General features: G+C 44.4%; 1 protein-coding gene across 2 annotated transcripts; it reads left to right on the top strand.

Annotated features, from left to right (window-relative positions):
* Window positions 1-20,109: 20,109 nt before the first annotated feature.
* On the top strand, window positions 20,110-92,148 carry kif17 (kinesin family member 17). Of its 2 annotated transcripts, XM_068017529.1 has the most exons (14): window positions 20,110-20,461; window positions 23,103-23,249; window positions 23,977-24,078; window positions 37,174-37,363; window positions 49,632-50,084; window positions 51,528-51,634; window positions 52,525-52,669; window positions 57,414-57,520; window positions 59,390-59,568; window positions 60,586-60,814; window positions 67,445-67,703; window positions 75,889-75,959; window positions 81,051-81,168; window positions 89,062-92,148. In XM_068017529.1, exons 1-14 carry the CDS (start codon window positions 20,231-20,233, stop codon window positions 89,268-89,270), a joined length of 2,547 nt encoding a protein of 848 aa, XP_067873630.1. In that variant the 5' UTR covers window positions 20,110-20,230; the 3' UTR covers window positions 89,271-92,148. The 2 variants fall into 2 exon arrangements, with proteins under 2 accessions (XP_067873630.1, XP_067873631.1); XM_068017530.1 differs by lacking the exon at window positions 49,632-50,084.
* Window positions 92,149-102,643: the final 10,495 nt, after the last annotated feature.

Genomic DNA, 102,643 nt, shown 5'->3' with positions numbered 1-102,643 from the left:
AGTCAGCTTCGAACCATTGAACCATCCAAAGAGACTTCAAATTTATTACAGGTGACTAGCTTTAATGAACCCAGGTACATACACCAAGAAACACAACTGTCCTTAACAAAGAGTGCATACATGAGTGCAATCTGAAAACCTATTGATCTAAATCTTGGCAATAGAGGTACCCTTCTGCAGATTATGGCACCAACCATGAGCTCTTCTGCTTCTATCTGAGAAACAAGTTCCATTTACTTGCTGTATTATAAATGTCCTTGTTTGAATATGATTGTATTGAAATCATATAGCAATGCAGTGCAAATCTCATATGGGGTGAAACTGGGACAAGGCAATAAGTAATCTCAGTAAGTTTGCCTTTTGTTTAATTGAAATTATGATGGTAATGTAAGTTTTTTTAGAAAGTGATGCTAAGCAATTTGTTTACATTCTGTACATTTGTATTATATATAATTCCTAATCTGAATATAATGTTGAATATAAAATAAGTATAAAATCATCCTGGTTATGCATTTTTTAACATGTCTTAAAGATTGAGAGTCTCATAGATTAATTGATTCTCACTAGTTAGGGCTGTCCTCATGGTCTCACAGCGAACACATCTGACTAGTATATCTAAATCCCTCGATTGTGCTTTTTGACTTTGAATGTACAGTCTTGTGTTATAACTATGTATTTTCTATTTTTTTAAGTTGCTGATTTTTTTTAACATCATTCATTGCAGAAATTCCATAATAAAGTGCATGTGAACAGTGACTTTTCACACCTAATTTTTTTAAATGAAAGTGAGTGAAGAGAGTATTGAGATTTAGTGCACCTTACCCAGTCGAATCCACTTTGGTCTTGCTTGGCCAAGTAAACCTGCAGTTGAGACAATAGGACTAGGACCAGCTCCCAGGTCTTTCCAGTGAACCTGGTGCGAGGGTCGAGGCTCAATTGGCACTGATTTCCTTTATTCACACCTTCTGACCCACCCCTAGCCCTACCAAGGGGAATTGCCTGGCCTATGCTCAGGACCTCTCACAATTGTGCAGCACAGATTGTGAACTCAAAGTGAAGAGCCAAACATCTATTTCTCCACTTTGTGGTGCTGCATAGATGTCAGCGTTCCATTCTAGGCCTATCATAGGATATTGAGTAGCATTTTAGTTTGGGGCAACGGAAATCAGGGCAGACCTGGGAGGAATCGGGACTGGAGTGGAGCTGTTTAAATAAAGAGTGTGGTTCGAGGCCCTTTACTTACCTGAAGTCTGGGGCAGCGGCAGTCAGCAGCGGACCTGGAAGGAACTGGCACTGGAGCGGAACTGTTTAAATTAAGAGCGAGGTTTGAGGTCCTTTACCTACCTGAAGTCCGGGGCAGCGGCAGTCAGCAGCGGACCTGGAAGGAACCGGCCCTGGAGCAGAGCTAAGAGTGGGGTTCGAGACCCTTTATGTACTTGAAGTCCGGGGCAGCAGCAATAAACGGCAGGCTCTCTGGCTGTGTTGGCCCGTGCTGGTTTTGAAGGGTGGAAAGGGAGACTGCCAGTGACATCACAGGAAATCTGTGGGCTGATTGGTTGGTGGGTGTCAGCTATTGCATATGGAGAGCTTAGAAAGATCAGAGAAAAAGTTTTTTTTTAAACCCTCGGCTAGCTACCTTGTGATTGAGGAGGTTAGTACTTGTCATGCAGACCCCCACCTGCCAAGAATGATGCATATTAATTTTGTCATATGAACATTGATTTTAAAGTGTTGCTAGAGTGAAGAAATTACTTGTTTGAAGATCACCAGACACTGGGCTGGAAGGACATTTGCATACTAAGAGACATTCTTGTGGAGATAAAGGACTATTCCCTGCTCCAATTAACCCAAATGGATTTTGATCACCAGACATTGAAGATGTAAGGAAGCGCATTCCAGAGACTGCTAAGGTAATACAATCCACAAACCTCGCAGGAGAGACTGTTGCAAATAAGGAGCTAGTCACATGACTAATCTGCTGGGCAACCTGGGCCTTTTCGAATTGTGCCACACGGAAAGGAACAGAAGGCAGTTTGAACTGGAACCTGGAACAAGAAAGCCTCTCTGTCCTGGCTGGCTCTCTCTCTCTTTCTCCCAAGCCTCTGGCCCCAAGGAAGACATGCAAACCTCAAGAGAGAAAGGACGCCTAAATCATAACAAGTTGAAGTGTGAACTAGGCCCAAAGAATTGCAAGACTTAACGGCAACCAAAGACTCCACATTGAACTTAAAGGACTGTAACTACCAGATATTGCCTCAAACCTTTCCCTTTTATTCCTTCTACTTTTTCTGTCTCTACCTGCGTGTGTTTATTGCATATGCATGCTAGTGTGGTCACATCGCATAACCGTTAACCAGATTAGAGTTTAAGATTAATAAACTTCCACCTTTCTTGTTTAAATCTAAGGAAATCATAGAGTATAAAAATTGGCAAGTCATGCTGCAGCTGTACAAAACTTTAGTTAGGCCACACTTAGAATATTGCGTGCAATTCTGGTCACCACACTACCAGAAGGACATGGAGAGGGTACAGAAGAGGTTTACCAGGATGTTGCCTGGTCTGGAGGATATTAGCTATGAGGAGAGGTTGGATAAACTCGGATTGTTTTCACTGAAACGACGGAGGTGGAGGGGCAACATGATAGAGGTTTACAAAGTTATGAACGGCATGGACAGAGTAGATAGTCAGAAGCTTTTTCCCAGGATGGAAGAGTCAGTTACTAGGGGACATAGGTTTAAGGTGTGAGGGGCAAAGTTTAGAGGGGATGTGCGAGGCAAGTTCTTTACACAGAGAGTGGTGAGTGCCTGGAACTTGCTGCCGGGGGAGGTGGTGGAAGCAGGTACGATAGCGACGTTTAAGAGGCATCTTGACAAATACATGAATAGGAAGGGAATAGAGGGATATGGGCCCCGGAAGTGCAGAAGGTGTTAGTTTAGGCAGGCATCAAGATCGGCACAGGCTTGGAGGGCCGAATGGCCTGTTCCTGTGCTGTACTGTTCTTTGTTCTTTTGAAACCTGTCTGATTTCTTTGCCTTACAATTGGAGCAGTGAACAAGGATTCACTGAGGGGGAGCTAAAAACATGGTGTTTTAAAATTAAACCCTGTTATGGTTAAACCACGAAAAGACTGAGAGGGAACGCCTAGACCCCTTTCTCACCTGGTAGTAACAGTACTACTAAGTCTTTTTTTTAATTAGTGTAATTTATTAGTGATTACTAGTTGGAATAGTGCTGTTTAGTCAGAGTGAGGCTATGAGTTGTGTGTGGGGGGGTGGATTTCACTGGCTGGGGAGGGAGGTGCTCTTTGGTCTCTTTCTTTTCTGCCTTTTCAGCCTCTGTGGTACAGGGGAAAAAGCTGATTGGCAAATAACTGGTATGTTATTCCACTTATTACACTAGCAATAATTAGATTGTAAAGCTAAGTAATGGCAGGACAGCTTGGCCAAGCGGAATGTGCCTCCTGTGGTATGTGGGAAGTTGTGGACACACCATGTGTCCTTGACAAACACATCTGCAGGAAGTGTCACCAGCTGCAGAAGCTCGAGCTCCGGGTTTCGGAATTCGAGTGGCGACTGGAGTCACTGTTGTGCATCTGTGAGGCAGAGGATTACATGGATAGCACATTTCAGGAGGTAGTCACCCCAGAACTTAAGAGAGCACAGGCAGAGAGGGACTGGGTGGCTGCCAGACAGACAAGAAGGCAAGGCAGGTAGTGCAGGAGACCTGGAGGAGTACTGATGGGAAGGAGGGTTCCTCTGGAGAGTGCAGCGAGAGTCATGACCAGAGCACCATGGGTGGCTCAGCTGTGCAGGGAGGGAGGAGAAAGGACAAGAGAGCAATGGTGGTAGGGGATTCTATAATTAGAGGAACAGATAGGTGTTTCGCAGACATGGTTCCAGGATGGTATGTTGCCTCCCTGGTGCAAGGGTCATGGATATCACCGAGCAGATACAGAGCATTCTAGAGGGCGAGGGTGAACAGCCGGAGGTCGTGGTCCACATTGGTACCACCAATATAGAAAGAAAGAGGGATGAGGTCTTGCAAGCTGAGTTTAGGGAGTTAGGAATGAGATTAGCAAGTAGGACCTCAAAGGTAGTAATCTCTGGATTACTCGCAAGACCACGTGCTAGTGAGAATAGAAATAGGAAAATACACCAGATGAATGCATGGCTGGAGAGATGGCGCAGGAGGGAGGGCTTCAGATTTCTGGGGCATTGGGACCAGTTCTGGGGAAGGAGGGACCTGTACAAGCTGGACGGTCTGCACCTGAACAGGACTGGCACAAATATTGTTACAACCAGGTGAGAAGGATCTAGAGGTTCCCTCTCAGTCTTTGCCTGGTTTAAACGTAATAGGGTTTAATTTTAAGGAAACTGCGTTTTAGTTCCCCCCTCAGTGAATCCTTGTTCACCGATTTCCAATTGTTCGGCACAGAAATCAGTTAGACAGGTTTTCTTAGATTTAAACAAGAAAGGTGGGAGTTTATTTATAATTTACAATTTATATTTCATAATGCTCCGCAAAAATTTATCCCGGTCAAAAAGAAGGACTCGATGAGAAGAATGAACCACCCGCGGTTAACAAAGGCAGTCAAGGAGAGTATCCAATCAAAAACTAAGGCATACAAAGCAGCGAAAACTAATGGTAGGCCAGAGGATTGGGAATTTTTTAGGAACCAGCAGCGGATGACTAAAAGGCTAATAAAGAGGGAGAAAATTGATAATAAAAGTAAATGATCAAGAAATATAAAAACAAACAGCAAGAACCTTTACGGGTATATAAAAAGAGAGTAGCTAAAGTGAGTGTGGGACCCTTGGAGAATGCGACTGGAGAATTAATAATGGGGAACAGGGAAATGGCAGATAATTTAAACCAATATTTTGCATTGGTCTTCACGGTGGAGGACACTTTCAATATCCCACAGATATCAGATAAGCAAGGAGCTAATGGGAGGAAAGATCTTGGAACAGTCACTATCATGAGGGACAAAGTGACAAACTATGAAGGCAGACAAGTTGCCAGAAGCTGATGGCCTACATCCAAGGGTTTTAAAGGAAGTGGCTGCAGAGATAGTGGAGGCATTGGTCGAAATATTCCAGAACTCACTGGATTGCGGGAGGGTCCCAGTGGATTGGAAAACCACTAATGTGACACCCCTGTTCAAGAAGGGAGGGAGACAAAAAGCAGGAAACTATAGGCCAGTCAGCCTAACATCGGTCATTGGGAAAATGCTAGAGTCCATTATTAAGGAAGAAATAGCAGGACATTTAGAAAAGCTTAACACAATCAAACAGAGTCAACATGGTTTTGTGAAAGGGAAATCATGTTTGACAAATTTGCTAGAATTCTTTGAGGATATAACAAGCAGAGTTGATAAAGGGGAACTGGTAGACGATTTCCAGAAGGTGTTCAATAAGGTGCCACATAAAAGATTATTGCACAAGATAGGAGCTCACGGTATTGTGGGTAATGTATTAGCATGGATTGAGGATTGGTTAACTCACAGAAGACAGAGAGTCGGGATTAATGGGTCTTTTTCAGGTTGGAAAGACGTAATTAGTGGAGTGCCACAAGGATCAGTCCTGGGGCCTTAATTATTTACTATCTATATTAATGATTTGGAGGAGGCGGCAGAGTGTAATGTATCCAAATTTGCTGACGATACAAAAATAGGTGGGAGGGCATGTTGTGATGAGGACATAAGAAATCTGCAAGGGGATATAGATAGGTTGAGTGAGTGGGCAAAAACTTGGCAGATGGAGTTTAATGTAGGAAAGTGTGAGGTCATGCACTTTGGTAAGAAGAATCAAGTCGGACTATTATTTAAATGGAGAGAGACTCCAAAAAAGTACAGCACAGAGGGATCTGAGAATTCTTGTGCATGAAACACATAAAGTTAGCATGCAGGTGCAGCAAGTAATTAAGGAGGCAAATGGAATTTTGGCCTTTATTGCTAGGGGGTTGGAGTTTAAAAATAGGAAAGTCTTGTTACAACTGTACAGGGTGTTGGTGAGGCCGCACCTGGAGTACTGTGTACAGTTTTGGTCCCCGTATTTAAGAAAGAATATACTGGCATTGGAGGCAATTCAAAAGAGATTCACTAGGCTGATTCCTGGGATGAAGGGGTTGACTTATCAAGAACGGCATTGGAGTTTAGAAGAATGAGGGGTGATCTTATCGAAACGTACAAAATTCTGAGGGAGCTTGACAGGGTAGATGTTGAGAAGATGTTTCCACTAGTGGGGGAATCTCGAACTAGGGGACATAGTTACAGAATAAGGGGACACTCATTTAAAACTGAGATGCGAAGGAATTTCTTCTCTCAGAGGGTAGTGAATGTCTGGAATTCTCTACCCCAGAGAGTTGTGGAGGCTAGATCACTGAAAGTATTTAAAGAGGAGGTAGATAGATTTTTGAAATATCGGGGAGTTGAGGGCTATGAGGAGCTGGCATGAAAGAGGAGTTGAGATCTGGGGCAGATCAGCCATAGTCTTATTGACTGGTGGGGCAGGCTAGAGGGGCCAAATAGCCTACTCCTGCTCCTATTTCTTATGTTCTTATTATGTTCTTATTAATCTTAAACTCTAGTCCAGTTAACGACTGCGAATACGCGACGCAACCACGCTAGCATGCGTATGCGATAAGCACCCACGCAGATAGAGACAGAAAAAGTAGAAAGAATAAAGGAGAAAAGTTTGAGGCAATAGATGGATTGTAGATGTTAGTGGAGGCTTTGGAGAGGGTACAGAGGAGGTTTACCAGGATGTTGCTTGGTCTGGAGGGCATTAGCTATGAGGAGAGGTTGGAAAAACTCAGATTGTTTTCACTGGAACGACAGAGGTGGAGGGGCGACATGATAGAGGTTTACAAAGTTATGAGTGGCATGGACAGAGTAGATAGTCAGAAGCTTTTTCCCAGGGTGGAAGAGTCTGTTACTAGCGGACATAGGTTTAAGGTGCGAGGGGAAAAGTTTAGAGGGGATGTGCGAGGCAAGGTTTTTACACAGAGGGAGGTGAGTGCCTGGAACTTGCTGCCAGGGGAGGTGGTGGAAGCAGATACGATAGCGACGTTTAAGAGACATCTTGACAAATACATGAATAGGAAGGGAATAGAGGGATATGGGCCCTGGAAGTGCAGAAGGTGTTAGTTTAGGCAGGCATCAAGATCGGCGCAGGCTTGGAGGGCCAAATGGCCTGTTCCTGTGCTGTACTGTTCTTTGTTCTTTAGTTACAGTCCCTTGAGTCTGATGTTGAGTCTTTGGTTGCCGGTAAGTCTTGCTGTTCGTTGGGGTCCAGTGCATGCTTTCACTTGTTTCAATGTAGGAGTCTTTTCTCTCATGAGCTTTATGTGTCTTCAGTGGGTCCGGAGGCTTGTGAGGAAGTGAGAGAGAGAGTCAGCCAGGAGAGAGGCTGTCTTATTCAAGGTTCAGATATACTTGGCAGTCTGTCTTCAAAACTGTCCTGTGAGCACAATTCAAATCTCCAAGTTGGCCAGCAGGTTAGTCATGTGACTAAGTTTTCTCAACAAACTCTCCTGCATCTTTTGTGGATTCCACAGCTCTCGGTGGGAGGGGGGTGGTGGTGGGTGGGTGATGTAGTGCTGTCTCCCACCACGGCAAGATGTGATCACCATTGCCCAGCCCAATCTCTGTAATTTTTAAAAATTCATTCATGGGATGTGGGAGTTGCTGGACAGGCCAGCATTTATTTGAGCATTTATTTATTGAATCAGTAAGCAATTCTTTTGTCTCTCCAAGCACTGTCTTTTAGTATGCAAATGTCCTCCAGACAAATGTCTGGTGATCTCTTGTAAAACAAGTCATTTCTTCACTCCAGTAACAGTTTAAAAATTAATGTTCCTATGACGAAATTAATATGCCTCACTCTTGGCAGGTGGGAGTCTTCCTGACACCTCCACATCCAGCGGAATGAAATGCGATTTTTTTTTAAAAGAGCGTTTCATTAAAAGGGGCTAGATAGAAGATAAGTACAGGAAAACACATATGCATCTCTCATTCATTCAGAAATCCTAACAATTGTTACAGCCTATCTTTCTTTGGCAGCAGTGCGGCTTTAAACTGCCCCTTTTGGCATCCTAATAAACATGTGGATTTTGGGGAAGTTTTTTTCAGTTTGTTATTTCCATGACTGCCTAGGGTGTATTTGTTCCTGTTCAGATCTAGTTGGAGGGTTAGATTTAATTAGCCCTAGGTTGGAGTTCTGCTCATGGGCAGCGGCAGTAGGCGGTCTCACTCTGAACCCACTTTCAGTACTCTGATGAGTCATGCAAGGCTTTTCACCCTAGGAGTTCCGAAGAAGGGTCACTGACCCGAAACGTTAACTCTGCTTCTCTTTCCACAGATGCTGCCAGACCTGCTGAGTGAATCCAGCATTTCTTGTTTTTGTTTCAGATTTCCAGCATCCGCAGTATTTTGCTTTTATTTTCACCCTAGGGGATGGCTGGTTCCCTTTTCTCCTGACTGTGGGGGTGGATTCCTTGCTAATCTTCCCTTTGTCCTCTGGGACACTCCTGCTTGCAGGTATTTGTCCAGATTCTGCTGCACTCCCCTGAGGCACTTTGACTAGGTGAGGCATCACCCTCATGGTTTGTCTACCCTCTTAAGGACTTTCTTTGTCTCTGCAGGTTCCTGTAAATGCTGTTAGCAATTCTGGTGGGTTGCTTCTAGTGACTGCACTTACAAAGGAGAATGTGGGGTCTAACTTCTCAAATATTTTGGGGTTGGCTGACCCGACAGTAGGGGTTTCATTTGGGATTTCTCCCAGACTTCCTTTAACCTTCCCTCTTGGTCCCTTTATCCCCTTTCTTTTCTGACATTTTGCCAGCCTTGTGGCTGCCTGTGCCCTTTTGTTCTTGGCAGGGATCCTTTACAGTTCATCAGCCCTCTGCTGGAGGGTCCTCCAAACACCGGTACAGGACTTAGGGGGGCAGTTTTCACTGTATATTGGGGTTTCCCCTCAACCTGGCACCTGTGGCAACTCCTACAGTACTTCACCACATCTTTGTGGAGTTTTGGCCAGTCAAACCACTGTCTTATGTGGGCTTTGGTTATTCGTATACCGACATGTACAACCACTGTAATCTCATGGGCCATTCTTAATATTTCTCTCCGGTCCCTCTATGGCACCATTAACTGGTGAACCACTGTCCACTCCTTGCTCTCAGGTCTGTGAGGAGAACTCCATTTCCTCATTAGCACCTCATTCTTTAAACAGTAACAGGCAGGGCACCCTCAGCTTCAATTTTAGACTGGGTAGCCTGTGCTAACTCTCTCAATACTGGGTCAGCTCACTGAGGCTCAGCGAGGGAAGATCCATTTAATTCATTCCCTGGGTCTTCTAACTTTCCAAAGAGAGTCTCAGACAGACAGACCTCATGGTCATCTGCCTGCAATGCCAATTCAGTCTCCTCTAAAGGAGTTGGTTTGATCATGGCTTGATTCACTGCACATTCAGGGAAACTTCAGGGGACCATCTCCTGCCACTGCCCTGTCTCTTTGACCTCCTGCGGTCTCTCTTTCACTACTGGGGAAGCTACCACCTTCGTCCCCCCAGATCATTACCTAGGAGCAGGTCAACCTCATCCACAGGCAAACTAAGGACAATCCCTCCAGTCACCGGTCCCCAAACTAGGTCGCACTCCAAATGAACTCCAAAGCTACAGGCATACGCTGCCCTCCAATACCATTCACCACCGTTCTGGTGTTTGCTGCACTCTCTGGGGGAAAGATCAGGCCTTTTTCAAGTAAAACGGATCTAGTGACCCCTGTGTCCCTGAGAATTACTATGGGCTTGCTTGCCCCATTCGGGGGATATGGGGTTACTTTCCCAATTGACACAAAACCCTGATAACCTTCAGGAATCCGATTCAATTTTCCTGTACTTGCAGACTTAAGCTTCCTGGGTCTCACTCTTACTGCAGTTAAAGCCACAGCTTGTTCTGCTGTGCTTTCCATCAGGGTCCTGTCTTCACTGAGGGGGTGTGCCCTGATTAACCCTACAGATTTTCCCTTTATTTTCCAGCAGTCAGCTCTTAAATGCCCTGCTTTATTACAATGGAAGTACACAGGTCTCCGGGTCTCACTCCTACTTACAGCACCTTCCTATTTGGCTGGAAGAGGGCCCCCTGTGTCTCCTGCTTTTCTTTCCTTCCCAGGACTGCTTGGGCTTCTATCACCTTCCCACCCTTTGTCCTTTTTGGATCTGTGGGAGTGATTAGGAAAGGTTTTCCCTGGGAAACCGACTTATAAATGACAGCAAACTCATCAGCCAGCACTGCGATTTGCTGGGCTCTATGAACCTTCTGTTCCTCGACATGTGTCTTTATAGAGAGTGGGAGAGAGTTTTTACATTCTTCTAGCAAAATGACTTCTCTGAGATTTTCATATCTGAGCTGCACTCTAAGAGCCACTGGTCAAAAGCCAGCTGCTTATTTCCCTCAAACTCCAGGTAAGTTTGATCAGCTTGCTTCTTGAAGGTTCTAAACGTTTGGCGATAGACCTCCGGTACTAACTCCTATGCCCCGTGGATAATATTTTTTGTCAGTTCATAATTGGATGAACTCTCATCTGACAACATTGAATAAACCTCATGGGCTTTTCCGGTTAGCTTACTTTGTAGCAGGAGAGTCCAAGCCTCAGCAGGCCACTAACTGCCTTACCAGTTTTTCAAAAGACACAATAAACACTTCCACGTCTCTCTCATTGAATTTTGAGATCAGTTGGGAAAGTTTTAACAATTCTGTACCCAGCCCTGAATTACGCTCCTCCATATTGGCCATGCTTTCACTGGGGTTACTCTGTCGCCCTCTAGTTAACTCAAGTCGCCTTAGCTGTCTCTCTCTTCGCATTCCTTCTGGAAGGCTCTTTCTTTCTCTCTCTCCTTTCTCTTTTTCTTCACATTCCTTCTGGAAGGCTCTCTATTTCTCTTGTCCCTCTCTTTCTTTCTCCTGTCTCTCTCTTTCTGTTTCCCTGTCTTCTAAATCAAGTTTCCTCTGTTCCAATTTGTGGTATATATTAATGATTTGGACATAAATGTGGGAGGCATCATTGGGAAATTTGCTGATGACACAAAAATTGGCTGTGTAGTTAACTGTAAAGAGGATAGCCGTAGACTCCAGAATGATATCAATGGTTTGGTTGAGTGGGTGGGAAAGTGGCAAATGGAATTCAATCCAGAAAAGTGTGAGGTAATGCATTTGGGGAGGGCAAATAAAGGGAGGGAATACACAATAAACGGGAGGATATTGAGAGGGGTAGAAGAATTGAGAGACCTTGGAGTGCATGTCCGCAAGTCCCTGAAGGTGGCAGGACAGGTAGATAGAGTGGTGCAGAAGGCATAAGATGGCTTTGCTTTATTGGCCGAGGAATAGAATACAGAAGCAGGGACGTGATGCTGGAACTGTATAAAACCCTGGTTAGGCCACATCTGGAGTATTGCATGCAGTTCTGGTCACCACATTACAGAAAGGAGATAATTGTTTTGGAGAGAGTACAGAGAAGATTTACAAGAATGTTGCCAGGGCTTGAAAGTTGCAGCTATGAGGAGAGATTAAATAGGCTAGGGATGTTTTCCCTGGAACAGAGGAGGTTGAGGGGTGACTTAATTGAGGTGTACAAAATTATGAGGGGCCTAGATAGAGTAGACTGGAACGACCTGTTTCCCCTGGCAGGGGGAGGGGGGGGGGGCGGTGTCAATTACCAGGGGACACAGATTTAAGGTAAAAGGATTAGAGGGGACATGAGGAAAAACCTTTTCACCCAGAGGGTGGAGGGTGTCTGGAATTCACTGCCAGGAATGGTGGTGGAGGCAGAACCCCTCAATTCTTTTAAAATGTACCTGAAGTGCTGTAACCTGCAAGGCTATGGACCAGGTGCTGGAAGGTGGGATTAGATCGGACGGCTAGTTTTTTCAACCAGTGTGGACATGATGGGCTGAATGTCCTCCTTCTGTGCCGTAATTGTTCTATGGTTCTATTTGCTTTGGGAACACAACTTTTAACATTTGTGTAGATTCCAGCGTTATACCAAAAATAATAACAAGATACATTTGGCTTGAGTGGGATGTTGGCTTAAAATAGAACAACCCAGCCAACCTGTGAGGCATGGGAGATTCAAAGCTCATTGCAGATCTGAAGATCCTGTTTACACTTTACAAATTGTTGAAAGAATTTCATTTGAATTTATAGTTTTAAAACATGATAGAAAAATGCTCAAGTAAATTTAATAATTAAATCCCCAGAATCACACAGTAGGATACAGGTTAATTATTCTGCTAAAATGGCAGAGAGATGAAGCTCAAACACTATAGGTGGAATTTCATGCTCTCCCCCACGGCGGGTTTGGAGTGGGGGACAGCATAAAATTGGGTGGGATGCTGGCGGGTTGGGGGACACCCAGCCACCATTCCGCCTCCGCCGAAATTTAGTCCAGGGCAAGGCGGCCTATGAATGGCCTTCCCGCCTCACCGCCAATTAATGCCCTTAACTGGGTAATTAACCCTGAACTAAGGGCCTCTTCCCGCCGCAGCCACAATTACCTGTGTGGCGGGCGGCCCTGCTGCCACATGGGAAGCATGGCACGAAAAACCGTGCAGGCTGCTTCCTGGCTCTGGGGAAGGGGGTGAAGGGGCCCTCGTTCAAAGGTATAGTGCCTGAATGAGGGAACCAGCATCAGGAAGGGGGGGGCGCACTGAGGGCCACCCCCCGCCCTTGCTGTTGACACTTCTCCCCCCATCTCCTGCGACCTCCCACCCCACGAGACCCCTCCCATCCTAACCTACCATAAGCCTGGTTCCAGCGCCAATCCTCAGGGTCTGGACATTGCAGTTAGAGCAGCAGCCACCGCCTCTGCAGTGGTGCTGAAGCTGCCAGCCTCTAATTGGCTGGCAGCTCTGCAAGGACAGGACTTCCGACAATGGGGTCCAAAATCCTATGGAAGGCTTGCCGCTGTCTAGTTAAGTGCCTGATTGGCACTAAATATGGCGGACCTTCTGTAGAAGAGGGGGAGTGGGGATGTCGTCGTCGGTTTTCCCCTGACGTCGAGACCCCTATCGTGAGTATAAATTTCCCTCCCCATGGGCTAGATTTTGTGTCCCCGCTGAGGCTGGGAAGGAAGGCGGGTGGGCATTAAAAATAGCACAGCTGGCCTGTGTGCTGGTTCCCCGGCTCCATCCCACCCCCAGGCCTAAGGCAGGGGGTGGTGGCAGGGCTAACAGCCCGCACGTGGCAGGTAGCCGATTAAACTATTTTTTAAAACAATTTGTTTATGGGGATGTGGGCATTGCTGGCTAGGCCAGCATTTATTGCTCATCCCTAATTGCCCTTGAGAAGATGGTGGTGAGACGCCTTCTTGAACCGCTGCAGTCCATGTGAGGTAGGTACGCCAACAGTGCTGTTAGGAAGGGAGTTCCAGGATTTTGACCCAGTGACAGTGAAAGAATGGCAATATAGTTCCAAGTCAGATGGTGTGCAGCTTGGAGGGGAACTTGCAGGTGGTGGTGTTCCCATGCATCTGCTGTCCTTGTCCTTCTAGGTAGTAGAGGTCGCAGGTTTGGAAGGTGCTGTCTAAGGAGGCTTGTTGCGTTGCTGCAGTGCATCTTGTAGATGGTACACACTGCTGCCACTATGCATCGGTGGTGGAGGGAATGAAAGTTTATGGATGGGGTGCCAATCAAGTGGGGTGCTTTGTCCTGGATGGTGTCGAGCTTCTTGAGTGTTGTTGGAGCTGCACTCATCCAGGCAAGTGGAGAGTATTCCATCACATTCCTGCCTTGTAGATGGTGGACAGGCTTTGGAGAGTCAGGAGGTGAGTTACACGCCGCAGGATTCCTAGCCTCTGACCTGCTCTTGTAACCACGGTATTTATATAGCTACTCCAGTTCAGTTTCTGGTCAACAGTAGCCCCTAGGATGTTGATCGTGGGGGATTCAGCGATGGTAATACTATTAAATGTCAAGGGGAGATGGTTAGACTCTCTCTTGTGGGAGATGGTCATTGTCTAGCACTTGTGTGGCGCGAATGTTGCTTGCCACTCATCAGCCCAAGCCTGGATATTGTCCAGGTCTTGCTGCATTCCTACATGGACTGCTTCAGTATCTGAGGAGTCGCAAATGGTGCTGAACATTGTGCAATCATCTGTGAACATCCCAACTTCTGACCTTATGACTGAAGGAAGGTCATTGATGAAGCAGTTGAAGATGGTTGGGCCTAGGACACTACCCTGAGGAACTCCTGCATTGATATCCTGGAACTGAGATGATTCACCACCATCAACTACAGCCATCTTACTTTGTGCTAGGTACGACTCCAACCAGCGGAGAGTTTTCCTCCTGATTCCCATTGAGCTCAGTTTTGCTAGGGCTCCTTGATGCCATACTCGGTCAAATGCTGCCTTGATGTCAAGGGCAGTCACTCTCACCTCATCTCTAGAGTTCAGCTCTTCTTTCCAAGTTTGAACCAAAGCTGTAATGAGGTCAGGAGGTGAGTGGCCCTGGCGGAACCCAAACTGAACGTCAGTGAGCAGGTTATTACTAAGCAAGTGCCGCTTGATAGCACTGTTGATGATACCTTCCATCACTTTACTGATGATCGAGAGTAGGCTGATGGGGCTGTAACTGGCCGGTTGGATTTGTTCTGCTTTTTGTGTATAGGACATACCTGGGCAATTTTCCACATTAACGGGTAGACTCAAGTGTTGTAGCTGTACTGGAACAGCTTGGCTAGGGGCACGGCAAGTTCTGGAGCACAGGTCTTCAGTAATATTGCCGGAATGTTGCCAGGGCCCCCAGCCTTTGCAGTATCCAGTGCCTTCAGTCGTTTCTTGATATCACACAGAGTGAATCGAATTGGCTGAAGACAGGCATCTGTGATGCTGGGGACTTCAGGAGGAGGCCGAGATGGATCATCCACTCGGCACGTCTGGCTGAAGACTGTTGCAAATGTTTCAGCCTCATCTTTTGCACTGATGTGATGGGCTCCCCATCATTGAGAATGGGGATATTTGTGGAGCTACCTCCGCCAGTTAGTTGTTTAATTGTCCACCACCATTCACGACTGGAGAGCTTAGATCTGATCCATTGGTTGTGGGATCGCATAGCTCTGTCTATCGCGTGCTGCTTGCGCTGTTTGACACGCAAGTGGGCGGCACAGTGGCGCAGTGGTTAGCACTGCAGCCTCACAGCTCCAGGGACCCGGGTTCGATTCCGGGTGCTGCCTGTGTGGAGTTTGCAAGTTCTCCCTGTGTCTGCGTGGGTTTCCTCCGGGTGCTCCGGTTTCCTCCCACAAGCCAAAAGACTTGCAGGTTGATAGGTAAATTGGCCATTATAAATTGTCACTAGTATAGGTAGGTGGTAGGGAAATATAGGGACAGGTGGGGATGTTTGGTAGGAATATGGGATTAGTGTAGGATTAGTATAAATGGGTGGTTGATGTTCGGCACAGACTCGGTGGGCCGAAGGGCCTGTTTCAGTGCTGTATCTCTAATCTAATCTAGTCCTGTGTTGTAGCTTCACCAGGTTGACACCTCATTTTTAGGTATGCCTGGTGCTGCTCCTGGCATGCCCTCCTGCATTCTTCATTGAACCAGGGTTGATCCCCAGCTTGATGGTAATGGTAGCGTGGGGGATATGCCAGGCCATGAGGTTACAGATTGTGGTTGAGTACAATTCTGCTGCTGCTGATGGCCCAAAGTGCCTCATGATGCCCAGTTTTGCATTACTAGATCTGTTCAAAATCTCTCCCATTTAGCACGGCCATTTAAGACCAATTGAAGGAGCCAGCTGGGATTTTCCATCAGCCTTCAGATTCCCGGAGACGGCGGGGGAACAGTTTAGCTGTCTGGAGGTCGTCTCCTGGCAGTTGTTACGACCAGGTGAGAAAGGGGTCCAGGGTTTCCCTCTCAGCCTTTTCCTGGTTTAACTGTAACTGGATTTACTTTTAAAAACACCGTGTTTTTAGCTCCCCTTCAGTGAATCCTTGTTCACTGCTTTCCAATTGTAAGGCAAAGAAATCAATTGGACAGGTTTTCTTAGAGTTAAACAAGAAAGGTGAAAGTTTATTAACCTTAAACTCTCATCCGGTTAACGACTATGAACGTGTGATACGACCACGCTTGCATGCATACGTGATAAAAACACATGCAGACAGGGACAGAAAAAATAGAAAGAATAAAGGGAAAAGTTTGAGACATGAGCTCCTTTGAGTTCAATGTGGAGTCTTTGGTTGCTGGTAAGTCTTGTCATTCATTGGGGCCCACTGCACGCTTTAATTTGTTTTGATGTAGGAGTCTTTTCTCTCTTGAGGTTTAAGCGACTTCAGTGGGTCTGAAGGTTTGTGAGAAAGTGAGAGCAAGCCAGCTAGGAGAGAGGCTCTTTTGTTCCAGTTGCATTCTGCTGTCTGTTTTCAAACTGTCCTGTGAGCACAATTCAAAACTCCAAGTTGGTCATGTGACTAACCCCTTATTTGGGAACAACTGCTCCTGCGGTTTGTAGATTTCAAAGTTTTCGGTGGGAGGGCATAGTGCTGTCTCTTACACCGGCAAGATGTGGATCACCATTGCCCAGACCAATCTTGGTTAATTGAATCAGTGAGCATTCCCATTGTCTTTTCCTGTCTCTTAGTATGCAATGCTTTCCGGCTACTGCTGATTTTTTTAAACAAGTCATTTCTTCACTCCAGCAACAGTGTAAAATTAATGTTCATATGATGAAATTAATATGCCTCATTCTTGGCAGGTGGGGGTCTTCACACAGTAGACTGGTTGGGGAGGGGCCAGCACTCCAGGCAGGCTTAGAGACCCTCCCTGCCTGGATGCACAGCAGCCGCATTCCGCCCTGTAGCGGGAATCCCCAGCCACAGTGGTGGCCCAGCTGCAAAGGCCATTTTTTATTTCAAAGTTTGAAGTGCCCTCTCCCTCCCATACCTTGAATGGCATCCGACTGCTACTTTCAAGCTGGAAGGCCTCTGATTGGCTCTCCAGCTTTGGGAACCCACCTGCCGTCCTTAATTGGATGGCAAGTCCACCCTCCTGAGCTGGGACAACAGGTTTCGTGCTCCACAGAGCCACTGCCATGAGGCAGCACCTCAGAACTCCTAGTAATCTGTGAGAGAGATATTGGTGGATTGCCATGAGAGCCTGTATACATCTTTGAGCAATGGTATCCATAGTCATGTTGACAGCCATCTGAGCCTATGTGGCAGCAGGTATGGATCTCATGATCTCATCTGAATGTCCACTGCAGCACTGAGATATTGGATGTCTTCCAACTGTGCTGCAGTGGAAGCTGAGACAGCGCCCACCAGACGCTGCATCATGGCTGGCATGGAGTTGACCACCACTTCTACAGTGTAGAGGATGGGATCCAAGCTCTTTTCAATGCTCTGTGCCACATTTGAGCTTCTACATTCTATTGTGGACCACTTTGTCCGGCAAGAGAAGGAAGAATGTCAATAATTATGTTGCACTGTGTTTGGGTGATGTGCCTGTCATAGCTGAATAGCTGGAGGTATGTGAAGGCAGGCTGCAAGGCTGACAGCATTGGTATGTGGATAAAGGTGAGGTGGAGTATCTAAATGTTAGGCATGACTCCCGAGTGTTAGGAACTGCTGCTGCATAAGTGATGGGAGTGTGGTGCAGTGAGCAGTCTAAGGGGCTGGTGATGTGCTGGGTATAAGATGTCATCTGAAGATGCATTCACTGACCTTGACCACCCATGTGAAGTCATTTAACTCCTTGCAGTACTGTTGCTGGATCCTCAGGACCAGACTCCAGGAGTTGACCTGCATTGCCAATATCCCTGCTTCCTTTGGAAGGTTAGCCTTGAAGGCCTCCTGGCCCCCTGCGGAAACATGGCCATTCTCCTGCTATCCACCTCCATTACATCGGTGAACCGTGGAGCCCTCTCTCTGCCCTGGTGTTCCATTTCCCTTGTGTACAATTGCAGCACTATCAGTGTGCAGCAACCTCCTGCGTCAGTGCAGCTTCCCTTTAAGAGGGACAGTCTGCCATTAACAGCTGGAGGCTAGCTGCAACACATGCTAACCTTGCATGCTGTTAGGCCCCCTGTGTACATGCAGCCAGCCAGAAACGTGGGTTGCCTCAACAGGATCAGGCGAAGGCGGGTCACACCCAAAAACGGGTGCCGACCAATTTTTAGCTCTATTTTTCCAAGACATAATTTTGAGGGCTATGTATCTTGAATACATATACTTTACATGTGTGTAAAATGAATTTGCTGACTCATCTTTTCTGATGTTCCCGTCCTTTGTGGTTATTTGGATGACTTGTCTCTGAAGTGATAAAATAGAAAATGCTAGAATTGCACAGCAGGTGCGTCAGCATCTGAAAGAGAAAGATAGGTTAATGTTGACTTATCTTTTTCTGGATTTTCACATTTTATTAGAGTGCAAGTATACTTGTTACATATAGCACTGAGGTGTTTGAGAGTCTGCTGCATGGTTTAGAATTAATTGTTGGCATTAATTCCAAACTAAAACCGTACTTAGGATACAAATGTAGATTCAATAAAAATATGCTGAGCAGAAATTTGGCCCCTGGGCCTATGGATTGGAGAAGGAAATCTGTCAGTCAAGGCTTCTCTTCCTTATTGCTGTCTAATGACCACAGCTTGAAAATACTTACGTGTAGACAAGAATGTGCTCAGCTGCAATGCACTGTGCAGTCAAATAACCTACTTACACATAAGGAATGGCTACTTGGTTGAGGTACTAAAGGGCTGTTGGTACCAGTGGAGCTAGACCCCGGCAATAATCAATACCATTAGGTGTGGAAGAGAGAAAAACTGGATGCAGGGAAATTATATAACTGAGCAGCACCGGATCAGAAAGAGGTGGCATTTATTCCTCCCCTTTCCCAGAACTATTTGTGATGTTTGTCAACACTATAATCCTATCATTTAAGTACTGTAAACATTGAGGGTCAAGTATAAATTTGAGAAGGTATTAAACATAGATCAGCTTCACATTTCTAGATCTGTTTAGATTGTGAAGTTGTTACAACCATTGATACAACTGATGTATGACAACAACTCTGATCTATCCCTGGCTCATTAACGAACTATAATCCAGTTTGTATCCAGTGCTCCAAATCGGTTAATAGCTGAAGATAAATATCTTGACCCTTTACCAGAACAATACTATAAAGAACCTATAAACCATTTGTTATCTATAAAACAGTTAATTACTGAAGAAATTATCTCCAAAAGTACCTCTGAATTCTTGGTCTTACCATCTCTGCTGGGGTTCTACAATCGTCTGTTCATTATGTTAAATGATTTGTCAACCTGAGCAGTAATGGAAGATTGGAAGGTGCAAATTGGTTTGCAGCACTGGGGCAGCTTGCCGAGGCAGAATGGAGCAAGGCCATGGAGGAATATATAAAGCACAAGTACTTCAAAATAGGATTAACCATAGCTCAGTAGTAATGCTCCTGCCTCTGGGTCAGAAGCTTGAGGGCTCAATTCCTAATCTGAAGTGTACTTGAGGAGTGCTGCACTGTCAGAGGTGTCGTGTTTTGGGGTGAGATGTTTAAACTGTTATTTTGAGGAAGATTGGGGAAGTTCTTCCTAGTGCCCTGGCCAATATAAATCCCACAACCAACATTGTAAACAAATCTGGCCATTATCACATTGCTGTTTGTGCACCTTGCTGTGCACAAATTGGCTGCTGTATTTCCTATAACAACAGTGACTACAATTCAAAAGCACTTGACTGACTAAAACGAGCTTTAGGATGTCCTGAGGCTGTGCCAAATGCTATATAAATACGTCTTTCTTCAGTGACCAAAAATGCAGTCATACCCAGCATGACTGCCAACCAGTCTGGCTGAGGTCCTCGGCTGACCAGTTACTTACAGTCTCACAATGAGGATTTGCCTAGTGTTGTCATTTTATTGGGATCTGCAAATACAGATTTAAAGCTAAACTTTAGCATCTACGAAGAAAGAGCATCACCAGACTGATTGATGCACCTCCAGCTCCGTCTCTATGGCAACAATTGGCAAGCAGCGAAAACGGAAGTGACATACAGTCCAGCGGAAGCCGGTATCTTCAGGAGATCCGCCTGTTGCCGGGCAACCGGACGCTTGGCTGCAGGATCCCAGTCCCGGGAACAGTTGAGAATCGCCGGGATGGGGGCTCTGTAAGGGAGGGGGGGTTTAATAAATAAAGTAACACTGCATCGGGCGAGGAGCGGACGGATGGCTTTGGAGACGGTGAGAGTGGTGGTCCGCTGCAGACCCAGCAACAGCCGCGAAAAGGACCTGAACTGTAAGGTCGTGGTGTCCATGGACGCTGCCCGCGGCCAGTGCTTCATCCAGAAACCCGGGGTCCTCGGCGAACCGCCCAAACAATTCACCTTTGACGGTGTCTATTTCATAGAGAGCACCACGGAGCAGCTGTACAACGAAATCGCTTATCCGCTGGTGGAGGTAAAGCAGCAGTCAGGGTAACAGGACAGACAGGGGGCTGCATCGCAGAGCCATTGGGGGAGCAATTTACACCCAATAACATTTAGATTGATGAATCCTGTAGGATGCTTGGCACTAACAGTGACAACAGGCCAATGGCCCTCTATTAATGGACCAATAGGTATCCCCTGACACGAGTCAGTATCACAAGTGCCCCTTTCAGGGTACCACTAATTAAATAAACAAGTGGGCCGATTAATCTAATATCCTTGAAATAAAAGAACAAATCCGAAAAGTAACGCTACCGATTAAATTAGGATGTTATTCGTGGCTAAAATACACTGCACACCTGCAACCCACTAGGTCCAAAAAGCACAGACTACCTCCCCATCATGTTTCTCCTAGTTTGCCATGTGTATAGTTCCATGGGTGCTAGTTGCCATCCATTATTTGACTCAACACATCTTGACAGTGAATGCTGGCAGCCAATTTTGAACAGGCCTCAACATCCACGTGTGCTCACTTTCTGAAAGGGGTCACTAGTTTAGCGATCAATTGTGGGATCCTTGGATGATTTTTCCTCCCCAACATAGAACACAACCTCGACAACATGGCAATTTGTAAGTCTAGAGCCCATGGTGGGGTGGAGAAGCTCTGTTTGCTTGCATAGTTTTCTGTAAACAATGTCATATACTGCAAAGCACTCTATTAATATATAAACATTTTACTTTGGGAAGTCAACTAGCCTCCTTCTCTAAATGCAGTTGCATTTTTATCATTATTAACTATTTCCCTCCATATCATAATATTTATGATTCCCCATATTTGTACAGGTAGATATCAAACCACCCAACAGAGACCAACATATCCATATATGTCAGCTCAGTTGGCATTGAGCTTAAAATTTCAAAAAGCTAGTTGTGTTGTTCCAGCTGCACGTTCCACTTGGCATCATACAGACAGAATTTGGCAGCGAACCAAAGTTAGCATGGTGTTTGGGTGGTTATAATAATAATGAGTTTAGAGTCATTTATTGACTAGTGATTTTTTTTTTCCATTGCACTTTTATTTTTGGCTTCAATCAGAAGGTGAGCCACTTACCACAGAATACCCAGCTTCTGAGCTGCTCCAGTAGCAACAGCATTTATGTAGCTGGTCCATTTGAGTTTCTGGTCAATGACAACTGCCAGGGTGTTGATGGTGGTGGATTCCACAATGGGTAATGCCAAGGGAAAGAGGTTGGAATATTAATTTATTACTTCATGAGGTATGGGCATTACTGGCAAGATCAGCATTTATTGCCCATCCATAATTTCCTTTAAGAATGTAATGCTGAGCCACCCGTCTTGAACTGCAGCCATCTGTATAGTGAAAGTGCTTCCATAGTGCTGTTAGAAAGTTACAGGATTTTGACTTTGTGACGATGCAAAAATGTTGAAATATTTCCAAGTCAAGATGGTGGGGGGAATTTTATGCTCGCAGTGGGAGTCTCGAAGTCGGGGGAAACCGACGCCAAGATCCCCACGCCCCATCTTCTATGGAAGGCCCACGGAATTTAGTACCAATCAGGCAATTAGCTGGACAGTGGGGCACCTTCCATAGGATTTAGGACCCCGCCACCGGTAGTCCCGGTCTTGTAGAATTGCTGGCCGATCAGAGGCTGGGAGCTGCAGTGCCACCGCGGAGGCGTTAGCTATTACTGTAGCTGTAACGACCAGACACCAAGGAGCAGCGCTGGAACCAGGCTTAAGATAGGTTAGGGCGGAGGGGTCTCGTGGAGTGGGGGTCGGGGAGGAGGGGTTGGCAGCAAGGGCAGGGGTATGGCCCTCAACAGGCCCCTACTTCCCGATGCTGGGTCCCTCGTTCAGGCACTGTGCCTTTGAAAGAGGGACTCTACACATGCTCCACTCCCCCACCCACCCCGGAGCTGGGAAGCAGCCTGCACATTTTTTCGTTCCGTGCTTCCTGTGTGGCGGCAGGGCCACCCGCCACACATGTAACTGTGGTTGCGGCAGGAAGAGGACCTTAATTGGGGGTTAATTACCCAGTTAAGGGCCTCAGTTGGTGGCGAGTGTGAAAGGTTATAAATTAAATTTTTTTTTATTTTCTTGGCTAAACCTAACTTATGGAACATGTTCTCTGTCTCCTTGTGATCAGCAACATGAGAGATCCACTAGTTAATTATTAAATGTCGAAAAATAAATATTTGCATCTATTCATGTTGAACTCCTCCTTGTCTTCAACTTATCATTGGCAAGACTGAAGCCATCGTATTTGACTTCCAGCAGAAACTCTGTGCACTACTTTCCATTCAATCCCCTGCCTGCTCATTCAAAATTGAATTTATGTAACATGTTTAGCGTAGAAAAAGAAATTCCAAGATATTATAAAGTGGTTTGGGGAGAAACAGATTACCAGGGTTGAGAGAAATTAGGAGGAGAGCATAGGGATGGATTTTAAAAAAGGAGGAGAGGGAGGTGGAGAGGCAAACATTTTTAAATTAGAGTTTTAAAATAAATGTATTTTTGTATATATACTCTAAAAAGCATATGAATATCAAAATCTACTTTGTTTCCATTCCACACATGATAATTCTGATGAAGACACAGTTTTATGCCTTTATAATTATAAGTTCGTTATGAGTAATTCCATTCTTTTCCAGGGTGTCACTGAAGGCTACAATGGAACAATATTTGCCTATGGACAGACAGGAAGTGGGAAGTCATTCACCATGCAAGGAATTTCTCATCCAACATCACAACGAGGAGTTATTCCTCGGGCTTTTGAACATATATTTGAGAGTATCCAGGTAGTTAAGCTATAGCTCAAAGTTTATAAGATCTGGATTCCTATGGTTAACTATTGAATTGTTGTGGGGCTCAAAGCTGCAAAGGAGACTGTGATATAATGCAATTTTTATGCATACTTACCGACAGTCTCATTTTTCCAGTAACAGTCCTAGTTTTATAGAGTTTATCTCTTGTCCCAGTGTGTCAAAAGTGCAGAAAAATGGATTCCATCCTGCTTTAATATCAAAATATTTCGTGTGGTACATGTCCTCTTGAAGCATAAGTAATGATACAGTCAGATGTGCTTCAATGAGTCATGAATGAAGCAGAACACAGGTTTGCATTTGGGATTCTTCATGTGGTGAGTTACCAATCTCAGTTATCCTGTCAGCGATGCCAATCAGAGATGAAACAGCTCTCGACAGGGAAGGAAATAAGACTGGATGGTAAATTGCTTCCGCCCAGTCCTAGAGATTAGATTGAGGCAGGATTAGGAGCTAGTTGCTTGCTTGTGCTCTTGTAGGAGGAAATAAATAAAGAAATTAAAGTACATTTTATGTTGATATTTATAGTAGTTTTCTCCTCTCTTTGTTTTTATCTTCCTCCTTATCTATTCATATAATGAATTAATCAGCTATTATTCAATATCATTACATTTAGATTTGATATCATTCAGTACTTTGATTACTTTGCAGCAAAATGTAAGCAGTTTAAGAGGTTTCACTGCCACTGTGTGTTCACCCACAGTGTACAGAAAATACTAAGTTCCTGGTGAGGGCTTCATATTTGGAAATTTACAATGAAGAGATCCGAGACCTTCTGGGGAAAGACACCAAACAGAAGCTGGAGGTAAAGTGAAAATTTGTAAGAGCATTGTCTCAAGATAAGTTGTCTTATATTATTAAAAATATCTCATGTAATGAATTATATTAAATATAAAATTTTGCATTGTGATGTGGTTCCAGTACAAAAGGCTGCAATTTAACACTTGTTGGCTAACAGCTTTCAAATATTACCTGAAAAATGTAGCAGTAACCTTTGCAAACTCCAGTCCAAGCCAGCATCACGTTCTGGCTGGCCGTATCAGCTTGAAACAGGCAAATAAGGGATGGTAAACTGGGCAGGAACCCCATCCCCAGATCCCTACACAAATTGTATGCATCTCAAACCTTAACAGGCCTTTTAGGTTGACCCAATATGCTTTTGAAGGTTCTGTGTGAAAGCTTCATGTTAATACTGAAATGGATGGAAATTTAATTTGAATGAGAATGCATGCGATTCCCCAATTTCTTTCCCCAGGATTGTACTGTACGTTCATCTTGTCAGTATGAAATGGGCAGTGAAGATCAGCCATGTACTGGGCTTTGAGAAAGTTAAAGTTTAATCTGTAGGATTTCAGAAGCTGGGTGTTTCATAGTGATTGTACTGAATTTCAGATTGCTGGCTTTGTTTTTTGGTTGTATTTTTATTTGCGAGATTTTGATTGCTACAGTCAAACATCAGATTATATGGAAGGTCACAGACCTGAAATGTTAACTTTGTTTCTCTCTCCACAGATGCTGCCAGACCTGCTGAGTATTTCCAGCATCTTTTGTTTTGTATCAGATTATATGGATTCCTAATGGATATTTCCTAGTATTTATGTTTTCTGGAGGAGGAAGAAGATAGATGGAGGAATATGAGGTAGATTCACTTGTAGATTCACTTGCACCCATGTGTATAGACCCAGACATACCTACCTGGAAATGTCTGAGTTCTAGGTCATTAGAAAGGCAATGACAGAGATATGCCACCTGCTGGAATTTGACTGCAGGCATCCTCCATCATATGGACAGTACTTCCAGTGCCAGTGAAGACCACCACAGCCCTGAACCTTTATGCCTTGGACTCATTCCGAGTTACTTAAGGGGACATCTGCAACATCAATCAATCCACAATGCAGAAATGCATCAAACCGTTCACAGGTCTATTGCTGGTCACAAGACTCCTTTATCACTTCTCCCCTAGAAATATAGCAGCACTGAAAGTTTTCTACGGTATTTCCACAACATTAGTGACAGGTCCCTATATGCACAGTGCTATTGCCTTTGTGAGCTGCAAGGGGTTTCCACCTTATAACATGTATATGGCCAGTGGCCAGTAACGGCATCATGCAGGAAAATACCAGCTTCCCAGGCAGTGCACATAATTCTGTGCTGGAGCTATCTTAAGGAAAAGGCAGACTGCTACCTTAGAGACAAAGGCCATCTTTTGCAGCCCTGGCACATGACACTCTTGTAAAAGCCAGGAACACAGACAAATGTAGATACAACAAGACATATACAGTCGCCAGGATAATTATTGATCATATTATAGTTAACTTGACACAGAGCATCTGATACCTGTACAAACTAGGGGTACATGCTACAGTACAACCCCACCAATGTCTAGAATTATTGTTGTCTGCTGTAGGCTGTGCAACTTTGCTATCCAAGGATGGCACTATCTCTGAGCTTAGGAAAACCTCTGGCTTGAACCTTGCTCCATTACCCATGTGTTTGTTGTCTTTGCATTGTGAATTAAGTCTTATGGCATGGTCATACATACTGTGTTGTCTATTTTAAGGGCCATTATATTGCTGCTCAGAGAGGTTCATGGAAGAGTATTTGGTACCTTCCCACTTTATTTCAGGATGGTGTGGATTGAGATGCTTCACAGATGTGTTTTGAGCTTAGGCCATTTGTGATCAGTGTTCAGTACCATTCGCAACTCCTCATACTGAAGCAGTCTGTGCCCGCATGCAGCAAGACCTGGACAACAGTCAGGCTTGGGCTGATAAGTGGCAAGTAATATTTGCAGGGAATGACCATCTCCAATGAGAGTCTATCTACCTTTCCTTAAAATTTAACAGCATTACCACTGTCAGTCCCCCACCATCAACATCCTGGGATTCGCTATTGAGAAGCTCCACTGGAGGAGCCGCATAAATATTGTGTCAGATGCTGGTTATTCTGCAGCGAGTGGCTCATCTGACTCCCCAAAGAATTTCCACTATCAACAAGGCACAAATCATGAATATGATGGAATACTCTTAACTTGCCTGGATGAATGCAGCTCTAACAACATTCAAATAGCTCGATACCATCCAGGACAAAGCAACCTGCTCGATCTCCACTCCATCTACCACTTTAAATCTTCATTCCTTCCACCATCGGTGCACTATGACTGCAGTTTGTACCATCTACAAGATGCACTGCAGCAACTCACCAGGGCTTCTTCGACAGCTCTTCTGAAACCTGCAACCTCTACAAGAAGGAAAAGGGCAGCAGGCACATGGGAACCCACCACCTCCAAATTCCCCTCCAAGTCACACACCATCCTGACCTGGAAATATATTACAGTTCTTTCATTATTGCTGGGTCAAAATCCTGGAACTCCGTCCCTAAAAGCACTTTGGGAGTACCTACACCACACGAGCTGCAGTGATTTAAGATGGTGGCTCACCACCTTCTCAAGGTCAATTAGGGATGGGAAATAAATGCTGGCCTTGCCAGTGACATCCACATCCTGTGAATGAATAAAACAAAAACTTGCAAACTTTCCAATCAGCCCCTTGTCAGATACCTATTTGGGTAAATGACAGGATATGGGACCAAGCTGCTTGTGCACCTGCAGTGGTGGCACAGCCTGCTGAAGAATCCTCCTGTGACCTTGAAGGCTTGAAAAGACAGCCATTTTGGTCCAAAGAAACTTAGGATACCACATTACAGCCAAGTACCTGTGGCCCTCAGGTCACACCAGGACAGGCTTGAGAACAGCACAGAGAGGCACCCGGGAGAAACGCAATAATAGAAGGAAACATTTGTCGTAAATATTAATGTACACTTGTAAAGAGGAATTACTATAGATATTAATGTACATAGTATGAATGAAGTTCAGTGTTCTTTATTTGAATTTTATGCTTGCAGATTTGGTTGAAACAGGAGAGTTTCTGGATTGCTTCCTTGTTAAACTAGGGTACTTCCTACTGGCCTTCTCTTCCGGTATTATCTTATCCCATGTGCCTCTCTCATTTCTGCCTGATTCTTCTGTTCTGCTGGGGGCATGAAATTCAGGTATGTTGTGGCAGTGAAGGTAGGAATTTGGGGTGCCAGTCTGTTGGATCCCATTAGTTACACAAAGAGAGACGAACTCCGAACGTAGCTTTAAGAAACTTTATTGCAGTACTTCTTGGTTACATCATCAGCGAAGCAAACAACAACAACACCTGGGCTCTTCTCTCCTCTCCTTTCCTCTCCTGCCTGAGCAGGGAAATCAAGCCTTTTCTTATAGTTCTTCATACATATCAGTGACACCCCCTTTATGTTCCCAATTGGTTTACAAACTTTGCAGTTTCTTGGTGTCATGGCCTGATTGGGGTACTGCCTTGTCAACTTCCCCTCTAGCAGTTTCTCATCCCCCTATCTCCTTGGACCGTTAGGCTGATTGCTATACAATGGGCTACTATTATACAGCCTGCAGCTGTCCTGTTAGTTTTTGCTTGTTAGTCTACTTCTACTGATAAGCTGTCTGTGCAGCCCTGAAGCTATGAAGTCAATTCTGATAAGCTGTCTCTGCAGCTCCGAGGTTAGTTTGTTAGTCGTACATGACTGATTAATTATTTCACCTTAAATGTCCCCATATTATTCCGTTCTCGAAAATTCTGTTCCCACAGTCGCCCCCTTTGATTCTTCAAAACACTCTTAAGAATCATTCCCTTGATCCCACCTAGGTGCCCTTAATGGTCTCTACTTGTCTAGAAACAGCCTACAACACCCGGAGGGGTCACACTCAATACGTTGCCTGCTTGTGCCACAAGAGGGGCCCGCGGGAGCTCTGTAAAGCCATATGTTTTGCAGGGGCTTCAATTACTTGTTTACAACAACACTTACAAGTCAAAAGCGTCAAATACAGAATTACAATCATCACTAAAAAGAAGCAAATAATAATTAGCAGCAATTAATAATTCGGCGTTCTATCACAGGTCGCTCGTTTTACGTGAGAGGCGTGTATCCAGGCTTTCTTTCCTTCGACATTAACTGCTGACTGGGTGGTCAGTAGCACTTGGAAAGGTCCCTCCCACTTGGTGCCCAAAGGCTCTTTGTGTATTTTCTTCACGTAGACCCAGATTCCCGGGACGATGTCGTGCCCTCCTTCTGGTGGGTCACCCCAAGCTGCCGATACCTGTGATGCGACGGGTTTCTCGGTGTCCCTTTGTCTCCAGATGCCGTCGTCACATATCTTCATCCCTGCTTCTATCCAGGTCCATTTTTCCTCTTTGGAACATTCACTCTGCATCACTTGTAGGTCTTGTTTCAGATGGGACGCATTCAGTTTACATATTTGCGTCCGTGCATCCGGGGGATCACCCTGCGAGGCGGCTGCCTTGTCGGCTAGGGCATTCCCCTTTGCCTCTGTGGTGTTGTCTTTCGTATGGGCTTTACATTTCAAAATGGATACCTTTTGTGGCAATTGCATGGCCTCCAGTAAGTTTCGGACCTCTTGCCTATTTCAAATAGGTGTACCAGCAGCAGTGAGAAATCCTCTTTTGCGCCACAGCTGACCAAAGTCGTGAGCGACTCCAAAAGCATACCGTGAGTCTATGTAAATATTAGCTGTCTTCCCCTCTGCTATTCGACATGCTTCTGATAGGGCTCGCAGTTTGCCTTGTTCGGCCAAAACTGCCCATCCTGCTTTCCGTGTACCGTTGTCAACAAAGGATGAACCGTCTGTAAAAAGGATTAAATCTGGGTTGAGCGATGCTTCCTCTGCCGCGAGGGTTACCTCCTCTGTTTCTTCCATAATCTCCACACAATCATGTTTTTCTTCCTCCATCTCGTCAGGCCACGGGAGCATAGTCGCCGGATTTACCGGGCTGGCCCGGACAATGTGGAGATTGGGAGCCTCGAGGACTGTTGTCCATCAGGTCCATCTGGCTACTGTCACTTGGGATACTCTGTTCATAGATAGCAATGTGTGGACTGTGTGCGGACACAATGGTTAACTTTTGATCTAATACCAGACCTGCAGTAGCCATTACCGCTTGGCATGTAGCTTCCATAGCTCTTAAAGAACTATCCCATCCCAGGGCGACGGTGTCTAGTCTTTTCGAATAATATCCAATAGGTCTCTGTTTGTCCCCGTGCTCCTGCGTCAGTATGGCAGTCATATATCCCTCTTTTTCGTGTATGAACAGGGTAAACGATTTCCCGTTGTCAGGGATTCCCAGGGCTGGCGCTGAGCACAAAGCCCTCTTTAAGTTTTCGAAAGCTTCTTGTTGTTCTTTGGTTAGGGTAACTGATTCTTTAGAGGCCCGCTTTCCCTTCAAGAGATCAGTTAATGGTTGAGCCGGCTGTGTGTAGGAGTCAATCCAGTCTCTGTTGAAGTTACACAAACCCAAAAAGGACCTAAGCTCCTGGATAGTGGTGGGCAGTTTGGCAGCTCGAATGGCGTCGGTCCTGTCCTGGGTGAGTTCTCTCTTTCCTTTTGAAATCTTTTGTCCCAGGTACACGACCTCTCCTTCTGCTATCTGTGCTTTGTCGATGCTGGCTTTGTGTCCTCTCTGATGAAGGTGGTCCAGCAGCGTACGCAGATCTTGTTCGTGCTGTTCTTCTGTCTCAGAGGCTAACAGAATGTCGTCCACGTACCGGATGACCGTGGAGTACATGGAAGGTAACTCCCTCAAGTGGTTTTGTAGGGCCATATGAAATACCGTAGGGCTGTTGTGGAAACCCTGCGGCAGGCGAGTCCAGGTGTACTGTTGTTGTTGTACAGTAAAGGCGAACCACGGCTGAACTTCGGGTGCCAGTGGCACCGACCAAAATCCGTTGGCCATATCGATAACAGAGAACCGTTCGTGTTCCGGCTTCAGGGCATTAAATACCGTAGAGGGGTCAGCTACCAGAGGGGCCTTTTGATAAATACACTGGTTAGCCTTTCTATAGTTGACAGTAAGCCGCCAGGTCCCGTTTGGCTTCCGTACTGGCCACACAGGGCTGTTTGAGGTACTGTGTGTTTTAATCAGCACGCCTCGCTCCTCTAGCTGTCTAATCACGGGCAGGATTCCTGCAATAGATGTTTGACTGATGGGGTATTGCTTAGTACTGGGCGGAGCGGATCCCGTAAACGTTGCCGGTTCCATCTGAAGTAGCCCACAATCGTTCTTATCCTGGGCCCATATTGGGTGCTCCCTCAGCTGCTCTTTCTTCAAACTTCTGATAGACCAAGTTACCTGGCCGCCTTCGAAATGCAACGAGGAGCTCAGCTGAATGAGAACGTCCATACCGAGAAGTGCATGGTCCACCGGACCTACCCAGACCGGTGTTATCAATTCGTGCGGACCAAGACCGATGCATACGGGCTGGGTCCTCTTAATTACCAACCCATGGCCCCCAGCTGCGTGAGCTCTTTTAGTCTTACCATCCATCGGTAGGGAGTTTCTGTATTGTTGAGGTAGACACGTTAATTCGGCTCTGGTATCCAGTAAGAAGTCAATGTCTTGATCGCCCACTCTCGCAGTTACATACAATCCATCTTTTCTATTTTTTACTAGCGCTAGGAGAGGCGAGGGAGGGCTCCTCTAGTTTTTTTGTCGCATCGAGTAAGGAGGACATCTCCTTCTGTTGCTGGGGCGTCAACTGTTTGAACTTCTCAAAGAGGTCATTGGCATCAGAGGAGGGAGCTGGTTTGGGTGCCGGGTTGAGTCCTTGGCGTCCTCTGCCTCGTCCTCTCACTCTACACGCCTTAGCCCAATAGCCTTCCTTCCCGCAGTAATAACAGGGGCCGGGTCGCCTAACTTGCTCTTTGTCAGGCTCTTTCGGTACTGGATCCGTCTGCACGGCTCGAAGCTTGACTCCCATATCCCTGTCCAGCTGAGCGCATCTGTCAATTAACTCTGAATATTTCACTCTTACTGCGTCCCAATCCGGTAGGGTGGCCTTCAGTATTTTAGACAGTTCTGGCTTTAGTCCATCAACAAAAGCGGTTTTTAAGGGTCCAAAACTGGTGTCATCCAGCTCCTCTGGAGTAGGGTCTACTATCCCTGAGTATTCCACCCAGGTGGACCTGAACCTCTCATCGTACTCCCGCACTTACTCCAAGTTCTTCTGCTGACAGGCTGCAACTTTGCCCCAGTCTGTTTTTGCAGGACAAAACTCTCGCAACCACTTGTTAATCGCAGTCCATCCGGCGTCTAGTAGCTGACCATCTTCACCCAAAGCAATTTGGACCTCTCTCCTTAGCTTTCGGCTCGCTCGCCCGGGCACTATTACAGTCAGAATCTGTACCCCGTCCCATGGATGGAGATCGTAAATTCCCTTCAATCGTTCCAGCTGCTCCCACGTTTTCAGACCCCCTTTCTTCGGGTCGGGCAATCTTGTGGACCACTTGTTGATTTTCTCGGGAAGCTGGGACGTGTGTCCAGTACTTGTAGTGCTCGGCCGTGGTGACCTCGCTACCGTTCACAGTCTTCTTTTCCGTCGTGACCTTAACACGTTTCCGTTTAAGGGGAGCTAGTCGAGGAAACGGTATCCCGTTGTCACTTTCTTCACTGGAAGACTCGGCTAGACCTGCTTCACGCAGTTGCATCTTCCGTTGTTCCGTTTGTAATGACTTCAAACTCGGATACAAGTTAGTTGGTGGTGGTTGGCGGGGTTCGCAGAGCTGTCCCGATTCCTTCGGTTGGGTCGTCTGCTGGTCTTGTAGTTGTTTTTTAAGCTGTTTGATTTCAATCTGTAGCCTTTCCTTTTCAGATTGTTTTTCAATTTCTAACTGTTCCGATTTAAGCTTTTCCTTTTTCAGTTGTTCGCAGACCGCCTTCAGTTGATCCTTTGCACTCGTTAGGTCGCGATCACATTGGGCTTGTCGCATAATCTCATTGCACTGCCGAATCTGGCCCATTACGGCTAGGGACCATTGGGTCCGTTCTTTATCCTTTAAACGGGTTGTTTTTCCCCAGACTCTCTTTATATCTTCCAGGGACCACTGGAACCACGTGGAGGTGCCATATTTTTGCCCAATTTCGGTGTACGCTTTAGCCAGATTAAACTGTTGCTCTATATATTCTTTCAACTGCCGAAGTATTTCATCTTCGGGAACGTCAGGTGGGGCCTGTCCACCTTTGACGATAGTTGGTAATTGTCGGTTGCCTTCGTCTGTCATTTTATCCATTCAGGTAGGGAAGTAGGTCTCGAGCCGTCAGGCTTTTCGCCAAGTAGGTATTTCGTCAAATACCGCCAAGTTATACATCTAGAAAGGGGGTCTCGAGCCGCACAAGAAAGGGTATTTCCGTCAAATACCGCCAAGTTCGGGATCGCGTGGCAGGGGACTGAAATTTCGACAACGACCAAGGACTTTTAACACAAAGAGGAGTCCTTACCTCTGGGGGCGGCGATAAGTCCGATGTCTGTGGCTTCAGTCTTAATCCTCCAGCGATCCTGCCGACTATGCCAAGTTGTAGGATCCCATTAGTTACACAAAGAGAGACGAAGTCCGACTGTAGCTTTAAGAAACTTTATTGCAGTACTTCTTGGTTACATCATCAGCGAAGCAAACAACAACAACACCTGGGCTCTTCTCTCCTCTAGTTTTCTCTCCCTTGTCTCCTCCCCTCTCTCTTGTCTCCTGCTTGAGCAGGGAAATCAAGCCTTTTCTTATAGTTCTTCATCCACATCAGTGACACCTCCTTTATGTTCCCAATTGGTTTACAAACTTTGCAGTTTCTTGGTGTCATGGCCTGATTGGGGTACTGCCTTGTCACCTTCCCCTCTAGCAGTTTCTCATCCCCCTATCTCCTTGGACCGTTAGGCTGATTGCTATACAATGGGCTACTATTATACAGCCTGCAGCTGTCTTGCTAGTTTTTGCTTGTTAGTCTACTTCTACTGATAAGCTGTCTGTGCAGCCCTGAAGCTATGAAGTCATTTCTGATAAGCTGTCTCTGCAGCTCCGAGGTTAGTTTGTTAGTAGTACATGATTGATTAATTATTTCACCTTAAATGTCCCCATATTATTCCGTTCTCGAAAATTCTGTTCCCACACAGTCAGAGCCACTAATTTTTCACTCCATGAAATGTACCCTGTAAATACTGACAGGGTTGAGGCTTCTGCCCACCTACTTGTGTCCCAGCAGCATTTACAGGGCATTTCTGGGGATATTCTCAGTTTACCTGATGAGGCTTCTGTTGTGAACCTACACAAAGCTACAGGATATAAATATACTGTCCCAGTGGGGCCTAAGATTTTCTTTCTATCTCCCCTTCACCCTGCTGAGGGTCTAAGGATCCCCTTGCATAGCAGCTGGATACTACTGCAAGATTGTACCAGCAGTATGGGGCGGGCATCTTATTGCGTCTTTATCAGTGGGTCACCCACCCTGATTATTCATAGACCATGCAGTGATTTGGGCTATTCTGTAAGGATATATCCTATCATTTAATCACAGCATCAAATTGATATACATGAGACCCTTGATTAAACTCCTGTCATAGCAATTTGGTATCCTGTATAGTAAAAACCTTTTTAAAATGTCTTTGACATACAAGATGGAAAACATGTCCTTGTTCATCTTTGGTGTCTGTTCTAGAAGCCAAGAACTGTCAATCTGGAATATTAATGTAAAAGATACAACTAGAGAGCTTCAAGCTAATGCTTAGGTAGCAGAGAACAAAGCAGTAACATGAATTCAACTTCTTATTTATTAATGTATCGGATGACTGTATCAGTGCCGTTTCCTGCTCCCGCCCCGAACTGGAAAAGTTTATCAACATTGCTTCTAATTTCCACCCTTCTCTCACCGTTACATGGTCCATCTCCAACTCTTCCCTTCCCTTCCTCGACTTCTCTGTCTCCATCTCTGGGGATAGGCTGTCTACTAATATCCATTGTAAGCCCACCGACTCCCATAGCTACCTTGACTACACTTCTTCACACCCTGCCTCCTGTAAGGACTCCGTTCCATTCTCCCAGTTTCTCCGTCTCCGACGCATCTGCTCTGATGATGCTACCTTCCAGGACAGTGCTTCTGATATGTCTTCCTTTTTCCTCAACCGAGGATTCCCCCCCACAGTGGTTGACAGGGCCCTCAACCGTGTCCGGCCCATTTCCCGCACCTCTACCCTGACTCCTTCCCCTCCCTCCCAGTACTGCGACAGGGTTCCCCTTGTCCTCACTTTCCACCCCATCAGCCTCCATATCCAAAGGATCATCCTCCGCCATTTCTGCCACCTCCAGTGTGATGCATCTTACCCTCCCTTCCTCTGTCAGCATTCCAAAGGGATCGTTCCCTCCGCGACACCCTGGTCCACTCCTCCATTCCCCCCACTACCTCGTCCCCTTCCCATGGCACCTTCCCCTGCAATCGCAGGAGGTGTAATACCTGCCCATTTACCTCCTCTCTCCTCACTATCCCAGGCCCCAAACACTCCTTTCAGGTGAAGCAACGATTTCCTTGTACTTCTTTCAATGTAGTATACTGTATTGGCTGCTCACAATGTGGTCTCCTCTACATTGGGGAGACCAAATGCAGACTGGGTGACCGCTTTGCGGAACACCTCCGCTCAGTCCGCAAGCAGGACCCCGAGCTTCCGGTTGTTGGTCATTTCAACACTTCCCCCTGCTCTCATGCTCACATCTCTGTCCTGGGCTTGCTGCAGTGTTCCAGTGAACATCAACGCAAGCTCGAGGAACAGCAGCTCTGAATGAGTTCTGAAGAAGGGTCACTGAACTGAAACGTTAACTCTGCTTCTATCTCCACAGATGCTGCCAGACCTGCTGAGTATTTTATTTTATTTTTATTTAGAGATACAGCACTGAAACAGGCCATTTGGCCCACCGAGTCTGTGCCGACCAACAACCACCCATCTATACTAACCCTGCAGTAATCCCATATTCCCTACCACCTACCTACACTAGGGTCAATTTACAATGACCAATTTACCTATCACCTGCAGGTCTTTGGCTGTGGGAGGAAACCGGAGCACCCGGCAAAAACCCACGCGGTTACAGGGAGAACTTGCAAACTCCGCGCAGGCAGTACCCAGAATCGAACCCGGGTCCCTGGAGCTGTGAGGCTGCGGTGCTAACCACTGCACCACTGTGCCGCCCATTTCCAGCATTTCTTGTTTTTATTTCAGATTTCCAGCATCCGCAGTATTTTGCTTTTATATTTTTGAGCAGGCCATCCAGCTTCTAAAGCTGTGATTCCAGTGCCTGGACGGGTCGGGTGGCACCCTCCAATACCCTCCTGGTCTCTGTCATTGTGGTGGTCTGCTGCGCTCTCCACAACATGACCCTCCAGAGAGGTGTGGACTTTAAGGACAGTGAGGCCCTGGAAGGAGACAGCTTATTGGGGAAGGAGCAGGAGGTGAGAGAGTAGTAGGCAGTAGATACGGAGGCAGATCACGCTGAACAGAGAGGAGGCCGGGTAAAGTTCGGGGCGCAAAGGGCCCGTGAGGATGCCATGAATGTCAGAGATCTCCTGATTCAGGAACGCTAACACATACATGGACAATGCAGCTTGGAACATCTAATCACTTACTGCCAATGAAGGAAGCACATCTGCCCAGAGGCTTTGCCCTCACTGTGGGGAATCCAGTTATCTCTTTCACCGCCTCATATTACTTTTCCTGACTTGGCAGCAATAAGAGGAGTCCCAAATGTCTGACTTAAAGGAAAAACATTAGACGAAGACAGAAAGAAGATACCCCAGTGACCCACTTAGATGCTCCATGTGACACGGTGGCCTCCTTCTGCCACCATCCAGGAAGAGGACCTCCATCCTCTCCTTCATGCCTCCAACATTAGACCCAAGTCAGCATCGATGAAGTGATGGGCAGCCCTTCTCCGGGTGCCAGGCTTCTGGCTCTTCTGTAACATCTCATTTCCCCCTAGTGCTGTGGAAAGCTTTGGCACAATCAGCAGGTCTCTCCCTTAGGAGAACCAGCAGCCTCTATGATGGCTGCCTTGTGGAGTCTAAATCAGTCCCACACGTCATCTGAGCCACCTCCGTTCCTACCCCCATTGGCTCTAATTGGACAAGAAACCCGTCTCCATATCAATTAAGGGCTAACCCCCATGAAAATCTTAATTTTAATTAGTTTCCCGCTGGAGGTGGGTTTCTGGCCCGAAAACAGACCCAGCTGCTGTGTCCTGCCTCCGTGGTGAAAATTCAGCCCTTTATCTGTGCACATTTTAAATGAATCAGTCTGGGCTCACCACCCTTGGATTTAGGACGGAAAAATAAACCTGGGTTCCAATTGCTGAATCGTATCAATTGGCGCCTGCTGGAAAGTAAGTACATGTGCATTTCGGGTGAAGACAGGTTTGTATTCAATGGTGAAGGGGCCCCACAGCGGAATAGCCTGCCAACACTTGCTACCTAGTCTCACAGATAAAGAGCGATCAGTTAGCTGAGTGCTGGATGGATGTCTGCACCTATGGACCCTCCAGAGACTTGAGAGGAAGGGAGAAAATTGAAAGATAAAGATTAAGTTCTTAGCAGAGTTGTAGAAGAATCTTTAATCCTTATGACTCTAAACTGTTCCTGTTGGCAGAGGACACTGGTTTAAGGTGATTGGCAAAAAAAGCAATGGCAACATGAGGAAAAACATTTTTACGCAGCGAGTGGTTAGGATCTGGAATGCACTGCCTGAGAGTGTGGTGGAGGCAGATTCAATCGTGCTTTGAAAAGAGAATTGGACAATTATCTGAAGACAAAAAAATTGCAGGGCTACAGGGAAAAGGCTGAGGAGTGGGACTAGGTGAGTTGCTCTTGCAGAGGGCCAGCACATATACAATGGGCCAAATGGCCTCCTTCTGTGCTGTAACCATTCTATGATTCTATCTGTACGATGAAGGGGTTTTATAGCTGAGTCCAAGGCAGATCATTCCCAAGTTTCTAACTTGTTTGTCTCATGCCTCTGATTGTAGCTCAAGGAGCATCCAGAGAAGGGCATTTACGTGAAAGACCTCTCCATGCACACTGTGCACAGTGTCTCTGAGTGTGAGAAAATCATGGATATTGGCTGGGGCAATCGAGCTGTGGGATACACCCTGATGAACAAAGACTCATCACGTTCACATTCTATATTCACCATTCACTTGGAGATGTGCTCAATAGGTCAGTTATGCAAATACCACAGACAGACTGAATATTAATATTTGATTTGCAATGATTTATTTCTGAAATATAATTTTTGTAAGATTCATAAGTTACAATCTTCAGACTTTTGTCTCCCAAAATTAAATTAGATTATAACAAATTACATTTTCTCAGTTTCTTGTAAATTAAATCTTTTTCCTCTGTCCTTTTCTCTTTTTATTTTACAATTTACCTTTTGCATCCTTTCTCCTTCATATTTCTGATTTTTGTCTCTCACTTTCCCATCAATTGTCTTCCTTCTTTACAGCAATGCCTCTTGCTCTTCCTTCTGCTTTCATTCTTTCCACTGTCTCTGACTCCTTGATGAAGTAGAATTGAGAAATGTACAGCATCAAAATAAGCATTGACCTTCACAGTATCATGGGAATGAACTAAAATTATTTTAATCTCTTGCCCATTGTTGCATTTGGTGCTGAAATGCAGTTCTCAAGGGGTTAAAGGAAGTGAATGTGAACATGGGAACAGGAGGAGGTCAATTGGCCCCTCAAGCCCGTTCCACTATTCAGTGAGATTATGGCTGATCTGAGACCTGAACTCTATATATCCACCTTTGCCTCATATCCTCCAATACCCCTGAATAACAAAAATCTTATCAACCACAGATTTAAAATTAACAATTGATCTAGCATCAATTGCCATTTACAGAAGAGAATTCCAAACTTTTAACGCAGGGTTGTCCAACATACAGCCCGCAGACCAGGATCAGGCCCGCCAAAGGTTTCCATCCAGCCTGTGGATGTATTTGAGAGATGAGAAATTTCCCATTCGCTTCTTTTTCTGTGGCTTACGACTTTATTTTAAAATCCTGCCGGAAAACCCCACATCTGTCCAAAGTTCAGACACTGCTGTTCCCGCACCTTTCAGCTGTGAAACTGACAACACAATTTTTTTAAAAAACTGATCAACCACAAAGCTGCTGTGCTTGAGCATTCCTGCTCCCTGCAAATGTCTGAGAGAGCTGAGAGAGAGGGGGGACAGAGAGAGGCTTGGGTGGGGGAAGAAGGGGTGTTGGGGGGGGTGCGAGAAAGAGGGTAGGGGAGAGAGAGAGAAAGGGGGAGTTGGGGGAGAGAGAGGGAGGGGGTGGGGAAGAGGGGGAGTTGGGGGAGAGAGAGGGAGGGGGTGGGGAAGAGGGGGTGGTGGGGGAGAGAGAGGGAGGGCGTGGTGCGGAAGAGGGCGTGGTGGGGGAGAGAGAGAGGGGGGTGGTGGGGGAGAGGGGGTGGTGGGGGAGAGGGGGTGGTGGGGGAGAGGGGGTGGTGGGGGTGGGGGAGAGAGGGAGGGGTGCGGGGAGTGAGAGAGGGCGTGGTGAAGAGAGAGGGGGGGCTGGGCGGAGAGAGAGAGAGGGGGGGCTGGGGGGGAGAGAGAGAGAGGGGATGCCGGGGGGAGAAAGAAAGGGGGTGGAAGGGAGAGAGATGGTGGGTGAAGAGAGGGGGAGAGAGAGGGGTGGGGGGAGAGAGAGCGGGGGTGTTGGAGAGGGAAGTGGGGGAGAGAGAAGGGGGGCAGGGGGCAGGGGGGAAAGGGGGCTGGGGGAGAGAGAGAGCGGGAAGAGAGAAAGGGGCAGGGGGGAAAAGGGGGCTGGGGGAGAGAGAGAGCGGGAAGAGAGAGGAGGGGGGGCACAGAGAGCGAGGACGACACAGAGATGGGGGTGCTCAGGGAGAGAGAGTGATCAAGATCACTCCTGACAGATGGACAGCTATCCAGAATACTCCACATCGCTACAAGTGTGTAGGCAAACATTGACTACTTGTACAAGTATGAAAATGCCAGGTATCTTGCTAAGTCAGTGTCCAACATAGTGACGAGAAAGTAAATCAAATTGATTTTCACATTTAAAGCTTCTTCACAAAACTGCACATTTGTTGTTTTGATTAATAGTAAGAGAAATATTTAATACCTTTGTCTTTCTGAAATTGTCTCACTAGCCCCCTATGTAAGACAAAAATTGTAACATGGCCCCCCATGCATAAAGTTGGGATAACCCTGTTCTACCACATACTGCGTGTAAAAGTGTTTCCTAATTTAGTCCTGAAAGGGTTGGCTCTAATCTTCAGACTATGCTGCCTATCTGTCCAAGCAGCGGAAATAGTTACTCCCTATCACCCCTTAATATTCTGAAAACTTCGATCAAATCATCCCTTAACCTTTTAAATTCCAGGGAATACAACCCTAGTTTGTGTAATCTTTCCTTGTAATTTAATCCTTGGAGTCCAGGTATTATTTTGATAAATCTACACAGCACTCCCTCTAAGGTGTGCTCCCGAGAATTGCTTAGAGTACTCTAGGTGTGTTCTAATTGGGGCTTTGTATAGCTGTAGCATTACTTCCATCCCCTTGTAATCTATCTAGATATGAAGGACAGCATTTCATTAACCTTTTTAAATACTTTCTGTACCTTTTCATGACATTTTAATGATCCATGTTCATGGACCCCCCAAGTTTCTATGGACCTCCACTGTTTGCTTTTCACCTTTTTAAAATCCTTTTTAGGTCCAAAGTAGATGACCTCACATTTGTCTACATTGAAATCCATTTGCCACAGTTTTGCCCATTCACATAATCTATTAATATCTTTTTGTAATTTTACACTTCCAACCACACTGCTTAAAATACCACTTATCTTTGTATCATTGGCATTGGATATGTGGCTTTCTATCTCATCATCTGTGTCATTAATAAATATAGTGAATTGTTGAAGTCCCAACACAGATCCTTGCGGGATATCACTAGCCACATTCCTACCGATTATCTCCACTCTCTGTCTCCTGCCACTTGGCCAATTTCCTAACCAGGTCAATAATTTGCCTTCAATTTCATGAGCTTCAACTTTTTAGAACAGTCTCTTATGCAGGGCTTTATTAAATGCCTTCTGGAAGTCCATATAAATAACATCCATAGACATTTCCCTATCCACTACTTTAGTCACCTCTTCAAAAAAATTCGATCAGTTTCGCTGGGGTATGACCTACCCAGTTTAAATCCACTCTGTCTCTCTCTGATCAGTTGAAAATTTTCAAGGTGCAATCACTCTATCCTTAAATCTAGACTCCAGTAATTTCCCAACAACAGATGGTAGACTAACTGGTCAATAATTGCCTGGTTTCCCCCTCTCAACTTTTTAAAATCGTGACGTGCTTAATTTTCCAATCTATAGGAACAGTTCCTGAATCAAGAGAACTTTGGAAGATTATGGTTAGGGCACTTGTAATGTTCTCACCTACTTCCTTTAAAACCCTGGGATGGAAAACATCTGGTCCTGGGGACCAGTACTCGTTAGTACTGTTATTTTGCTTATTCTAATTATGTTGAGCCCCTGTTCCTGATTCAGTACTAGCTGTCTGGCATTTTATCCTCTTCTGCTACTGTAAATACTAACACAAAGTAATTATTCAATATGTCTGCCATTTCCTTATTTTCATTGGCAATATTACCATTATCAGTTTTCAAGGGGCCCACATTGCTCCTGATCACCCTCTTTTTCCAAATATGATTGTAAAAAAAATTGTGTTGATTTTGATATCCCTTGCAAGCTTCTTTACATACCCCCTTTTCGTAGCTTACTATCTGTTTTGTCACCATTTGTATCTCCCCCATTCACCAGGATCTGTGCTATTTTTTGCATTATAGTATAATTTTTTTAGTTCTATATTGTCTCTTACCTCTTTAATCACCCATTACTTTTTTTTGGCAAGAAGAGCTCTTGGCCCTTCGGGGTATAAACTGTTTTGTCACATTAAATTGTTTTTTGAATACCTCCCACTGATCCGTCATTTCACTCATTAACAGATTTGCCTAGTTTACTGTGGACAGTCTCTATCTCGTCACATTGAAGTCAGCCTTACCTAAATTTAGAATCTTAGTAAATGTTTTGTGTTTCTCCTTTTCAAACACTACATTGAACTCGATCATATTATAGGAACATAGGAAGATAGGAACAGGAGGAGACCATTCAGCCCCTCGAGCCTGTCCCGCCATTCAATGAGATCATGGCTGATCCGCGGCCTAATTCCATATACCTGCCTTTGGCCCATATCCCTTAATATCTTTGCATAACAAAAATCTATCTCAGAGTTAAAATTAACAACTGTTCTAGCTTCAACTGCTGTTTGTGGGAGAGAGTTCCAAACCTCTACCACCCTTTGCGTGAAGAGGTGCTTCCTAACATCACTCCTGAATGGTCTGGTCCTAATTTTTAGACTATGCCCCCTAGTTTTAGAATCTCCAACCAGTGGAAATAGTTTATCTTTATCTAGCCTGTCTTTTCCTGTTAATATCTTGAAGACTTCGATCAGATCACCCCTTAACCTTCTAAATTCTAGCAAAAACAGGCCTAATTTGTAACTTAACCCCTGTAGTCCAGGTATCATTCTTGTAAACCTACATTGCACTCCCTCCAAGGCCAATATATCCTTCCTAAGGTGTGGTGCCCAGAACTGCTCACAGTACTCCAAGTGGGGTCTAGCCAGGGTTTTGTACAGCTGCAGCATAACCTCTGTGTCTTTATGCTCCAGTCCTCTAGATATAAAGGCTAGCATTCCATTAGCCTTTTTGATTATTTTCTGCACTTGCTCGTGGCATTTTAAAGATCTATGCACCTGAACCCCCAAGTCTCTTTGGACATCCACTGTACTTCACCTCTTCCCATTTAGAAAGTACCTTGCTCTATCCTTTTTTGGTCCAAAATGGATAACCTCACACGTGCCCGCATTGAAATCCATCTGCCACAGTTTTGCCCACTCACCTAGTCTGTCAATATCTCTTTGCAATTTTATGCTATCATCTAGACTGTCTACAATGCTGCCTAACTTTGTATCATCAGCAAATTTGGATATATGACTTACTATGCCATCATCCAAGTCGTTAATTAATAATGTGAGTAATTGAGGCTCCAACACCTGCGGGACACCACTAGTCACATCCTGCCAATCGGAGTACTTATCCATTATCCCCACTCTCTGTCGCCTACCACTCAACCAACTTCCTAACCAAGTCAGTAATTTGCCCTCAACTCCATGGGCTTCTACCTTAGTTAACAGTCTCTTATGTGGGACTTTATCAAATGCCTTCTGGAAGTCCATATAAATAACATCCATTGACACTACCTTAGTCACCTCTTCAAAAACTCAATGAGATTTGTCAGGCATGACCTCTCCGTCATGAATCCATGCTGGCTGTCCCTGATTAACTGAAATTTTTCTAGGTGTTCAGTCACCCTATCCCTGAGTACAGACTCCAGCAACTTGCCCACCACAGATGTCAGGCCAACTGGTCTGTAACTTCCTTGGTTCCCCTTTTCACCCTTCTTAAAAAGTGGAATGACATGTGCAACTTTCCAATCCAGAGGGACCACTCCTGAATCTAGGGAACTCTGAAAGACTATAGTTAGGGCATCTACAATGTGCTCCCCTACTTCCTTTAACAGCCTCGGATGGAAACCGTCAGGTCCTGGGGATTTCTCACTCTTTAGTTCCATTAATGTCCTTGTTACTGATGTTTTACTTACGTTAATTGTATTAAGACCCTGTCCCCTATCGGCTATTAATTTTTTTGGGACTTCCGGCTAGTTATCCTCCTTTTCAACTGTAAATACTGAGGCAGAGTAATTGTTCAACATGTCTGCCATTTCCCCATTATCAATGACAATATCTCCATTTTCAGCTTTTAGTGGGCCTACAAAGATCTTGACCACCCCTTTTCACTTTATGTAACTATAACATTTCTTCTTATTGATTTTGATGTCCCTTGCAAGTTTCTTTTCATAATCTCTTTTAGTAGCTCTTACAAGCTGCTTTGTGACCCTTTGCTGGTCTTTGTATCGATCCCATTCGGCCGGATCTGTGCTGCGTTTTGCATTTTTGTAAGCCCTTTTTGTTTTATGCTATCCCTAATCTCTTTAGTTGTCCATGGCTGTTTTTTCTGTGAAGTGGAGCTTTTTCCTCTCGGGTATATACTCACTCTGTATTTTATTAAATGTTTTTTAAAATATTCTCCACTGTTCTTCAGTCGTTTGACCCATTAACAGATCTACCCAGTTTACCGTGGACAGATTATGTTTTCTATCAGATAAATGTTCACACACAGTTATGTTGTTAACTAAATCTGGCTTATTACTCATTACTAAATCTAATATGGCCTGTCCCCTTGTTGGTTCTAGGATATATAGGGGGCAATTTTATGCTATATCCCCCCAGAACCCCGTAGGGTTTGGAGGCGGGGAGAGCATATCATCGGGCAGGATGGTGGCGGGGGTCCCACCTCCACCCAAATTAAGTTCAGGGCAGGAAGGCCTTCCTACCCCACCACCAGTTGAGGCCCTTAAGTAGGCAATTAATGCCAAATTAAGAGCCTCCCTGCCACTGGCGGAATTTGCCCAGCAGCGGGTAGGCCTTTCACCGCATACCAAGCAAACCCGTGTGGGTTGCTGACCCACCCCCTGCCCTTGCTGCTGACCCCCTACACCCAGGAAACCCCTCCCGCTGAGACTTGCCTATTGCCTGGTTCCAGGGCCTCGGGTGAGTACTGTACTGGCATCAGCCACCACCTCCTCGGTGGTGCTGCTCAGTTAAAGAGCTGCTGGCCTCTGATTGGCTGACAGCTGTCAGCAGGCGGGACTTCTGTCACTGGGTTCCTTGATCCCGGGGAAGGCCTGCCGCTGTCCACTTTAAGTGCCTGATTGGCACTTGATCCGGCAGGCCTTCCCCAGAGGAGGCGATGCAGGGCTCTCACTGGTGCTTTTGCCGATGGTTGAGACCCCTGTCACCTGGATTAAATCCAGGCCATTGTTACAGAAAACTATTCTGAACACACTCATGAAATTCACTACCTCTCTGACATGAGCTTGTCTGCTTATCCCAATCTATATGAAAGTTAAAATCCCTAATTAAAATGATTCTGCTTTTGTTACATGCTTGTCTAATCTCTGCATTTATACAGTTTACCATTTCACAACTTTAAATAAAAAAAATTTTCATAGGATGTGGGCGTTGCTGGCAAAGCCAGCATTTGTTGCACATCACTAGTTGCCCTTAACTACTGAGTGACTTACTAGGCCACTTCAGAGGGAAGTTAAGAGTCAACCACATTGTTGTGGGTCTGGAGTCACATGTAGGCCAGACCAGCTAAGGACGGCAAATTTCATTTCCTAAAGGACGTTAGTGAACCAAATGGGTTTTTACGACAATCGATGATAGTTTCATGGCACCATTACTGAGACTAGCTTACAATTCCAGATTTTTAAAAATTAATTAATTGAACCTATGTCCCCCAGGATATTAGCCCAGGCCTCTGGATTACTAGCTCAGTGACATTACCACTACGCCACCGTCTCCCTGCTGCTGCCATGGGGCGTATACACCACGCCCACTACAATCTTAAATGCTTTTCTATTTCTTAATTCTATCTATGAAGTCCTCACTGCTTACCTCCAGTTATATCCTCTCTTATCATTGATGTCATCACTAAGGCTACTTCTTCCCCGCTACCATCTTCCTTATCTTACATGTAGACCTCATAACCTGGTTTATTTAGTTCCCAGTTGTGACCGTCTTGCAACCATGTCTCAGTAATGCTTACCATGTCATATCCTCTAAGTTGAATTTGTGCCTGCAATTTATTCAATTTGTTCCTTAAATTCCACACATTTGTATAAAGAACGCTTATTTGGGCCATACACCCTAACCTGTCCTTCTATTCTAATGTTTTACTTGCATGTTTCTTAATTCTTTCTCTTCTGGTTTAATTACTGTACATCTTTTCATTTTCCCCTTACCTGTAGTGTCTAAAGCACAATTTCTGACTTACTCTATGGTCACCATAGAATGGTTCCAGGGATGAGGAATTTTAGCTACAAGATTAGGTTGTAGAAACTGGTGTTATTCTCCTTGGAACAAAGGAGATTGAGGGGAGATCTGATAGAGGTGTACAAGATTATGACAACTTTAGATAAAGTAGACAAAGAAAAGCTGGTCCCATTAACATATGTTACATGGACTAGGGGACATAGATTTAAGGTTTTGGGCAAGAGATGCAGGGGGGATGTGAGGAAGAACTTTGTTACGCAGTGAATGGTAATGATCTGGAACCTGCTGCCTATGATGGCGGAAGGGAGACAATTAATGATTTTGAAAGGAAATGGCATGGGCATTTGTGGGAAATAAATTTGCAGGGCTAAGTGGGTAGAGTGGGGGAATGGGACTGACTGGATTGCTGTGCAGAGAGCTGGCATGGACTCGATGAGCCGAATGGCCTCCTGCTGTGCCATAATGACTCTATGACTCTACTCTCTCCCCTTTTGTTTGTTCTGAACTATTATTTATACTATCTTTACCACGATGACCCACCCTCCTGCATTTATTAGTTTAAGACCTTGTGACAGCCCTATTTATCCTCTCTGCTAGGACCCTGGTTCCAGCTTGGTGCAGGTGGAACCCATCCCAGTGGTACAGTTCCTTCCTGTCCCAGTACTGATGTCAGTGTCCATGAAATGGCACCTCTCTTTCCCACACCACTCCTTCAGCCATGTGTTCATTTCCCTAATCTTCTTACTGTCTAAACCAATTTGGACTTGGCTCTAGTAATAATCCAGAGATTATAAACCTTAGGGCAGAATTTTCCCAGCTGCATGGTGGCGGGCTTGGTGCTAGGGCAGCAGGAAAGTAGAGGGGAGTCATGTCGGGACAGCTCCCTGACATATTCCCACCACCAGAGAATTTTCCTGGGTGGGGTGGGAAAATTCCAGTAGCCCAGTCCATGGCGACGGGCAGCCAATTAAGATAGTTAAGGCCACAATTGGGAGCGATTTTCCAGCCTCTCTGGCATTTTGCTGCTGGCACTGTGATCCCCCACCACGTGCGAAGGCCATCAGCTCAATGGAGGCGGCCTCCCTGCAGCAGGCCGAGGGGGCCATTGGAATCGGAGGCTGCATGCCCCAATAAGGGGGCTGTAGGCAGGAAAGGCAGCACTTGCGGCTCAAATGATTCCTCCAAAGGGGTTTCCCCTCCACATCGAGGGGCCTTCAGGGGTCGGCCCTCATAATTTTTGATTTGGATCCATGCCTTCGATGGCGCCTCCATGTTGCGCTGCCCTCGCAGTCCCTGACCTGCCTCAGCAGCGCCCATAACTTTCCCTGGGTCTGCCGAGGTTCTAGAGCTGCTGGCCCTCTGATTGGGCCAACAGCATCTGGAACTCGCCCATTGTCCTTGATAGAATACTGAGCACGGAGCCAGCCAATTAGGAGGCTGCCTCTGGGAAGAGGATGTCGTCGGTCTCGCTGCTGGCAAGTGCGGGTTTGGGACCCCCATTTCATCCTGATGTTGGGTCCCAAAGCCTGGGGGAAAATCCAGCCCTTGATATCCTGTTCTTTAATTTAGCTCCTAGTTCCTGAAACTCTCCAAACAGGATCTCTTTCCTATGTTGTTGGATCATAATGACTGGATCCTCACCCTCCCTCTCCAACATCCTTTCAAACTGGTTCAAAATGTCCCTCACCCTGGCATCAGGTAGACAACATACCATGTGGTACTCTTGATCCTGCTCACAAAGGATGCTATCTGTCCCCCTGATTATTGAATCCCCTGCAACTACCAGATTACACTTCTCCTCCTCCTACTCCACCGCCCCCCTCCCTGCCCCACTATGAGTAGCCCCCTACATCAAGGTGTCATGGTCCACATTCTGGTTGTCCTTCCAACAGTCTTTATCTTTATCCTCACAGGTTGTAAGTACCTGTTGAATAGGGTCAGTTTCTGCGGATCCTCGTTCTCCAAGTCACCTGGACTCCTGTTACTCTATGCACTATCGATCACGTTAATCCTGTTCTGGTCCTGCACCTCTCAACAAGGTGTGAATGAGATCTGGAGAAAATTGTCCCAATACCTCTCCCCCTCCCTTATGTCTCAGAGTGAAGGACAAACTATTTGAAGATTTTCCAGGGCAGCTTAGCGCTACAGATGCTGGAAATCTGAAATAAAAACAATAAATGCTGGAAATACTCAGCAGGTCTGGCAGCATCTGTGGAGAGAGAAGCAGAGTTAACGTTTCAGGTCGGTGACCCTTCATCAGATCAGTTCTGATGAAGGGTCACTGACCTGAAACGTTAACTCTGCTTCTCTCTCCACAGATGCTGCCAGACCTGCTGAGTATTTCCAGCATTTATTGTTTTTATTTCAGATTTCCAGCATCTGCAGTATTTTGCTTTTATCCAATAAAATGAACCTGATTACTTAAGACTTGTATGAACATCGATTAATTAAAAACCTTTAAATAAAATTACTTCTGTTTTTTATGTAACAGTATGCTATCTGTGTTTGTGATCAATTTAGTAAATATATTGTGTTGACATTTGGGCAGAGATAGTTACTGGTAGAATGTTAATTCTTTTCTCTTTATGTTTCTTGTGCTGTAACACCAAATATTGTCACTTGATCGCAGTCTGCCCTTCCTTTGGTTTCAATTGGCTGTATTACTCATTGTAACCTGCAACACTTTATGTGATGACTCCAAAACATATAAATTGGCTTAAAAATTGATTCTTTTCTCATACCCAGTTTAAACATTGATTATAAATATAAGAACGTAAGAAATAGGAGCAGGAGTCGGCTATACGACCCCTTGAGCCTCTTCCACCATTTAATAAGATCATGGCTGATGTTCTACATCAACTCCACTTTCCTGCCCTAACCCCATATCCCTCGACTCCCTTAGTGGTCAAAAATCTATTGATCTCAGTCTTAATGTACTCAATGACTGTGCATCTACGCTCTTTGGGGTAGTGAATTCCAAAGATTCACAACCCTCTGAAAGAAGAATATTCTCCTCATCTCAGTCCTAAGTGGCCGATCCCTTATCCTGAGACTGTAACCCCCTAGTTCTAGACTCTTCAGTCAGGGGAGACAACTTTTCAGCATCCACCCCGAAGAATTTTATACGATTCAATGAAATCATCTCTCATTCTTCTAAATTCCAGAGAATGTAGGTCCATTCTTCTCTATTTCTCTGCAAAGGACAGCCCCCTCATCCCAGAACTACTGTTGAAGTAACATTCTTTGCTAGTGCGTGGTAACGTTATGATGCCAGTTGAGCCATTTAGTGAAGCGGGCAAGATGCTTCTCACATACAGGACAAATTGGAGGCTGAGTGTTGCACAATCCCTGATGGCTGATTCAAAACCAGCATTGGAAGGGAGTGGGTAATGTGGTGAGTTAGACACTTACTAGCCTTTCATGTCTGGGACTTGGGTTTGAATCCAACCAAAACGGACTGGATGAAAGTCTCCTATGTCTGCTGATTGTAATGGTCCTGTGTAAATTGTGTTTGGACAGTCTCAATCCAGTTTCTAGTGGACATGGAGCCTAACTGGCACTAAAATAGCAATATTATTGAGAAGCCATAGGATGACTGGTTTGACAAATGGGAAAATATCATATAGTTGAACTATGGAGTTCTCTTTGGAGTTTGGGGAAGAGGAGAGGGAATCTTATTTGCTGTATAATCAGGCTATACCTGTCCTGCAAGTGTTTGATACTGATTGTGTACCTGAAATGGAAAGTATTACAAGTTTTAGAACATTGAAATTCAGAGAGCCTGAGCTCAAATTCCACTATTGCATAAGGTTGCTAAATCTGAATGGACATATTCATGGCAGTTTCATCACAAGACCGACCACCCCAACCAGTTGGACTGCCATTTTTTTTCCATTTTCAATATTTCTATAACTAATTAATGACAAAACAGTTTTTTAATGTCCCTATGTTTTTTCTCCTGGGTTGCTTGCAGCAGTGTCCAGGGTGTTAATCTTCAATTCCTGGAGACATCAGGGCAGTCCTGGAGGGCTAGCAACCGTACCATGGCAGTTTGAGAATTTGAATTCAGTTTAAATAACATGTCTGGAAAGAAATGCTGGTATCAGAACATGATCATGAAGGTTTTCGATTTAGTAAAAACCCAACTGGTTCACTATGTCCTTTAGGGAAGGAAACCTGTGGTCCTTACCCAGGTCTGGCCTATAACGTGATGCCAGTGACCAATATGGTTGACTAAGCCCTCTGAAGACCAACTAGGATGGACAATTAATTCCAGCCTTGTCAGTGATAACCATGTCATTAATAGAATTTGGCAGAGACTAAGACACAGGCTACCTGCCTTCCTTCTCAGTTAGGGAATGACTGAAGGCAAGTGGGCATCTTGATGAAAGAGAATAATTGGGGGAAGATAAATGTCTGTACCTGTCTTGCAGATGATAATGGGAAAGACCACATCCGTGTAGGAAAGTTAAACCTGGTGGATTTGGCAGGTAGTGAGAGACAGGCAAAAACTGGAGCAACTGGAGATCGACTAAAAGAGGCCACTAAAATCAACCTGTCACTATCAGCACTTGGGAATGTAATTTCTGCGCTCGTGGATGGAAGATCAAAGCACATTCCATACCGTGACTCCAAACTGACACGAATGTTACAGGATTCCCTTGGAGGCAATACCAAAACTCTGATGGTGGCATGTCTATCTCCTGCGGATAATAACTATGATGAAAGTCTCAGCACTTTACGGTATGCCAACAGGGCAAAGAACATCAAAAACAAGCCGAGAATTAATGAAGATCCAAAGGATGCTTTACTCCGAGAATATCAGGAGGAGATTAAACAGCTCAAGGCGCTTCTAGCCGGACAGCTTGGGAATGATAGTTTATCTAGTAAGTACTTTCTCCTCCCTTGTTCATTGAAAAGTCCTTATTTAATAGTGATATGAACTGATGGAATCCAAAATCCTGTTAATCAGGCAGCAGAAAGCTCTTCCATTGAGTATAGAATGTGTGCCTCTTTCACTAATAGGTTGCCCCAGCAGGAAGCTCATATCTATCACCAAAGTTTGCTAATCCTTCCAAGTACTTGTGTAACCAGCTAAGTAATCCAACATTATCATGTTTTTCAGATGAAGTAACATTTTTAAGTCGGATCAGTTTGTGTGATCACGGCATAACTGCTTCAGAAATCAAGTCTGTCACTATGTCAACATATAGTCATCTATTACTTGAAAGAACCCTATTGCATATCCATTGCATAAGTAAGCAAGAAGTAGTGTCCCGAATTGTTTCCAATATTAATAGAGTGTTAATTACAGCTACAATCTGAAATTTTTACCAATTCATATTATGTGTTCCACCAGCACCATGAACAGGACTTGTATTAATACTAACTGACTTTTCAGTCAATTTTGCAGTTTTGTCTTGGTTTCAGATAAATCTGTTAAGACAATCTTCCTTATCTCCACATTTTATTAATGTTACTATGATCACTGCTTCCATGAACATTCCTCTGTCTCTTGTTCCTTCTAAGACACAAATATATTGTCCGATACACTCCTACTCCTACTTCTGCTTCCTTGATGTTTTCAAATCAATTCATCACACTGTCCCCCACTCCAACTTGTGCTTCTCAGGGCCTCAAAACTTTATGGTAAGCCTGATCTTTCTTCTACTACAACCCACAAACTTTCAAAATCCAATCATGATTTTTAATTCACTATTAATCCTAGTCACCTCATCCAATTGGTTATATCCTAATCATTTTTGATTTTGTTAATTCTAGATAGATCACTTATTTGAACAGACACCAATATTATTGGATAAAATTTTCCCTGATTATGGTCAAGCTCCAGAATGGAATACTTTGAGAATCATACTATCATAGGTAACGGAAAGGAAAAGAAAGGAAGAGAGGAGGGAAGTAAAAATAGAAGTGAAACTCATGGATCAACTCCCCATCACAGTTGAATAGGTAAATGAGCACCTCCAGGAAGGTCCCAGGTTTAATGTTTGCTAAGTTAACTGATCTCAGCTGGAATAGCAGTGGAGTATTCTAGTGCCACAGAATTAAGGAAGGCAAAATTGGGCAGCGTTCCTACTGCTGATCACTGTCAACAATCCCTGCTAGAAAGTGCACATATATTAACATTGGGTGAGCAGAAGGTGACACTCAACTGTGATACCCCATTGACCAAATTGCTTGCCAAGATCCAAGGCAGGGATAAATGATCACGGCAAGACAACTGTGACTGTCTTTCTATACGTCCATTATTTTACAATGTGAAGTACTACAGCTTATCAGTTAAACTAACCTTGCTTTGTATTTTGCAGGTTTTCTAAATAAAGTGCAAATGGGTAGTAGACAAGCAACCATTCAATCCCCTCAGAATACCAATGTTCATGCTGAGATAGAAATTGAAAAAGAAAATATGAGGCAGGTTTGTATGCACCACAGCAAAAGCTAAAATACATTCTCAATCTTTACATGCTCTGTATAGAGATATGGGCTGAGTGGTACTGCTGGCTGTGATACTACAGCTTGTTAATGAATTGTCTCCAGACACAAAGGATATTTGTATTCATCCCAGGGAAATAACAACGTCCTAAACTGACTGCGTTACAGGACTGACACAGTGGTTGTGATGGGAGCAACTTGAAGTGATAAAATATCACACAAGATACATTTTGGAACAACATTAGAGGGTACCAAAGGTGCAGTTTTTTTCCACACAGAATATAATATATGGATGTACTAAAGCATAATGATGTTGGAGTATCAGTCTCAGTTACAGAGAGGGTTGAAATTTGCTACATTTAAGTTTGTGTCTAATTCCTCTGCACTACTGTGATGGGCATTAACTGAAAAACATTAATCAGTGTAATAAAAATACTGCACAGAAAAATTTTAATCCTGGCTAACTGGAGACCTCTTCCCTTCTGTTGCACCCAGGTTTCTTTTTACTTTGCTAATAACATTCCCACATCTTTGCAGTTGGAAGAGCAGGGAGATTCCAAATGGTGATTTATTTGCAACTGTCGTGAGTAATAACAGTGATTGCCTGACAGGCGACAAGCTACCAGTGAGTGCAAGATGAACAGAGTCAGGCATCCCCTTCACTAACAGGGGGTGGAACAAAAGGAACAGTTATGCTTCCCCTAGCTGACAGGCATTTTGTGTAGAATGGAAGCCAGATAGAGAGACTTGTGCCTCCCAGAGGCTTTACCAGAGGCTAACCAATTGTTATTTAAGTATTTCAATTTTAACTGCTTATGTTGGTGTTAAATTAGTACAATGAGATTCTTCATTAAGTGTTTCATTTTTCCTCAGGAATATGAGCAGAAATTATCAAAGATCAAAGCAGATTATGAAGCAGAGCAAAAGTCCAATGTTAAGCTGCAAGAAGATATTGAAAATCTAAGAAGTTCTTACGAAATGAAGCTGGCACGCATTGAGGCTTTTGATAAGGCCACAGGTATGCTGCCAGGATTTGGGTTTGAAATCTATTTGATGTAAGTTTTATTGGTGTCCACGGTGGTTGTCTTGTTATAGCTGAACATGGCTGCAAGTAGCCATATTGGACATGGAGATGTGTGCGTGTGGGCTCTGAGATGGCTTGTGAGTCCAGCATGCACAGCAGCACTACTTATAGTAGCTTGATTGCTGAATGGTTTGGGTGGTTCATTTGTATTTTTCTTTCTGTCCTGTTTTACTGCTAGGTCAGGGAGACTCTTATTTTTAAATGTTTTCAGGCTCCTCTCTCAGGTTGTGCATCACTCCATGTCTAATTTTTAAGTAAGATCTTCCAAGGTCTTGATGGAAATGCAGCAGCACCTTAGATTGCCTCGCAGGGTATTCTTGATATATTTTTGCTGGCCATCCAGTGTGTTTGCCTTATTTTATTTGAATATTAGAGACAACAGAAATGTTGGGGAACATTTGGGAACCAGGGTTTGGTGAGAGAGAGGATCTGAACGAAATCAGTATGAGTAGAGAAATGGTGTTGGGGAAACTGATGGGATTGAAGGCCGATAAATCCCCAGGGCCTGATGGTATGCATCCCAGAGTACTTAAGGAAGTGGCCCTTGAAATAGTGGATGCATTGGTAGTTTAGTTTAGTTTAGTTTAGTTTAGAGATACAGCACTGAAACAGGCCCTTCGGCCCACCGAGTCTGTGCCGACCATCAACCACCCATTTATACTAATCCTACATTAATCCCATATTCCTACCACATCCCCACCTGTCCCTATATTTCCCTACCACCTACCTATACTAGGGGCAATTTATAATGGCCAATTAACCTATCAACCTGCAAGTCTTTGGCATGTGGGAGGAAACCGGAGCACCCGGAGGAAACCCACGCAGACACAGGGAGAACTTGCAAACTCCACACAGGCAGTACCCAGAATTGAACCCGGGTCGCTGGAGCTGTGGTCAGGTAGTCATCTTCCAAGATGCTATAGACTCTGGAACAGTTCCTACAGATTGGAGGGTAGCTAATGTAACCCCACTATTTAAAAAGGGAGGTAGAAAGAAAGCAAGGAATTATAGACCAGTCAGCCTGATGTCGGTAGTGGGGAAAATTCTGGAGTCCATTATCAAAGATTTTATAGCCGAACACTTGGAGAACAGTGGTAGAATCGGACAGAGTCACCATGGATTCACGAAATGGAAATCATGCTTGATAAATCTACTAGAATTCTTCGAGGATGTAACTAGTAGAGTTGATGAGTGGGAGCCAGTGGATGTGGTTTATTTGGACTTTCAGAAGGCTTTCGACAAAGTCCTACATAATAGATTAGCGTGTAAAATTAAAGTGCATGGGATTGGGGGTAGTGTATTGCGATGGATAAAAAATTGGTTGGCAGACAGGAACCAAAGAGTAGGAATAAATGGGTCTTTTTCCGAAGGGCAGGCAGTGACTAGTGGGGTACCGCAGAGATCGGTGCTAGGACCGCAGCTATTCACAATATATATTAATGATTTCGATGAGGGAACTAAATGTAATATCTCCAAATTTGCAGATGACACAAAACTGGGTGAGAGAGTGAGTTGTGAGGAGGATGCAGAGAGGCTTCAGGGTGATTTGGACGTTGAGTGAGTGGGCAAATACATGGCAGATGCCGTATAATGTGGATAAATGTGAGGTTATCCACTTTGGTAGCAAAAATAGGAAGGCAGATTATTATCTGAATGGCTATAAACTGAGAGAAGGGAATATGCAATGTGACCTGGGTGTTCTCGTACACCAGTCACTGAAGGTAAGCATGCTGGTCCAACAGGTGGTAAAAAAGGCAAATGGTGTGTTGCCCTTCTTAGCGAGAGGATTCAAGTACAGGAGCAGGGATGTCTTGATACAATTATACAGGGCCTTGGTGAGGCCACACCTGGAATATTGTGTGCTGTTTTGGTCTCCTTATCTGAGGAAGAATGTTCTTGCTATAGAGGGAGCGCAGCGAAGGTTTACCAGACTGATTCCTGGGATGGCGGGACTGATGTATGAGGAGAGATTGAGTCGGTTAGGATTATATTTGCCGGAATTCAGAAGAGTGAAGGGGGATCTCATAGAAACCTATAAAGTTCAAACAGGATTTGACAGGGTAGCTGCAGGAAGGATGTTCCCGATGGTGGGGGAGTCCAGAACCAGGGGTCATAGTCTAAGGATACGGGGTAAACCATTCAGGACTGAGATGAGGGGAAATTTCCACCCAGAGAGTGGTGAACCTGTGGAATTCGCTACCACAGAAAGCAGTTGAGGCCAAAACATTGTATGTTTTCAAGAAGGAGTTAGATATAGCTCTTGGATTTAAAGGGATCAAAGGATATGGGGCGAAAGCAGGAACAGGTTACTGAGTTGGGTGATCGGCCATGATCATAATGAATGGCGGAGCAGGCTTGAAGGGCCGAGTGGCCTACTCCTGCTCCTATTTTCTATGTTTCTATGTTAATATCTGTCATGCTAGGCCCCCATCTGCCAAGAATGTTGCACATTAATTTGTCATGAACATTGATTTTAAACTTACTGGAGTGAAGAAAGGACTTATTAATCAGCTGTGGCTGGAAAATATATTTGCATATTAACAGACAGTGATTGCCAGGACAAAGGACCGTTCCCTGACACATTCAACTCATAATGGATGTTAATCACCAGGTATTGTGTGTAAGAAAGACTGTTAAGGTGATACAGTCCAAGATGTGGTCAGACCAGTTGGTCACATGACTAACCTGCTTGGCAACCTGGGTTTTTCTGAATTGTACAAACAGTTTGAACTGAGAGTGTCTGTTTGCTGCTGGACTGAGATCTCTCCTGTCTGCTCCCATCTCTTTCTCACAAGCCTCTGAATCCACTGAAGACACAGGAACCCCGAGAGAGAAAAGTCTCCTACAGCAAACAAGGTTTAAGAAGAATACTGGGCCCCAATGAAAACCAAGATCCAACTACAATCAAGGACTCTACAGTGAGCTCGAAGAACCGTAACAAAACCGGGTGTCCGAAGCAGGACGCTGGTGGGAAGGGGGGAGGAGATACTTTTTCAGTGCGGGGGGTGGGGGAGCAGCGTCAGAGTAATTTTATTGGTCGAGTGGATGGTGGGAAGGGGTAAAGTTTAACGTTTATGAACTTTGGGCGGGGGGCAAGGTCAAGTGCACCAGGTAAGTATTTTTATTGGGGGGGATAGGGAAGGTAATTATTTTCATAGTTTTGGGGGGGTGTGGGTGGGAGAGGGTCAGGATCAATTTATTTAATTTTTTAATTGCACAGCAGCTTTAAAAATTTTAATTAAATGGAAGAACCCGAAGCCTTTTAAAAATGGTGTCAGCGCCTGCCAAAGGCTGCTGACGCCATTGCTGGGGTCGGATCACCTGCTTCCTCCACGTCATCAGGATGGGCGGGCCTCCCGGCCATTTAAATCAGCCGCCACGTTGAATATCGCGGCGGCTCTGCGAACGTGTGGTCCGCCATTGTTTAAGTCCGCCGCCAGTTTCTCCGGCAGCAATGTCAAATGCAACTTGTTGTCTCCATCTCAATGAATTGTAATATGGAAAATACAGTGATGCATATTGGGGTGACCATCTTTCACTGCTAGCAACGAGTCACCTCATCTTCTTTTAAATTCAATTCAGGTTTCCAGCTGGTGGATTAAAAATCATTATTTGACACTTTTATGAAGAAATTGTAAGAAGCCCCGATTCAGGGTTTGGGGGGGGAGGGGGGGTGCGGTGGCAGAAGTTATATTGCAAATAATGCTTTGTATGGGATATGGAGGTCTTTGATTTAATTTGTTTTGAACTTTTGGTTATACAAATGAACTCCTATTTTTATTTAAAGAGAGAGGGAATTTGTTAATTGTATTTAATTGTTTGTAGGTGGTGGGCATTAACTGGGGATTCACTTGTGCCCCTATAAAAAGGAGCAGACAGAAACTCTGGTTGTTGGGTGAGGAAGTGCATGTTTGTAATGTGTACTTCTGTAAATAAATATTATAAAAGTGTGTGAAGATTGGCTCCAGTTCAATCCTTCACCATCTGGCTTTCTGGATTATAGCAACTGCTACCCCAGCTTAGATTCTTCAATACCACAGACTGAGAAATTACTCTACAACCTACCTGGCCTATCAGGCTCCGTATCACAACAAACTGTGCATTTAGCTAAACAGCCATTGGGAAAGCTCAATAACTAGACAGGACATTCTATGTTCCAGTAATCCCAGCAAGGACTGGCACCTGCAAGGAATGCATTTCCCAAGATGCACTCATTACTGGAAGTGCCAAAAACAAAATTAAATAAATCGTTAATTGTAAAGTTACTGAAAACATTGCACAATCCTGATGGAAAACGTTAAGAGTAAGCAATCCAACTAAACCTTTTAATCAAAAAAGTTTTCCTTACATTGAAATGAAGCACACAACGTCTTTAGGTATCTTAGGGTCTGGATGACCTGGGGATGCAAAACTTTAGCATGTTCAAAGATTTCAGTTTGATTAGAATATACATGAGAGAATACATTGGGGCTGTTATCGTATCTATGCATATGCTGGAGCTGCGTGCTTTTAAGCATTGAGATGGTTGTTTGTTAAAGGTCCTAAAGGTACAGCTGGTCTGAAACCAGGAGTCCTTTTATTGATGGGGAATATAAATATTCTTAACAATCTTTTAAAGTAACAACACACATGCCTATGTTATCATTACCAAAACACAAATGTATCTCCGTCTCCTCAGATGCACCTGAATTTGAAGGAAGAACCTGTGTCCTAGAGGTAACTCAGCCATATAATGTTGAACTAGCGGATGTGAGTGAAATAGAACGGAAGCTAGATGTTGCCATGGTAAATATTATTATAAAATTGCCATTAAACATCTATGCACATTTCATTGCATTCTTTTTATAGTTTTATGTGTTAGGATGAAATTCAGAGTTAAACATGAGTGCACTGTCAGCCAGTTTAAATTGTGATAGTCATATAATTGGGAATTTCTGATTATTAATGCACAGAAAAGATTGTATATATGGTTCTTAATTGATTCTAACCCAACCATTGGGGTTATATGTATGATATATGCTTTATTTTTAAATTTTCAAGTGATTGGTGGTGACAAGATTGAGGTCTTGGAAACAGTGGCAGTTTTTTAGTCAAATGATAGGGAGAGAGGCTTTAATGGAGTATGTGTAGAAAGTGCACAGGTGACATCAAAGGCTAACAATATAGGAAGTATTTTAATAGTGTGATGCTGGAAAGCAATAATGCTGTATGTACATTAAAATGCAGATCAGCATCTCTAGGTTTCTTGTTCTGTGTCAGTGCATATAATCAGCTATTGATGACTTTTGAAACTGCACAGATTGGACAGGTGATGGATAACTGAGAATAGAACTTCTAGTTACAGTGTAGAGTTGCAGCGCCATGGAAAAATAACGTGCTGTGCCATAGAACAGTAGGAGATGGTTTTGTGTCAGGGATTCCTCGCATTGTGATCTGCCAATTCAGCCCAAACTGCAATAATGAATTGAGGCACAAAGCTATCAAGAGGGAGGGAAGATTGACAACAGCAAGTCAAGCTGGGTTTTTCTCATAAACAAAGCAGCTAGTTTCAGAACTGCATTGAAGGGAGGGTTGCATTTTTTGCCAAGTCCAGAACAGAACCAAGCAAGAGACAGGATAGCAGCAGAGCAGAGCAGGAAATGGGATCATGGCTTACATTCTGGTGATGAAGAAAATTCATTGAAAATAGTTCACTGAACATCTTAATGATGAAGCAATAAGTGGAAAAAAACTATTTTAAAAAGTGGACCTATGCAGTTTGATTTGTCTGGTACAAAACCAAATGAGTGGCAATCCCAACTGAATAAGGTATGAAAAGAGATTGTCCAGCCACCATCTTTGATCCAATAGAGAAAATGGGAAATAAAGTATAGTAGAAGAAATGGCAGTCATGGTCACAGAGTATCATAAAGGGTATGTGTTACCAATCTTTCTGAACAAAAATCAGTTTTTCACAGCTTAAAGGAGTAAGCCATATTAGTTCTATGAATTGGTTTTAGAGTGGTCCTGATGCTTCTGCTGTTGCAAAAATACATAATCCACAAAGGAGCCCTGTAAGTGAGGATGGCAGGGCCAAGGGCAGAGGGCCGGTATGAGTCTGGTGGGAATGGGGTGGAGGTAGCTTCCCAATCTGCTTCTTTCCCTCAGACTTGTTTGGGATGGTCCCTCTGTTCACTCCAAACACAGCCCATGCTGTTGGATACAAGCCAGAGAATCTTTTCCTGCTTCCCTCTCCTCTGCCGTTGCCCAAGATTCACCCACTGTGCGGCAGGTGCTTTCCACTGCTAATTGAATGAAATGAGTTCCTCAACCCCAGATAATCTGAGAGCCTCAAAAGCAGATCACTAGCACCTTCTTCTCCACACTTCCACCATGGAATGGGCTACAGTTACTGGAGCCAATATGCCTATTACCAATTAATTACCAAAGAAGAAGTTGGCACACATATACTCTTAACTGCCCTTAATGCTTTAACATTAATAATTTACCTATTACCTACAAATAATATAAACTAGGAGAATATACAATTCAATACATATGGGTGTATTTTTTAAATTAACGTTATTATCTATTGTGTAAACTGCTGAACCAGGTTACCTTTCAAATGCTAAATGTCTCTTTCATGATTTGGTTTTCTTGTCAATTATTTTTAAGCTGATTGAAGCAGAGCCTGAAATAGCCACACAGGACAGTAGCAGCAAGAAAGTTACACCAACTAATGAAGAGCAAAGCTCTCCATTAGATCTGCAACCGCTCAAGGAAGATTTCACGCCTGAATGTTCTCCAGCTGGTTCCTCACCTGCCACCTTAGATCAGGAGGAAGTACTTGCAAGGTCTGTTCCATAAGTGTGCCTTTGTTGCCATAAATAATATACATGACTTTTGGTAAATATTGCATATGTGAAATGATTTAGGCAATCTATGTGTACTGTTTCTAATGCCTGGCAAGGCACCTCATCCACTGTCAACATGCATCAAACTGCAGGTGTTGTGTCTGTGTGTGCCTTTTTAAATCTCACCTAAAGGTAAATTACTGTGCAAGCTGAAAATCAGAACTCTAGCTTTATTCATGGGAAAGTCAATTAAGAGCTTGCAGATGTTGTGGTTCCAGTATTTCTGTTCCTGGAGAGTTTTTCTGTATATTTCAAATGGCAGCCTTTTTTTTTTGCTGCAGTTTTTTAAAGTGTAATGCAGAAATTTGCATTAGCTATGTTTTCTGGGATTTCAGCCAGTCTCTTGCAAAAATTACAGCAGGAGACCAGTGATAGCCCAGCAGAATTTCAGGGCCCCCAAATAGTGCCTTTTACATCCTCAGCACATCCCAAAGCATTTTACAGTCAACTAATTACTTTTAAAGTGAAGTCACAGTTATTATGTAGTCAAAAGTGGCAACCAAACTGCACTCACCAAGATCCTATACGCAGTAAAAGAGATAAATCAGTTAATCTGCTTTTAGTGATGTTTCTTGAGTCCTGAATATTGGCCAATGACACTGAGAACTCCCTGCTCTTCTTCAAATAGTGTCACGAGATCTTTTACATTCACCTGGACAGGCAGTCGGTTAAATAACTCATCCTAAAGTTGATACTTGCAACAAAATAGCACACCCCAAGTTTATATTTATCCTTATAGTTTCCAATCTCGTTCCCAACCTGATACTTAACTGCTATTTTTTGGCTCCCACAGCTCATCGACCTGATGTAAATGAGGCCAGTATCTCAAAATCGCAGCTGCCTCTTTGTTGCGGGTACAAGCAGCTGCTAGTGTGCTCCATTGGTTGGTCACCCAAAAGTCAAATTCAACTTCAAAGTGTGAGACCAATTAATGGAACTTTCTATTGTTTACTGTAGGCTGAAGATGTTGGAGAACGAGGTTGTAGGTGGAGAAGAGGCCAAAAATACAGAGCTGAAGGAGAAACGGAAACGACGGAAGAAGTATGCAGATGAACGAAAGAATCAACTTGCAGAAGCACTGAAGCACACAGACCGGGATGATCCTGCTATCTTGATCAATGTTTATGAATCTATTCAGGATGAAGTTCGAGCGAAAAGCAAAAATATAGAAAATCTGCAGAGAAAGGTACTGCTTTTTCTTTGTATTTCCCTCTTATTCTCTCAACTTTCATGGATACTTGCCTCCACAAAATAGTAGAAATGATTTCCAAAATGCTGGAAGTCTCCTGTAAAGCAGTGAAGGTTCGCTGTCAGAACAAGTCCTGTGAGCTAAAGCTTTTCACTTAGGCAAGGAAGCAACTATGCTGTTTAGTATTTACAGCCCTGCCAGCCTGTGAATTTCACAGGACAATCAATCCCCGCTGTGCCCTCACATTGCTGACCCTGATGACGTCCACACAGCTTGGAAAACCCAGTTACTGGCTGTTCAAACCAGAATGCTGGGCTAAATTTCAATTTAATTGCCTCTTAACAAGTGGATGCAGATGCTGAGCCTCACACGGGGTGCAGGTCGGTTTTGTTAAAATTCTGCCCATGAAGTTGTATAGTTTCTAGTAACAATGGGCAGCATTTTATGTGGACTTTGGGGACGGGAATAGAGGTGGGGAGCATTAAATCAAACGGGAGACATCGTGACGTCCCATCCCAGTTCTATCGATGGCGGCAAATATTGAGGGCAGAGAGCAAACATTGACAAGGCAGGCAGGCAATTAAGATAGTTAGGATGAGTATTGACAGTGATTTTATTTTTAGTGTTAAATTTTATTAACGGCGCTTGGCAATCACAGGGTTTCAGAGCCTTGCCTGGTTGAGGGAAGTGACATGGAGGTCGGAGCTCATTGCTGGCTGCAAAAGGAGGCCATCGGGAGAGGCAGCATCAACTGTCAGGCAGGATGGAGAACAGAGGGCATCGGGCATCGTCTAGGAGTGGGGGCAAAGGCCTCAGCAGTGCAGGGGTGCCATTCCAGGGGCAACGGGCAAGTGCTACCTCGTCAGAGGTGACAAGTGGTGGTGGGGGGGGGGCGGGCGGCGTTGGCAGTGAAGGCCTTGAACTCGGGGAGAAGCCACCTTTCATGGGCCTCATTCATCCAGGCTTCGGGGACCCCAATGAAGAAAAGGCGCAGCTGAGCGGGAGGGAGGTCCAGGCTCCACCACCGCAATGACCTGTGAGCCCACAAGAGGGTCAGCATCGGCCTCCAGATGGTGGAGAAGGGCACAAAGGGCCTCCATGCAGAAGCTACCCTCCAGAGACAGTCAACTGCTCGAGGCTCAACAACCTATAGATGTCCGAGAGGCAGCGCCAACGAAGACTCCACCTCTCCAAAGAGGCCGTCACTCACCTATGTACCGTGATGCAGGATGAGCTGGGCCTCAGGGGACCTGATGAAAATCCAATGTCAGTGGCACTGAAGATCACCGTGCCACTGAACTTTACACCTCTGGAGCACTCCAGGGATCCACTGGGAACATGTGTAGGATCTCACAGTCAGTGACCCATCAGTGCATCAAGGAGGTCACCAATGTCCTTTTCAGGAGGGCCGGCGACTATTGCGCTTCCAACTATGTAATCCCAGCTCTCAAACTGAGCGGTCTATCGGGTTCAGGGCCAATGCTGGATTCCCCCAGGTGCAGGGCGTCATTGACTACACGCATGTGGCTATCAAGGCTCCTGAACACCAGCCAGCATCCTTCATCAACAGGAAAGGCTTCCATTCCCTCAATGTACAACTTGTCTGTGACTACCGTAAATGGATCCTGCAATTCTGTACAGGCTTCCCAGGAAGTTTCCACAATGTCTACATTTTGAGACAATCCCAGTTGCCAGAGATTTTGTGGCTTTCTGTGCGCCCTCAGGGATGAATCCTTGGAGACTAGGGCTACCCATTGAGGACATGGCTACTGACACTGGTGAAGAACCCTCTCACAAATGCAGAGGAGTGGTACAACATTTCCACGAGACAACGCTAGCGACCATAGAGCAGGACATTGGTCCACTCAGATGAGATTCAGGTACCTAGATCGGTCTGGTGGAGCCCTTCAATCTTCCCTCGTGAGGATCTTGCGTATTGTGGTGGTCTGCTGTGTGCTGCACAACCTGTCACCGCAAAGGGAGGAGACGCTGAACAATAAGGATAGAGAGAAGCGTGCTGCCTCCTCAGATGATGAGGATGCGGAGGAGAAAGCTGGCCACGCATCACCAGATGAAGGGCCCAGGGGCAACAGGAAAGACGCCATGAGATAGGTGCAAGGGAGGCACATGATGCCCTTATACATTTGCGTTTCCTTTGATCCTTACTGCCAATTGTAGGTTGACCAATAAAGACTTACATTTATGCAGCCCTGTTATCACCTTCCTTCAGGAGACATTCCCTCAGCTCTTGGGTGTGCAGCGCTTAGCTGGCAAGGCTCCAGACTCCCCTCGCAACATGATACCTCGCCTTGAGCCCCTCGACAGAGGCAGGGTTGAAATGAAGCGCCAAAGCCATAAATAAGAGGAAGGCGATCCTGTATGATAATTATCTTCATTATCCCTGATAACAACACAACCCTTTCTATTTACATTACACATTCACCCTGAATCCCCTGTGCTTCTATGTGCTCTTCTTTATTCTTTTGTGTGTGCTGCTATCTGATGCTCCCCCTCTGCTGTCAGCTGAAGTGAAGGCAGGCTTCTGACTTTGCTGCCCTTGGCTATGGATGACCTCGGTGGTCATCCTGTGATGTCTGAGACTTGGAGGGTCACAGCATGCTGAGGGCCTCCTGTACAGAAGCAGTACCACCCTCTGTCGTCAGGGTTGAAGGGGGATCTGACGTCACTGGCAGAGGGGCTGAGGAACTGTTGTCCGCACCAGGAGCACCCTGAGAGAAGCCCCCAGCTGCAGGGGGCAGCCACTCCTCCTCACTTGCAAGGCACACTTGTGGCTGCCTGCTGACCTGAGAGGATAGAGGACCTGGTGTTGACTCCAGGTATCCTGTTCCCCTCTAGCCTTGTCAATGCTGCCTTGAGCTCATGGTCAAGATGAGGTTATGCTGGTCTGCACTAATATCCTGCAGACACTGAGGGCTCTACTGGATTTGGCTCTTCTGAAGAGCCGCCAATCTCTCAATGGAGGATGCCACTTGTGCAGCAGTCAGAGACAGTGCAGCACTCAAGGCCTGAATTGACTCCTCCACCATCCGTACTTAGGCACATATAGCTTTAGGCATCTCTGCCAGATGTTGCCTGACCTTTTGCTGCAGCATTTTATGAGGCCTGTCATGAGCCAGGGGCTATCATGGACCTGGCCTCCCATAGACTGCCAGAGGCCTGGGCTGTCACTGCCTTTGTCAGCTGCTCGGGTGCATTTGTGCTGTGTCCATCAGGTTGGGTACCCGAATCTAACCACAAGCGCATACCCACCAACATGAGAGTATCTGTGCTGGTGGAGGGTGTGGGGGTATGAGATGGTGATGTACCCTCTGAGACCCCTTTCTCCCCCTGAGAGGTCACAGGCTCTCCCACAGTGTTGGAGGCTCTTTGTGGTTATTCTACATGAACTACGTGAGCAAACAGAAGCATTGAAGGGTCAAGGGCCTCCCCTCCCGACATGACAAACACCCCTATATTGGAGACCCCTGTAGGCACCGGATGCCTCATGAGCAGCATGGCTCCATTGCTGCTGATGCGCCCTTGTGCCCCATGGTGACCTTACTGTCTTGGGAAGGTGTCCCTTCTCTCCGTCCGCAACGCACCCTCCGTCCTGTGGCTATGTCAGCTCCATGGCCTCCTGCTCCATAGAGCTCAGCACATGGAGATTTGATAGTCCACCACCCGTCTTGGCCTGCTCTCTGCGATTGTGTGCTGTCTTCTCCTGCAGACACAAAGATGATGTTTGTCTCCCAGTAGGGACGTCCAAGACATATGCTGGTGGTAGTCCAACTGTTACTAAGGGGAATGCAGATGCCTCCTGCATGCAGCCTCTTACCAGGGACTTCGTGAGGGTCTCCAATGACAAAAGGCAGCCTTTCAGTGCCATTTAGCCATGCTTCGGGCACTTTGTATTGCTTGACTCTTTACCCACATCTGGGAGAGTAGTCCTTCTCAACCCAACGTATCCTCCTGCTCTGACAAATGCAACGCCCAAGAGCTAAAGGCTTTAAGAGGTATTCAGTTTCGCAGCCTGGATGAGGTCATTGAGCTGCTTGCAGCACTGAATCCAGGTCCTTGGTGTGACCCCACAGGTGCTGACCTCCTCTCCTATCTGCAGCCAGGCTTACATGGTCAGGTGCCCAGCTCTCTTCTTCCCTTGTCTAGGGAACAGTATCTCCCACCTTTCCCTGGCACACTGTAAGAGAACCTAGAGGGAGGCATCACTAAAGCCTGGGAGCCACCTGGGGCTTTCCTTCTGCCATTGTTCTGAAGCCTTTCTCATCTGAAGAAATCTTTATACCTGGCAATGAAACACTAAATGCAGGGCTAGCAGCCCTTTAAATGCCATGGCTTTAGCTGATGCCAGCATCTCCACCTCTACCCCACCACCATGCAGTGTATTGGACGTCCTCGCGCCTCATTCAACTTAATTGGCCAGCCGCCGCTTGATCACCTGCAGCGAGCCACTCATGGCCCTGATTAAAATCTGGTCCAATGTTACTCTGTGATACAACTGACAAATTGTACAGTTACCATTGACCATACAAGAAGTGTGACAATGACGAATTATGGACTAAAACTGAAGAATTATAAAAATTGACTGTCTTTTTAAAAAAAGGACCTCTCTTTTCAAAAGTGAACAATGTACTCCAAAATGGCCACTGCAAGTTAAAAGACTTGGCCTTTGTATATTCAAACTGACAGGGACAAAGCAATATCTTCAAAGCTAGGAGGTGTTAATTGCATCCATCCTACGTCCATCCAGAAATATTCCTGAATTGAATGGATTCTTCTGAAACAAAGAAGGTGTGAAGTAGCCATATCCGAGGCCATTGTTGGTCACTACAGGGAGGAAAATACCTGTCTTCCAGCAGAGATGTAGCAAATTTTTACCTTAAAAGGCAGACAGAGAGAGAGAGAGAGAGATCCAGAAAGAAGCATCTAAGAAACCTGTTTCCAGCTCAGGGGTGAGAGAAATCCAGCAAGAAGGGAAGCGCCCTACTGTAGAATTCTACATCTATACTTTAACAGCAGTGAAGTAGAAGTCACCCACTGCCTTCAACTGACTTTTCAACCAGGAGAGAAACCTGCAAACATCTCAGGCCTACAACCAACGAGAACTTGACTTCCGAGAGAATTCAGCAGGTTTACCATGACCCCTCAAAACCTACCTCCACTTAAACCCGTTTTTCCTCTCTGTCTCTTGTGTGTATGGCTGTGCAAGCGAATGCGTGAGTGGATGTGGTTGCGGCAATTTCGGGTTAAGACGCATTGATCAATAAATAATTGATTTTCTGTTTTAAACCTACAAGAAAACCTGTTGCTGTCTGTTTATTTGGCAAATAAAACACAAAGGGGTTAAACTCATTGCTGCGGTCAGGTGGGAGTTGAACAGTGGGAAGCACCTGAACCCCTCACCACGTGGCCGTAACACAGTGGAATGTCTATTAGGCATTTAAAGGTCTGTTCATAGACTATTCATTTGAAAATTTAAATATTGCTTAATGGTTGAGTTGACCTAGTGTAAAGTATTCACACTAGAGTGGACTGACCATTAGACCCATTCTTTAATTGTGAGCCTTAGTTGGTTATTTGCTAGCGAGGGCATCACAACCAACCCCGATTCTCTCACTGGTTAATGTGCTACTTTATAGCAGGGGCCACTGGATGGTAATTAGAACTGAGAACCCTCCCCATTTTCTATGAGCACTATGTCAAATAGAAATGCCCTTCTGCTGAAATCAAGGATTGAACCTCAGATATTCGCATTTTGTGTACAGCAAGATTCCACAAATAGCAAATGAATAAATAATGAAACAAAAACAAAAAATGCTGGAAATACTCATCAGATCAGGCAGTATCTGTGGAGAGAAAAACAGAGTTAACGTTTCAGGTCTGTGTTGACCTTTCATCAAATGATTAGATGAGCTTTTTTGGTATTAGTGGTTGAGGGAGGAGTGCTGCCCAGGATACCGAGAGAATTTTCTGCTCTTCTTCAAATGGTGCCTTGGGATCTTTCATGTCCACTTGAGCAAGAAGAAAGGGCCTCGGTTTAACTTGCCATCTGAAAGATGGCTTTTGAAGTAATGAATTGAAGAAATTCCATCAGAATGAATATCCTCATGTTGCTGAACTATCTGTCCCTTTCTCAGTTCTTTATCTATTTTCCTCATGCACATATCTCTTGATTACTCTGTTGTTTGCTGAATTTTAGGGTTAATCTGAGCTTGGTGTTAAACTCAACAATGTTCAATTCAATAAACATACTCTGTTCTTCCTATACAATAAGATAACGTGGATGAGGTGGAATTGTGATGAATTAGAAAAAACCCCACCCTGTTTAAATAGAATTTACAGCACAGAAACAAATAAGTGTTTATGCACCACATGAGCCTTTTCCCCACCTTTCTTCATCTCACTCTATCAACATATCCTTTTATTCCTTTCTCTCATTTATTTATCTAGCTTCCCCTTAAATGCATCTTTGTGTTACTGAATTTCACATTCTCATCTCTGAGTAAAGAAGTTTCCCTCGAATTCCATATAGGATTTATTAATGACTATCTTTTATTTATGGGCCAGAAACAGATTTGTTAGTTAATCTGTTTATTATTTATCTTGCATAAGCTAAAAGTTGCAGAGATAGAAATCTCTGATCTCCAATCAGAATTTGAATTTGAGCGTATTGACTACCTGTCCACTATAAGGAAGCAGGAGCGGGAAAACATTCTGCTGCAGCAAGTCCTGGAAAGAATCCAGCCATTGATCCGGCGTGAGTGTAACTACAGTAATATTGACAAAATAAAGCGGGAAAGTGTTTGGGATGAAGAAAGCGGTTGTTGGAAACTACCAGAAACAGTTCTTCAAAAGATCACTCTTCCTTCTGGTAAGTGATAGTGGACATCTTTGGCTAGAGAAGTGTTCTCTTTATAAAGTTCTCTCAGAAACATGCCAATATCTCCAGAGTAAAAGCTATGAAACACCTTTCAATGTTTTCATGCATGTGCCTAATAAAATTCCACCTGAATTGCACACTATTGTGCATAACAAATGGGACCTCTGTAAATTAAATTGAATAAGCAAGAATGGCTCTATTACTAAACGAGCTGGGATTAGAGGCTCTATATACCTCCACTGATTAAACTAAGTTTGAGGACTTTCAAAGACAACAACAATGTGCATTCATGAAGCACTTTTAGGCACTCTAAGGCACTACAGAGAAGCGTTAACAAACAAAATTTGACACTGAGCGGCATAATGAAATATTAGGACAGGAACGAGGTAGGGTTTAAGGAGCAACTTTAAAGCCAAGAGAGAGACAGAGAGGTTTTGGGAGGGAATTCCAGAGCTTTAGGGTCTAGGCAGCTGAAGGCACAAGCGCCAATGGTGGAATGATTAAAATTGGGGATGCGCAAGTGGAGAAGAATGCAGAGGCTTGTAGGGCTAGAGGAGCTTACAGAGAAAGGAAGGGGCAAAACCATGAAAAGGAATTGAAAACAAGATTGAGCGTTTTAAAATCATGGCTTTGCCAAACTGGGAGCCAATGTAAGTCAGCGATTGTGGGGGAGAGACTTGAACGAGACTTGATGCAAGTTTGGATATGGGCAACACTCAAAAATTGTGGAAACATTTATTGTTTGATGAGGGGGAATCACTATAGACTGGATAATCTACAATCTATGGATGAAGAGCTGGAAAGTGGGGTTAGGCTGGATGGCTACCTGCCAGCTGGAACAGACATGATGGGCTGAATGGCCTCCTTCCATGCTGTAAATTTCTATGATTTCATATAGACTAGACACAAGGTCTCAAAAGCAATTTTAATAAACCACGATACGAACCTCAATAAGCTAGATTAGCCAAGAATCATCTTCTTTGGCCTCCTTGTCTCGAGAGACGATGGGTAAGCGCCTGGAGGTGGTCAGTGATTTGTGAAGCAGTGCCTGGAGTGGCTATAAAGGTCAATTCTAGAGTGACAGGCTGGACAAAAGTAGGAATATCTATCAATCAGAACAGACAAGAGTGGACTACTCTGTAGGTTGGAAATCGCAACTGGTTTGCATGTGCTGAATGAATGACAAAATTCTATTCCTGGTGAGCTGAAAAATAAAGAAGCTCACCAGTTTGCAAGTAGGCAAGTACCTTTCCTTTCTCCTCTGTCATTGCTTATTTCATCTTTGTTGCTACATTTGATCTTTTCTGGCCTGCTGCATTTGTTTTACTATCTCTCTCTAACTCACTCTTTGTCTCAGGAGTGTAGTTTATTCTTTTTTGGACTTCACCTACTGTCCTGGTTTTAGTCAGTGAAAAACAAAATTCAAATACTTCAAAAACAAATTCAAATACTTCAAAAACAAGTTCCATTTGGCACTCAGTGACATGGGAAAACAAGCAGAATAAATAGCTCAAAGAGAACATTAATACACAGTAGATATAACCCTCTGCCAACCTGGGAATTTAAAAACAAATATAATAATGTTTTAAATATATAATTGACACTTTTATATCTCCACAAGCAATCCCCTCCTCCATGCTGAAAGTAGTTACTTTATTTGTTGTTTCACTACTAATTATTATGAGCTCACAGGACAACAGTCTTGCTTGTACTGTGTCCTTTTTGAACTGCCTTCTAATGGATGCCTGCAATGAGTGCCTCATGGTAGAGGTCACATGACTATGGCAAGCCAAGAGGCACATTAGTACACTATTGCATTTCTATCCCAAACATTCCCCTTTTCAAACAAAAAAAAATTGCATGCATTATCATTTACACTGTGAGTTCCCCAAGTTACTTACTATGCACAGAACTGTTCTCATGCATTAGCAGTTCGTTATTCTCGTCAGTCTCGGCACATGCATTGCACACATAGTCTTTAAATCGTGCTGGACTCTGAATGGTGCATGTTGTCATTGGCTGCTCATATGGGTGATTTTCCTTCTCTGGGGAGTGTCGTTCCCGTGTCACTTCTTGTTGCCACGGTAACTGTTGTTTCATTTGCATTGTTGGGGTGCTGTGAACCTCTGGGACTGATGGTTGATCTGTGGTCTGTGCAGATGGCGAGTTCTTATCTTCCTGATTGGCTGCCTGCAGTGAAGGAACAGCTTCTCCAGTCGTGCATACGTGCCTGCAGTTGCAACGGTATATCTGGCTGTTCACTTCCACTGCATACGATCGAGGTGATAACAGCTGTACGCAGGTCCCAAACTGCCACTTAGGCTGACTCTTGTTGAGAGCATTGAAGGTTTGTACCCTGACTGGCTTTCCAATGCTCAATTCTGACAATGGTTTGGCAGTTTTGTCAAAATGAAATTTGGCTCTCTGCCTTTTCACCTTGATTTTGTCACTCACGCCTGTTACTTCTGGCTTCAGTAGTTTTTTTGCTACTGGAAGAGTAGTTTGGGTGCGGTGTGACATTAGTCTCTGTACTGGACTATTTTCCATGCCTTCAGTAGGTGTGTTTCTCCACTCGAGGATTGCCTTGTATACATCTGTGCTGGATTTGCTCGATATCTTTATGATTCCTTTGGTGATTTTCATTGCCGCCTCACCCTTCCATTTGACTGGGGATAGTGTGGAGATGAAGTATGGTGTTGAATTTCCCAATCCTAAATGAAGTGGCTGAATTCTTCACTCATGAACTGAGGGCCATGTTGCTCATCACAATGTCTGGAATCCCATAACGACTGAATGCTTTCAGGCATTCTACAATCTCACCGCTAGTTGTTGAAGACAGTTGGTCTACCTCCTAGTGGTCAGAATAGTGGTCTACGGTGACAAGTTAATCAGTTCCTGTGAGGGTGAAGAGGTCTACTCCCAGCTTCATCCATGGTCTGTCTGGGATGTCATGTGTCATCAGCGGCTGTTTAGCTTGCTTAGCTTGGTATTCGTTACACACAATGCATTGGCTGATGTAGTCCTTGATTTCATTGCTCATGTTTGGCCAGTAGAGCACTTCTCTTGCCTTCTTCACACTCGACTCAATACCTTGGTGGCTTGCATGGATGCGCTTTAGCATCTCTCCTGTCAACTCCTTCAGGATGATGACTTTGTACACAATGCCATATTGGGCTGTCAATTCATCTCTGTATACCCAATACACACTTGTGACCACAGGAGTGTCCTCGATGCTTTCAGGCCATCCTTTCATCACTACTTCTTGCGTCACTTGGAGAGTTGCATCTCGATGTGTAGTTCACTTGATTTGGGCAATGTGCTTGTCTGTCAGATTCAATGTCTCTGCTGGTTTGATGACTTCCAGAGCATGTCGAGCTACAGCTTCACGTTGGATCTGGAAGATTTCACGCTCTGTCGTAGCATCCTCTATTTTCTTCATATGGAGTGTTGCTCTCGACAGCATGTTGGAGATGTACATCTGTTTCCCTTGCTTGTGTGTCACATCCAGATGATAGCTCTGTAACCGGAGTAACGTTCTACACAGGCGCTTTGGGGCAGATAGTAGCAGCTTGAGGAAAATGCTTTGAAGTGGCTTGTGGTCGGACTGGACTGTCACTTTGTCTCTTCCAAGTAGGTATTGATAAAAATGTTCACAAGCAAAGACAATGGCCAAGGCAGTCTTTCTTGATCTGAATGTAGCGTCGTTCAGTTTGTGTTAACACCCTGGATGCAAATGTAACCGGTTGTTCTTGCTGCATTATGGTTGCTCCAAGTCCTGTCTTGCTGGCGTCACGCTGCAGGGTGACTTCATTATTTACTTCATAGTATTTCAGCACTGGTGTTGCCATCACCCGTTGCTTGATCTTAGTGAATGCTGCTTCTTGTTCTGTGTCCAATACCACTGCACGTTGGGCAAAATGTGCTAAATAGTTGATGAATCCAAGACATCATTGCACTGCATTTACATCTGTTGGTTGCTGCATTTTTGCTACCATTCTCACCTTTTCGGGATCCGGGTCAAGACATTTTGCTGTTAGTATATGACCTATGTACTTGACTTCGGGCATCTTTAATTGAAATTTTTTCTTGTTCAGCTTCAGCTTCAGGTTCATCTGGCGAGCTCTATCTAGCAGTCGCACTATATTTTGATCGAGGTCAGTAATGGCTTCTTCCATTGTGTCTCCGCATCCATAAACTAGCAGATCATCCACTATAGCTTCCACTCTGGGAAGATCACTATTTCATGCTGTCTAGATTGATACACCTCCGGAGTCATGGAAATGCCAAACGGCATGCACAATCATCTGTATCTCCCAAACAGCGTCCAGAATGTAGTTAGAACGTTGCTGCTTTTATCTAGCTTCACTTGTCAGTGACCATCCTTCTCATCTAGAGTAGTGAAGATTTTTGCCTTTGCAAGTTGTGGCAAAATTCCTTCGATGGTTGGTATAGGGTAGTGAGATCTCGTCAGAGCTTTATTTAGATCCTATGGGTCAATATATAGGCCTGGATTCTATAGTCCCACTGCCGAAATAGGTGGCAGGTGAGAAAGATGGCGGCCCATACACTTGGGATGCACGTCGCGGAGCAGCCACGATTCCAAACGCGGCGGCTCATTAGCATGGCCGGGGCGTCCGCCCCCCACCCTGATGACCTGGAGGGGGCAGGTGAGCCGTCCCTGGCAATGGTGTCTGGTGCCATTTTTAAAGGGCTTAGAGCCCCAAAAGACCATTTCAAATCTTAAAGGAACATTGCATTTTACAGTAATGAAAGTAATTGACAAAATCCTTTCATCCCCTCTCCCAGTCCCCCCGTCAATAGCCTTACATTTAATTCCTTGCCCGCTCACCCCCCAAAATACTTACCTTGACGAGATGACCTTCCACCCCCGACGTTCATAAACTTTAATTCTCAACCCCTTCCCACCATCCCCCCAACCAATCCGAAGAGTTTGACCCCGCTCCACCCCTCCCGCCCTGGGAAAGGTACCTCCTCCCTCTCCCCACCGAGTTGCACCTCATTTCCCCGGATGGGGATCTGAAGGCACGGCAGTACCAGCCGCCAGAATGAAGATCACGGCAGCAAATCAGGAGGCAACGGGACCTTCATTAATTGAGGTAAGGTAATTTATCTAAATGTGTAAATCGTGGTCCCGTTGCCGAGTGGAGGGGGGGTGGCCTCCATGAGGCCTCTCCACCTCTGTTGAGATCAGGCCTGACCCTCACGGCATCAGGGTCAGTGGCAGGCCTCATCCGGAGCGATCTTCATACACCCCCCTGCCACCGTTCCCGATGTCGAGGGCTCTATAAAATTCAGCCCATACTCTCAGCTTTCCAGGTTGTTTCACTAATACCATGCTGATAATCTGTTCTGTAGGGGTTGTCACTTTCTTGATTACTCCCTTCTTTTCCAGCTCTTCTATCTTGTCGTTCAGGCAGATCTTGAGGGCAGATGGAACTTTCCTTGGCAGATGCTGAATTGGTCTTACCCTCTCATCTACTTCAAGATGATATTCTCCAGAAAGCCATTCTAAACCTGTAAATACATCGTTGAACTCCTTTAGGATCTGTTCGGCAGTGAATGGTTTATTGTGCTGCAACACGTTGCAAATCTCTTTTAGCATGTTGAGGGTTACCAGTCCAAGCTTTAGACTTGCTCCAGCTGAGACAAGTGGCTTTTGCTTGTCGTCTATGATCTGGAACTCCATATCTTCGTTCTTGTCATTGCATTGGGCTTTCAGAGTAATTTGTCCTCTCGGCACTATATAGCCTCAACCTTTTTCGATCGCCATGTTGAGCCACTTCACACAGTTCTGTGAAGGTCATGATGTTGCTGATGCACTGGTGTCTATCTGACACTTTATGTTGACTTAATGGTCTCCTTCTGCAGTCATCGTTCCAACAGTCACAAACCATTTATCACCTATTGACCTGACTGAACCAATCTGTTGCATGGTATATAGTGATTCGTAAGAATCTTCAGCTGATATCTCTCCAGTGGCTATCTGTACCTGCTTATTGTGTTTCCTTCTAGCCAAACACTTATGTGCAAAATGATTCGGCTTCTTGCAGCGAAAGCACTGCTTTTCCCATGCTGGACATGCTTTCTTTTCCTTGGTGTGATGTCCTCCAAAGTATTTGCATCCTGCCCTTTGTCCGTGATCTTTCTGTCCTTTCAGTCTGGAATGTCTATCAGCATAATGCAAGGCCGGGTCTGTTCTGCCAGGAATATGCTCTAGCTGCCGATATACAACCACTTCTGTACATGTTGATCGCTCTCCTGGGAGTAAGTTTCTCCTCTCTCAGTAGATGTGCTCTCATTGCGGGACCTCTTATGCCTAATACAATCCTGTCTTTAATTAGATCATCTTTTAGTTGCGCAAATTCACAGGATTCTGCAAGCTGTGTTAATGCAGTCACATATTGATCAATGGACTCTTTTTCACCTTGGGCCCTAATATTGAACACACACTGTTCATAAGCTATGTTCACTTAGGGTTCAAAGCGTGCCTGTAAGGCTTTCAAAATTTCTGCTGTCATTTTTTTTGTTCTTCTGAGAGATTTAGGGTGGAATACATTTTGTAACAACCTTTCCCCAACAGAGATAAAAGTGTAGCTACTTGTAGCTGCTCTGGTTTGTTCATTAAATCATTCGCAATCTCGTAATTTTGCCACAGTGAATGGAAAAACTGCCAGTCTGCTTCATATCACCTTTCATTTCGACCGGTGCTGAGAGAGGAAGATTTGCAGCCTTTGTGTCTTACCCAGTGCTTTCAGCGCTTCTTTGATCCTTTTCTGTGGCTTCCTGTGGCTTTTAACAGCTTGGAGCAGCTCTGAGCATTCCTGTGTTCCTCTTTTAGTAGCTGTGCTTCTATACAGCTCTTCAACATTCAATCTCAGCTCCACTCTGACACCATGTTACAAGCTCATAGGACAACAGTCTTGCTTGTACTCTGTCTTTATTGAACTGCCTTCTGATGGGATGCCTGCAGTGAGTGCCTCATGACAATGGCAAGCCAATAGGCACAATAGTACAGTATTGCATTTCTATCCCAAACACTAATGACATCAAACAGGACCATATTGTGGCCATATCTCCAACATGTGCTCCCTTTGAGTGCAGTTTCCCCACTAGAATTGAAGGATCATGCAATTATCCATATAGTCACAAACAATTCCTTCATGTCTTTCAAATGTTAAATGTATGTAATGCTTGCAGATGTTTTTCTTGGACCACAGTTCACACTCTTATCTATCACAATGATAAAATTAAATACTAACATATTTCCTGCTATTAGAAAATGACTCTGGGACATACCTAGAGAAGAACCCAGTGTCAACTTGGGGAAAAAAGTCATGATGATATTTGGACAAAAGTTTTAGAATCCTCAGGTGCCAGCTTCTATATTGGAGCAGTGGGAGCAGTGCCTTGGAGCTAAAGTTCCCATGATACTTTAATCAAAAACTTAGCTGAAAGGTTCTGAAAAACTATACTAAGATTTTGAACTTTTTATGGTTTTTGTGATAGTTTAAAATATTATGTAAATCAAGGATTATATTGCTGATTACACATAAGCAAAAGAGCACAGGAAATAATTATAATTATTGTAAAGCGAATTAACAGCAATTTTTACCCCAATTGATACAATCTGGCAGTGTAGTGGTGTCTGCCTTTTGGAGGGAAAAAAAAGCACAGTGGGCAAATCACGCATTCTCCAGTGCTAAACATAAGAACATAAGAAATAGGAGCAGGAGTAGGCCATTTGGTCCCTTAAGCCTGCCCCGCCATTCAAGAAGATCATGGCTGATCTGCCCCAGAGCTCAACTCCTCTTTCGTGCCAGCTCCTCATAGCCCTCATACTCCCCGATATTTCAAAAATCTATCTCCCTCCTCTTTAAATACTTTCAGTGATCTAGCCTCCAAGGTAAACAGGACAGTTATCTATCCTGTAACCTTTTACACCCTCCTTGTCAAGCATACATTCGCAAATTCACTGGGGATCCAGGTCTGCTTTGAAGTGGCCTTCTTGCAATAGAGATTGAAATAAGGTGCACAAAAGCCACTGCTATATTTGCTAAGTAGATCAGAAATTGAAATGAAATAAGTTTGGATCGGGATAAATTACAGTCCTTTGCACTGTACAAGTTATATCTTTTAACAATTTGATATTTTTCAGCTGGCTCTAGTCTAGCACCAACTAAGCAAGGTATGAGAGTCTCTACTAATGAAATTGCAGATTGTTCAATGGTAAGTGTCACAGGCAAATTCATTCAAACTCTATACAGATTAACTTTACTTGAACCTTTATAATGCTGAAGCAGAGGTGTGAGTTATGATTACGTAAACTATTCTGAAGAGTAGACTGCAGAATATTGCATTCAGGCTTTGGCTGATAAGTGGCTAGTAACACTCGTGCCCAGCAAGTGCTAGTAATCTCCAGCAACAGAGTCTAACCACCTCCTCAAGACATATAACAGCATTACCATCACTGAATCCCCACCATCAACATCCTGAAACTTAACTGGACCAGCCACATGAATACTGTGGTTACAAGAGCAGGTCAAAAGCTGCATATTCTATGACAAGTGACTCACCTCTTTTCAAATCCCTCCTACTGTTAATTGGGTGTCAATTGTTTAATTATATGCAGATGGAGGGTGTTAATTGGGGTCTTGAGAACTTATAAGTAGACACCGAGACTGGTGAAGGGTTTGAGTGAGGAGCTACATGTTTGTAATCCTTTTACTCTGTACAATAAATGTGAAACTGAGTAAAGATAGGCTCCAGCATCAGCCTTCCACAACAAGCTTTCTGGAGTTTAATATTTACCACCTACAAGGCACAAGATAGGAGTGTGATGGAATACTCTCCAATTGCCTGTATGAGTGGAGCTCCAACAACATTCAAGGAGCTGAACATCATCCAGAACAAAGCAGTTTGCTTGATCGACACCTGATCTACCACCTGAAACATTCACTCCCTCTGTCGCTGGCGTCCTGTGGCTGTAGTGTGTTCCATCTACAAGATGCCATGCAGTCACTTGCCAAGGCTACTTCAGCAACACTTCCCAAACCCGTGACCTCTACCACCTAGAAAAATAAGGGCAGGAGGTGCATGGGAACACACCACCTCCAAGTTCCCCTCCAAAATACACACCATCCTGACTTGGAAATATATCGCCATTGCTTCATCGTCGCTGGGTCAAAATCCTGGAACTCCCTCCCTAGCAGCACTGGGGGAGTATTTTCACCACCTGCAGTGCAGTGCTTCAAGAAGCCGACTCACCAGAACATTCTCAAGGGCAATTAGGGATGGGCAATAAATGCTAGCCTTGCCAGTGACATCCACATACTGTGAATGAATAAATTTTTAAAAAACTTGTGTATAGGTAATTTAATAAGAAGGGGTCTTAAAAAGGGAATTTTCTGCCTGACAATGTTCTGGACTTCCTTCAAGTGTTATGAATGCTGGACTTTGTCGTATAGTTATGTTTTTAAATTGTGGTCTTTAATGCAGTGTAAAATAGATATTTGGAGGAAACATGTGACCTCACACAAATTCTGCCCAGAGACAAGCTAGGGGGCTTGGTTACCTTGAGAACGAGGAACCCAGATCAAAGACCCTTTTGAAAGGAGGGTGCAAGGTTGTAACACCTAAAGGACAATGGGTTTCACTCTCCCAGGCACTCAGATTGTAAACAGTGAGCCAGTAGCTCTGAAAATGCATATTTGAGTGCAATGTTTAACACCTGGAAACAAAGGAAGGCACAGATAATTTTGCTATGGTCTGACTTATGGTCTCTGAGAATTGTCAAAGGCAAAGGACTATTGACTTTTGATCTGGATAAATTTGAGAGGCTTTCCTAGATCTGGAGGAAGAAAGGAAGACCAGCAGTCAATGGCAGCCTAAAGAGGGAGAGAGAGGGACCAGTAGGTTGTTTCTGGAAAACAGCTGCTTTCAGATCACCGATACAGCAAAAGTCTGTTAAGATTTGAAACCGGTTCAAAGGTTGAGGTTTGCGGAGGAGAAAAGACCAACGGGTCACCGGAGATTGCCATATTAACAGAAGTCCAGTCAAATGTGCTCGGAAAAAGTGAGCGAAGAGGACATTGGCTTTGAGAAGGACACTGGGAGATCTAACCCATTGCAACTGGGAGGAGTTTGGGACTTTTGACTGCAAGGATACCTTTTTGCTGATAACACTGTGCAGCATATAAATGTGGTGTGCAGTTTCCGAGTGTGTTAATAAGTTAATTGGAAATACCTTTCTCTGTAATTTAGTGTATTAGCAACCTAATAAGTACTGTTTAGTTAATGTTGATTTTCAGTTTAGTTGTTATATTAAAAGTCATAAAACGTGAAATCTTGTTGTGTGATTCTCTAATTGGCCATTGGGAAGTTCATATCTTTTGTTTTAAAGTTAACGGTCTTGTTACGACCAGGTGAGAAAGGTGTCCACGGGTCTTTCTCAGCCTTCACCTGGTCTTATTGTAACAGGGTTTTGTTTTTAAACAGTGTTTTGAGCTCCCCCTTGGTGAATCCTTGTTCACCACTTTCCAATTATAAGGCAAAGAAATGAGCACATACAGGCTTTCTTCGGTTTAAAGAAGAAAAGTGAAATTTATTAAAACTTAAATTCTAATTTGGTTAACGCCTACAGGTATACGCCATACCCCGCTAGCATGCATATGCTATACGCAGATGCAAATTGAGACAGAAAAGAGAAGAAAAAATAAAGTAGAGAGGTTTGAGGCAATCTCTGAAGAGGGGCTTTTGTTACTGTGCTTCGAGCTGATTTAGTCCTTGCTTATAGGCAAATCTTGCTTTTCGTTGGGGCCCAGTATTCTTCTTAAACCTTGTTCACTATAGGAGACTTTTCTCTCTTGGGGTTCATATGTCTTAAATGGTTTCCGAAGCTGGTGAGAGAGATGAGAGCAGACAGGAGAGAGGCGGTGGCTAGCCGGCCACGAGAGGTCTTTTCTAGTCCAGGAGCAAACAGCTTTCTACCAGTTCAAAACTCTGCGGCAAGTTCAAATTAAAAAAACTCAAGTTGCCCAGCAGGTTAGTCATGTGACTAGTGGGGGAGTGACCACTTCCGTTTGTGTATTCGGCCATCTTAGCAGTCAACCTGGAATGTGAGCTCCTTCACCCTCAATGTCTGGTAACAAAAGTCCATTGTGGATTGAATGTGTCAGGGAATGGTCTTTTGCCCCTTTTAAGCACTGTCTGTAAATATTCAAATGTCTTTCCAGTCAAGGGTCTGATTTTTTTTTTAAGAAAGCAAGTTCTTTCTTTACTCCAGTAACAGTTTAAAAAATCAATGTTCTTTGGCAAAATTAATATGCCTCATTCTTGCCAGGTGGGAGCTTGCATGACAGTCTCTACTGAGGTCATAACACAAGAAATACAGATAAAGTAGATTGTAACACAATGGTGGATAAAATGATGTGGGTGAGTGTAAGGACTGATCAGAGCTTGCTTCAGTGTTTCAGTATTCTCTGGCTATTCAGCAGTAGAAACTAGATCAGTTGTTCAGTCAATAGGCATCTTATGCCAAATGCATTGTCAGCATTCCTTAGGTGGGATACCACACCCACCTCTGAGTCAGAAGGTTGTGGATTCCAGCCCATGTGTGCAAATCTGATGCCATATTTCGCACAATATAACAGTCACTTCACTTCAAAAGTACTGCATTGGCTGTAAAGTGCTTTGGGATGTCCTGAGGTGATGTTCCAGCCATAGTCCCAGAAGACCATAGACATCTCTCTCCATTAAAGAGACAGTTGGTGATGTATAGCTTGAGGGTCACCACTCCTCAAGTGTGGGGCAAGGCAAGGAGGCAGACCTCCATGAACTACTACAGTTGGAATGGGGATTGAACCCATGCTGTCCTGAGGTGATGAAAAGTGCTATATAACTCAAGTTCTTTCTTTCTGTAATGGTCTGAAAATTAATTAAATCTAGTAAGGTGTTTTTTTGCATTTAGATGAAAAATTTGAATTCTAACAAAACCATTGATCTTGGTTTGTTGGTTATGTGAATCAAATTTCTTCAACATAACATGTGGGGAAGAACCTTCTATACCATTACTATTATATCCTAGGATAGTGTACCACCAGTCACAGATGATTAGTGTTAATTATATGAATCACTTTCACCTCAGTTGCCTAGGAAAACCAAGCCTGCTAGTCATACACTATTTTGACTTGGAAATATATTGCCATTCCCTCATCGTCGCTGGGTCAAAATCCTAGAATTCCTTACCTAATAGCTCTGTGGGAACACTTTTACCACATGGACAGCAGGGGTTCAAGAAGGTGGTTCACCATCACCTTTCAAGGCCAGCTAGGGATGGGCACCATTTTCTGGCCTTGCCAGCGCACCTAGATCCATGAGTGAATAATAAAATAAAATCGCCTAATGAAGATTCTTTTAAAAACTGGCATGTCAAGCATACATGCACTGATCATGTAGACATAGCTACAGTGGTCAGGTCTTGTGGTGTTAATGTCTGATGAACAAAACCTGAAGATCATTTTTGGTCCATTGCCAACAGAGAAGCGATTTCACGGTGGTCAGCAAAATAAGTATATAGACTGCTTAAAAGCAACTCTGAAACACTGCAAAACGGTCATCCATAAATGGGAACAACTTTCTCAAGATGATAAAGCATGGCGAGAAACCATCCATGAAGGCACCCTTGAGGCATGTGGCACTGCTGATGCTGAATCTAAATGCCAGCTGAGGAAGTTTCACTTGAAAAATCAAGATTCCCAGTCTAGTGTATCTGGGATCTGCTGCTCAATCTGTGAATACTCATTCCCAGCAAAAATAGGTCCCTTCCGTCACCAAACAACTAATTGCAGAAAATGTTCAGTATTCAGTATCGAAAGACAAACGACAAAACAAATACATTTAGAATTTCATACTGTCCTGTTGAATAATTGTCAGGATTTTACTTTGTTAATGTTCCACTTAGTGTGAGTGAACTGAAAGTTTGGAACCACAATGTACAGCAAAAGTTCATTGTGGTACAAGGACAAATTTACATTTATTGTAATACTCTCTATGGGGCTGTTTGTTATGTATATATGTTAAACATAGCTAATACGCTTCAAAAATATAATTTGTGAGTCTGGTGGATGTGGTACCTGAAATATTGTTACCCAAGACCACCCTTTCAGTGCTGGCTCCAACTCAAAAAAGTTATATTTCATATTGTAAATACTTGGCTGAATCCTGATCAATTGATTTAAATTCAGTTATTCCACAGAGAATGTATCATTCTTGCTGTGATAAGGAAGAAATGTGTTTTCAAACATTATTACTGATTTATAGGAGGAAGACCGTTACAGGCAAATGCTGAACCGCAGTGACAGTGAAAATATTGCCAACAACTACTTCAGGTCAAAGCGTGCCAGTCAGATCCTGAATACAGACCCTGCACGGAGTCTCTGTAAGTATCATCACAATCCATGATGAAAGCAATAAAACCAAGGGTACCATTGGGAACTATCTCAAACATTATTCCATAAAAGAAGGAATATCAGAACTCAGAAGCACTGCTGCCATCTTAAAAAGCATCATGGTGAGGATGCCTTTTAAAGTGACAGAGGATATTGGCCCTAAATGTTATTGTGTCAGGGATCTGATCTTTTAGTCCTATTGTAACTCTCAGTGCATTGCTTTCACACAACAACTACTAATGTAAGCTTAATGTAACCTGAATCTAAAAGATGTTAGCTAGAGAATGATCAGATTTGGTCCTGATGTCATCATACTTGCGGCAATTTTGATAACCTATTGGGTGTAGTCACTTTCTTAAACTGCCTTTAAGTTTCTGAGCTGTATACGAACTAATTTGCTCCCTCCCTGTGAGGAATTGTACAGTAGCATGGATAGAGGAATTGAACATCAATCCAACCATGATACTGAAATGCATTGCAGCATTTCATAACCCACATTATAAAACTTGTTAACTAGGATTATTATCAATGGCCTTATTCAGAGTTGAACATTTTATTAGAATAGGGCCATTGTGCCAAGTAATGTCAGCAAGAACATTGATTTATCACCTCCGGGTCAGCCCTAGAACCTGGGAAGGAGGCCTGGGGTCTGTCAGTTAGATGATGGGGTCTTGTGGTCTAGTTTTTTTGGGGGAATGCCAGAGTCTAGGAGAAAGGTTTTAGGATCACTGGGGCAGGGGCCCTGGAATCTGGAATCACTGGTTGCACGACCTGGCAACAATGGAGGTGGACCTTGAATCAAGGAGGACTGGGAATGCAGTCTAGGGATTGTGAGCATTAAGAGAGGACTCAAGGTCTGGGAATGATGGAATGGAGCTCAAAGAGAGGCCCTAGGGTCCAGAAAACTAGCAAAGAGGTTTTGGAATATTTGGGTAGGAAGTCTGACAGTTTTTAGGGGTTGCAAGCATCTGGCACTGTTGGGGGAAAGCAGAGTCTTGCAGCCTTTTGAGGGTGGGGAACCCAAGCTACTTCAGCTCCATTTAACATACCATACCCCCCCACACCTCCTCATCCATGTTCCTACACATCAGCCTCCATCACCAACTAGTCCACATCTTCTTTTGTATCCTTATGTTCTTCTCTCCCATCATGCTTCCTGTCTTTACATTCCTGTCTTAAGGCATTTATTGGTAAACTTCCTGTTTGTACACTCCCAGCAAATGCTAGGAGCACATGTCACAGGTACTGTTTGCCTGTCAGGAGTTCAAAGCAGAAAAGCAATAATAATTAATAAATTTATGTAATTTACATCACTTGCCTTACAAAATATCCAGTTTGTTCGAAATATTGTGAGATAAAGCAATGTCAAATCCAAGTGGGCACATGCTGATGTACAAATTGCATGCTGTGTAATTCTGCAAAACGCACATGTTCAGAATGTGCAGATATTATTCTGAGGTAAAGGTAGTGAGTCAAAGCCCAGGACTTTTCAGAGAAGCTGAGGCCTTGTATTAAAAACTTGAAGGAAGGCATTAAGACATAAAAATATAATTTAATGGGTGAATGCAGTTTTGTTATTGTGAAATACTTTTTTCAATCTTTTATTTTAAAATTTACTTTTAACTTCAGTTACTAACAAAAAAAAGTGGGCAAAATTATTTTCAAAAAGCACTTTGAATGATTTGATCAGTCCATCAATTAACTTTGACAGTAAAATCTTGATATACAATTCTCCCATTTCATATGAAATGTTTCCAAAGGCAGTTTCAAGGATAAATGTTGACAGGAAAGCATTACCAACTAGAACCATGCCAACAGAAAGTAAGGTTTGTTTTCAGGAAGTATATGCCCTAAGCAAGATTTTTACTAATATTTAGATGGGGTTTATCAAAACACCTGTTTTATAAATAAAAGGGGAAACTACAGCATATTTTAAAATCAGTGCAATACCATTTTACTTACAAACAGAACCTTCAGCCATGACTGTTGTCATGGGATGGAATCTTCTCCTGTTATAAGATTCTTGAAGGTCGGGTCTATATGCACTCCAATGGTGTGCAAGTCCCATCCGCCTGTGCGATCTTCCTGGAGGTGACCAGTTAACAGGGATTAGGTGTGGGGATGGGTCCACAGGCGGGAGAGCCAATCAGATCACCCGAGGCTGTAGCAGTCAGCAGCCCCACAGTGAGAGGTGGGTACTGCCAATGTAGGTGGGAGACCGTGATGGAGGTGCCTCTGAAGATTTCTTCAAATGTTAAAAGTGAGTATGGCCACAGCTGCCAGGCCATTAGTGTGGAGAGGAAACCCCTCCAGAGGATGGTCTGCGACCGCAGCTGTGGCCCTCTAGCGCCTGTAGCTCTGAGGGAAGGTAATTAAAAGAGGCCTCACTAACCCCTGATACCTGCTAGGCTTCAGCCTCAGCGAGGGACCCGATCGCCACCAGCAAGATCCCGGCGGTATCACCAATTTGTCCCTAAGTGGGCAATTAATTGATAATTAGTTACTTGCCGCTGCTGGGCGGGTAGTCAGTGACAGACAGACCCCCGCCTCCGACAAGATTGCTCAGCGGCTGGAATGCGTTGGGGAGCTGGCCTGAGGCGAGAGTTTCTGATTTTGCTCCTGGTCCCACCTGCCCACCAAGTCTCCGTGGGACCGGGAAGATTCTGCCTATAGTCTTTCTTACTGCTTCTTGGTTATTGGCTAATGTGTTCCACCTGAGAATATGTGACTGGGGGTCCTCTCTGTGAAACTCATTAGTTACTAAATTAAGTTCAGATCCCACTTTTAAAGCAGCTTTGAAATGTAAAGAAAATATTTTGAATGGTGAATTTCCAGATTTAAGACCATAGCTTTGATTTAAACCCCTTCTCACCCAGCAAGAAGGTGTAATTAGGTTGAGTTAACTTACCAATCTATGATTGGTCCATTCTTGCCCAGCACCATTTCACCTTCACCAACTTTCTGGTTGGTTGAGACTCCAATTTCATGCAGGCGGGGACCTACATCAGGCATAAATCCAGGAGAATTTGTTTATATTCGTTCAAGGGATGTGGACGTCGCTGGCTAGGCCAACATTTATTGTCCATCCCTAATTGCCTTTGAACTGCTGCAGTCCTTGGGGTGTAGGTACACCCATCATCCTGTTAGGAAGGGATTTCCAGGATTTTGACCCAGCAACAGTGAAGGAATGATGATATAGTTCCAAATCAGGATGGTGTGTGGCTTGGAGGGGAACTTGCAGGTGGTGGTGTTCCCATGCATCTGCTGCCCTTATCCTTCGAGGTGGTAGAGGTCATGGGTTTAAAAGGTGCTGTTGAAGGAACCTTGGTAAGTTGCTGCAGTGCCTCTTGTAGATGGTACACACTGCTGCCACTGTGCATCGGTGTTGAAGGGAGTGAATGATGAAGGTGGTGGTTGGGATGCCAATCAAGGGGGCTGCTTTGTCATGGATGGTGTTGAGCTTCTTGAGTGTTGTTAGAGCTGCAACCATCCAGGCAAGTGGAGAGTATTCCATCACACTCTTGACTTATGCCTTGCGGATGGTGGACAGGCATTGGGGAGACAGGAGGTGAGGTAGTCACCACAGAATTCCTAGCCTCTGACCTGCTCTTGTCGCCACAGTATTTATGTGGCTGGTCCAGTTCAGTTTCTGGTCAGTGGTAACCCCCAGGATGTTGATAGTGGGGGTTTCAGCGATGGTAATGCCATTGAACATCAAGGGGAGATGGTTGGATCCTCTCCTGTTGGAGATGGTCATTGCCTGGCACTTGTTTGGCACGAATGTTACTTGTCACTTATCAGCCCAAGCCTGAATGTTGTCCAGGCCTTGCTGCATTTGGCTACAGGCAGCTTCAGTATCTGAGGAGTCACAAATGGTGCTGAACATTGTGCAATCATCAGTGAACATCCCCACTTCAGACGTTTTGATGGAGGGACGGTCATTGATGAAGCAGGTGAAGATGGTTGGGCCAGGTCACTACCGTGAGAAACTCCTGCAATGATGTCCTGGGACTGAGATGATCGACCTCAAACAACCATAACCATCTTCCTTTGTGCTAGGTATGATGCCAACCAGCGGAGAGTTTTCCCCCTGATTCCCATTGACTCCAGTTTTGCTAGGGCTCCTTGATGCCATGCTCGGTCAAATGCTGCCTTGATATCAAGGGCAGTCACTCTCACTTCACCTTTGGAATGCAACTCTTTTGTCCAGGTTTGGTCAAGGCTGTAATGAGGTCAGGAGTTGAGTGACTCTGGTGGAACCCAACCTGAGCATCAGTGAGCAGGTTATTGCTGAGCAAGTGCCACTTGATAGCAGTCGATGACTCTTTTCATCACTTTGCTGATGATCGAGAGTAGATTGATAGGGCGGTAATTGGCTGGGTTGGATTTGTCCTGCTTTTTGTGAACAGGACATATCTGGGCAATTTTCCATATTGCCAGGTAGATGCCAGTGTTGTAACTGTACTGGATCAGCTTACCTCGGGGCACGGCTAGTTCTGGAGCACAAGCCTTCAGTACTAATGCCAGAATATTGTCAGGGCCCATTCCCTTTGCAGTATCCAGTGCCTTCAGTCATTTCTTGATATCACATGGAGTGAATCAGACTGGCTGAAGACTGGCATCTGTAATGCTGGAGATTTATGACGCGGTCCAGCTGTTGAGATTGTTCCTGGATTCACTGGGTGTACCACCTGCTTTGGGACTTGCAGTACCATTCCCAGCACTGTGCCTCCTCTTTTCTATTCTGTCTCTGGGAACTAACAGTAGATGCTGTTCATATGAAATGGTTTGGGATGGATGAAAAAGTTGCTTCTAACAGGTTTCCTATACCACTTTTGTCAGTATTTGGAGCTTGGTAAATATTAAACTTGTCTGAACTAGCCTCAATTTAGAATTCTGGGTCCACTTAGTTTGAGTAGGTCTCAGAAAATATGACTCAGCAAGATGCAGAAGTTGCCACCAGTTGACAACGTTGAAATAATTTTCCAGTTTGTGGTCTGCTGGGAGTCTTGCCCACCGATTGCACATCAAGGTCACAGCATGCTATCCACAGTTTTGCATCTATTAAAACAGAAAACTGAGGACAGCACTCCATGATTTCCTGATATACAGGGCTGAGTTGGCAGCATAAACTTGGAAAATTGGCCAAGTGTCTCAATGACAAGTGTATCACTGCTGTACCATCTCAGCTTGTTCGAACAAAGAATTATTTTTTTCACAAGAAATATAGTCAGAGGCATTTCAAGTTCCAGTTGATACGCCCACCTGATCAAACTATGAAAATTCAACTGACATAGTAATCACATTCACCCAAAATAAGATGTGCTGTTTGCTTATAACTGAGTAAACTGTCAGAAAATTGACTGCAGTTACGAGTGAAATTAAATCCTTTTACTATATACATTTTTCATAAGGCATTGATTAATGTGTCACTATGGCTAGTACCAGTGCAATGGCACACTCGTGGGCACCATCTTAAACACAAGTATTGATAGTGCTTAGTCTAAGTTCCCCAAGTAGGTCAGACGGTGACGACAGATTTGGAAAGTCCTAGTTGCAATACTGAGCTGTGTTAAAATTCTTAAGGGTCTTGATAGGATAGATGCTGGGAGTATGTTTCCTCTGGCTAGGGAGTCTAGAACTAAGTGTCACAGTCTCACAATAAGGGGTCAGCTATTTAGGACTGAAATGAGGAGAAATTTCTTCACTCTGGGTTGCAAACCTTTGGAATTCTCTACCCCACAGAGCTGTGAATGCTCAGTTGTTGAGTATATTCAAGTCAAACATTGATAGACTTTTGGACACTAAGGAAATCAAGGGAGATGGGGATAGTGCAGGAAGGGGTAGCTGAGGTAGACAATCAGTCATGATATTATTGAATGGCAGTAGGCTTGAGGGGCCAAATGGCTTACTCCCGCTTCTATTTATTTTCTTACGTTGAGTTAGCCAAGCTCTTCATGTGTCAGCAGGCTGTTTGACTGTGGCAACATAGGAGCCCTACAATTAGCCACAGTGCTCCCAGGTTAAAGAGTCAGTGTCCCACTCCTAGTCTTACTCCAATGATTCCTGCTGGCAAATTCTCAAGTTTGGATGTCAGCGGATGACAAAATTGAGTTCAATCATGATGCTTATCATGTTCAAACAGCCTGCTGACACTCCAGGCTCACACTTAAAAAACATTCACTTCATTGAAATACTGGAGAATATCCCTGTATATCAGCAAAAGGCAATGCCTTTAGGGAAGGATAGAGAGGGAAATGAGTAAATATGTACTGTCAAGAAATTGCGTTCAAATGTGGGTTTACACTCCTGGGTCCTTGCACAATGAATTCCTAATCTTATCCGCACCATTAGGAAAAGGCAGAGATCAGGACTGTCCCTCACTACACGGGCAGACATAGGGAGGGAGGAAATATTGTTCTGGTCTGTTCTGTGGTACCTCAAGACTGGCTACACAACAGTGTTGGCAAGAGATGGTGTAATGGTGCATGGAACAAGAAACCTCAAAAGGGGAAAGAGAAGAAGATATAAATATCTTACTAAATAAAGAACCAAAAGATTAGGCCTTGGCTCAGTGTTTAGGTAAATATAAATTCAGGGCCATTTCATGTTTGACTTGGCTGTTTCAAAACTCATTTTTAATTCGTACAGTGAGACAGCATATAAGCAGAACAGGATTAGAAGCAGAAGTAGAGAAGAAGGCTAAGAAATGGAAATAAAGGCATATCACAGAATAATACAGTGCAGAAGAGGCCCTTCGGCCCATCGAGTCTGCACCGATGCATTAAAACACCTGACCTGTCCACCTAATCCCATTTGCCAGCACTTGGCCCATAGCCTTGAATGTTATGACATGCCAAGTGCTCATCCAGGTACTTTTTAAAGGATGTGAGGCAACCTGCCTCTACCACCCTCCCAGGCAGGCCATTCCAAACCGTCACCACCCTCTGGGTAAAAAAGTTCTTCCTCAAATCCCCCTCAAACCTCCCGCCCCTCACCTTAAACTTGTGACCCCTCGTAACTGACCCTTCAACTAAGGGGAAGAGCTTCTCCCTATCCACCCTGTCCATGCCCCTCATAATCGTGTACACCTCGATCAGGTCACCCCTCAGTCTTCTCTGCTCCAGTGAAAACAACCCAAGCCTATCCAACCTCTCTTCATAGCTTAAATGTTCCATCCCAGGCAACATCCTGGTGAATCGCCTCTGCACCCCCTCCAATGCAATCACATCCTTCCTATAATGTGGCGACCAGAATTGCACACAGTACTCCAGCTGTGGCCTTACCAAAGTTCTATACAACTCCAACATGACCTCCCTGCTTTTGTAATCTATGCCTCGATTGATAAAGGCAAGTGTCCCATATGCCTTTTCACCACCCTATTAACCTGCCCTTCTGCCTTCAGAGATCTTGCATATAAGGGCAAAAAGATAGTTTTCACAAATAAACTGGAGCACTTCCCTCAGGAACAAGCAAGAGGAATATTTCAAAGAACAAATAAAAATGAGTAATGCGGTCACAAGATTTAATTTCTAAATTATTTTCAGCTGCCTTAGTAGTATTTTGGCAGTTTTAAAAAGAAAATCATATATAGGCTGACTAATTAAAAGAAACCAGTTTTCTGTACTCGGTCTGTCCATACTGTTTGATATTCACCATTGGAATGATTAAATCAGATATAAATTAATTCAAAGCTTAACTCAAAGTATTGTACTCACAACTGGTCAGGCAAAACATTTTTACTCTAATTAGAAGGTCCCTTTATTGAGCAACCTTTGAAGAAGTTGAGGTTGGTTAAATTGGTCTGTGTACAAAACTGATGAAGAGTATTGTAGCATCAAGCAAATTATCCTATTTTGTTCTTTTGTTCTCTCCTGTAACAGTGCACAACCCTACATCTGTACATAATGTATCTCTTAACAATGGATCTTCTTCCCATGTCGTCTCCAACCTGAACACAGTGTCTCCAACCCAGCCTCCTGAAATGCCTACACCAAGGCCATTCCGCTTGGAATCACTGGAACTTCGTGTGCCCTCTGCCAAAACCAAACGCAAGAAAAGCAAAAGCAATTCTTTCATGGACATTGCCTGATGTGCGACTGTTACAATAAATTGTTTTTAAAAGTAATTTTTGTATTCTTCCCTTCCTCTCCTGTTCCTACTGCTCTAAACACCAACCCTGGTGACCCAGCCCTAGGCCTCTGCCAATGCTGCTGTATCATCAGCTGCTCAGAGATGTTTGGGAGAGAAGTAGAGCCACACTTTCTAAGGCTCTTTTTGTGACACAGTGTCTCGTCTCCATTTGACACTTCCCTACAAAAGGCATGCCTGAGATTGGGAAGTCACAATTTTGTGGGAAACTGATTGAGACCTGCATTGGTCTGATGCAACACACTACTATGCCATCTACTGCTATTGTTACAGAATTTGAATATTTATAAAGTTAAATTACAAAAGACAATCCTCCATAGACCAGGTGCCTCATCCCATCAATAGCACAATTCATCAATTCCAAATGTCACCCAACCTTTACTACACCTTGCAAGTACTTTGTTCTCTCTTCCATTCTGTTCTATGTTTTAATCTATTCATCATCCATCCCTATCCATTAACATTCCTAACCATTCATGACTTTTTGTACCAACTTCCTATAATCAGCCACCCTCATTCCCATCTGGTGGTACGACTAAAATTTTGTTTCTTTCAATTCCGCAAAGAAACTATTTATTTATATAGCCCGTAAGTCTGGCCAAGAGCTACCACCTCTTACCTTTCAAGGATATTGTTAATTTTTCTTTGTGTTGACATTCTTAGCTTCACTATCTCCTATAACATCAAACTGAATTCTCACACTTCATCTTTTCCTAAGCTGCTTTCAAAAAGCTTGGCTCCTTTCATACTAAACATTTCTTCTCTCCTCATTAATTCTGTTTCATGCCCACGACTGTCCAACACTTTAATATTACTCCCATATCTGGATGATCCTTAAAACAAAGGAAATGGTAAGGAATAGGGTGAGGATGTAAGTGATTCTTTCTCACCTCTAACCTTTGCACAAACAACTTTGCTTCCATTTCTATATAAGGAGTGCTATTCTACAAATATCCTCAGTAATACCTTTCTCTGCCCTACTTCCTCATTTGTGTTAGTTTGAAACTTATCACAGTATCCTACTCTAACTCATTCATTCCCAGGAGCTCCCTCAGTCTTGCCTTTCATTGGCATTACCCAATCTTTATTTCCTTATCCATTGTTCGTTCTCTTTTATTGTTGTTAACCTTGGTAATGTACTGCCCTTTGTCAGGTAAAATTACGTGGCCTCCCGCTGTGTCCTAAAGCTGTTGCATCATTGTAAGCAAATCCAGTTCCTGCAAGTTCCACACACCAAGATGCTCTTGGTGACATTGTTGTTTTAACAATATCAAAAATTGCACATGGTCAACTTTTTTAAAACCTGTACAGGCTTAAGAACAGAATTATCAAATAAACAGTAGTCGAGAGGCTAGCAATGATGAAACCTGCCATTGTTTTGTGGCTGCCTGCTGGGTATTATGAGCTCATTCCAGCAGCAGGAGAAGAAGGTCTGGCTGTATATTTGCTGCCTTAGTAATGTTACATATATAATGCTGCCACAGTAAGGTCATTACAAATATCAGTTTTGAAATTATTGTCACTGTGTTCTTGTACTATCTGTGGTGGCTAAACAGAGCCAAGCATTGGATTTAGAATTAACCAGTCAACCACATTTTGGCCTCCTTTAATTCCAATGAACAATCTCATAGTTCTCCTATTGGTTTTGTAGGTAAACTTACTGCATGGTGTAATGCTGAACTGTGCAGATCACAGGGTCCTAAGTTTGATTCTTGGCTGGAGTTACTGAAGCTCAGCTGGGGCATGTTAGAGGTGATATAATTAGTCTTAGTGGCCCTAGGTTGAGGTGGAGGTGGAATGAATTGATTGGTATCCAATTACCCTTGCTGGAAATTGCTGGTATGGATGTCGGGTGAAAATATGGTTTGGGCTTGGTTGTGATGTTTCCCACAGTCAAACAGCCTACTGCACCATTAAGAATGGCACCCATGGAAGTGTACAAAGGGCCAGAGAGAATAGTCACATTGAGGAGTTTGGCTCCAGACTGCACTGACTTGGGGATTATTATGGTTTCAACACCTCAAGCTCAGGTGGAAAAAGAAAACCGCCAGGCTTATATGCGCACCCTCCGCCCCCCTGCTAATTTGTAGAGTTTAATGAAACCATTTAGATATACAATTGCTATCAAAGTTCTCCAGTGTTTAGCAGGAAACCCCTCTGCCAAAAGTGATACTGAGCTCCCAAGGAAGCTCCCCAGTCTGTGATGAGCTAGCTAGACTCAACTGAGTCAGAAATTAGGCTGTGAAAACTGGCTTACAATACTCCAGGTGAGAGTGGGGATGATATCAGCCAGAGTTCCCACTCTCAGTTGTTACCCAGTGATCTTTCCTGCAGAGTGCATGTGGGCGGAAGCTAAATGGGAACTGGATCAGGCTATGCTATGTTTTTTCTCCGTGTTCACACTTGCCACTTGGGCAAGTTCTGGAAGGCTGCTGGCACTTTTGGAACTATCCTACTGTCCTCTAACCATGACTTAGATCCATGAGGTAAGGAGGGAGGAAATGGTGGTGGTGGAATATGAGAAATACATGTGCATGTTCAGTTTGGAACAAACTGAAGAAAGAAAGAAATGCAGTCAGACTTTATTATGACCTACTATTGGGGAATATGCAAAACTGGGTTCATTTTAGGATTTTATAATTTTAACTTACTAACAATCCTTCAACTGGGACTGAGTTCTTTTTAAAATAATGATATATGAGTAATGTTTTGTTATAGTGAGACTTGACTGCAGTCACTTTGAATGATAAATTAAAATGAGGTTAGGAAATGGCCATAATTGTTATCAATTCATATATCTTTAAACTATGTAGTCACAACAAAACTAATTTATATATTATGTTAATTAAACTAAATTATTTGTTTTGTTTATAACACCTTAAGCTCATATCTGTGCTGTTCTGTAAATATTCTTAATAAAGTTGAAAAGAAACCGAGTTTTTTGAGTCATTTTGTAATTTAAAAAAGTAACAGGTTTAAAGAATGTTGTCATTGTGTACCTCATAACCTCACAAATCTAACCAGACTCCCCTCTTAGCTCTGTGTTTAAATGCAGTACCCAGGCTTTTGTTTTCCCACTGACTGTACTAAGTGCAGAGTTAACCTCTCCCTCCCAAACCCTCCCCCCCCCCCCCCCCCCCCACCACTACACTTCAAATGATGAGTTCCCCCCTTTCCCACCTCAGTGGCGCCAGCTTTCCCTGGACAGGAAAGCAAAGGCATGTGAGTGCTGCCCGTCACACTGAAGATCTGAAACTGCAGGTAAGATCACAGGTAATTCAATTTAAATCTATGCAAATGGGTAATTTCAATATTTAAAGCATGGTCACACTGCAGAGGGCCCGCCACGGAACCTCCCCGCCGCTGGGTGATTGGGTCAAGCAATCCCAGCATCAGGCTCCATGGCAGGCCGCTGCCACTCCAATCCTCCGGCCTCCACTTGCCATGGAGCCCGACGTCGGGAGGTGAACAAAACCCAGCTCCTGGTGTGGGATAGGCCACATAGACAGAAAGGTCAGGCCAGAGCCAAGTTAGCTGATCTCAGCCTGTGGGGTGATGAAAGCTGGATCCTTCTCCTGCTTCTGTCTCTTCCCAGTGACCCCAACTGGTAAGTTTGCAAGTGTGGACTTTGCATGAAAACAGTATTGGCATTGACTGTTACATCTAGACTTGGTACAATATAAAGAAAGACTACTTGCACAAGATGCCAGAAGACTGTATACCATAGCATAAATATTACCTTCATGACAGTGGAGGCAAATAACTAATTAAATTGGATCAAAGTAACTCCAAAACCAATTGCGAGAATCATCAGATCATAATCTAACAAAGAGTTATAGTATAAAATCAAAATAATGTGGATGCTAGAAATCTGAAATAAAAACGAGAAATGCTGGAAATACTCAGCAGGTCTGGCAGCATCTGTGAAGAGAGAAGCAGATTTAACGTTTCAGGTCAGTGACCCTTCTTCAGAACTGGCAAATATTAGAAATGTGAAAGGTTATAAGCAAGTAAAGTGGGGGTGGGGCAAGAGATAACAAAGGAGAAGGTGTAGATAGGGCAAGCTCACAGAATAGCTGACCAGAAGGTCATGGAGCAAAGGCAAACAATATGTTAATGGTGTGTTGAAAGACAAAGCATTAGTACAGATAGGGTGTTAACGGACTGTTTAATTATATGTGCAGAAAAAGGTTCCAGTGAACATCAATGCAAGCTCAAGGAACAGCATCTCATTTGCCAGACTGAACATTGAGTTCAATAATTTCAGAGCATGGCGGGCTCATCCGCACCATTTTACTTTTATTTTTCGTCTTTTTTTCTTTTTTCTTTTTTTTAGTGTTTATTTTATTTTATTTCATCTTAGTTTGTTCAGTTTGCTTACCCACTGTTTTTTTCATGTTTGTACTTGCGGCTGTTCAATTTTCAGTCCGTTAACACCCTATCTGTACTAATGCTTTGTCTTTCAACACACCATTAACATATTGTTTGCCTTTGCTCCATGACCTTCTGGTCAGCTATTCTGTGAGCTTGCCCTATCTACACCTTCTCCTTTGTTATCTCTTGCCCCACCCCCACTTTACTTGCTTATAACCTTTCACATTTCTAATATTTGCCAGTTCTGAAGAAGGGTCACTGACCTGAAACGTTAACTCTGCTTCTCTCTCCACAGATGCTGCCAGACCTGCTGAGTAGAATATTTGTGTGCTGTAACTGATGCCAAAAAAAATTGAGATTTGCATGTGTTACTGCAGAGTGAATCTTTGGTTTAATGGTAGTATGCCTGTCTGAATTGACGGTGAAAGGTTCAAGACTCTTTTCAGACAGCCCCAGTGGTAGAATATGGTCTCTAAATACTCGGTTGACATCCAAGGAAGGATTTGGGTCTGGACAGAGTGACCACTGGCTCAGGGGTAGTACTCGCACCTCTGAATCAGAAGGTTTGGGCCCTACTCCAGAACCAAGCTCTGAATACTGGGTTGATGTCCAGCAGGGTACTTGCACCCCACCCATCATAATGGGTAGGTTGGCTTTTTAGCTTTGGAGTACCAGGTGGGCTGCAACCTGAAAAATGCATGGAAGGAAACAGGAAGCTACCTCAGCTACTCTTGTAAATGACTCAAGAATCAAATGTGAGAGACTTGAGTGAGGACCTGCCCTAGGGCAGTCTGCAATGGTCATATTCACAATTTGTCTCACCCTCGCGCACGCAGAGGCAAAAGAAGTCCCTTCCAAAAAGCAGTTAGCCAGTTTCTATTTGCCACCCTTGGCTTAGCTAACAGTTCATGTATCTGGAGAAATACTGATGATTTGAAATGGGATGGATCCCTATTTTGGTCAAAGACGGCTTAACGTTTTGTATATACCCTTTCATCCATTTCCGTAATAATTCTGCTTTCATATTTACTGCGCAACTAGATGATTTATTGCTGATTAATTGTAACTCAGAATTTTTCGAAGTTCCCTCGGGGTATGTGAGAAGGTTTCAAGCGGCACGCCAAAAATAACCATGGGTTTTTTTTTTTGACTTGGCATTAACGGCTGAGCTCCAGGTTAACCTGAACAGCAGCACAGGTACACAGCGGACGCGAGAGCCAAAAACACATTAAAATTGAAAGGAACAAGCATCGGCACCAGGAACCATATGCAAAGGCGACATGAGTGGGGCAAAGGCACCAGATTCCAAGCTCCCACAGCCCCCACTATTGTATTTACAGAAATACGGCAGGTTATTACAATCCTCAGACATGTACGAACAAATCTCTGGGCAAAAATACTGTCAGTTTTCGGCCACTCAATGCCAGCGAAGCACAGGGATGTCTGGCTGTGGGCCATCTTCAGAGAGAGGAAGAGACAGGTCTCAACGCCAGTTCATAGAGAGTTGCTGTGGGTATTTGGTGCGAGAGTGCAGACTGAGCCCCTGTCAACGGTGGACATTGTACACTCCCAAGTTACACATTAAACAATAATAAATACAAAATAATAATAAATATTTATGTTTAATTATAAGTGCAGAAAAAGGTACTTGTGTTACAGGGGCTGAATTTTTATAACCTGGGGTAAGGTTGAGAAACTCTGGAATAACTAATGAAATGTTTGATAATCCAGCTGTGGACTCTGCAAAACCTGCACACATATGGCAACTTTCTAAATATGGAAAATACTGATTAATCCCACAAGGCTCAATAGAGAAGCTCCCGTTGCAAGAGGTGCCACTGCTCAGGTTGCACTTGTCACTCAGAATACTCAATATTATCATTTCTAAATTACAGTAAATGTTTTCAGTTACAATCAAATGATTAGCGGCATTAAACTCCTTGTGCTGATATTGGGAGATTGATTACAACTGAAAGATTAAGTTTTCAATTTAAATTAGATTGAATTTACAAAATTGTAATAATCACAAATTAGATTTATTGTACTCAAGTATATTCTATTACAAAAGGCAAAATACGGCAGATTTTGTAAATGTGAAATACAAACTGAAAATGCTGGGAATACTCAGCAGATCAGACAGCATCTGTGGGGAGAGAGAAGCAGAATTACTGGGCTGAATCTTCCGGACTTTGAAAATTTTCAGCAGTCAGGACCATTTTTAGGTCCCAACACCATTGGCGGCAGCAGCTCGCATCCCGGGATAATTTTACGGAAGGTGCCCAATCAAGAGTCCAATTAGGGACAACGAGGAGGTTTATAGAGGTGGGAGGACGAGTCAGCATGTGAGATTGTAAAGCCAGCCGGCAGCCTTCACTGAGTATGCAGTAAGTGTGCCACAGATGTGCGTGGGACGCCAGAAGGATGGACAAAACGAAGTGAAACGGCTGAAGGCAATGGCCTCCACTTACTCAGCACCACCCCCACTATTGCTTACTGCAGACTCCAGGAGTTTGGAAGGAAATAGAAAGCTTCTGTTTGCAGAGGTCCTCAGGCTTGCCGATTTATATCTGAAGGCAGTAGATTTGAATTATTTGTCACGGGGCTTCGATCTCCAGCTCTGCACACACCTCCTGTTACCTGACGAGCTGCAGACATAGTGGGAATCCAGTGAGACACCAGTAAAATCTCATTTACACTAGAAATGTTTTACTATTTGGTTACAGATGAGCCTTAATTGACTTTGCGCTTTTGCTGGGTGAGTTGCCGTCACTGCACTGAAGCCACCTATGGGAAAATCTTGAACAGAGCGGTATATCGCGGGAAATCTCCGTGCTTTTCCCGCCTCCAAACGCACCTCCGACTAGCTCGGAAAGTTCCCCCAATGTTTCAAGTCAGTGACCAATGTTCTGTCTAATTTCTCTTTGCCGTGCATGACCTGTTTGTTGTACCGCGCACACTTTAGCTTAAAGGGAATGTTGTCGGTGACCCTTCAGCAGAACTAGAAAATGTTACTTATGTAACAGGTTTTAAGTAGAGGCAAGGAAAGTGGGGAGGGGAGGAATGGACTTGATGGGCTGAAGGTCTCCTTCGATGCCCTAATGACCATGAAAAGACAAAAGGGAAGGTTTGTGATAGGGTGGAAGGCAGCAGTGATTTAAATGCCAAAAGGAAAAAGGAGATGGTAATGAAACAAGAAAACAAATGGATCTGGAGGAGCTGTAAATGGCAAAAGCAGAATCATTACCAGCACCCGCTGTCCAAAAAAATAGGAACAGTGATTATGATCTGAAATTGTTGAATATGATGTTCAGTCCAGAAGGCTGCAAAGTGCCTAATCAAAAAGGAGTCTGATCCTTGAGCTTCATTCAAGCAGTGTCGGAGGTCATTGTTGAAAGGCCAGAGTGGGGATGGCGCACAGAAGTAAAATGGCAAACAACCGGAATCTCAGGGTCACGCTTCCAGACTGAATGGCGGTGTTCCGCAAAGCTATCATCCAAACTGCATTTGGTATCCCCAATGTAGCAGAGAAAACATCGTGAGCAGCGAATACAGTAAACTGAATTGAAAGAAATACAAGTAAATCACTAATGCAAAATACTGGAAATCTGAAATAAAAACTGAAAATACTCAGCAGGTCAGGCAGCATCTGTGGAGAGAGAAACTGTTGACCCGAAACGTTAACTCAGTTTCCCTCTCCGCAGATGCTGCCTGACCTGAATACTTCCAGCATTTTCTGTTTTTATTGCAAGTAAATCGCTGTTTCACTTGGGAGGTGTGTTTTAGATCCTAGACAGTGGGAAAGGCAGAGGTAAAAGGGCAGCTGTTACAGCTCCTGTGCTTTCATAGGAAAGTGCTGTAGGAAGGGAAGCAGATGTTGGGAGTGATGGAAGAGTGGACCAGGATGTTGCAAAAGCAAGAGTCACTTCGCAATGCTGAAAGGGGAGGGGAAGATGTGTTTGGTGGTGGCGTCGCATTGGACGTGGCAGAAATGGCAGAGGATAATCCGTTGAATATGGAGGCTGGTAGGGTGAAAAGTAAGGGCAAGGAGAGTGAGTGAAAGCATAAGTGTGGGAAATAGGACAGACACAGTCGAGGGCCCTGTCAACCATGGTGGAGGCGAATCCTCAATTGAGGAAAAAGACATATCAGAAGCAATTTTGTGGAAGATAGCATTGTCAGAACAGAAGAAGACAGAGAAACTGGGAGAATGAAATGGAGTCCTTACAGGAAGCACCATGGAAGGCTGTGTAATCAAGGTAGCTGTGGGAGTCTGTTGGCTTTTGATAGATATTGGTTGACAGCCTATCCCCAAAAATAGAGATAATGGAATTGCGGAAGGGAAGGGAAGAGTCGGGGATGATCCATGTGAAGGCGAAGGAGGGGAGGAAATTTGAAGCAAAGTTGATGAAACTTTCTAGTTCCAAGAGACAGCAGAAAGCAGCACTGATACAGTCATAAATGTACAAGAAAGAGGTAAGGGAGGGCACCCGAGTAGGACTGAAACAAAGCATATTCCAGGTATGCAGCTAAAAGGCAGAGGTAGTCAGGACATACATGGGTTCTCATGGTGACAACTTTTATTTGGAGGAAGTGACATGGTCAAAGAAGAAGCTGTTCAATTTAAGGACAAGTTCAGTCAGGTAGAGGAGGGTGGTAGTAGATTGGTTGGGCCTCCGTTCAAGGAAGAAGCAGAGGGCCGGCAGGCCATCTTGCTGGGTGATCAAGGTGTAGAGGGACTAGATGTCATAGAATCATAGAACAGTATAGCACAGAAGGAGGCTGATGGTACAAGGACTAAGGGACAGATTGAAGGTCTTTCTTTGGGCCTCCTTATCTCGAGAGACAATGGATACGCGCCTGGAGGTGGTCAGTGGTTTGTGAAGCAGCGCCTGGAGTGGCTATAAAGGCCAATTCTGGAGTGACAGGCTCTTCCACAGGTGCTGCAGAGAAATTTGTTTGTTGGGGCTGTTGCACAGTTGGCTCTCCCCTTGCGCCTCTGTCTTTTTTCCTGCCAACTACTAAGTCTCTTCGACTCGCCACAATTTAGCCCTGTCTTTATGGCTGCCCGCCAGCTCTGGCGAATGCTGGCAACTGACTCCCACGACTTGTGATCAATGTCACACGATTTCATGTCGCGTTTGCAGACGTCTTTATAACGGAGACATGGACGGCCGGTGGGTCTGATACCAGTGGCGAGCTCGCTGTACAATGTGTCTTTGGGGATCCTGCCATCTTCCATGCGGCTCACATGGCCAAGCCATCTCAAGCGCCGCTGACTCAGTAGTGTGTATAAGCTGGGGGTGTTGGCCGCTTCAAGGACTTCTGTGTTGGAGATATAGTCCTGCCACCTGATGCCAAGTATTCTCCGAAGGCAGCGAAGATGGAATGAATTGAGACGTCGCTCTTGGCTGGCATACGTTGTCCAGGCCTCGCTGCCGTAGAGCAAGGTACTGAGGACACAGGCCTGATACACTCGGACTTTTGTGTTCCGTGTCAGTGCGCCATTTTCCCACACTCTCTTGGCCAGTCTGGACATAGCAGTGGAAGCCTTACCCATGCGCTTGTTGATTTCTGCATCTAGAGACAGGTTACTGGTGATAGTTGAGCCGAGGTAGGTGAACTCTTGAACCACTTCCAGAGCGTGGTCGCCAATATTGATGGATGGAGCATTTCTGACATCCTGCCCCATGATGTTCGTTTTCTTGAGGCTGATGGTTAGGCCAAATTCATTGCAGGCAGACGCAAACCTGTCGATGAGACTCTGCAGGCATTCTTCAGTGTGAGATGTTAAAGCAGCATCGTCAGCAAAGAGGAGTTCTCTGATGAGGACTTTCCGTACTTTGGACTTCGCTCTTAGACGGGCAAGGTTGAACAACCTGCCCCCTGATCTTGTGTGGAGGAAAATTCCTTCTTCAGAGGATTTGAACGCATGTGAAAGCAGCAGGGAGAAGAAAATCCCAAAAAGTGTGGGTGCGAGAACACAGCCCTGTTTCACACCACTCAGGATAGGAAAGGGCTCTGATGAGGAGCCACCATGTTGAATTGTGCCTTTCATATTGTCATGGAATGAGGTGATGATACTTAGTAGCTTTGGTGGACATCCGATCTTTTCTAGTAGTCTGAAGAGACCACGTCTGCTGACGAGGTCAAAGGCTTTGGTGAGATCAATGAAAGCAATGTAGAGGGGCATCTGTTGTTCACGGCATTTCTCCTGTATCTGACGAAGGGAGAACAGCATGTCAATAGTCGATCTCTCTGCACGAAAGCCACACTGTGCCTCAGGGTAGACGCGCTCGGCCAGCTTCTGGAGCCTGTTCAGAGCGACTCGAGCAAAGACTTTCCCCACTATGCTGAGCAGGGAGATTCCACGGTAGTTGTTGCAGTCACCGCGGTCACCTTTGTTTTTATAGAGGGTGATGATGTTGGCATCGCGCATGTCCTGGGGTACTGCTCCCTCGTCCCAGCACAGGCATAGCAGTTCATGTAGTGCTGAGAGTATAGCAGGCTTGGCACTCTTGATTGGGCAGTCAGGTATTGGGCAAGAAATGCAGGGGAATGTGAGGAAGAACATTTTTACACAGCGAGTGGTAATGACCTGGAACTTGCTGCTCATGAATGTAGTGGAAGCAGAAACAATCAATAATTTCAAAAGAAAATTGGATGGGCACTTGAAGGATATAAAGTTGCAGGGCTACAGGGATCAAGCAGGGGAGTGGGACTGACTGGATTGCTCCTCCTTCTGTGCTGCACTATTCTATGAAGCCATTTGGCCCATCAAGTCTGCGCCAGCACTTTTGAAGAACAATCCAGTTAGTCCCACTCTCCTGCTTGATCCCCATAGCCGTGCAACCTTATATCCTTCAAATGCTCATCCAATTTCCTTTTGAAATCATTGTTTCTGCTTCCACCATCCTTGTGTTCCAGGTCATTACCATTCGCTGTGTAAAAGTTTTCCCTCACATTCCCCCTGCATTTCTTGCCTAAAACCTTCAATCTGTGTCCCCTAGTCCTTGTACCATCATTTAATGGGAACAGTTTCTCCTTGTCCGACTTATCTAAGCCTATCATAATCTTGTACACCGCTATCAAATCTCCCCTCAATCTCCTTTTGCTCCAAGAGGAACAACCACAATTTTCCAACTTAACCTTGTAACTAAAATCCCCACCCCGGAACCATTTTGGTGAATCTCCTCTGCAACCTCTCAAGGACCCTCACATTCTTCCTGGTGTGGTGACCAGAACTGGACACAATACTCTAGTTGGGGCCTAGCCAGAGTTTTATTAAAGTTCAGCATAACTTCCCTGCTTTGTACTCAATGCCTCTATTTCCAACATCCAAGATCCCATATGATTTGCTAACCATTCTCTCTGCTACCTTCAAAGATCGATGCACACGCACCCACAGATCCCTGTTCCTGCACACTCTTTAGAACTGCACCACTAAGTCTATATTGCCTCACCCTATCCCTTCTGCTAAAATGCATCACCTAACACTTCTCTGCATTAAATTCCATCTGCCATTTGTCTACCCATTCTGCTAGCCTATGTCCTGGTGCAGGCGATTTACATCATCCTGTTTGCCACTCCTCCAAGTTTGGTATCAGTGGCAAATTTTGAACTTCTACTCTGTATTCCAAGATCCAAGTCATTTATATATAGCAAAAAGAGCAGTGGTCTTAACTCAAGCACTCCTTCCAGGTGAAATAGTGGGCTGGATTTTAAGAGGCCCTCGACGTTGTAATCCGTGGCCGGGAGAGGGGAGGGGGTGGCACAGGGGCCAGAAGATGGCTCTTAATGAGGCCTGCCTCGGACTTCGTCGCCGGCCCCTGCTGCTGGGCGATGGGACAATTTGAATATTTTAATCAATAAAATTAGTTTCCATAGTTACCTGAGAATTTGAGGGCCCGCCATGATCTTCAGCGCGGTGGCCTTCAGATCCCCGTCCAGGGAAACAAGGCGCAACAGTGGTGGAGAGGGGAGAACGAGGTAAGTTTGTCAGTAGGGGGGCAGGGGTGGGAAAACGGGGTCAAATACACGTAATGGGTGCAGAGGATGGTGGGAAGAGTTGAACCTTAAACTTTGTGCAGTTTGTGAAGGAAAGGTCAGATCTAAAAGGTTAGTGTTTTGGGGCGGGAAAGGAAAAATAGTTACCGTAATTGTTATAGGGGATGGGAAAGAGGCAAAAGAAATGCATTTATTTAATTTTGATGTATATTTCTTTAAATATTTAACTAAGACTGCAGGGCTGGCTGCCCTTCAAAAATGGTGCCAGCGCCTGCGCACAGGCAGCTGACGCCATTGCCGGGGCCATTGAGCGGGGGGCCTCCCTGACTATTTAAATGATTCTCTGCGCTTTAGATCGCGACAGATCTTTGGTGTGTGGCCCGCTTGCCGTCAAGATCGGCGGTGGGCTCATAGAATCCAGCCCAGTGATTCACTTGCACTTCTTTCAATTTCGTATACTGTTAATGTTCTGGGTATGTGAACATATAATCACAAGAAGACAGATTTTAAATATTACTGCTTCTTCATGCAAATGGCCTCACTCCTCCCTATCTTTGTAACCTTCTCCAACCCTACAATCCTCTGAGATTTCTGTACTCCTTCAATTCTGGGCTATTGCACATCCCCAATTTTCATTGTTCCACGTTAAAACTGCTATATAAATGTAAGTTGTTTCTATCATATGCAACATTCAATTTCTTTAGAATGACACTTAATCCTTTTGCATGAAGTCTCCATTGTGCCCTGACATACATTTTTTCTATATGACAGGTCAATGAAACTGCGATATGCAACAGTCATGCTATCACCCGTCAAACCAATTATATGACAAAAAGCAACCGATTGTGTTTCATACAGTGACTGATAATCACTGATCCTCTGTTACTATTTTGCTACACATTGCATTTAAACACTTCGGCCAGGAATTTCCTTGGG

Source organism: Heterodontus francisci, chromosome 37 (genome assembly GCF_036365525.1).
Source record: "Heterodontus francisci isolate sHetFra1 chromosome 37, sHetFra1.hap1, whole genome shotgun sequence".
Classification (NCBI taxonomy): domain Eukaryota; kingdom Metazoa; phylum Chordata; class Chondrichthyes; order Heterodontiformes; family Heterodontidae; genus Heterodontus; species Heterodontus francisci.
Note: the sequence above shows the minus strand (reverse complement) of the source record. Positions and strands in the feature narration are given on the sequence as shown.

Bases quoted from the DNA above. Each gene is read 5' to 3' on its own strand.
- kif17 (XM_068017529.1), top strand. From the start codon at position 20,231: ATGGCTTTGGAGACGGTGAGAGTGGTGGTCCGCTGCAGACCCAGCAAC. The intron at 60,815-67,444 runs GTACTGCTTTTT...ATCTTGCATAAG, and splicing joins TAGAAAATCTGCAGAGAAAG to CTAAAAGTTGCAGAGATAGA. The intron at 75,960-81,050 runs GTAAGTGTCACA...ACTGATTTATAG, and splicing joins AAATTGCAGATTGTTCAATG to GAGGAAGACCGTTACAGGCA.